A 144179-nucleotide genomic window follows, 5' to 3' on the forward strand; every position below is an offset into this window, starting at 1 on the left:
CGAGCATTCGCAAGGGCTTCCTTTTATTCTCAGATCAATACTGTGGATGCCAGATAAACATAACAGCATTTGGGCTGGGCTGCAGGTGACTTAAGGAGAATGGCAAGCCCAGCCCGGACCCCCTCACGGTGCACGCTCAGCCACGCTGTTGGTTTGCAGCTGCTGACTGCCTTGCTGTGCCCAGGCTTCCACCACCCACCCACCTTCTGACTTCCCTTTCCCCATGACCCACCAGCCTTGTGGACAAACTTGCTCCTGAGCCTAGCCATGGCCACAGCGCAGGCTCACTGACCTACCTGCGAGGTGACTCCCTGTGCTGCCAGCCCACCTCCAGTGACGGCCAGAAGGTCTGCCTTCTGCCACCACTGCCAGGCTCTCCTGCAATACCCTACATTTAGGGAACAAAGCCTTGGGGCCTTCCTCTCTTACAGCTTTCTCTTCCCTCCCCCAGGAATCTTCCCTTTGCATCTTTTTGGCCATGTTTTCCCTCTTTAGCATGCAGCCCTTGTTTTCTTTCTTCAGTATTCAACTCAGCCTTTTCAACTTTGCCTTTAAGCACTGAGTAAATCCCTCTCACCTGCATGTCAAAACCCTCTAGCTTCTTTCAGGCACCGTCTTCCATTACAGGTGCTACTCCAATACACATTTCTCTAATGCATGTATCACATCCCTACTCAGCACCAGCTATTGTGCCAGCTCCAATATACAGGTCAATCCCTCTCATTCCATCAACACTCACAGCATAGTTTGACTTTCCTCTTTCATAATGGGGCTATTAATTTTGATTTGAACAAGCTCAGACACTTTCCCACCCCCTCTGACCTGGTTGTCTTCCTCCATTGCACCATCACTCAAGTTTAAAAGCTAGCACGAGCACCAGCAGCCACAACCTCTACCTCCTCCTCCTCCAGGAAAACAAGGACAAACAAGAAAGCAGTATGCTGAGGAAAGGGCAGTATAAGTCCCCAGCAGGAGAAAAGGGTGAACCCACTTGGCAGAGCATTTATTAATTAGTTTCAGTTCAAACCAGTTATCACTGGTAGTACCAATCATTAGAAAAAACAATGCTTACTCACATTCTCTCATTTTGTTCCACAAATAACGTCCTGCCATTGCTGGTGAAAGGTCAGAGCTTGGTGATAAGGTAATAGCACAGGCATCAGGACCTGTCAAGCTTTTCCCATGCTTTCTTTAGCTGTAAGCAATTATCTAATGACCTGATATCTGCTATTGACTTTGCTTTAGCTTTTGTTTTGCTTTATCCAGTTGCATGGTGAAATGTTCGTTGTTACATGTACTTTTTGTAACTGGTACACACCAACAGTAGGTAGTTATTCTGTGTAGAATGAACTATTTATGACCCCAAAATAAAATGCAGCATAAAGGTTCATTAGCATGGGATGATAAGAGGGGCCCTGGCAGTACAGGTATAGGATGACATTGGCAGCCTCGGGCTACCAATAGCTCACCAGGGGTTCCTCACTGGCCATCAAAGGGTGCAACATCAGCAGGTGGGTAAGACAAATTTTAGATGTAACGAAGGAGAACAAACAACGAGTATCCAGCACATGAAAAATGCATCACATACAGGGAATTTGGATCTACTGTGGAGCTGTGAACCAATGAAGATGAATCAATGAGATGTGAATCAATGAACAAGGTGTGGAGCATATTAGTAAGCGTGTAAGAATGACCTCGCATAAATCATAGGGTGAGAAAGAAGAAATTTTCAATTGTGCTTATCCCAGCAAGGACAAAGAGAAACTCTCTCCACTAATGTCTGACTCTACTTGGTGGAGGACCTGGGACACTGATGACTTGCTGTTACACATGCGCCCACCCCAGACTGAAGACATCAGAGGGGCAGTGTAGTGGCGCATATATAAAATGAGAAAGGGGAGTACACTAGAAAATTTACTTACATCAGTTTTACCTGATATAATTTGGAATATAAGTGCTAGTATCATTGTAATAAAAACACAAGAATATAATTTCATCCTGATTATCTCAGCTAATAATAATTCTTTGATTAGACTACTTTTAACAAGACTAACAATATATTCTTCCTAGTTCTGCCTGTAAGGTGTGTTTTGATCATAACAAGACTTTGGATGTGACAGATTGATGGAAATTGAAGCAACCTGCCCCATAGCTTGGATATACAATTTGGTAACAAATGAGGTGTGCTTTCAGGAGCACACAGACTTTTGTCTGTACTTGGCTTCTCCGAGCTACTGGAGTGTGGGATCTGTGGAGGCAGGGGTTTGGTTTTGAACTTTTTCCTCCCCAGTCCATCCCTGAGATGTGATGGTTGGCGTGAGGACACAAGTTCACCGCACTCAAAAGAGACCCTCAGCTGAAGAGTATGAACTCCAGCTCTTTTCCAGTTCAAAGATCCTCCAGATCTGGGGTTGCCAATCTGACCTTATTATCGATTAATTATTCTCTATGTGTACCCATAGTGCTATCACTGAAGAAGCACTCACTGCTTCTTCAGTCAGATTTTACCCATGATTCCTGCAACAGCTCATGCACAGGGTGATGAGTGGCTGAAATCCTAGAGACCACCCTCATTTTGTCCCTAACTTTTTTGTGAGAAACTCTGTATGGAGTGAGCAGGCTGGTGATGCCAAGGGCTGTTGACATCCCTGGCCTCTATTCCCAGTCATCACTTCTCTTTGCTTCAATATATCCCTCTATAAACTATCAATAAAAATAGTTACTGTCTCCTGGTGAACATCGTTCAGCTTAACTACTGTTAGTAAAATGGCTTGAAATATTTAGCTGAGAGAAGCACAAATGGGATGTACGTAAGGTTTAATTAGGAGTATACTGGCCACTTAATGGGCTCTGACATGTTGGAGCAATTTCCAGGGGAATCTGGGGATTCTTTTTGCTGGCACTGTGGCACATATGATCTGGAAATTGTCACCTTATGTAGTCAATTGTTAAAACAGAAGGGAAAACAAAGGCAAATAGTTAAACTGAGCCTACTTGTTTGTTCGTTTTATTTTTTGTTTTGCTCATTTGAATAAAGATAGGGTTTTCTCTTTAGCACCAAAAAAAAAAAAAAAAAAAAAGACACCTTTATTAACATGGCTCAGAAGCAAATTTTTAAACTTTTACAATTAAGATGCAGCAAGGGGTGTCTATAGTGCTACTATGTAGAAGAAGTGATTGATCAAAATGCAGAACACAAGACACAAGTGCAATCACACATGCTTTATTTTAAATTCTTATTACAGTGTAGTTATAAAAAAGTCTGCAATGGAAAGAAGGTTTATATGCAAAAGCAAAAAATGGATAATTTTATTAGAAGATGTAGACTCTGGTAGGACTGCTTAATTACTTAACAGAGATTGTCACCTTGCATTTACCACATGCTGTTCAGTCCCTTGTACCCTGGAGGACTTATAGTGGCGACTTTGACATTGCAGAGTTTCTGATGTGGTCACTCAGGCTGTAGGAACTGAGTGTGTGCCCATGCCTGAAGCGAAAGCCCCCAAAAGCCTGGTGTTCTTGGATCCAGGGGTACTCACTGAGCAAATGAGGTGCAATGAATCTTTGCTTAGTTCAACATACTTTAGCAAAAGAGCAGCCTGCATTTCTCCCCTCCCAGGACTTGCTTATTTTTAACAGCTGGTCACAGGTTTTGCAGGAGGCAATGCATGGCAAGGAGAAGAGCAGAAGGCAAGACACGTCCCTTGCTTTCTCACTAATGAGACCACAAAATGACAGGGCCATACAGTACCGTAAAGCCACAGCGTTTAATGAGCATGAGGCTCCTTTTAACTTCTTTGGAAGCTCAGTTGGTTCACCTGTGCTGTTAGTATGGGACATGCTCTTACACACTGCAGCCCGTGGAGAGGAGTTGCTGCAGCTTGTGGAAAAAGATCCAGAGAAGGATTTCAGGGGAGATGAGAGATGAACGCACACCCCTGCCTCTGCTGCTGCCCTAGCACAATGGGGTACACGGCTTATGATGGAGCACTACCCAGCACAGAAGACTAATGGAAACCACAGATTCAGAGCAGCTTCTGGGCCAGAAGGTCCTCAGGGGAGGAGAGATGCCTTGGGAAGCCCCACTGCATCTCACAGAGGAATATGCTGTGAGACAGGCAAGAAGAGACCCAGCTTGTGGAGTTTCTGACTCTCAGGATACATGTTTATTCCTTTTCCAGCTGAACTTCTGTCCTTGCATATTCCTGGGGTTGCTCATGTAACAGGACTTCATTCTGCAGTAGCCGTGATTCCTGGGAACTTTCTGGCATGGTTTAATCCAAACTCACCCGCAGCTCCAGTGCAGGATATTTGCTAGGCTTGGGGGGCTGGCAGGGGAAGACCCTCAGGCTGCCCCCTCCATTCCTCTCTCTTTCACCTCATTTACCAGCTGGCAGAGCCTGGACTGCTCTGGGGCAGCGAACCCCCCGAGACACACATGTGTGGGGAAGTGGGGCTACAGGGTGGGTTCAGGAGAGAAGAAAAGGCAGAAGAGGATGAAGGGAGAACACACCATACACAAGAGATGTGATCAGGAAATGCAAGCTTGGTGTCATGAACTCTGAGCAGGGGCATGGAAAACTCTGGATTTTCATCAAGCAAAGGAGGACAACATATCGACAGCATATGGGGTGGGATGAGGGCGTGAAATACAGCAGAGAGTATGTGTGGGTGTCTGTGCATGTGAAAGAGTAGGGGGAAAAGCATAGGGAAGCCACAAGAGGAAACAAGGAGCTGGGAGTATTTTGGAGATAACACATCCTGAGAGACGCTTGCAGCAAAGTAAGCTCTCCATGAACTGGAAAACTGTAACATTGTAAGATAAAGCAGTCCCTTTAGCTAGAAATACCTGTTTTTATTGCACCCTGAATGAGCTACCATAGGGTGTGTAATTCTATCTAAGAATTTATAACACTGTGTTCTTCTTTTTTTCCTTTTCAGTGAAATATCAGGCCTTAATTAAAACTAAAGTTCAGGCTACTTTGGTGAATGGAGCTTTTCAGATTCCCTTGCAGCATAATGTAAAAGGCCATAAATACAAGTGAACTATAGGAATAATATGGTCTAGAATTGCCTTTAATTGCATGTATCTAATTTTAAATCATTCACTGCCCAGGTGCTTTTTCCAGTCCTACCAATTAGTTTTCTTTATTAAGTAATGTTCAGCACAAGGATGACTAAAATAACAATAAACAGATTTCTACCTCTTCCCCTGTACCCCCCATCAACATGATACTTTGAAATATGACTAAATGAGAGATGAAGGCAGGCACCTTGGTTCACGGCTTCTGAATCTGAACATTCAGCTCACCATACACATGCCTCAAAGCATCACAATTTAGGCTTGCAATCAGCTTTCGTAATCCTGGTTTCTTTGGGATGCATTTTACATCCCAGATCAAGGTAGAGTTCATTGGGATTTTCCTGTAGGGAAAAAGGAAAGTAACAATATTGTGATCAGTCAGCCAGTGCTCTCAAACTGACCCACAACTGGAAAAACTGAGGGCTGGCAGTATAACATGTCTCAAATTTTTTATGTTTCACTCATTCTTATAAGCATCCTATAAATTATTCCCTCCACCTTCTATTCCTCTCAGAACTGACTCTGTCAAAGCCTTTTCTAGCCTTTCCTCCAGGCTAATTTTAAATTTCCAAAATGAATCCATTTTCCTCTGCCTCCTGTCACTTCCTCTCACAATCACTTTCAGAATTATCTTCTTTGCAGCTCACATATTTTTTCTACTTTATAATTAGATTTTTCCTGTTTATTATAGCCTATAGCCTGTTGATGATTCCGTAAATGTTTAAATAAGTCCTTGTTATGAAGTGTCCAGGGCACTGGCATGCAAACCCAACGCAGCGCTGATGAGATGCTGAGTCCCTCCACTAGCTCCTAGCCTGAACCACCCTGCCACAGTTGTAACGTCAGCAGATCTCCTCACTAGCCACTTCAGATGACTTCTTCATGTCCATACAAACAAGTCAAAGTGTTCTTGGGAGTCCTGCTGTTAGCAGTTACTCTTTTGCATTATGTATGATTTGATAACTCATATTATAACACAACTTTATTTTGCGCTGCTCTTGATTTTCAGTTTTTGCTACAATTAAGATGCATGAAGAGCCTCAGGTATTGGGTTTCTGTGCTTCCTTGGTGCTTTCACTATGTTCTGTGTGCAGGTTTTGAAGGATGATGTTGAGTGATTGATTACGTTTGGGGGATGTCAGGATACAGTTGCTGCAAAGGAACCAATGAAGAAGGTGGCATAATAGGGAGCTATTTATAAAAATTACTGTTCTTTTCTTCCGCATTAAGTAAGAGGGTTACAAATTTAGCCAGTGTTCTTATCTCATATGGTTATGGGATTCTGCAAACAACTGAATAAAGTGAGAATAAAGTAAGCCTAAACTTTAGCCACTGTTTCAAATTCTCATCAGGTAGAATTTGGCCCTCAGACACCATGTCCTATGCGAGGGTCAGGGCAGAAATCACTGCTCAGGTTTAACACAAGTTGCCACAAAACAAGCAACCTTAACTAGCTCAAAATGAACTAGCCTGGGATCCTCCCACCTGAATATTTGTTTCAGTGCAAGCCTGTCCCTTCTGAAATGAGCGGTATTCTAGCTCTTTAGAGGCTAGCTTAGGTATGGCACTGCATTGCATTTTTCATATACAGTCATAAGTACCCTGGGGCATGTACCCAATTTTAGAAAAGAAAAAGCAGAGGAAGATCATATTTTTGGTGTGAGCATGTGCAGACAGCTTCTGGCAAGTGTTCTCCCTTTTTATCTTTGTTCTTTATGAGAGATATTCTGTTCCCCTCAGCTGGCCTGCTGGCTCCATGAAATGCCCTCTATAATGGCAGCACGATAAAGCAATGACTTCAATTGCTATACAAGGTTAAATACCTTTTTGAATTTAGAGTTTATGGGAATGATCTGCAAGGGATTATCTGTATGGGAAGTGAAGAAGGTATTACACCAGTCTGCTGTGCAGCAAGGTTTGGTCTGCTTTCTTGAACACTCGGGGGCCAGATTCTCTAAGGATGAGGGCTTGAAGGTCTCCAGACCACATCTCCACAGCACCCCAGTGAGAAAGGGTAGCGCTACCACCTCTGATTTACAGTGCTATCATCTCTGCATAAAATAGATGCATATATTTATATATGTGTGTGTATCTGCAGGAAGACAACAGCCGTGCTGGGAAAGCAAATCCACCTTTTCCTGTTTCTTTACTGCCCTACCTCCAAAACGACTTGCTTCTTGAATGCTAATATTAGCTAATATTAGCTGAGCTTTGACATGTAGAAACACCCAAAGTTACTTACCTGCTAGTGTGAATGCATGCTTGGCTAAAATCCTTTTAACACAATCCATCACTGCCTGGTTAATTCTCATTTGTCATGCAAAGACTATTCCCCATGTAGGACTTGCTGCTGCCAAAGGCTTTTCCACAAGTCACGTTCCTCATTTGTCTGAGGCTAATAGCTAAACATCACTATGTGTGTCTATCAAGATATATACATATATATATATATTCTTCATGAATGGTCAATACTGAAGCCTCCAAGACACTTCATTCCCAGAATAATGTTGTATCAGCTGGATCACACATACCTGTTTTGTGGAGTCACCCAAGTGATACAGAAAAGCTACCTTAAAAATACAGAGAGGTCAAAAGTCTCATCCCCACAAAGAAGTGCAAAAGCCACATCCCGTATCTGACAGTCCCTGATGGACAGGGAAGTGGTGCAAGGGTGGGGAAAGCCTAGGATAGGTTTAATTCTCTTTGCAAACGGAGTAAAGCCACCCTGATCTGATTTTCCTGAGCGACAATTCAGTGATGAATGGTTCTGTGTAATATGCTGAGCCACCACCACACCAGAGCCATTCATCACTTTGAATGCATGGAGGCAAATGTGATTATTATTTAAATAAACTACAACTGCCCCCTTTCTGTCCTCTGTGTGTATAGCCTGCACCCTTCATTCATCTTAGAGAAGTTAAATCTTAAAACGACTAAGCTGATCCATTTCCATTTTAAATGATGCCAGAGGCGCTACTGAAAAGGGGAAAACACTGTGACTTGAAGGGAAATGATGTCTACTCCATGAGTCATTTCTCTCCCTAACTCCTGTGCCTTTGATGCACCTGACAACTTCTGCATCCTTCAAGGTGAAAGCAGCCCACAGCAGCTTTTAGGATGAGAAGGATGCAGAACAACAGGGGAGGCTGGCACGGCTGGGCAGCAACCAGGGCTATTGCTGCAACTTCTGTAACTGCAGACTGTGCTGAGTCATGTTCAGCAGCATCTGTGACACACCACGTGCACAAAGCAAGCATGGTATGATGCCCTTTCACAGTCATTTTCCTACCTAGCTCCACTCTGGAGACTGGTTTTGATCTTTTTATCCCTGGCCCAGGTGCAATCAGGCTCAGACCTCTCCTACTGGCTGCAGATAATGCTGACAATTTATGCAGCTGCTGAAGCACAGGCAATTTTTCAAACTCCTTTTGCACACACCTGGGGACCGTCAGCTCAGGTAATGATAGATAACACCGCTTTGGCTGCCCAAGACTAAGCAATGGCTGCAAAATTTTCTAAGGATCTCAGTTGTATATCCCAGAACTGGCTAATGCTGAGCTTATAACACTGAACTCAAGTGGAAAGAGGGTTTAGGAAACAACTTGCTTAGCATGTGGGTACCACCGTGTCAGCACGAGGTGCAGCTCTGAGTCTAATGAAGGTGGCTTTCCTTGTCCTCCGGCTTGGGAGCACTCTGTGCCAGGGCAGCCCTGTGCAGTGGTGCTACCGTGGGGCAGCTGTGTGCTCGCACACATGCTGCACCCATCCCAGCGGGCTCTGCTGCATCCAACACACATTTTGTGTATTGGCAGAAGCTTGCAAAGATCATCTGAGGTACCTGAACATCTTGTATAACCACAATTAACATGAGTGGAGAAAAGCTCTTTTTGAAAAATAGCACAGGACTTGATTTGCAGATACTGAGTGGTGACAAACTTTTCACATGTAGGATAAATCTTTCTTTCCGTGATAGCGGCTCATAGGTGCTATTGTCAAGCACTAAAAATAACATAATACAGTGAAAAAGTAAACTCAGGCTGCATTAGCAACTACCCATCACCACTACTCCTTCCTCCAGCACTGGTACTGAACAGATGAAATGCTCTCACAGTCTCTCTGGACAGCCTGACTTCTTCTGAGTACTGAGACCTATAGCTCCCCTGTGTATTGAATTGTAAAGTAAGGAGAGAGTGTCTGAATTGAATTACTCAGTGCAGCATTTAGTTAAGTGTCTTGTGTGAGCTTTCTCCTGTGAGCAAGCGGGGATGAGCTCCCAGCTAGTTGTGCTTTCTTCCCTACCTGAACTCCTTTTTCATCGTTCTCAGTATGCCAGGTCCCTCGAGGCGGAGAGTGACGTTCTCCAGGATTTGTTTCAGAGGATTGGTGAATTCTACAGTCACAGACATTTCTTTACCAGCTACCAGCTCACCTTGGGTCTGCAAGACAAGGACAGGACAGCACTCCACAAGCTGATAATAATAAAAAGCCCCATGGTGAATTCTGTAGGGTTAAATATGCATGACTTGCAAGGAAGGAGAGGAGGGGGAACGGAGCACACAGCAAAACTGCATGAGGCAGATAAAGCCTAGACAGAAGAAAATTGTTGGATGGGCCCGTAGGTACCACTGCAGATTTTTCTGCCCATTGCAATTTTTCCTCAAGCCACACAACAGGTCGAGAGGCAGGCCCTCATTTCCATAGAAAAACTAGACATCTACATGCACAGCCCTGGAGCTGAGTGTCCAGCTGAGGGCCAATCCAGCCGAGGGGGCCTCTCTCCCAGATCCTGCCCCTCTCCCCAGGCTCCTCACCAGCACTGAAGTGCAAGGCATCAACTCAGGACATAAGCTCCAGAGGAGAAGGGCAGGTCTGAATACCCTAAATTAGAAACACTGGGTCATATTGCTTGCACCCCACAAAAGTGCTGTGTCCGTCTTCCCCCTGCCTTGCAACTGCCTCTTGTGCTCTGAAGAGTTTCCAACACTGCACATGTGCTCCACGTAGACTTGAGAGCCAGTTGTCTCTGAAAGTCTTAAGACAGCCAAAACCCAATACATTTTGCACTGGAAAATATTAAACTGTGAGACTAATCAACAGTGATCACATTGACTTCCACATGTATTCCAGTACGCAGCTGAAGGGATCTGCCTGTCCCTTCAGATCAGTGCCAGTAGCAGAGCTGCCTGGAAAACACCTCCACATGGACGTGTTTTTAAAGAAAGACTACATGCATGAGGATTTGGGTTATTTTTTCCCCGCTAGAAACACAGCATTTCTCACAGAATATAAAAGGCTAAGGCAAGAGTTTTTAACTTATGGCTGGCAGATCCCAGCTAGCCTATGAACTACTTTAAAGGGCCTTGAGAAAGGTAACTAAGAAAAACAAGTATGTTGTCAACAAATTTAAAGTATTCTGCAAGCCCTGCTGCAAATTTTTAAGGAGTATGACAGCTGCAAAAAGTTGGAAAGACTCTGGTCTAAGGGATCACTCTGCACCAAATACCAACACACTGCCTGTAATAAAGGATGAGATACTCACAGCTAAGCTCTCAACAGTGTTTGACCACCTGAATTTGCAAAAAGGCACCAGTGGCATTTTCAGAAGTCTTAGCCCAATTAGAGGTCTTATGTCTTCCTTACTTCCATTGCCCATTTAAGATCACGGTTACATGGGAGGATTCAAAATCATCCTGAACTCCCACACATGCCAACTGAGACCATGATAAGAATTTGCTGAGCTTGTTTTTGTAACCTGGTGTCAAGCTAAATTACAATATAGTGTAATTTCCTCAGCTGTTAATTCTGCCGATCCCCTTAGACCAACAGAGAAAGATCAAAGGTGTATCCGAAGACGAGGGGAAATAGTTTTTTTTCATTCTTCTCTCTTACTCTCACATTAAGAACTCATCTGCCAGCCACACTCAGTGAAGAAATGTGGCAAGAAAACTAGGGAGATATGTTTCCTCAGATTTCTTAAAAAAACCATAAAGCAAAGTTTCCTGTATAAATACATAGGTATATACACATGCATGCATACACTTAAAAAAATCCAGCTATTAAAATTTCAGAGTATCTTCACACATCAGAAAGAAGAGACAAACTCAGTTTTAGTAGAAAACATGGTTATTGGACAGCAACCTATCTTATATACTAAACATCCTTTCTTCATAACAGCAGGGAGGATAAACTATTTTGAAGCTGAAATTGGGGATGCTGTACAAGATGTTCTGTTAAGTATTGAATTGAAAGAACTTTCCACTTTAAACATTCGGTTACTGAAGACAGAGATTTGAAGCAGAGTTTATCTGTCTTGCTTACCTCCTCTCTAGAATGCTCAATAAACAAAACCCCTTTAGTTTGAAAATACCAATAATCCGATCAGATCATTGTGACATTTTCGCAGACCATGAAATTGAGTGGATTTTTTTGCAAACTTCACTGTAGTTTTGATCTATGCTTTTTAAAAAGCTTTTTCTGCAGAAGGCTGCAGTTACAACATAAATTATTGTATGGAAACCTGAACACTGGTTCAAATAAATATACAGGAAGAAAAAGTTCTATAGACTTCGATTTCTTTGAAGGTCTTGAATTTTAGGAAGCAGCATTCGTTAGATATAAAGCTTCCTGAACAGTTGTTCTGATGGCTTTTTTTTAGCATTAGGAAAAAAGTAGATCCAAATAACATCGTTCAAGGCAGATGAAGGCTGAGCACTTCTGAAAATGAGGCAATTTATTTGGAAACCCAGTTATCAGTTGAGAACTCTAAATCTCAGCCCTGCCTTTGCCATACAACATACGGTCCTTTTCCTGTCACAAACATTACACTTCTACATTTTCATAGGTACCATGCCATCACTGTGGTAGAAATTCTTGAACGTTCAAGGAACTCCACTGACCATATATTCACAGAGTGGCAGCAAAGCACTGAAATTCTGAAAGCATTGTCCCAAATCAGTGCTGCCCATTGAGTTTGGAGAAACTTTCCACAACACCTGCAGGAGCTTTCCAAACAAATTTGCCTCAATAGAAGTGCCCTTCGTTCTTCAGCAAGAGGCTTCTGTGCTGTGTTGCTTTAAATATAACGGACTTCTGAAATAGTTGTAGACTTCAGTGACTCGAATGAGTAATCTCTCTTACCCTTTGAGTTTCTCCAGCTTTCTCAGATCATTCCCCCTCCTTCCTCCATTGAAGCCACTTCAGCTCTTTACTACCAGTGATGCTAGCAGCCTCAGACTGCAATGTAGGGATACTCGGTACAATATAGAAGATACCTATACATCCCCATACACTCCAGCCAGCTGCTGCTTTACAAGGCCCGTGGTAGAATGTGCGCACACACATACACCCCTCCATCCCAGAAGCCAACATGACAGCCTTGCACCGAACAGCCCGCGTGCAGCATGGTAGTCATGCCCCTCCATCACAGTCTTGAGCTACCGAGCTACCTTGATCCGCAGGGTGGGAATTTCCAGGACTGTCGCCTTCTGCATGGCCAGAATCTTCCCTGTTTCATTGATCCGTGCCGTCACAAAGAAATGAAAGGAGGCTTGGTCCAGCAAGTCACTCAGGTATTCACTCGATTTGATCACAACATCAAAAGCGCTAGCTGAGGGGGAAAACAGGAAAGAAAAAAGAGATCTGAAGCAATCTAATGGCTAAATGCTCCCCCCATCCTGGCCAGTGCCAGTTACACGAGTGTCTTAGTGAAAAGGTGGCCCAAAACCAAAGAATGGCTTTGATTTTTTTGCCCAAACTATCTAAATTTCTTTACTTCACCATTCTCCCTCCTGTCTTGCCCTCTTTCCATTTAGGCTGTGAGCTCCCTGGGGCAAGGGCTGGGTTTGTGCACAGCCTCTCCCAGTGCCCCTCAGCATGAGCCCAGGTCACTGTTGAAGGCTTCTAGGCACTACCACAAAATAAGTGAGAAGCAAGACCGGCAATAAATAGCTACTGGGCATGAAGTTCCCAACCAATTTTGAGTGTCACCTCTATAAACATCTGCTCTTTCACTTTATTCCTGTGCTTTCTCTGCCTCTCTTCCTGGCAGAGGGATGATGTCAGGGATGCCACCAGAGCAGCCACTGTGGGGTGTGAGACCATGCAGGCTACCTGGGAGATCACCTGCCCTCCATGGCACGTCTGGATATCTGCCTTTGTCCTATGCTGGATATGCCTGCAAATTTTAGCAAGAAGGTCCTTCTGTTGCAAGCGTGCCCTCCGGAGAGCTTTCACGTGCTCCCTGACAATAATTATTGAAAGGAACAAGTCCCCCTAGGCTAGATGGTTGAGATGCAGGGAATCATTAATTTTAACCATATTGAACTGCAATTCCCAGGCTAACAATGGTGTGAGAATGTGATGCAGAGAAGCAGACCTGCTAAGTGACCAGGCAGAATATATAGCCCTGCAGCTCTTACCTCTATAAACATTTATTATAACCCTAGTAAACATATCAAGATCTCCCATCTGTTAACTGTGATTATTACTGTTATCCATTATTTGTACTGTATTTGTGACATAGACTGTACACACAGAGATAATTGAACTCAATTGGGTAAATGACATTCACCCCTTTTCACTCTTTTGATCCGCTCACATCAAAACCAGCTCCTTGATTTGGTTTCAAAGCTATTCCCTTGGTGACCACCTGACCTGGATTTGCCAGGCCAGCCTTAAATTTACTTGATGTGCTCACCCTCCCTCCCTCTCACTCTGTATTTTTTGTGAAAGAATTTCCCATAATGCCCCAAACTGTAAATTATAAATCAGGCAAGGTATTTCTCATTTGTGTGAAGTAAATAAATAAAATAGTTACAATCCAAGAGAAATGTACTTCACAGTGGAAGGAAAGATAAACTTTTCTGTTTAAATTTAATCACCACAGGAAAAAACCCCAGATTAATAGAATTCTATTTCCTTAGCACTGGCTGTGCTGGTAAGTTGCCAGTACCACTTACTGCACCTGGGAAAGCCAAGGGAGACACGCTGAGCTGCCCTACAGCCTTTCAGAAAAACAGAGAAAACTAAATATAACTGAGTAGATGTGAGAGCACCTTTGAAGGCACTGCAAGGTTTAAGCTATTCAAATCCTCAAAGATGTTTTCAACCCACACAATTCCTTTAATCATTATTCTGAAAATCGTGCATTCACTTCCTGTTGGAAAACTTCGTTTGCTTCATTCTTTCAGTAGCATGGGCTGGAAGAACACCTTTGATACAACTTTCCTGTGTTATAATTTTTTGTTACTTCTATATATAGACACACAGTTCTTGCCATGAATGAAGCCTACAAACTGCTTGAGAGCCTCGGCAGGTAACCTCCCTCACACCCCTGACAGAGTATTCTCACACAGTTGCAAATGATCACATTGCCTCCCTTCACACTGCCCATCTGCTCAGGCACCGTTCCTGATCGCATGCCTGCTCCTTTCCAAGGCAAAGGGGAAAGAATTCATGCTCAAGTTTTATGTATCACCTTGAGAGACGATGGAACCTGTGAGGGGTATTTGCAGGACAAAGTGCTCCACAAGCAGACGACTGTAGCTCAGATATAAGCTAATTTCCACCTTGAAAGGTGGGAATACCTTAAAACATGTCTCCTTGCTCAGAAGCAATGATGGGGACAATCCAAAAAAAATCATATTCTCTTCTCTCAAGTACTTCTCTCTAGTCTGTGTTCACCCACCAACAGTCAATTCAGAGTTTCCAGCATGGTTTCAATAAGCTTTTTACAAACCATTTACTTTAAAAAAAAAAAGAAAAAGATTTTGAGGCTCAGTGATCCTTAAACATCTATTCATTTCATTTCTTGCACAGAGGAGCTAGATGAGCCTCAAAACTGAAGAAGCTGTGTTTTAGGTAATAATACCTTACACAGACCTTTAATGCAAGAGCAGGCATAAGCCCTGGAACCAAGCACAAATCACAGCCAGAAAGCATAGTAGGTATTTGCACATCTTCTACAAGATGACTAAATTTTCCCTGTCAAAGAAGTGGCACAGAATTTAGATTAAGCAATTGGAACAGATTTTTTTTTGCTGTACCTAGCCAAGTCTCTGAAAGTTTTGCAGTATTTCAGGTAAAATATTTAGTAACTGATGCAAGCCACTATAAACCCCCACACTGTGTTTTGGTAGGCTGCGTTAGAACAACCCAATGCCCATTTCCAGACCCCCTGCAAATGAGTCGGGGAGTTAGAAAGAACCAGCAAGCAGCTGTCAGGGCTTTGTTATAAAATGGAGGTAGAATTTCTATTAATCTTCACCAGTAGATCCCTATAAGTGGACTCCTACTTTATGGAGATTAATCAGCTCCAAATAAAATTGTGCAGTTTTAGATGATGCTCAAAGTAAGGATGAAAGCAGAGGATTTTTTTTCATAGCACGGCAGGAACTGTGGTTCTGTGGAGGCTTCTCACCGAGACAAAACCCATCCTCTTTGAGAAAAGAGGGCTCACAGTGTCTCTTGAGCGGAGATGAGTTAGACAAGACTGATGAGAAAGCTCAGAAGACAGCCAGGTTTGCTGTGATCCAGCATCAGACCCAGATCAGGAGGCCCATCCTTTGGCCTCCCAAAATCCTGCCACTCCCACTGCGCCCAGCAGAGATTGTGTTTGCCCAGCAGCAGCATCAAGAAGGCAAAATCGTTGCTCCTGACTCTCTCCATAGGGGAACTTAAGTGGAGGATCCTCTGACAACCTCCATAAGAGCATGTTCTCATGACTTTTGCTGAGCTGGAGACACTGACCCAAGAGCACGGGCCTGTCAGGGGAACAAGTGATTGGCAGTTGCTTGTCGCTGGAGAAGCCAGGGATCTACTGTCAGCCTGTTCCATTGCACTTTGGAGCACAGCAGGTCCTCAGCACTTGCTGACTGTTCTCTGAATGGGGCTGCCAAGGCTGCCAGAAAATTGGTTATGTCCAAAATAAAAAAGGATAATGTCCCTCCCTACTCTGAGCAGTGCAAAACCCTGCCCTCAGCCGCATGAGCTAGGCTGCCAGGAATGGCTTTTCTCGTGACAAGAGGGAGGCAGGATCTCTCCACCGCAGTCCAGAGGGCACTAGGAAAAGCAGAAGCTGCATCTGTAAAGATAATCCACAGCTGGGGCACCTGCCCAGCTGAAAAATACCCCTGCTCTATAGTGGTACATTTTAGTTACACATAAACTTTTTAGATCACTCTAAGTATGAAAACCTGAACCACCCAGCCTTCCAAAGCCAGATGTGCACTTGAACCCACTCAGAGCTTGTTATCTTCTATCAGGTAAGACAAGATATTCACCTTTCTGTCCCCATAAATGACACCCTGGGCAACCAGAACTTTTCCTTCACTTACTGAGATTAACTCACTTACCAGGAGACTAAAGGTATGAAAAATCTTGCACTCCTTTGCTTTCTTTCGTACTTAATAAGAAAAAATTAGTTTCCAGAAATGTAGCTCAGGTAACAGAGCATTATGCAGGGAGCAACTGTCTGAAGAAAACAGTCTCAGCTCTAAATGACGCTGGTAGCAGGGCCAGATTTGGGACTGGAGCCTCCTGATACCCTGGAGCATCCTACACCTAGCTACTAGAATTGCCTTTACCCACGGGCAGAGACATTGGTTACAGTTAATGATACAGAGAAAAAAAGCTAGCCTGTTTCAAAACAACGATGCAAGCCTTACATGAAGAGGGCTCCAGTTTTGCACTGAAGGAGTATTTCTTGAATTCATTTTTTGTGACTCCTGTATAAAACACTATGTTGCCTGAAAGGTAGGTAGTAGCAGTGTACTGGTTGCGACTTTTGTTCCTGAATATTATAGTGACTTTAAAGTCACTGCCAAGGATTGCCTTTTGCACTTGGAATTCCATGTCCACATCCGTTTGTGGCTGATACGTGGTATCTTGGGTAGCTTGCTTTTTAATGCCATACATCACAGCAGTCTCAAGAGCCAGTCTCTCCTCCTCTGAGCCTAGAAATGAATGAAAATCAAATTTAGAAAAGAAACAGAAGTACTGCATTAGCCCACTCACCGATCACAAGGGGGCACCTGCCACAGTTTATGGTAGCTGAAATGAGTGGATGAGGACGGTGAACCTTCCTGTGGTAAAGTTAATATTAGAACTTCACAGCTTCCAAGTAAGCTGGTGTTAAGGGTTCAAGCCATATCAGATAAACTGATGTAGCTTAATTGATATTAATGGAGCCACGCTGATTTACTCTGTACAAACATCTGGCCTGAGTAAGAAATGTCTAAACAGCTGTACAGAGAGCCTTGAGCTGTTTTGAATGCTTCAAGTTACTCCATGACTACCCTTTGTTTTCACTACAGCTTACTCAGTCCAAAGCGTTTCTAAGTAGCAAAGCTTGTGCTCTCATCAAGGCATCTGCAGTGTTGCTGTGATGGAGTTGCAGACAAATGAAGAGTTCCAGAGGGCACCTTGGCATCTTTTCATGACTCCGTGTCAGTGCCAGCAGTTTGTAAATTCACCATACAAGATCTGACTGAGGTAAATTTACATCGGTATGGTCCCAGCCCATTTCAGGTTACCTTCTTGGAACTTGTACTCCTCAGTAATCTCCATCATTCCATCACCTCCAACTTCCTTGGTCACAATCAACTGCCCAATATGGGTCGTGTCAATTTTTTCTATCACTTGGATTCCATTTTTCTCCCTTCTTGAGTAAACAATATCACTATTCACCTGTAAAATCAAATGAAAAAGGATCAAGGTACGTGGAAGTAGAGAGCAAAGGAAACCAGCCTGTCTCCCCTCAAAACAAAGACACATTGACACAAAGACCCATTAATTATTCACATTGAAGTCCCATGTTTAAAATTAGTCATGTGCTACAATAATGACTGGATGCATTTTACTATCAGCAGCTCCAGGACAACAGACAGTGTAAACCTAAGTAGGCTACAGAGATACTGTTCAGACTTGGGGAGCACGATTACACATTCCTCGCACCAAAAAGCTTTACATTGTAGAGGGGGGAATGCTTCACAGATAAAATATCTTTATTCTCTCTGTCCTAAGCTATATGCAATTCAATTACAGACTTCCTCTACAGCTGTTGCAATTCTGGGCACAGCAGTTCTGGTGGTGCAAGAGGTTAAAACTCGAGACCAAGCCCTCTCGCTCCTCATGGAGATATTTCTCTCTCAGATCTGCCAATCAAAACACCCATGTGAGCTCTCCTTGACCCACTGCAGCCAAAAGGAACGTGGTGAGCAAAGACTTCTTCAAAATCACTGCACCCATTTTGACTGAAATAAGCAAGGGAGCCTTAACATAAGCAGCTGTGCCGGCAAGCCTGAGAAGGACAAAACAGCTAATGAGGGATGAAGATGAGCAGCTAGAGCTAGTGACTCATTTGCCAGCATAGCTGGAATCTGGGAAGGATAAATGACCACAGCCTGAAGTTTCATTGGAGCCACAGTAGCTTTTTCTGCTTATTACATCGGTGAACAGAGATTAGAGAAATCTTTGTCATTCATTAGAGCCATATTACCCCTACTGACCCACATGTCAAAATATAATGATGAGATTTTTCTTTGATGTGGGGTATACATGAAATAACTTCTCAATGCATAAATTGCAGTTGGGCCCTATCTTCTGTCTCACCTATGGTCCAACTGGTATCACTCAATGCACTAAAAATTTTCAGGTATGTACCTCAGCATAGACAAAAGGAGCGTCAAATTGGAAGCAAACGTGACCATGTTTAATGGCTTGAACTGAGGCTGGTCCACACCTGTACATACCTATGGGGAGAAGAGAGATAAAGTGAGAGATTAAATTAACTAAACCCCATGTCACAATCTTACCTTTTCTTGAAGAAAAAGAATTCTTGGGGTTTGGTGAACTCTTTTTAATAGTTGACAGGGACTCCTAACCAAGCAGTGAAAAGCTTGATTTCTGTTACCAGCCCTCTAAACAACAGACTCAAGTCTGAAATAACCTAATGGTTTGGTACCTTAATGGCACCGTAAAGTCCACTGTAAACCTGAAGTGCTTGGAATGTAGTTACATCTGGTTTTGGTTAAAGCAGATAATTTTGAGAGAGCTCAGTTATACCACAGCCTGAGAAAGATCTCACTGCAAATTTGCTAAGAATGTCTTTTAAGAACTGGGAAATTAAGGACTGGGAAGAAATAGCAGTGGCTTTTCACTTTTTGTCTCCTGCCTACAGCCTGCTCAGGAAGTTTAGTAAGACATAAAATAAGACATTTATGCAGACATAAAATGAAAGAAAATTAATTTGATTAGGTTCCTGTACAGGTTCTTTAAAATTTTAGAAGCCATCTTTTGGCAACAAGACCACATCTCTTCTGTACCAAGCAGGGCACTTCTCAAGCAGTATTTTGTGCATATGCAACATGAGCAGTGTTATAATAAGGACAGATTTATTTTAGAGCTCCAAACAAATCAGAAGGCCCTGAGCACAGGTGAGTGTCGTTGTTGCAAGAAGTTGTCACTGGCCATATGGTGCCACTGGCTCAGCTATCATCGGTTCATGGTTTGCCATGAAGAGCCCAAGCATTGGAAAGAGAGCTAAGGAGGATTTCAAGCAGTATTACCATCACTGGTTTCTTGGGGTGTCCCATCAACAACCTGCCATCCCCCAAAACCAACAGGAAGATCTGGTCTGGTCATCCAAGCTTCATTCCAGCAGTGGTAGTTCCTTAGACAAGAGATGGAGCCAGAATATTAAATTATTGGAAAGAAGCATACAGACCAAAAAAACCCTGTGTATTTACGTCCTGCCATCGCTTCAATAACAACATTTGCCAATCTAGGTGTGAAAAAGTTGGCTTTTTTTTAGAGAACAGATTTTTAAGGTCTAAAAGTTTGGTACCTATCTGTTAAAAGCTGAAGGCCACAATCTCTCATTGTAGTTTCTTGACTGCAAGCTGAAGTAGCTTTTTGATACTTCTAATGGGATCTCAATGCAAATGTCTCAGAAAACTTTGCAGTGCTTGGAGATCGTTGGGGTATATGAAGAGCTACACAAACTGCAGTCCCTTTCCAGCCAGACACCTCCACTTCAGTCTGCCTGCTAAAGTAAGCTTCGAATCTTCTTCAAGCCATTGAAGCATGGTCTGCTTTATAACTCTTAAGACTGAAGCATTGGTACATTTTCTGAAGAGATTTGAGGATCAGCTCCATAATGTACACTGTGTAGCTTTGTTTTTATGACGCAAAATAAACAAGGTTAGCTGGTTTCCATGTTGGTTGAGAAAAAGACCCTGCACAGGCTTTATAAGATTATCCTCATTGTGGCTTCCTCATAGTCTTCCCAGTGTGTCATGCCAGTGAGGGGGGTCAGATCTAGAACATACAGCTTTCCACAAAACTGCTGTGGGCCAGGTCTGCCTTTAGGGCCCAGGACAGTGTGCTCAAAGTGGAATTTCTGAGAACTGTTCATCTAAGCACTCAGGGCTGACACGCCCTCGCTGGCTGGATGATGAGGGGAAAAAAAACCAAACCACTACAACACCATCACTGTATGCCCAGAATGTTTCCAAGAGGATCAGAAAAGACAGACAGATCTTGTAACTCCCTGCGATGCTACCAGCACTCAAGGGACAGCACAGGCAAGAAGAAAAGACTGTCTAGGAAGAGGGTCTTGCAGTAAAGCCAGCAAGGTGTTTGCATTTCATTACTGCAAAAAATAAAAGAAGGAAGAAGTATAGAAAAGGGCAATTTTGCTTGCAAATTATATATATCCTACAGCAGATTTGAATAAAAATATATCTGTGTAGCTGCTGATACAGCCCCTAGTACATGGGATGATATTAGCAGCTGAAATGGGGACTGTTAAACTCTGACTATTCCATGAATAATAGGTGAAAACCAGCCATGGAGCAGAGTCGGAAGGATCTGAGGCTTGTCTAACAAGACATTTCAAAGTGGAAATGAAAGCTTGGATCAGGGTAAAACTTGTCAGTTAGGAGCGTTAATGAAGCAGCACTACAGAAAAAGGAATTATTCAAGGAAAATGACGCACACTCAGAGAATTTTTGATGTTGCTGAGAGTAGTCAATGCTGAATCATGCTCGCAGAGTTTTGCTGAGGGCTACCAGAGAATGAGGACACACTTTGTGGTAGGTGGGTTTTTGAAAACTGTTTTGCCAACATGGGAGAGAGACAATCCCTGCCCTGAAGCCTTCACTGGTTCGCTTCGAATCAAACCCAGATGTGTCATTGGCTTTCAGTTCTGCGAAAGAAGAAGCTGAAGAGCAGGCAGGAGAGAAGGATGATAAAACCAAAGGGGGATAACAGTGTGGAAAATGGCAGCTCTGCTTCAATTCTGTAATTAGATAATGTAGTTTTTAATATATATTTTTCTATATCCAACCTAGGGAACAGGATCTTTCTTATTGGTTTCTATTGGTGTGGTGTTGGCGCAACAGGACGACAATTCCTATAGGTCTGCTGCCATGCAAATAACAAATACAGGTAAGGATAGTGGATGTGGATGGACAGAAAGATATTGCTTGTAAAGCACATGAGCATTAAGGAAAGGAGGGTGAGGGGATCATTTGCCTCACTGAAAAGTAGCAGAAACCTGTCTCTGGGAGAAGTGAGCACAGCTGAGGATCTGGCTCCACAGCCATGATTTGTTAAACTGATTCTGTAGTTCTTATATTCTACAGCAAGCCTGAGACATTAAAGAAAGCAAGAATGGCTACACAGATCAATGTAGTGACCATTAAATATTTACAGAGATAATTACGAATAGACTAAACAAAGCAATGGGGAAATTAATAAAAGATGACCAGGTGGGTTTTATGCCTGGAAGACAATTTAAGAAGGTTACTTCGTATTGCTTATGAGACAGGCACATGCTGGAAACAGCTGCTGCCCTTTCATTAGCTAATAAGCTCAGACATTGGGGTTGAGATTGTTGCTGATAACATTATTAAGAAATTAGGGAAAAGTGAGCTGGACATGAATGGGTGAACAGATACCTCAGAATGGCTTTCTCTACAGGCTTGGACATGGATGAACCCCCATGCGTCTGCGTGACTTCGAGCAAGTTTCTGCTGAGGTACTGACGTCAGTCTGCTTGGACCTCACAGTAGGAGTGAGTCTTGATTCCGGTCCAAGAGAAATATTCTTTAAGTGTCTTTATATCATCATTAAGAAAGACAAGGAGAACAAAGTAAGGGGATGGAGGCAGTACTGATGGGTCCAAATCCGGCCAGCTTTATAAAAATAACTTTTTGCAAAGTCTGTGTAATTTTGTATATGTGTTCTGTTGTTTTTGTTGTTGTTTTCTATCCTGAGGGAGAAGATGATCTTTAATAAAAATAAATAAATGTCAGATAACATTCAGAGGGAGACCCACACTCAGAGATTGATTGGACTAAAAATCCTGGCTCCAAGTATCCCTGAAGTCTGAGAGTATTTAAAACCTGAAGACAGATCAGCTCCAGCAATACAAGGCAATAGAAATGATATATTAATAAAGAAAAAGAGCTTTGCTTCCAGTTTTCAGGAGATTATAAATAAAAGTGAGAAATATATTTTTAAAAATCATTATAAATACCTTGAGCTTGTCCTCTTAAAAAAAAAAGAAAGAAATTAAAAGAGACATTAAAAATAATATCAAGGTTAAGACACAAGCCATTTAAAGTCGGCATGTGGGCTACCATGGAGTGTCACAGAGTAATGAAGAGAAAGGACACAGAGGAGAAATGAAAAGAGGTGCGTAATATATTAAGTCATGCCCAAAGGGTTATGTGCACCATGTACTAGTAAATGCACCAGGAGGATAAAAGATGAACAAGGCAGTTCAAAAAGTAATCAAGCCAAAGAAAAGCAAACGTAGGATGGAAGGTTGAAATGTAGCGTGAAGCTGCATATGCATTTCAGTGGAACAAGGGTGATTTGGGATGAGCTGGCCCAGTCCCAAAAGAATGGAAAAAACCGGGATTGAATTAAGAAGTCTTGGGAAACAGCTGGGAAAAGAAGAGGTAGGGAGTAAAAGAAAATGTCAAAAGTGGATGAGAGGCGTTTCAGGGATCAGGTTAGGAGAAGGGAACAAGAAGAGATGAGACAGTGAAAAGTCTGAAGTGTGGCAATGATCCATTACTGGGAGTATATGGACTGAGCAGTGAGGCACAGTCGCTGGGTCTTGTTTCATATCATTTACAGGCAGAGGAGGTTTCGGAAGAGGGACTGTTCCTTTACAGCTCTGTGGGCCACAGAAGGACCAGCCCCAGGAGGCTTACTGAGGTCCTGCTATCATATCGACCAGATGAAACTTAGCAAACTGGGAACCCCAAGGTTCCTAGCAGGAGGGAACAAGGCAAATAACAGCACCACAGGACTTCAGTAGAGTAGGCTTTGGCCTGTTTAAGGTCCTGCTTGGGTGAATCCCATGGGAGGCAGTTCTGGGTAGAAGATGGGCCCAGGAGAGCTGGTTGTTTTTCAAGGGTTACCTCCTCCAAGGTTAAGAATGATCCATCCCCATGTGCAAGAAATCAACCCCAAGGGGGCACAAGGCCTGCATGGTGTACAAGGTGGTCCCAATTAAAGTCAAACAAGCGCACAAGAGGTTGAAGCAGGGACAGGTGACCAGGAGGAATATAGAGACACTGAGCATGCAGGGACAGGTTTAGAAAAGCCAAAATCCATATCAAACGGAGTATGTCAAGGGGTGTGAAGAGCAGTAGGAAAGGCAAGCACATCAGGATCAAAAGGAAGACTAAGGAAAATGTGGTTCTGCTGCCAAATGGGACTGGGGACCTGATGACAAAGGTCTAAGAGAAGGCCAAAATATTCAATGTCATCTTTGCCTTGTTTTTTACAGTTAAACCTTGCTCTCAGGAATCACAGCCCCTGAGACCAGTGTGGAAGTTTGGAGTAATGAAAATTTACCATCTGTAGATGAGGAATAAATTAGAGAACATTTAAACAAACTGAATACACAGAAATCCAATGGATCTGATGAGACGGACCCAAAAGGGCTGAGAGAGCTGGCCAATGCACTTACGAGTGTAAGACCGCTTGTATCTATGAAAGGTCATGGTGACTGGGGGAGGTTCCTGAGGACTGGAAGAAAGCAAGTATCACTCCTTTCTTCAAGAAAGAGAAGAAGGAATACCCAGGGAACTACAGATTGTCAGCCTCACCTTGATCCCTGGGAAGGTTATAGACCAAATTCTTCTGGAAAACATTTCCAAACCTATTAAGGACAAGGTGATTAGCAGTCAGCATGGATTTACAAGGGGCCAGATGTGCCTGACCAACCTGATAACCTTCTCTGATGAAATGAATGAGTGGACAAGCAGAGAGCAGTGCATGGGGGTCGATTTCTCTTTTGACTTTGGCACCATCTCCCAGAACATCCTCATAGACAAGCCACTGAAGTATAGACTAGATAAGTGGACAGTAAGGGGAAATTGAAAACCAGCTGAACTGCTAGGATCAGAGGATTGTGATCAGTGGTGTGAACTCCAGCTGGAGCCTAATCACTACTTGTGTACCCCAGAGGTTGATACTGGTCCAATACTGCTTAATATCTTCATTAATGACCTGGAGAGATCTACTATACCTTCAGCAAGGTTGTTGATACAGAAAACTGGAAAGAATGGCTGATACACCAGAGGCTGTACATAAGGAGACACTAAGAAAGCTGCGGCTGTTCTGCCTGCAGGTGGGAAGGCTCAATAGGATCTTTTCCATGTGTGTAAATGCCTGGTTAGGGGAGCCAGGGGAAGAAGACAAAGCCAGACTCTTCTCAGTGACCCCCAATGACAGGACAAGAAGCAATGGGCACTAATTAAAACACAGGAAATTCTGTCTGAACGTCAGGAAACACTTCTTTACTGTGAGAATGGTTAAGCACTAGTACAAGTTTCTCAGAGAGGTTGTGGAGGAGTATCCATCCTTGGATATACTCAAAACTTGACTGGACACAGCTCTGAGCTGCTCTAGCTGACCCTGCTTTGATCAGGGGGTTGGATGACTTCCAGGGGTCCCTTTGAGTCCCAACTATTCTGTGATGCTGTGACACAAGCTTCAGATGTAAATGAACCTAATTGTTTTCCTTAGATTCCCTCTCGGTAGCAGGTTATGGAAATCATATAAAAGAGGTTACAGCAACATGTTCCGTCATTTTCTCCACCACAGAATGGGTTTATTACAGTTTTAATATAAAGACTTCCAGAGAATGCTATTAATGAGACATACTGATGAGCAGCTATGCTGATGAGTTGAAGATATCATTGACACAAATCAGGTATATTAACACTGAATAGGACAAATATCTCCTGATTATAGGAATATAGAGGTCACATTAACTGCTTCACTCTGAGGAGGAGAGGCTTGAGGCCCAATAACCCACACATAATTTCTACAGAACAGAGCATATAATCAATATATACTACACTTCTCCTGTCAGACAGGTGATAGTAAGAATTCAAGGAGCAAGTCAGAGGACTGTCTTTTCCAAAAGAACATGTAGACTCCATTTCTTGTTCCTAGGGAGTTTTCTCTTTATAAATCTGGCAATAGCATTTCAGTACCTTGTATGATACTTTGGCTTGTTTCTTTTTCAGCTGAACTGAGTTCATTTGGGAAAGTACCTGTTTGCAACAGTGACTGCATGTACAGTGTAAAACCAGCCTAAAAATGCAGGAACTGGGCAGAAGCAGAACAAGAAGGGTGTTTTTCCATAGATATTGAGGTATCCCTTTGAGCCTGGCCCCAGAGTGATGGAAGTGCCCATCCTACCCCTTTCAATTTTTAGAAATGACCTGGCCCTAAGGTGCACAAACCCATTCCAGCTCTCCTCCAGTGTTCTTAAATGTGCACTGTACAGTAACGTTAGTATTGGGATCCCCTAGGTTTTGTCTCTTTAGATGACAAGCACTTCATATTAGACAGTGTACTAACAATCCATTCATTCTGTTTTACATAAGCTAGCAGTGCTCTTTAATGCACAGAGAAATAAATACACCACAGGTATTGCTGTCATGTTTTTTACTACTTACACAGCGCACATATTAAAGGCATTTGCCAGGAGAACTCACCAGACAGAGTCTTTTGTAATTTTGGTATCCAATTTCCCTTCGTCATCCAGAAAGAAATCCAACTGTAAATTGGCATTGTTATCATGGGCAGAAGAATAGTTGGTAATGAGTCTTGCAGGTATCCCCAAGCACCTCAGAACTGTGGCAAAGACAGAAGTGTGATGAGAAGGACAAATACAAAGACTGTACTCATAGATGACAGGATGAGAGGAGAGAAACTATTAATAACTAGAACAATATGGGAAAACTCAAACCAACCCAAATGTTTCCTCCTATCTGTCTTTATAGAGAATATGTTAAATACTTTATTTGGACCTAAAATGATGAGCATTCGAGATATGTAATGGTACAATGGTTATCACCTAAGCAGCTGATTACCAATAGTTTTAGAGCAGTCTTGCATAGTGACCACACTGTAGCTAATTTTAAGGCAAATCTGAGTGCAATGGGTCAACTGCGTGACCAAGTGTGGTATAAAGAAAAATGAGTCTGAGCTTGCAAGAAACGCAAAATATATTATGCCTCCTAGTATCAGTAACCCAGGAGAATCATGAGACTGTGCTAAAAAGAAAATTAATAGAAAGTATCTCCTCTTGGTTGATTTGGAGTTGGACATCTGCTGTCAGAAGGTATCTGGCAAACACAAAGAATAAAGCAGAAAATTATTGCTAACAAGGGGGGAAAGCTGCATTATTTGCAAGGGAAATGTCAGAGTTAGAGAGTCTGAACAAAATGCATTACATAATTTGTATTGATTGCTAAGTAATAGTATTTTGGAGTCAATAGTCTCTTCCCATAAAGGATCTTAAAAGGAGGATAAAAAGAAAAGAAGCCTCTACCCCTGAATCTCAGACCATCGCAACGTGGCACTGATGACTCTTCTACCCATTTGACAAGCGGTAAATTTGGGAAATGTGGAAATGCTCTGGCTACATGTGAAGTGCAGTAGTGCATCGTTAGGCTTCTGTGTTTGTGGTGCACTCTGGCTGATAAATAAGCATGGAGCACAACCCCGGGGGGGAGTGGGGCTGCAGGGTGACACATCATCTCCACTTCTCCAGAAGAAATATTTTGTCTCTCAGCCAAAAAAAAGTTCCTGTTTTCCAATTTAGGAGCCAACATGGTTCTGCAGAAAACAGAGGGGTTTGTTTGGTTTTTTTTTTGGAAAGGGAAAACATTTTTATCGAAAATCCTATTTAAAAATAGTTCCAATGCTGCAATGTTGAGCAGCCCTTGCTGCTACTGCTGGGTTTTGTATATTCATTAGTGTCACTGCTGTGACTCCCAATAAAGTGTAATGCTGCACATTCATTTCAAGTTCCTGGATGACAAATTACCTGGATGCATCCAATACCATATGTACCTATTGATTAAACTTAATTCAAGTGCCCTCCCAGGTTTCCAGCACATGAGCCATCAGGGCTCATTGAAAATAATTTGTCTGACAATTTCAAGATTAATGATCATTTTTCAGAATGTTTTAGCATTTTTACAGCTGACTATCCAGAGTGTACAACATGGTAACCTTGGAAAGCTGGACTGGCCATAAAGATACAACATGACCTGAGAAAGACTCAAAGTCAGCTCAAAATAACCCTTTTAGTTGCACGCAGCTGTTCGGACCCTTGCTGTTCTCTCTGTGCAGTGGTCAACAGCTGGATACATCAGTGGATACCTGTCAGATCAGCCACTGGACAACATTTTCATTTCATAATGTTCAACAAATTTCAGCAATCCTTGCAGCAGTACAAAGTGCCAGGTCTCTGACTTAACTAACTTAGCTTCATGGTGGCCTGTAGACAAACCACTGCGTAGTGGTGATTCAGGGCCAGTGCAGGGGCAAGGTGGGAGAACTGGTGTGTGCGTCTTTCTGTGATCTGGAGAAATCGAGATGAGGCAAGAGTCAGAGAAGACAAAGTGGCCTGTGGCAGCCACTACAAGGAATTGCATCCATAGGAAATATTTGCAAGAGCATTTTTGAACCCATTGCATTGCGCAGAAGCTGGGGAGAATCAAGTACAGACCACGTGACCTCAGACAGTGATGGAAGTAGATGTCTCTCAGGTTCTTTGGATGTGTGCGATTGCTCATTATCCCACTGCACCAGGAATAAAATGAACCATTTTATGTGTTGAAGGACAGAGCACCTGCCAGCACCTCCACAAAGCAAAACAGGAACCTCTCCAGATGTATGAAAAAGAAGCAGAGATGCCTGAAACTGCGTCTCCCACCACAGCTGCGAGAAGCCTGTGCAAGCAGAAGGCTAGGTGGTCAGATGCCACCTTTGTTTCTGAAGTCCTTACTGTTTTGAATAGTTTTTGAACTACCTCAGGTGACTAAAATGAGTCATGAAATTCAGTTTTCAAGCTTGGATGAAAATTATGCACAAAATGAAACACACATGTACAGAAGAGGCAAAAATAAAGTGAAAAGACAGAGATGTCCAGGGCTGCCTGGGGGTGAAGAACCAGTCTGTAACTTGTCATTAATTATTCAATTTCCGTGTTTGCTGCAGAAGATGGGTGATTCATACCCTTCATTTTTGATAGAAATAAAAGATAAAGAGAAGTATAATGTGATTCCTTGAGACAGCAGCATATGACGGTAACATGTGACAGTACTGAGACGTGACAAACAGGAAAGTTTCATGGAAAGCTTTTCTGTAATTTCCTTTTCACATCTTAAATACAAGGGCCAAAGCTTAGCCCTTCAGCTGTGGCTGAGAAGGGCTACTTGATGCAAAGTAGGCTCCAAGCCTGCAGAAATACCCATTGTGTCCCCCATGGTCCTAAGCTGATCTGGTCCCCCCAAGTTTGATACTTAAATGTGTATGTTGTAAGCACTTCTAAGGAAGGTCATCTGGGTTTAAGATAGACGTTACTTTTAATTTCTGTTTGGCTTCTATTGGCCAGTGCCACAAGCATATGAACTGCTTGACTGGCTACACTGGCATTTGACATAAGCATTGCTTCCAATGGCTGGTCCCCATTATCTGTATAATGCACATTTTTTACACTTCTAGCGTCTTTCTTGGCTGCTAATACACTGCTGTGTGTCCCAGTGTATTAGCAGATGATGTTATTAGAAAACACTAGGCAGTAAAGAAGTGGGACCCATCCAACTCTGCTTTCCCTACTGGATTTTAGAACCTGCAACACCACATTTGTGGCAACATTGGAATTCTAGTTTGAGCAAGTGTGTTTAGACCTTATCTTGTAGTGCTAGACAATTTATAAACCAGGCTAGCACTTCCCTCATTGTTCTGGCTCACAGACTCCATAGAAAATGTTAACAGTGCTCAGTAGACAGATACTAGGACAGTACATGTCAATTTTGCTAGGAACAATCCTCAGTAGGTAAGATTTGACCTTTCTGGAGCAGAAATACCATCACATATCCCATGTTGGGTAATACTTTCATGTTGCAGGTCTAGATAACAAGCCCACTGTTCATCTCAGATTTCCTAACAGAAATGTGGACGGTGCCAAAGGACTAATTTTCTCTCCCCCAAAATTACCCTCGTGAGTCATTGAATACATTTTACTGAACCAATAAATAGTTAACAGATTTGTGTGGAAGAGCAGCCAAACTGAAGGAGATGCCAAAGGTTTATTTAAAGACCACCTATTTCGGCCATGTATTTTTAAGTATCTCTGCTATTTACCCCTGAACACCGTGGAGATAGGAAGTATTTTAGATAGTTTAACCTAAAAGCTCTCTCTGTTATGCAAGAATTGCATAGCCGCGTGAAGCTTTTCTCACTGATACCTACATGTGTTGAAGACACCAGCAAAGACCCAGCACTGGCCGTATCGCACGGGTTGCTTAGAACTGTAATACTCCAAGAGAATGTCCACACTTCCCGTCCAGGCTGAAGGTGGGACACCGTAAGTGTATGTATTGTCCCAGGATCCAGCAATCACACCATTATCATCTCTGGAGTTGATCTAAAGGCAAAAGAAATGAGCATTAGGGATGTCAAAGTCTGAATAATAAAGAGCTCTTTAACCCAGCAGACAAAGATAGGATGGGAGAGACTGAAGGTAGCCAAGTTTAGGCTAGAAGTAAGACAGAAATGTTTAGTTATAAAGGTAGGAGATGAATGGAACAATCTTGCTAAGGGCCATGGATTCTCCATCTGCTTTTTTGAGCATTTTGAATTGAGCAATTTGAACAATTTTGAATGAAGGTCAGATGCTTAAAAATAATGGTGAAATTAAATCACCACACTAAGTATCCGTGTTGCCAGTTTAGTAAGTTTTATTAACATTAAATATGCTTACTACTATGTATTTTTGATAAACATGACCAGTAATACACTGATAAGTGAGCCTCAGAAATATTGAGCTGCATTCTTTCCTGGCATCAACTGCTTTTCAGTCCAGAGATTTTAATAAAATCACTCCAGGTTTACAGCAGATTGAGAGGAGAACCAGTCTACTGTTATTTTTAGAGTATAAACTTTCTTCGGTCCAGCACACACGAAAACAAGAAGGAATTTGCTGTGTAAGTTTTCCCCTGGTAAGATTGTACAAAACAAGAAGTTTTGCTGACTAATGGCTATACTGATAGGCATTAACGAGCAATACATCTCCTAGCTGCAATTTGAACCAAACCAGTTGAGGCTGTGCAAAAAGCTCATTCGCTCTGCACCTTTTAATTATGCTAATGTGGAACAGCTACACACCAGCCAAATAAATCACAATTCTCATTTAAAAGCTTTTGGCTGGATTAACTACTGGTTTATAATTAGAAAATCGACTTCCTGTGAACCCTAGGACTGAATAAAGATAAGTATTCAGAGTCATAACCAAAGGGTTAAGGGGTTGTGCCCATCTCACTGTTGTGGGAAACAAGCCAAGGAAAGAGGCACTTCAAGGACAGGGCAGCGTGTTGATCTTCAGACTCTCCTCTGGCTGTAAAGAGAGGAAGAGGGGGTGACTCTACCTGCTCTGCAACGTCAGGAAGCTTCAGCAGTATCCCAGCACAGGGGCACCTCCTCAAATGAGCTCAGCTCTACCACATTTCAACTTGAGCAAGAACGAGGGTAAGAAACACAGGTGGGACTTAGCACTTCTTGGCCACTTCTTACTGAGGTCCAGATTTCAGACAGCCAAAACTCCCACTCAACTATGGCCCAATTCTGCAGATTAGACCTAAAGTCCATTGACTCCTGGATTTCCAATGGTGAACTTCCCCTAAAATGACTGAGTGTCTCAAAACCTAAGTGATATCCAAGCCCTCTTTGGGTTCATACACTCTGCTATTCTGCCCTTAGGGCTACCATGGTCCCTGCACCAGGGACCCTTTACATCTGCTAGCCCAGTGATGAGGGGACCACATTAAATTCTTAATTCTGCTGAAGGTCTGAAGCCATGTTTCTAATTTCTGGGGTGAAAGAACTAACCAAAAAGTTAAAAGAGAAAGACAAGCAGGTGTGTTCTCAATACTTCTTGCTGAAGTTGTTCTATTTAACGTGATGCAAGATTCAGATGTGGCACTGAGAGGCCAGAGATTCCATTTCAGTGTCATTTAAGACAAAGAGCTCATTCTCTTACCGCCTGGGCAAATGCTGTAATAAGTGGGTTAAAGGATTATTCATCTCCAGCAGCCATGTTTTGTGGACAGTCTGTTTTAGTAGCTGACTTGGGACACCACCTGATGACACTAGGTCAATAACTAGACTATTATTCTGGGAAGCAGACAGCATCAGTTCGGACCTCTATAAGGCAGAGGAGAGGACTCAGCCTCTGCCTTCCACATCCTGGAAGTCATCCTGGAGTCTTCCATCTTGAGTATTAGGGATGGGGCTGCCTCTGTACCCGCTCCAACATGACTCCTGGTGCCTAGCAGCTGGAAAGAATGGAGATGTGGAAAGTCTTCTCCTTATCCTTTGCTTCTGGTAGTTTTAGGTACTTCCATTGTGGGTGCAGGAAGTTTTGTGGGCCCCATGTTTAAGAGGACAGCTGTCACAGTGTTTTCTTCTGGGGCCGATGTAGTGTATATGAATGTTCTCAGTGTGACTAGGCCTTTTGGGCTTAAAAATGGTAACACCTGCCATTGCAGTGTCTTAAGACCACATTCAGGTTAGTCTCTCAGTTCCTCATCCCAAATCCCACCCATCGTGCCACCTTGCCATCCATGACAGAAATAGTTTTCTCAATTATCTCAGCTCAGAAAGCGAGCGCAGCATTACAGGAAACACCATCATGCCTGCAGTGTGATGTCTCAGAGTGGGTTTCCTACCAGCGAGGTACCAATCTCAGGAAAAGGCAACGAGCCAACATAACAATTTCACTTTTAGTGGAGTGAAATAAAATGCCAGATCCCAGAGGTCAGACTGGACAATTTATCTGGCACCTGCTGGAGCGAGCACATTGGGGCATGATGGCCAATTAAACCAGCCTGGCTTTGATTTATGAGTCGCTTCTGACACACGTTAGGCGTCCATTACATACCACTGCAGAGGCAACACGGCAGATTTTGATAGGGTTTCCACGCCCAGAGAGCTCCAGTTCTGCCTTGTCCATCAGGAACAGGCAAGCATCCAGAACGTTTTCTTCAAACTAGATAAAAGAAAATTAAAAGGGAAACAGAGGGAAAATTCAGTCACTTTTTATTCTGGAAAGCAAAGGTGAAATTATTTTTCATTGCTGTTATAATAGCTGATCAGCTTCAAAATTAGCTGGCTAAGTCAAAGTTCTGTGTTTAAAAATACAAGTTTTCTTCTAGAACAATCTCCCATGTATGGCAAAAAAATGTGAGAGGCTGTGATGGAAAAGAGAGTGTAATTTTCCAATCAATCTTAGTCTGGTTTCCAGAAGGTTGAAATGGCAACACAGCCTTTCTGACAGGACATAAAATTTTAAGTGCTAACAAGTATATAATAGGAAGATATTATAATAATAACTACAAGAAGCTAGTGTGCTCGTGAAGGACTTCATGTCCTTCACAGATTCCAGACCTGTTAATTTCAGGACCTCCCTGACACAGCCGATGCTATGCTGCGAAGTTGAACAATAAGTGGTTTGCCAAAGCTAATTTGAAGATACATTTTAAAATTAATTTTTAAATCTGTTTGAAATTGACAAGCCAAAAGCTGATTATATAGATTAATCCTGGTCTACCAAACTTAGACATCAAAAATACCAAGTGACCTAAAGTAGTCTTCTTCAAAAATAGAGTGAAAATATACAGTTTCTTCGATCCAGCATGAACAAGCACAAGAATGAATTGAGGGCAGAGGTGCCTAAATAGACCAGAAACCATTTGTCACAGAACTTGCCCTGCACTGTATTTCATTTTCCTTAGGAGAAACTGCATAGCAAAGGGAAATACCTCGGTCCCCTGGAAAATGTTAGGAGACAGGGAAATGCACATTAATAAAACAAATATCTTCTAGACAGACAATCCTATATTGACATTCAGGGCTGTGACAGAAACTCCACGGAGCTTGTCCCCTTGCCGTTTTAGGTTTTACATTTCACGCTTGCATCCCTAAAGATGTGATTCACACTAGGAGGATTTTTGCTCTTGTGTTGCTACTAGAGCTGGATTGATTTTGCAACTGTCTCCAGCCTGGCTCAGGGCTCCTTGGCAGAAAAGGGCTGTCTGAGTTTTGCCTCCTGAGGAAAGCAAGCAAGAGCCCAGACCAAGCTGCTGCCTTGGCAGCCCAGGGAGAGGCAGAGGAGAAGGAAGCCTGAGACGAGAGAGCTGAAAAGGAAGCCCCAAAGAGTAAAGACTGATGCTGCAGGGAAAACAGGAGGGATGGGGGTCACATCCCAGGCAGCAGTCAAGCTCTGGCATAAGCCAAGAAAGCAGAGGCACCTCCACATTTCACCATCCTCAGCCACCTCCTGGCCAGGGAAAGTCCTTTGATTTGCCTCTGCCTCAAGCCTGCCTGGCTGTCATTCAGAGTACCACCGCCGTACAGATCCTTTTCAGCAAATGTCCTCCAAGGCAGCACACCCTGCTCATCATCACCCACACTTGCACTGAATTACTTTCTCTGGAGCAGAGGTTCACTAGTGAGTAACAACTCACCGTCTGAGCAAAACTGAATTCATGGTGTTTGGGTAAATAGGGAAAGAGGGATCAGCGTTACCCAGCGACCTACTCCTAATATTGTATCATCCCTGGGAAGCTGAATAACTGCATGGTAGATTCTCCAGTCCACTCCACTGATATGTGATGTAAACAATCTCAGGTGAATGACCATGCTGTGGAGACCCTCCTTCCCAAGAAGAATCCTCACAACAGATAATGTAAACTCTAGGCCCTTGCAGCAATCCTTCCTACTTCAAGTTCACTTTTCTTCTGATCTGGCCCAATGATTTATCACTTTCACCAGGATCAAAATCCGCTTTCTGCACTTCAAGTCATCAGCAGCGCCTAAGACCTGAGCTAGATAAATATGGAGTTTACCCTGCAAATTATATATTTCTCATCTATGGTTTATGAGACACCATCAATCTTGCCAGCATATACAGAAAGAATAAAGAGGAAAGAAATTGCTGTCAGGGTTGTTGCCTTCCACCTTAGTATTTACAAAATTACATGAATGCTTGTGAAATAACTGGATTAACAGGAGAATCAGACAAGCTGTAAAGTCTAGCTGCCTTATGCTGTTGCAGTAGAGTAGGATGCAGAGTAGCCTTAACTCTGAAGACAGTTTTGCCCTTCTTCTCTATCCAGGGATTTAAAAACATTAAATCAAACTAAATTAGTTTCTTGCTCTCACTCTTGGCATGAAAATGTTATCTAGTGGGAACTGGAACAGAAACATAGCATTTGTAAGGCTGAACATCCCTGAAATGTCAGAGGAACCAGAGCAGCATTAGGCAGCCAGGACAGGTGAGTGAACTTGGGCCAGGCGCAGGCACTGACTGCTCAACACAAGCTGAAATGAAAATAAACCATATTCGGGACCAAGGAACTTTGGCGGAGCCACCTGGGAAAGACTGCAGATGGAAAACGAGGCATGAGAAAACACACAGGCAAAGGGGCCCTGTCTGCAAACAGACATGCGTTGTGTTACAGAGCAGTGCGTTCGTCGGGCTGGCCTTCAGCGGGATCCTCCGGCATGCTAACCTGTCTCTAGTAGATGACCTTCCATTTAAATAAAGGTAAGAGGGGCTGTACCACACCTTTTGCACTGGTGGAGCTAGGGCTGTGTTCCTCACAGTCAGCTGCAGGCAGAGGTGGTCTCGTGTTGCCTATGGGCTGATCTGACCAAATGCACATGCCATAAAAATACATGTGCACAGTGGGCTGCAAAGCTAACGCAGCTCATCGTGGGGATATGACACAACTCACGATGGCAACAAGAACTATATACCCACCTGTTTTGTTTTATTTTTCTCAGAAAAAAACATTAAATGATCAATATAGCATCCAGCTCCTGATCTTTTTCAGCTAAAGAATTCCTATGTGCCTAGACTTCTTCCAGAGTCGAATTTCCCCTGAATCCCGTGGGCTTTCCTGAGTGACTAGGTATTTGTGCTTTCTTAGAAGAAAGGAATCACAGTCGTGTTACAAGGAACATCTCCATCCTCATTCACTACAGCCATGTTTCAACTGGTCTTTTGTTTTTTCTTCCTTGGTCCATTTTTCTTGCCTTTCCTCCTCTCATGTTGATGCTGCTCATTAAAGACAGCAGCTGTGACAGTCATCTCCCACTAGTAACCCAGTTTTGAACTGTATGTTCTTTTTTAATTTACAACCTGAGTTAAAGCTTACAGCTGTCGTCCAAAGCAGTTTTTTAGCCTAAGAATATTACCATGCACAAGTCTATCTGTATTTTTGTATATGACTATACACCTTTCACCTCTGTGACTGTATGTAGCCTTAAGCTTTTTACTTGCACAGTTGTACAGGGCTATATAGCATAAATACAAAATGCGTAATTGCATGCCCTATTCATAATATAGGCCTTGCTGCTAGTACTTTTACTCACTCACAGCAATGTTCTTATTCTTCATGTCCAGGATTGCTGAAAATGATGGAGATGCATGTTTTTAATGGTTGGAAATTGTCAGGGTGAGATCAGGAACATCACATACACTACCTCACTGAAACCAGAAGAATATTTCTCTATTGCTCTGCACTTTGAGATGTGTATTACACTCAAATGTTCAATTCCGTTAAAACTCTTTACCTGGGCCCCCTTAGATGTGTTTGCCACACTCAATTTTCACATGGGGATGTGACAGTGAAAGGTGCACTACAGCCCAGTGTGGAAATCATGCCCTCCATTTTCAGACAACAGAGGAATGCAAGTAGATGGCGAAGGGAACAGCCCTAACCTCCCAGACAGAACTCCCTCCTAGCAAAACCAAATAAATAATGCAGTTTCTCAAGGGAGGCTGGTGTTTGTGTCGGGAAGCTGCCAGATTTGCAGAATATAAGCACCGCAGGCCAAGCCACCATAGGCCATAAATTTAGCATCTTAGGACATAAATCCAGCAGCTGGTTTAAGCAGCACCTTCCACCTCCAGCCACTCGTTCCACTCTCTCCCTCTCCCTTACATCTGTCACGGAGTCAATCCCAGACCTAGGAACAGAGCAAGCCCAAAATATAACCCAAGGGAAAAGAAAAAAACCCAAGGAGATGCTTATTCAGCTGGATCAGCTCTCCAGCCTCGCTGCATGGCTGCGCAAGCACTTGCAGGGGGAAGGAAGGGCCAGGAGGGGGCATTTTTGGTCAACATAAAAGCACACCCAGCTTTGGCCTCAGGATCTGGTTCCACATCTCTTGTCAGAGGCACCATCAGCTTATGGAATTGCCCCCCCCCACTTATTTAAGGGTTATTTTTATCTCAGTCAGGGTGACAGTCAGACCCCACAAACAACAGCGCTGACACAACCAAAGGAATGGTGCAGAGGCAGGAACTCCCTAAGGCAGTGCTGCCGCAGGAAAAAAAGATGAAATTGTACCCTTAAACAAGGAAACAAGAGAGATGCGAGTTCAAAGAGCTCTCCAGGGCAAGCACACTGGCAATCCATCCAGCTCAAGCTTCGAGATTGTCTTTAGCTGAGGGAAAGAATGCAAAGCAAGAAAGCCCCTTTCTGCAAGGCCGCGCCAGGGACGTGCCACGAAAACTGAACGGATCCATCACTGTAGCACTAAGGAAATACTTCAACATGTTCTTAATTGCGCTGTTGTGAAAACCCAGGAGGTGAGATGTGCAGAGTTCACCATGTCCAATAACTGCCCATTGGAGCCCCTCTGAGTGACAGCTAGGGTTAGTTTTTCTTGTTTTGATTCTGCTCGTTAATGCCTTTTCCCCATTCTCACACAACAACTTAACTCTTCCATCCTGTAGGGATTTTCACACTGGTTAGTGCTTACAAACAGACTGAGGTAAAATAGACAAGCAGTAAGTGTGATGCTATTGAAGGCACACCAGTACCCCACACCAGCCTGGCAGAGGGTGTCACCTCCAGGCTGCAAAAGGCTACTGGAGACTGATGTTGCCAAGTCCAGGCAGCAAAGGGAGAGGTTCCCCCCCTTTGTCACTGTGGTGAGGAAATTTAAAACTCTAGGATGAAATCCCAGTTTGTCATAGGAACCCTGTGACAAGCTGACCCCCAAATTGATCAGAATTATTTCCACCAAGCTGCTAAAACTAAAACTAAAACTAAAAAAAGACAAAAAGCAATACAACCTATTACTGGAAAATGAAAAAGAAAAAAATAATCTCTGTACTCTTTCACTGAATTGGTTTGATCCTGAAACAGCAACAACGTAGCAGCAGAAATACTGCTTACTGTGGAAACCTCAGCTCATGATCGTAACTTTCAACAGGCAACCTCTAAGTATCTGAAATAATGCTCCTAAAACAAGATCCTTAAATATTAGCTATTATAACCATTGCTTTTCTGGATTAGGCATACACCCACTTCATACAATTTTAAAATTAATCCCCTTGTCTTTCTGAAGAAGAGACCAATAATGCACTCCAGAGCCCACAGTCTGGACCACAGTCTGGTGTCAATTGAACTCACTTGCTGTCCCTGCTGGGAGCAGCCAGAGAAGATCTAAATAGCTCACCTGACCATAACTCCAGCTTCTAAATTTTATATCGTTGATGTTTCCATGGAAAATGATACCAACATCATTCAGGACGTATTCTTCCCTTTCCTTCTCGTCATCCAGATACACAGCATCCTCTGCATCAGTTTACAAAAAAATAGATTTGCTTAGTTTTCATATAGGACAGATAAACAAATCTTAGCATATAATACACTTGTCTTTGATGAAAAGTGCCCCTCTCACATCAAGCAAGGAATTACTTGCTTCAACAGACTACAAGAACATGGAAATAGTGACCTCACTTAGGAATATGATACACAACTTAAAAGCATGCAAGACGCAAAAATGCCGACAACTCCTGCCTGTTTTCTCAGGATCTGTAAAGTCTGATTAAAATGTCACATCTTATCAAGAATTTTATGATTACTGTGTACCGCTAATTTAAAAGTTGGAACACCATGATGCAATTCTGCATCTGTACAAACAGATCAAAGAACAATTTCAAACCTATTAATGTTAATGGAAAACAGCTCAAGTCAAGAGATCTAAAGAAAAATCTGTAATGCATTAAAAAAAATGGAATACAGTTTTTACAGTATATTAACAGAAAGGTTTGATTGCTTTTTCTGTACGTAAGTTATTGACTGGAGTATCACTCCCCCATGCAACTTGACTGACCAGCTAATAGGAGGAGAAATTCAAGTGTCCAGGTGAAAACTGGAAGCAACTGGAAGAGAACTTTAACAAAACATATACAAAAGGTATATCCTAGATTGGTCTTATATCAAGAGTCAGGAGCATAAGTGTGGACCCTCTCCCTGCAAACATGATTCACATAGGTAAATAATTATTTTAATTAATATTATAATTAAATATGTATTTAATTAGTATAATAAATATTAACATTCATACATAACTCTGAATGACATGAAACTATTCAGACATTCACAGGTAAGTATGAAGCAGATCGTGATTCTGTGACACTAGAATAGTCGAGGATTTCTTTCCTGTACCAATGCTTGTATTTTGAGACTAAGAGATGCAGGTTAACAATTAACAGTATTGGAATTAATTAATTTGAGGAAATCAGTAATGTGGTACCAGATAGCAAATTAAAGGGAAGTAATAACCTCTGATAGTTTCATATGGGCAAGTACAAAACTACCACTCACTACTGCCATAGTGGATTCTTTAGCATCCCAATACAAATTACTAAAGGATCATTTAACTTTTAAAAGCTTATTGACTACTTGTATTTTGTTGAAATGCAAATCTTATTTGTACTTCCTTGTAAACCTCATCCTCAACGGCTTCTTCATCTGCCCATAAAACTGCAATTTGGCTGAAAACAAGCTAAAATCTGAGCCCTCTGAAAAAAATCAATGGCAAAACTCACACTAGCTTCAGTTAGGAGAAGGATTTTGCCAAACTACATACCTGACCCTTCTGGAAGTTTTTGTTTTCTCTGAAGATGTATTTATGTGTCTATGTCTACACATATAGAAGGGATTATGCATAGATATAATGACCTCCACACTGGTGTGCAAGGAATGATAAGGAAAGATGTAAGAAGCCTTTATCGCATTTAAGGAGATCAGTGCCTGCCATTATACTTTTGACAGGGTTTCTGTACAGGCTCTGCAGGCTACATCTGAACCCGAGCAAACACCGAAGTGGCAGGTTTTGGCAGCTTTTCCCAAAGGTGGGCAGGTCTGAGACCCAGTCTTGCATGTGGCAGGCTGGTGGCATTCCCCCGGCTTCTAAGAGCTGGATCATCAAGAAGTTTTTTTATAGGCTTGTCATTACCCACGACCTGCACCCAGGCACAAAGCAGAAGATCATGGGTTTATTATATTCAGAGGCTACCAGGTGAAAGAGAGCATTAAAACTTGACAGTGAATCAAAAAGCTGCAGTCACTTATGCCAGCAGGGACACTCATACTTACAAAACTCTGTATTACATGACTTTTCTGAGGTCCAACTCCCAGCTCTAAACAAGTTCTGTGTAACATCCCACTAAAAACGTTGAAGATGTTACTGATCATCTAGGCTCCATTAGGCTGGATCTGCCTGGTCTGCTGATTGAACAATCACATGTGTTCTCTCACTGAGCTTTGGATTTTATTAAAGTACATCCATACCAATGGCACGGAGAACGTATTTAAGGAGAACTCACATCTTCTGTACAGTTACACATTCAGTGGAGCGTGTGCTGTTGCCTTCTTTCAGGGATTAAAAATATCCATATTGATCCGGATGGTATCAATTGAGATGCTTATGTTATTTCAAGACTGCATGATCTTTGCTAAATCAGATGAAAATTGATTAACTTCTCTGTCAATTATTTTAAAGTATTTGTGTTTTTTTGATAAAGTGAAAAAGCATTCTGTGTTTCACAGGAAAGCCAGGTGCTTTGATTTTTGACAGCTTTCACTACTCTTGAGACTGTTTAGAAGAAAATACGAAGCATTTGTGGCTACTTTGATGCTAAGCAAGCTCTACATAGTAGAACTCCTAATTATTTTGTGCAAGTGGAGGCTCACATCTGACAAACAGAAGAATTCCATGGAAATGTGCTGGGTTTGTTTGTTCTTTAGCAGTTTACATTTTTCTTTTTACTCACTTCTTTTATCCTGGGAAATTACTAAGACACTAGCAATGCTACAAAGAAGCAAATTAGCCTCTATGTTTCCCTGTTTGAAGATGGATAAGGTGAAAATACACTTCACGTGAAGACTATTGCAGGCGAGAAATCCCACTGAACACAGGCTCCTTGTAAAGAGATGAGGAGCCCAGAGCAGCCCTTGCAATTTGGGAAGGTGTATGAGCATGAGAGGACCCTACCCAGTATGGGGAGACCCCATCCCCAGTGCAGCAACCACCTGGAGCTGGAAACGTTATTTCTTTGTGCTGTGACCACTGAGCACAGCAGCACCAGCAGACAGGTGGAGGCAGCAGGGTTGTCCTGAGCACCCAGCCTCCCTTCAACACGCTCCCGTGGGAATCCAGGAATGCAAGGGTGGGCCTCATTGGAACCACAAAACTCCCAGGGATCTTTCTGGGAAGAGGACAGTGCTGTGGCAAGCACAGAGCAGCTGCAAGAACTGAATACAGTTATCTGTCACAGCACTCTCCAGACTAGCTGGTTGCAACAAGGTCTTTTACCATCTCATACCAACATACTCTTCACACCAGTCCCTCTGCTGCCTTCTCCTTGCCTCCCCTCATCCAAAGCCCACTCTCTCTTTTCTCTCTGCTTCTTTCTCCTCTCTCTTCCTTGGCTGCTCCCTCTTCATTGGCTGCTCAACCACTTAACAGAACCAGCCACAGCTGCACCTTATCTATATCAGCCAACCCCCTGCCCCTGAAGCCGGCCCACAGCTGTATATTATCAGTGTTAATTAACCCAGCTTCATTCCTCTACAATTGTTATCTACAAACTCACTCCATTCAGGACCACGATCAGTATGCTGCCTTGCAGCTGCTACGGTTTGCCTACGTTAATGTAGCAGGAGGATGAAGCTCTGCGTGAATTTTACCCATGTGGAACCTATGACACAAGAGATCAAATTTAAGATTTAGCTATAAATGCAAGAAAATGTTATTGGGCCAAATGTGTATGACTGGTAACACGTGAAAGGAGTCCAAAGTCGATCATGTTACTAATCTTCAAAGTATTAGGGCATTCAAGCAGCAGAAACACGTAACTGACTCAATAAAGTTGCAACATATTTAATTGCTTAAATACAACGCACTTTGCAGGAGGCTTGGGTGAATGAAATGCACACCTCAGCCCACACCATCTGCAACTTACTCAGATACACTACGCATCTCCACCTGTGAGAGAGCCACACAAGTCAATGCAAGGTCACAATGCAAGGTCTTTACCTGATAGGCACTGAATGTTCCCCAGCAGAAAGTTGCTGGGACTCAGCACCTCCTTGAAATGAGCTCACAGTACTGAGATCAAAGGAGCCCTTCTCTGCTTTCATGTAGTCTGATACTGCTAAGAATTAAGCTAAACTCCAAGAAGTTATCCTTAACTACTTGCCATTTGTATCTTCTATTTCAGAACTGAAGAGGGCTCTGCATGCCCAGAAGCACATCTGTTTTTCCCAACTATGTCAGCTGACTGCAGAAAGGATGCTGCCTCTCCTCACAGGCTTTACCTCACTTAGTAGGTAATGCCGATTTCCTGAGTATCTGAAATCTCAACCCACTAGCTTGCTGAATTCCCACATGTTTGGAACTGGTGTATATAATTTTGCAGGATCAGGCCCTGCATCTGCATCTTTAAAGTATTCTTGGTGATCAGCCTTAAATGTAGCTAAGGGGATTAAAACATATAAAAGCATCTGATGACTTTGGAAGCATAATACTCTGTAGTTTGACTGGTAAAGTATTCAAACTTGTTTTGAAACAGCAGAAAAAAACCCACCCTGCATTCCTGGCTGGGAAGACATGTCAAAACTGAACTACAGTGAAAAAAGGAGTAATAAGAAAGGGCACAAATGCCTCTGTCTTAACAAAAAGCTCATACCGACACACTGATGTTTCTCCAAAATGATGAGTTGGAAAGCTGCACTAGACACTGACAGAACCCATACTCTGCTCCCTGCTATAACAATCCCTGTTCATTCCTGGCATCAGCCTTCTCTCTTTTTAATGAGGCTTTTCACTCAGACTTTTCTGCTTAGCTATTAACCCAGCAAACAACTCTAGAAGATTTTCAAACTATTGTTTTTTCTGCACTTTAATTGCCTGAGTTTTTATACCCTTTTGTGATTCCACCGAACAATCTTTTCCAGCCAGGGGATAAAGTGTAGAGAAACAGTCCCTAGTTTTTTTTAACACAAGGAATGGGAGGAAAGGCAGATATAGGACCCAATTAGCCCAAACCACCTAGGAGCAAAAGTGGGGGCAAGAAATGAGAATAAATCCAAATCTAAATGAAACAAGCAGAAAACAAAAACTACAATAGTCAACAAGGGACAGGACCTGAAGTCATTGAGACACACTTGAACACATAAGCTGAAGATGAAAATGTGGTCCTCCGGGGTGACTTCAAGTTGCCTCCCCTTGGCCTGGGGACACACAGCACATCCTTGCTGCCTGGAGACTCTCTTTTGCTTTCCTAAAGCAGAGCTTTTCCATCGGCCTTCCCAATGGTTGATGCTGGAGGACACTGCTCCATGTCTTGCTCCCTGCTTTTAGTCTTGCTGGCTTTTGGCCCCATTCAGCTCAGGTGGGAGGGAGGAAGGGCACAGGGGACCAAAGCACCCCTGTGCCATGAACAGAGGTGGATCAGTCAGCACACAGGGCTGGCAGGGAAGGAGATGTGAAGAAAGGATTGATTTTCCCCTTGCCACCCCCTGACTAGCACCTTGAATCAGCTTGTGTGGTCCCAGTCACACCACACTGGGGTAGCCAAGCCCCCACATCACATTTTCTCTGCATTAGAGATGCATGCAGCCCTAGCTGGTTGCATGCTAGTCATGAGGCAACCTGAGGCAATTTAAGAAGATTTTTCCTTGGGGTTTATCCCTTTCCAAAGAGGTGCAGAGTCACCGTGCTGGCTAACAAACTGGCTGTTATGATACCCAGGACTAAAGCCAAAGGATGCTCTAAACTGAGGTGGAGAATCGCACCTCCCTAGCTGGAGCTGTGAGGGGCTCACGATGCCTTCACAAACCTTGAACAGTTTTGTCTGCTTACAGTGGGTCATAACTTTGGCAACAATTCCTCTCTTTCTGTTACACATTCTCCCTCCTCTCCCAGAACAAACTCTTAGTATGCTGCTCTAAGGTACCTGCCTCTACGTTGCTTTCAGAAGTACAGAAGTCACAGTGTCACAGGGCCTTGGGTCCTGCCCTTCCCTCCTGTTCCCACTTAACTAACTCCGCTTCATTCAGCATTAACATATATCTTCCTAAATAATGCATAAGCTAATCATTGCTTATATTGCCTTGGACCAGGGGCAAGTAATGAATTCAGCACAAATCATTGGATGTACTGACAGCAGTGCAGCTGAATAATGGGCTCTATTAATAACGCTAAACTTACTTGTCACTGGGTAGGATGGCCCTTGTTTGGTATGGGATTATTTGATGCAAATACGCTGGTAAAAAAATTGAAAGATAAGGAAGGGTGGCAGGAGAATGTTAAAGTTAGCTGGTGACCTAAATATATAGCAATATGTATGACTTGGAGCCCGACAAGTGTTGGAAGCTGAGACACATTGCTACAGCCTGTCAGAAGGCTGAGCCAAACCTCCCTGGTCCTCCTTGCCCTCTTCTTAAAGCCACACATGGAGTTCATTAGGTAAAATACAATTCTGAAGGTGGAAGGGCTGATTTTACCCAAGATCCAAAGAGATTAAAAAAATAAATTGTTCTTCAACCCACTGGATTATAAAAAAAAGGCTCATTTGCAAAATGTTCTGTTTCTCACAGAGGCGACGGTTGCTGCTAATTAGTCACCAGTAAAGGGGAAGGCATAAGGACAAATGTCATGTAGTGGTGGGAAGGCACCACCAGCGATGGCACAGCAGGTTGAGTCCGTCCAATGTATGCAGGAGCAGCAGCTCCCACTGAATTCCTGCAGGCTTTCAGCTGCAGATATTCCTTCCCAAATGTGGCAATCAGCGATGTAACTCAACAAAGTACGGGACACTGCCACAATTGCCCCAGACCGAGTCCTGGGAAAAAAACGTGCCTGTAGTGACTTGTCAGTTTAAGGCACACACAGGCAGGCAGGAGGTTCACGCTGATGCCTATTCAAGTCAGAGCAAAACCTTGGAGTATGTTTACTACAAGAAACAGACCCTGAACTGGTAAACACAGGCTTGGCCTCATAAAACTGCAGAGTGCAGCTACAGCACAGGCACAGGTCTGCAGCGTGGAGCTCCGCTCACACAGGGCTATTCCCCAGCCTGAAAGACTCGCCTCTTGGCAGAGTTACTATATAATTTCCAGACCCAAACTGGAGTGTCTCCAGCCTCCTTGGTACCAAGGTCCCCTTCCTGCACCACCCCCTCTCAAAACCTAATGAGCCCAGCAGCAGAAAGTGCAAACCTTTGACTCTGGTAAGTACTTACGCTGGCACCAGGGATTGAACAGGATGTAAGTGTCGGTTTCTGCATTTCTGTGTGTCCGGAGGATGCCAAAGGGAGTCCAGACAGCAACGTACAGGCGAAACTTCCCAACGACGCAGGTGGCAGAGGACATGATGGACAGGCGAATGGAGTTGTTCTCCCTGTAGGTAATCTTGGCTCCCCACTCACCGGGTCTTAGCACATCACCTACTAGTATTGGGATGTAGGTGCCTTTGTTTTGCTGTGGGTAGCGACCTGGAAAGAAAGGTGAATAGGTTCACCTTGTTTTGACAGTTTCTTAATTTTCTGGCAGTCCTCTGTCCCTTTGTCTTGTTTTCAACAGAGGTGGCAAGTTTTAATGGGTGGAAACCAGCGCCCTCCCTCATTGCTTCACACAGTGCCTGGTCACTTGGCAGTACAGCCACATGAATACATGCAACACCTCCCAGCAAGCAGCCTGCACAGACACTTCCACCCATCTCACTCCAGCAAGCTACAATCTTGCTGGCTCAGGCACTGCCAGGAGTGTAGCCCTGCCAGCATGAGCAGGCTTTCTTTGCTCACAGCTGTTTATCCCTGTGCAGCAAGCTGCCCTCCAACTTGCTCCTTGCCTTGGTGTCAGCTACACTGTTGGTAAGTTTAGGTAGGAGCCCCTTCCCCAGTTCAGATGCATCCACCACCCTCGTTGATTGTGTGCAAGTGCCCACTGGGGCATAGGCACTGGCTCTGGGGCTCTTTAGCAGAGCAGAACCTTGTTCTCCTCACTGCACTACTGTGCTGACAAGCAGAGAGCAAGTGCTCTTCCATGCAAGTTGACACAAGTGGAAAAAATACATGTCAGTCCACCAACAGGTACCCAATGCTCAGTTCCTCCCAAGCATCCACTCCTCATGGAAGGAGTGGGAACCAACTCTGGATACTCAAGGTATAGATGAGCACATCTGGGCTGAAACTTTCTCTGCAAGAAACAGGACCTGAAGTGTGACACATCTCCAAAGTACTGCATGTGATAGTCTACCTCATAGTAAGACAAATCCCACCCCAGAGAAGCCTATTTTACGCTGCCAGTTATAAAAAGCATCTAGATGGACAGGCTACATGTAAACATGCACACTGCCAGGATTCAAAGTTGTGTGAGGCTCCACCCTCTGAGCCTGAGGTAGAGCCAAACTATATCTGGAAGCCAACCAGCAGCACAGACAGAAAAGACATTTGTGAGAAGGCTGAGTTCCTTATCTCATTCTCAAATCTATTCTTTGTTTCATATTTTAGGCTGAAAGTCAGACTCTCTCATTCAAAAATAGGGTAATGAAAAGCAACGATGGCAGACAGAGAGACAGACTTCTATATTTTTCATTCCTACTATTTAAGAGCTTCAAAATTAAACTCACAAGGGTGTTGATTTTTCTGCTTGCTTATTTTTGTACAGCTGATGTAGTGATAATCCCAGATCTGAACACTGTTACATTCTGGGAAAGGACAACTCCAGCTTTGCATCTGAAGCTTGCGAGCTGCCGCTCCATCCGTGTTTCTGAGAAATTTGGGGCTACTGTGCTTCATCCAAGAGATTATTCGGTGCACATGAATTTCCATTTTGCAGAAGTTCAATGCACATAAAGAGCTCACTTTTCCCTGTTGGCCAGGGATGCTGTAACCCATGAAACCCATTCAGATCAGCGAGGGATGCGACAGAAGGAAGAGACCTACAGAAGAAAAAAGGAGTAGAATAAGAGAGCAAAATCAATAGAAAACACTCAAAGATAAAGCACTGGACACTTCAAATATAAGTCATCAAAGGAAAGTCAGTCTAGAGAGAAGAGCCTATAGAAGTAACAGAGATAAGAGTCTTGTGCCTGCTAACAAATGGCGATCTGAGAGCTCAACATATTCTTGTTCTTTGTAGTGCAACTGGTTATGACCCAGCTTGCCTCTACAGTTGATATTTTGCTTCTAGTTTTGACATAATTGTTATTTTAAAAAAGCAGTCCACACAAACAAAGCAGCAGAGCCAACCAAGTAATTGAACTGACATCCTTGAAAAGCGTTAACAAGTGCTACTTTTAAAATACCCCCCTCTCCTCCTTCAGAAAGGCGGGAGGGGGGAGAGGTTACTATTTTAATGTGGTTAGGAACCCACTGGGGACAGAAGGAGCTGTACTGTGGTGGGGCTTTGCACCACCGTGTCCGTGTACACCATGTGTACGTGGGGAGTCTGCAGAATCATTTCCCAGTAAATCTGCCTATAGGAACCAGATAGGATCTCAAAGAAGCCATGAGGCCTTTGCAAGAAATCCTTATGGAAACCCTGTCACTAACACTTCATGGCAGGTTTGGCAAAGTACCAAGCCTCTTCTCACTTTTCTGAAACCTCAACATGCAAAACTCTATTCGCCCTTCCAAACAAAGGTCCCTTTTGCATGCAAAGCCACAAGACACCCTCATATACTTGTTGCTTGAAAAGGGAGCACCTGTAGCTGCTGCTGAAGAGTATGCAAGGTCCTTTCAGCCCAGAACCTGTGCACATCCCCCACAGCTGCTCCCACACAGTAAGAGAGAGAGGTCACTGCACTATCTTGCTCACCTGTGAGGAGAAAACGCTCTGGGGTATTGCCTGCATCCCTGCAGGCCAGGCAAGGGAATATCCTAGAAGTCAGGATAACCTGAAGATGTTACAAACAGTAATTTTTACTTCTGATAGATGAGCAGGGTTTGGTGCTCACTAGTGGTTGCATAAAATCCTGAACCTATGAGGAAGCCTGGGAAGATGGGCAGAGCCCTCAAGAGCACAACCAACAATTTCCAATATCTTCTTTGAAGAGAGGACAGGTTTCCTAATCCTCTGAAATCAAAACTGAAATGCAAATGGAAGAGCGAGAGAATTGTTCTTTCTGATGGGAATTTGTGGAGCTGAATTGTAATCACACATCCAGACACCTGACAGCATCAGCCACACTAGTCTCATATACACACATCTGTTGTCTCGATACTGGAGTGCTGTAAAGCTGAGTAACTTTGGCATTGCATGCCAAGGTTACTGGCAAAAGAATCCTTACGTAGGTTCAGTACTATGTTTATCAACATCGTGGGGAAGTCCTCTCAGGATGGCTTGGCCATTTGACTTTTATCTACATGTTGAGCACAGGTTTCTGGCTGCAGTTGAAAAGTAGGGCCAACTTTGGCTTGTAGTTGGGATATCTGTAATGTCAGCCCTTTCTCAGAAGGGATAACATGCAGTGGTGATTTCATTCTCTGGGTTAGTCTCTGAGGAAGGAGATTCAATGTTATCCAAAGACTCATTACCAAAAGCCTGCAAACGCCTGGCAGAGCACTCTCTGCAGGGTTTCTGGTGTTAACCGAACCCATGAAGAATCAGGACCAGGAGCCATGTAGACAAGATAAACTCTTTTTATGCTGACAGGAGGGTGCTTCTGCCAGCAGCATCAGCTGGCTCAGGATTTCTCCTGCTCTGGTTTGCTCCAGGAGCTGGCATCCTGAACCATGCTCCACAGCCAGTTCTTTGTGGTTGCCTCACGTGTGCTTGGGGTGTAGGAGGCTCTGGCCTTCACATGAGGACATGTCACAGCCAATTGCTCTCTGAAAGACAAAGTCACCGTGTGACATCACACTGTTGGGATGTCCCTGTCTGCCCTCTCTAACAGCACATGGAGAGGGGAAAATCCAGCCTAAGAACTCAGGAAGCCTGGAGGCCACTGCACTGTCACCACCAGGCACTGGGTGAGCTTTTTATAGGCTCCTTTTGCAGCTTAGAAGATATCAGTCACTGAACGGGGGCTGCTGAGTGTCCTGCCTCCAAGGCAGGAGAGGTCAGGACACAATTCGCAGTGACCCTATTTCATGGGCCTCCAATGCTTTGCATTTCAATGCTAGGTACTAAGCTATGATACTACCAGAAGACATTATTTTTACAGAAACCTCCCTTGTACAGAAGGTTTAATGGCACAAACGTATCTCTTTTCCCTGCTGCACAGTGCACAGGCTTGCAAACCTTTCATACTTCTTCCTTATCCTTTCGTATCACACCTTGGTTTCTATAGCTATCCAAGTCGGGTTCCTAAAGCTCCTCTTCACTTCAGTTGGGGCTCAGCTCAGCTCAGCACCTCCTGGGGTTTCCAGGCACCTGGGAAAAGAGGAGCCAAATAGCTGCTGTTGCTATCAAAGGAGCTCAGGTCTCCCTCAGTGCTGCATCACAAGGCTTTGAAAGTAAATAAACATGAGTGATGGTCCACATGGCAAAACACACCACAAGTGGATGTGGGTATGTATGGGATGCCCCCCACCACACACTCACACTTTACAGGGGCAAAAAGGAGAGTGCAGTGTTTGTTAAAGCTTGCCAAAGTCTATTTACGCAGCGGCAAAAGAATGAGGCATCTAAACCACAAAACTGTGGCCACACACACATGCATTCAAAGTGAGTTATTTTTAACATATGCTTTACCTCCTTAGCATGTCAGCTCCGGGCTCGTCAGGCACGGAGGCAAGCTGTGTTTAATTCTGGGTAAAACTGCCACACCAGAGAGGGATTTACAGCAACAGAGGGAGAGTGAGAGATGGGTACAGCAAGTTCAGCTGCCAAAACACGAGTGCTCCTCCTCCAGTTACCCAATTCTGCTGCTGTTCCTTACAAGTGACTAACAGGGACCAAGGCTTGCTCAGATGATACTCCTCCTCCTCCTCCTCCTCCCCTGCCCGGTCCCTGAAAGCCCCTATCTCCATCTGATTTAGTTTTTCCCTTGATCCCCACTGGACATACACATTGCTGTATGCGTGCGTGCATTAAACAGCTCCTTAATGCCACTGTCAAGTTGGTGCCCTGCTGTTCGTGCAGCCCACAGGGTGCTCTTGGACCAGCCCTACAGAAGTGAGGAGGTGTTTGACTTTTGGCAGGAAGGAGGGAAAATTTGGTAGCATAGAGATTAGAGATATAGTGAGTTTCAGAGGACATTTCCTCCCTGATGGAAGTAGGATGCCTCAGAAGAGGGAGGTGAGCAAAGCTATTTCTCAATAGTCTTTTGAGGAACCCTCCTTAGAAGATTGTTTTTTAAAGGAGTTGATGAATCTGTCTCCCTTTGGGACATATGTTACACAGAATAAAGTTAAGAATTTTCCTGTTAGGTTCATTTGTTTTACCTAGGCACACCCTTTCGTACAAAGGGTAAAGAATCTATTTCAATGCCAGCCCTAGAAGTATAATGGTTGTGACAAGTTGATAAATATATTTGAGCTGGAAGCCACAAGTAGCAGAAGTAAGCCTTATTGGAGCAAGCAGCCTGGGGATGGGTGTTGGTGTGCTGGGATCATGCCTTATGGATCACTATGAATAACTACAACGAATTTCAGAAAAGGCAAAAGGAAGAAGAAAGAAGAGAAAGAAGGAGGAGAAGAGGAGAAGGACAGAAAAGAGAGGAAAGGAGGGGAGGGGAGGGGAGGAGAGGAATGGGGAAAAAAAGGTAAAACAAAGAGAAAAGAAAGAGGAGAGATGCTCTAATAAAATCCCAAACTATCAAAACAAGCAAGAAAGGGAAACAATTTTTTGCAAAAAACAGTAGTGTCTTTAAGCTGCTACTGTAATATCACACCTGGGTTCCTCCCACCCTCAAATTCCATTGCCTTCAGAAGTGCTGCATACAAACCTGGAAATGTAGGAAACCCAAATATTTTGAAATAATTTTTGCTTATGGCTCCGGTTAGGAATCCTTAACATCTGACCACTCTGTCCCAGGAGTGAATGTCTCTAGTACTTTAAAAGTTGTAAAACATACACCAGAGTCACGCACCTCAGCTATTAAAACCATTAAAAAATACAGCTAGGTTTTATGTGCCACTTGATGCTGCTGCAGCAGTGCAAAAGGAGAGCATAATAAAGATAAAGATTCCTTTGCATGAAATACAGCATTCACGGAGCACCTCGAGGGACTACCTCCTCTCTGCTCCTCCGGGGCCTGGCTGGGAATTCCAGAGGGGAGGAAAAAATATATCCCAAATGCCTTTGTTCAGAAAGTGAAGAAGTTTGTTGTTTGCTAAGAGCTGGCAAACAGGTCTCTTCTCTGTCCAGAGTTATTCCCTAGGAAATGTGTTCTAGTGGTAATAAGTTATTCTTTCTCTCTCAAAATGGGACTCCATATTTAGACCATCAGGTGTTTCTGTGTTCAGTTTTTGGAGTTCTTTGTTAAACAGGGATATAGTGATTTAATAATCTCTCAGCATTGGTCACGTACCAACACCAACAGAGTTTGCCCCCAGCACCACAGTTAGCTGTTCTTGTATAACGCCAAGAAGGCTCCTAAAAAAATCAAGATCCAGCTTTTTCCAATCAGGAACTTTATCCCAGTAGCAGAATTCAGCTTGACATCCCACCCAAGGTGCAGAGGGACACCTCATGTCCCAGCCATTCCACCAGCTACCACCTGCCCTGCCCCAGAGCTACTGAGGACAACGGGTGACAGCAGGGGTAAAAATACTTCCCGGAGTTCCTTGTCTGACAAAAGAACAAAACCTCAACCCTCCTGGAATAACCCATGTCCCAACACTGCTGTGAAATTAGAGAAAGGCTGTGGACACTGTGGGACGGTGTGAAGAGCTCCGTTGATTCTGGTGTGGGTGTCCTGAATCGGACCCCTGGTTATTTAGTTGTACTCAGATGCCCTTCTGACTAGAAGTGGGAATGTGTTGTCACCTTAATAAGCCATATAGGTTCAGCTCTAACACCTTTAGGTTCTTAGCTGCTTTCATGTGTTTATAACTGTTCCTCTGGAGTAGGCCTGGGGAAGACTATGGAAAAAGGATCAGTAAGTCTCTGCTCTCATCTCAGCCCAGAAGCCAATTATTTGTAGAAGCCTGAGGAGCACCCACAGGTAGGTGCGTGGGTGTCCATGCAGGCACACGTGTGGAGAGGTGGTACTTTCTTCTACTACCGGTAGACTGGGATTTATGATCGTTCCAGAAGTATGCCAATGAATAAAATGTTCGTAATAATATTTAGGGCTAGACCAATATATATGGATTTATGAAGCCATTTAAGGAAAACACAAATAGACAACAATTTATGAGGATGTGGGGAAATATATCATTAGAGTAAGGATGCACCATGTAAACTCATCAACCACTCCAGGATTTACAGCCCTGTACAGGAAACTACTACTAAAAGCAAGATTGAAGGCCATATAAGCCCATCTAATCACACATCTGCTTTTCAGAGGAATCACTGCCAGTGCAGCAGTGACTGTGGAAACTTTGCAGCACTCACGCCAAGTGGGCTGCCCCGGGTGCAGGAGCCACACTCAGGCAGGCTGAGCCCCACGCTGTGGAAAGCCAAGAGCAGCACAAAGTATTCCCATCACCATGAAGGTGGGAGTCAGAAGAGATCAAGATGGGTGAAGGTGTCATTGGCTCTGCTGAGGTCCCTGGGGCTCCAAGCACACTGAAATTGTTCCCACTGTGGGGAACTGGATGTAAACACAGCATCTACACTTCTCCTGAGGCTCTTTCATCTCAACCCCAGACCAATAAAATGAGTATTTCCCAAGGGGTGATGCTCACCCTTCTTCTCATTAAAGCCAGGAAGTGGGCTGTGAGGAAATATTTGGTGATGGAGCAGCTCCCAAACCACAGGTACTGAGGTAGGGCTGCAGTCCAGCACAAGACCTGGAATAACATCCCATTACTCTTTATAAGTGGATATTTTTCCATGTGGATTTTTTGGCACATTCATTGTTTTCCATACTTTGGCAGACAAGTATGGTCCTAATTTAATGAAGCATTATGTGCAAAACTGAATTATAATCATTCACATGTTAGCACTTCAGCCAATTTCACCGATAATGACTCTACAGAAAACAGTCTGTTAAAGCATAACTGACTTCAGTCTTAAGGAACCATCGTAGAAGAATATCAGTGACAGTGACTTTTGAGAGACTGGAGTGAATTATTTATGTATTTACACATACACACACACATATATATTTTTACACAATTTAGTCCAATTCTAGACTCTGTATGGTCTTTAAATGGACCGTGGATTAAAAAAAAATGTTACTGAAGATTGTTCTGTGAGTGTTTCAGACTTAGTTTCACATGACACAAGAAGCATTTGTCCCAGGTACCCTTGATGCATTATCAATTAGAAGGATTAAGCAGTCTCTACTTGCTTTACTTGCTTCATTAATCATCTTTTTAATGATGCAAAGAGGCAAAAATAGGAACAAAAAAAAGAAGTAAAACTAAATTTTAGGGAATAAAGGAAATATAATAGTTCTGCACACACACAGGATCAAGTCATTACCATTGTCACATTTTTCAGGAGCAAAATTAGTCTTTAATGGATAAAAATTCTGTGATGGATTAACACCAATGCTGGGAAATTTCTAGTGCTGGGAACTAATAATTTCTGAATAGCTTTATATGGTGCTGTTGTATAAACAGCCCTCATTGTAGGCACAGCCCTACACAAAGAGACGTTGAGTTTTCCCAGCTCCAGCTGAATTCCCTGGGAGCCAAGGCCAGCAATCCCTACCAAAAATGTTTTTTGTACCTAATGAGAATATCACCTTGAAATGGCCAAAAGATTCTACAGCTCTGGACAACCTAGTCCACATTGTTTGGAGTCACCTTCCCACCTTGGAGATACTCAAAACCTGTCTGTAGGGCAAGGCCCTGAGCAGCTGGAGCTGCTTTGAGCACGGGCTTGGACATGAGACCTCCAGAGGTCCCTCCAGCCTCGGTCATTCTACAGTTCTGCTGCACCGTTTGAAATCAGCTGCTCGGCACACGGAAGGCTCCTTGGAAATGTCATTTAACAACCACCTGCCTATATTTCTGTGCACCCATCAGTTTCATCTCTCAAAATCAGCACTTTCCTAGGAGGTACACCCTTTGTTTCAGTGTGAAAAGCTTCTCCAAGCTCAGGCTGCCTCTGCTGCAAGGCTGATGCCTGAGCCAGTCCCTAGATGGTACCCAAGGGTACGGATTCACCTCCCCTGCCTCTGGCCATCTGAAAGCTAGAGCCTGGCCTATGGGGGAAAGTCAACCGAGGAAAAAGAAAAATCCAGAAGGGAATTCAACCCATTTTAAGACAGCAGGGCTAAACTGCCACCTGGAGGTGCCTGCCTCCCTCTTCGGCTCACGCTGCCCACCTAGGCAGCCACTTTTGGGCTGGGCTCTCGTTTTAGGGCAGCTGGCATGAGGAGAGGGGAACACCCGCTCTTCAGGCAGATGAACAGAAAAAACTTGGGTGAAAATGACCACGTCTCCCCGTGACAAAAGGTTTGAGAGCACAGCAGTGAAACCTGGAGTGCTCAGTGCTCTTTCCCAAGTACAAGAAATCTTTCTTTTCTTCTGGACATTAAACATTGGACTTGCCACTAAAAGCAGAAGTACCAAGGGTCAAGCAGATTATCTCTGAATAATTTTCTTCTCCTTTGTGGACTGTTTTTGTTTTGCTTTCTGTTGCTAGCCTCTGAGAGCAAACCTTCTGTGTTTTCACCACATGGACTTGATCTTAAAGGTCTTTTCCAACCTAAATGATTCTACAATTCTATGTGCATAAAGAGAAACATCTGTGGAGCACTGAGTATTAACCAGGTCCCAACAGAGGAGCCTGAACATCTCTTCTCCCAGTTGAATCTCTGAGAGCTAAATTCCTTTGTAGCAAGAGGGCAGTGGTGCTCACAGAAGCAGACGCTTAAAAAACAGGGGAGGACAATAGCGTTGTATATACCCTGCACATGCAGCCCTTTCCTTCAGCTGACTGCCAGCCACCACACATGGGACAGCAGCACTCCCATTCCCATTTCACAGAAAGGACAGTAACAGTGAAAAATGAGGAGGGAAAGTCAACCACAGACTCATGGCTGACTCCAAAGTAATCACTCAGAATTAAGTTTGTTCCAAGTCTGCCCTGGCTTGAGCTGCGTTTAACCCCACTCCTGCCACGGCTGAGGATGAGGGGATTTTTATCCACACTTAGAGATGCAAGGTACAAACCATGGACAGATGTGTTTGGAAACAGCAACAGGAAAATAAGTGAGTATGTTCTCTTAAGTGGACTGTGCAATGTCAAAAGAAGTGTTAAATTTCTTCTTCTGATACAAAATATCTGATTAAAACAAATGCAAACTGTACGCAATGCAATAAAAAACAAATGTTCCATTTTCCACTTCTTCTTGATACAGCTGTTTGTTTTAAACATATAAAGATTAAGGGAACAGTCGTGAATTTAATTAAATCCCAAAAGAACTAATGATATTTATGCATATTAAATTTTTAAAGGCACTTGTGGCTGCTCAGCCAATCATTCACTGGACTGTCATAACATGCCTTCCAACCCTAATTTAAATTAGAAAGAAGAGACCCATGAAAAAAAATGTGTAGAGAGTAACCTTTTCACTGCACATGTTTAAGAGATAAATGCCCATCTAGCTTTAAAAGGCAACAAATCTAATAAATGGCCACACCATCATAATTCAATGGTGGGGAAAAAAAATCAATGTTACAAATTTTGGAACTGCATCTCTCAGGAAAGCAAATTAAAGCATCAATTCAAACCTACTTTAAAGAGTTTATAAGGAGAACATTGATGTCTTAACACAGAAACTCCCAGATCACTCTGGACGAGGCTGGGTCTTTCCCAGAGCTGTGATGTAGGGAGCAGTGTTCAGTGGGGCCATCTTTGGAGCACAGCAGGGAGTCCCATTCTGTCACTTGCTTTTCCCCTTCTCTAGCAAGGTCATGCCCTTCTTTAGCCCTGTACCTTCAATAAGCCAACAAGTACATTAAGACCTGTGTTTCTGAAGAAGGTCTCTTAGCAAGAAGAAAAATGCTTTCTTGCTCCTTTTGCAGTAAATCAAGAAAGCCTCTGATGTGGCCCTGAATAAGTCTCTGGTCTAAAGCTACAACTTCTGCTCCTTCTCCCTGGTTACCAAGCTGACTGTAAATGCAGCTGCAAAGTTGCAAGGCCTCCTTCCACACTGTGAAATTTCCCCCCCTTGCATACTCAACGTTTTGTTATCCCACTTAATACACAGACATCTCTCCCACCTCAAACAACATATTTCTCCTCCCTGCATCTCCTAAACACTAATAAAAGATGTTTCCGATTCCACCTACCTTTCAGCATTGCTATGCAGCATTAACCAGAGATAACTTTGAAAGCTCAATAAAGCACAACTCCTCCTAAACAGAAAACCCTAGATACTGCTCCTTGTCTCACAAGCAATTCTGCTGACTTTCTTGGGTAGGGATTCAGACCCTGTTTAGAAAAGCCCTTCCTTGCCTATGGTTAAGCCTGGTTTTATGGCTTATCAATCGTAACAGGAAAAGACCCAGCTATTAAATACTGCTGTGTTCCTGTTTATGAGAGGCTCTCCAGCCTTACTTTGCTGATGCGACACAGCCTTTGCCAGGCACTTACCTATCAAATACTCCAGCCAGAATTGGTCCGTCTCTGGGTTGTAGGGTCGGTTGAAGTCAATCTGGATTTGGAAAGGCTGTCCCCGGCGCACTATCAGCTTGGGGCTGTAGTACCTGTCGGTGTGGTGCTGCTGCTTGTTGATCTCATGGGGGTCCTTGAACATATGAATGTCCACAACACGCAAGTAATCTGCAGAGACATGTAAATGAACAGAGAGCGGAGTCAGTATGATGGGGTGCCAGTATTGATATCAACATCATTAGAGGCCCTGTCCTCCCCCTCCCTGGCATTGCCTTATTGAGGAGCACTGTGTAATGGAGCGTGCTGGATCTGTTTGGGGCTTACATCCTCCTGGCTCACCAGGGACTTACGGACTGACACTTCTCTGTCCACCTGCCATTTTCACAGAGGCTGCAAGCCTTCCAGTGAACAGCAAAAGCAATTGCAGAAAGAGCAGGTTGCTATGGGTGGAAAGCTGAACGTCCCCAAGGAGAGCTGGGCTCCATCTTCCCTTTGGCATCAGCTTTCTGCAAGTCTGGGCCTTGCTGTCACAAGTTTACCAGTGCAATCAGTGGGCCTTTGACAGCTGTGGCTTCATGTCTCCCTCCATTTATAAAATGAAAATTCATGGGGTTTTTGCGATGCTTAGATACATTAATGTTTGCAAGGCACTACTACTATTGAATGCTGAAGAGCCTGAGAAGCAGTTAATGATCTTGCATTCAGATGAGAGCTTGAATTGTCTGTATTAAATAAGGTTTTGGTGTACTGTATGTGTCTAGACTCAGCTTCTCAGTACACCTCCACTGCTATTACTGTCTTCTTAAGAAAACTAAATATAACATTACAGTATATAATTACAGCATAGATAGGCAAACAGCAGTAGGTATCTGTAACACGCACAGGCAAAGATTTGCTCCCTTCGAACCAGGCCTGTCTGAAGGGTTATAGCCTACCACTGCTAGAAGTTAGCATGTGCGGCTAATGACCAGTGTGGTGTGGCAGTGGGGTAGCCAAAGGCACCTGCAGTCACCACGAGCTGTGCGACTATACCGTAGTGGGAATCTTCACATTCGAAGTCTTCTCACACAATGAACAACCACATGAAAATGAACTGGACATCATTCTTCCACTTACATGCTTGGGCAGACAATCACAAAACCTCTGCCAGGAGGATCATTACTGCTCACCACCAGGAGGGAGACAGAAGAGTAAAGCTTGACTCAGCTTGTCTTTCCAGGTGCTGACAGAAATTAGCTGATTTCTGCATTTTATACTGGTGATGACAGAGCCAAACTCATACCTGGCAAATAGAGGTGCACATTTAAGCAGCTGGTGGAGCTGTGTGTACCTGTGATGGTAGCTAATTTGGCCTGCTATTGCATAGGCTGTGAGCAGGAATGATGTGCTCAGCCAATGCGTCGGATGTCCAAGTCACTGAATGTGGCCCACTTCACAGAAGCTCAGACAACAGCTTTGCACACAGGTTTTCCTTGAAGGTGGGGAGAAACTGCATGGCAGCCAGCTCTGGACAAGCAGCAGCACAGCTCCCTCTCTGTGTAACCTCCAGGTGTGTGCATTAGCCCTGTCCTTCCGCAGGGATGTGTTCAAGACAAGCAGAGCCCTGCAAGCAGCAACTCCCCTGGACACCAGCATGGTCCTTCTCTTGCCCCAGCCAACCCACCCAGCCCGGGCTGTGGGTGGCAGCTAACTGGAGAGGGGGGAAATAAGGGCAGCAAGAGCAGGTCCCACTGGTGCATTGTCCCAGTTGCTGCCTAGCCTTGCCCTTCAGGAAACAGAAGGAAAGGAAGCTACCCGAGGACACAGCAAGGTAAGGATCCTTTCATGGAAAAGCCGTGGACAACTGAACCCAAAACCATGCGCCTCCTGCTAACACTAATCTGCGGAAAGGCTGGAATACCCTGTTCAGTACTGAGTCAGGCTGAACGTCCCATGGCAATGCTGTTGTTGTTATTCTTTGCTCAATTCACCAGGCTTCTGGAGTAACTTCTGTAGATCTCCACTGGTTTGACCGCTGGCTGAAGTTACAGAGGTGGTTTTTGCATGAAACATTAAATGTGTTTTGCTCAGAAATTGCTCTCGTTGCCCCTCTGTGAAGTGGGGCATGTCTTTGCCTCCCTCACTGCAAAAGTTACCGATGCTCACTCACAATAATGCTGACAAAGTTCACAACTAAATTACATGAGGCAGGAATTTCCCGGAGAGGGGTAAAGTGAGGGCAGGGGAGAGTCTCTGCCATTCTCTCTCCTAACCCCTCCCAGGCTGAAAGCACTGCATGTAAAAGGTGCATATCTTGGGGCTCTGTGAGGGGGGAAGCTATCAGTAAGTTTGGCTCAGGTTCTTCCTTCCAAGGAGGCATAACAATGGAGCTGAGGGTTTGTTGTGTTTTCATCTCTTGTTCTGAAATAAAAGGCAATGGTGACCTTGCCCTTCTGTCACGCTAGCACCTTCAAGGAACTTCAGAGCTAAGCTACCCTGGGCCATCAGTTCAGCGTTTGCTTCATTTTTTCTTAGGACTTTACTTCCATCAAAATGCAGCTTTTCTACATCTGTAGAAAACACATTTCACTTTCAGTCTCAGTGTTAAAATGTATGTGGAGCTTGCCAAATGAAAATAACTTGTGACCTAGCCTGCGTTAATTACAGTAATGGTAATTACAGAGGACAAAACATGAGCAAGGTAATGGGATGTGCAAACACCATCACCTGGGTGCCATCAAAAGGAAGGCTCCGGGCAATGCACATGTCACTGCTTTATCTGTTTGTGAGGGACAGGTGGCCATTGAGGCCTCCTTTGAAGTCAGGTCCATTTGATGGTTTGCCCCTAGTCTGGTTTGCCGTTTAGTGCAAGCAGGTTTGCTGCAGGAGAGGCAGCAGTCTGATGCTTTCTGAAAGCTTTTGCAATGTTAAGCTTGCATGGAAATAAATGAGCACAAGCTTGAGCTGTTTTTTGAATAACAAGAACAACCTTCAAACATCAGGTTTTCTTCGAGGACCAGAGAGAAAGGGCTCCGGATTACAAACCAAACAACGTGAGGTGCCCATCACTCTGCTACCATGGGAAGCACGATTCCTTGGCGAGTGGCTGAACTTTGCAAAGGAGAGCGCGTGGGGAGCTTGCAGACCGTGGGGCCGCAGGGCTGTGTCCTCCCACCGAGCGGCTGTAAGCTCCAGGCCCACTCATAACACATTGCGGTGAGATGAGCTGGCTGGGAAGAGCCAGGGGGAGGACACGGCACAGGCGTGTTCACGGAGACACAGACTTCTTGCTGAAGAAGCACCCGGGGGCTGTGCATCCTCCTCACTGAGCATCTCCTCCCTCAAGCAAGCCGGGCTGCAGCAGCAGGCAGCCCACTGGCCGGGCAGGGGAGGCAGCTGTCCCTGGCACAGCCTCTGCTGCTCCCTCCGGCTCTGATTCAGCCCAGTAGAAGTGGGTGTCAGCAAAGAGCTAGTCAAGCACAGGGCTTTACCTCATCCTAGAGTAGTAGCTAAAATAGGTCAAGTGAATCACACCCTAAAAATGCCTTTTTCTCTCGGTTGGCTGTCAAGGGAAACGAGGGTGACTGGCTTAGCTGCAGACACCTACACTGCACAGATCAAGGGCAGGATTCAATGAGATTTAGATATCTAAACGATGTGAGCCTGGTATGTAACCTTTTATTATGGCCGGTTGGTGGCTGGTTGCTGCAGCCAGTGGAGCTGAGAGAAGGGCACAGATCACCCTGGAAGTGACACCCACTGCCTCTCTGGACAGCCTGTGCCCTCCCCTCCCCTCCCTGGATGGCTCCGTGTTGAAGTGATCGGACATAGGTGAAGACACTGATGTTTAGATGTTTGTAGCAGGTGTCCAAGCCTACCCCAAAGGCTAGAAAGCACCTCAGGTGTAGCAGCAGGGATAAAAGCATTTGCAAGCTTTTTTTCAGTGTGTTATGGCAGCGAAGCGTGGGAACCACCACAACAAATTTGGACAACTCAGGTGTGCAGGAGAAGGGGAGGGATGTGGCACAAGCAGTTCTCGGCAAGGGTGTGCTCGCGGCGCTAGAGCCCTGTCGTACTCTGCTGCTCCTGCTCTGCCTGCAGACGCTGACTTTATCCCCCAAGCACAACACTGCGGGTGCTCTGGGCAGGCTCAGCTCCTGAATGTAAGTCCCAGCCTGAGCTCCATTGGTCTATAAAACTTTAACGTGGTCCTGACAGGTGACTTAAGCATCCTACCCCAAAGCAGTGTGTCCAGGGACCACACTTAGAGCAGCTGGTATCACAGGCATAGATCACAGCTGCTGTGCACTGAAACAGGAACGCTGCTGCAGTCCCTTCCCTCAGCTCACCCCTTGCATGTTGTTGCTACAAGCATTGCAGAGACAAACTGCACAGCAGAGCTGATCCAGCTGTACAAAGAGTTTTGCTGTCATGCACAAATCTATTTTTCAGCCATAGCAGTCCCATAGCCAGGTTTTTTCTATGGCCACACGAACTCTTCCTTTAGACAAGGGCTGTTTTTCTCACCAGCAGCATCACCTTGAAGCTTACATTGGGTTCCTGCCTCACCTCACTTGTTCTGATGTTCCTGATTTTCCATTGCATTTCTGAAAAGCAATGGAAAATCCACCCACCAGCACCGTACTTCATTCAGAGCCTGATGTGAAGCACATCAAAAAGCAACAGGCATCTTTCTGCTGGTACTGGTGGGCTTTAGCTACAGGCTGCATTCCTTCTAAGGTATCCCACACTTACACATCTCCAGCTTCTGTGAGCACATGGGGTTTCAAATGCTATCTAGTCAGGACCTGTACTGCATTACATTTGACAATTTAAACACACGTACTTGCCCCAGAGCTACAGGGTTGTTTGAAAAGGTTCAAGCAAAGTTTCTACAGTCTCAACATGCCAGTTAGTTTGCTCAGGCATTTTTTAAAATAAATTATTTTTAAAGAAATGTGTGTGAATTAAAATGGGGGAGGGGAGGAGAGGTGTGTGTGTGTGGTTAAGACACATGATTAACATTACAGAAATAATGCTTTGCAATAAAAATTTGGACTTGTTGCTTAAAATCTCTTAGCCTGTTTCCCAATGTGTAAAATGCAGTAATTAATGCTTTTCCACATTTATTAAGCTCTCTTTCAACCCTGGATGAAAAGTCCCATCTGAGCATTAAGTACTATGACATCTGGCTACCTTGAGTAGCTGTGTTCAACAAGTTCTGCTGTTCATTTCGAACAGGCCAAAAAATTAATGTCATTTAGTTGGTGACTCATTCAGGAGCCAATCCTGATTTCTTTTTAACCAGATCTTACCTATTTTTTATTAGGTTCACTCTGAAGAGTTGGCGCTGAGAATGTGGTTTGATTTGCCCATCCCCTACCCTGATATTGTTTTGTCTCCCCAGCCAAACAATTGAAACACTTTTCAGGAGAATAATTAAAAATACGGGAATTCCTTTTAGCTTCACATTCATTTTTATGAGTAAGCCAAACTTCTAGCAAAAGTTTTCTTGGCCAGACAGAATTTTGCAGTAGTTTTACAGTCAGTTTAAGGCTGTACAGACCAGAAGGGACATTAACTGGGAAGGGTCCTCCCGCCCTCTTTATCCCAGTGCTGCCACAGCCATGCCTGAAGCCAGCAGGTCCTAAAGTGACTCCATAATTGTGGTCAAACTGGGAAAACCCATTCTTGCCTTTTTTTAACCACTCCCACAGTTCAAGCTGCAAACTGGTCACTCAACTTCTTCACTCCTCATTTTCCTTACCCATAACCTGCGGTAACATTTGCATGCACACAGGTGGTTTTTGCAAGTTTTATCATAAACAGCAGTAAAAGCTATCTGAGATCAAAATATGTAAGGAGAAAAAGTGGTCTGGTTTGAATTCATAGACCTGGGCAGAGGTGAGTAAGAATAAGATGTTAAAATACACTCATGGTTTAATGGTACACTGTACCTCTTGGATTAAATCCTCTAGGTATCAATCCAAAAGCCTCCATCTCGGGGACCTCATTTTCTTCATCATTAGAGTTGTTTGATGGGAGGGCTCTCCTTCCATTCAGAGGAGGTTTCTTCTCGTTGGTGCTCATTGTTTCAGACTTCTTGTATCAAGAATGTTGTAATACCATAAAAGAAAGAAAAAGTGTGAGGAAAAAGCAGACATGAACCAACATGGCACATGTAAGACGGAAGAAACCAAAAACAGTGTGGGGGTGCCAGTGAGCTACACATTTTTAGACTCACATAAATAAAAACTGAGAGGCAGAAAACATCAGTCTAATGATGGAGTACAGCTCTCTAAGGATTGGAAGGCATTTTGTGTTTGTCAAAACACATGAATAAGAGAAGAAGGGGGGCGGGAGAAGGAGAGGAAAGCCTAGCACAGAAGTATTAGGAGAAGCAAGGCGTTAAAAACATCAGGGAGTTTCAGGTAAAAGCACTGGAAAATCATTTACTCTCCCACCCTCCAAAACAGCACTACTGAATCCAAAATAGCAAATTATATTTCCAGAAAGTGCATCACATGCTACCTCCCCTAATAAAAATGACATTCTAAGTTATACTGCAATCACCCCAAATAGTACAGCCTGCAACAGTCTGTGGATGATTACTGGAAAACTGTCTTTTTGTCCTTATGCACACAAACACCCAATATCTAAAGAGCTAACTCCTGCACCCAGAGAATCCACTTTTGAGAGAAAAAGAGTAATAAGGGAGGGGGGCGGGGGGGAAGAAAAGAAAAAGAGGAAAGAGAAGAAAAAAGAAAAGAAAAGAAAAGAATAGAAAAGAAAAGAAGAAAAAAGAAAAGAAAAGAAAAGAAAAAAGAGAAAAGAAAAGAAAAGAAAAGAAAAAAGAAAAGAAAAGAAAAGAAAAGAAAAGAAAAGAAAAGAAAAGAAAAGAAAAGAAAAGAAAAGAAAAGAAAAGAAAAGAAAAGAAAAGAAAAGAAAAGAAAAGAAAAGAGAAAAGAAAAGAAAAGAAAAGAAAAAAAGAAAAGAAAAAAACACTTATTCACTTATTTCTCTCCCACTAAAAACCATAAGGGAAATCTCAGATGTAGGCTGATCAGAGACTTCTCTTGGAGCTAGTCAAAACTGCTTTCACATCTGTTTCACTGTAAGCATGTAGGAATGAAAAAGCCATACCATCCTTCTAAGAAAATATTCATGGCTGAGAACACAACTTCATCCCCAAGCTCTTGAAAACAGCAATTCAAAATGCAGCAAATACTTAATAGTAATAAGCTTTTAAAGGAAGAAATTTAGTTAGCAAGGGTACCTTTTTTCAGATAGTCTTTTTTTAATTTATTTTCCTTCTCCCTTGCAGAATTTCTGAAGTGCAATAGAAGCCTGGAAAAAGTTGGGGGCTTTTAAGCAACCTCTGTATATCCTCCTCCCTCCTGTCGCAATAGGACAGTGCTGAAAGGGTTGCCAAGCCCTCCCCACACCACCTCCGAGGATCTGCCACCACTGTTGGCATGTCTTTGCTTACTCCCTCCCTCTCCCTGCGTGTCTTACCCCAACCCTGCTCACCAGCAGCATTTCAGGGTGCCTGGGCTAAGGAAACAGCTTGGGCACCCAAGTTTCAGTTCTTAGTGAGACGGAGTAGAACTGCTCATGGCACAAAGGCGTATGAAGTGGGACTCTGGATGAGATTTTCTGAGGGACACAGCCCAGAAGTCATGTTCTCCATGTTGCCTGTCTTTAATGGTATTTCTACCTCAGAGTGCTTGCGATGCAGCTTCAGGTGCTAGTTTTCTGAGGCACACACAGTGACGCTTCTCCTGCCTGGTGCCTCACAGCAGTCCTGTCAGGGGACTGTGGGGCACATGGAGAGCTCATCGGTGGCAAAGTGAAGATGACCTTTTTCTTGAGACCCTGTGCAGTCGGGAGAGTGAAGGTATTTTGCACCAAACAGTCATGTTTGGAGCAAATGACCTTCAGCTCTTTCCCATGATAAAATGTGCATCACATAACAACCAGGGTCTGGGGCAGTAGTTGGTGGAAGCATTTTAGCTCCATGTCAACTTTGTTCAGTTCCATCAAGCTCTACAATAACTGGGGACTGTGTGATACCTCCTCTGTCAGACACAGCTGACAAATGGAGTTACACAGAGAAAAAGCAGTGTACAGGGAAGAATTCAGGCCCACCATCCTGCCAGGCACTGCTGTGGGAGGCAGCAGAGGGACAAGTCATTTATTAAGAACATGCATGGGCAATGGAGAGCCCCTCTTACACACGTGGGACCCACCGTGAGCATTTACTTGCCTCAGTTGCAGGGTAGATGAAGAAACAAGGAGACAGTGAAGAGGACTCCACTCTCTTTCAGCCAGCTATATCTTCCAGGCCCGTAGCATCATTGAAGCCTCAAACCTCTGCTGACTTAACACCACTGAAATCAAGCCAGGAGGCAGAAAAGGAATCAGGTCACGTTCCTGTAATGGGAAGCAGCAAGTAAACCATCTGGAAGACAGGACCCCCATCCTAGCTCCCTGGTGATTTCCCAGCCACAGCGAGGTATCTCCACATCAGCCAGGACACCTGCACAGCGTGGGGCAGAGATGCTAGCTGGGGGCCTGGGAGCAGCATGGCTGTACCAGCACGGCACTGTAGCTGGGCTAATGAACCTGCTAGGGCTGACTGCCAAGGCACAGCACCAGGCTGCAGCGGTTTAGGAGGCAGCCTCACTATCCACACACATTGCACCACGTTGTCTCATAGCCAAAGGGCTCGAGCTCTCTCCCACCTCCCCCTGTAGGTTGTTAGGCATGTGGCATGGGAAGCCACCTAGCCGAGGGATTCCCCTTCCCCTGCCCTGCTCCTCCAGGAGCACAAGCACCCTGCGGGGACAGATCTGCTCCCATCACTAGCATCCTGAGCTGTGACTTCCATTGACTCACTTTTACACAGATGGGCCCTGCGGTAACCATCTGGAGGGCAAGCAGCACCCCTGGCACCCAAGAACACAACGAGCTTTCTGAGGGAGGAGGCTGGTTGCTGATTTCCTGTTGTTGGGGTTTTTTTCCCCCCCATTCCACCCTGATTTCTACATGGCGTAGTGTGCTTTGTGCCTCTCACTCCACTTCCAGCCAGCACTTCAAATCCCAAAAATGCAGCTGCTGCGACGACGTTACAAAAACTGATATAAATATTGCCTCGGTTCCATGCCTGCTGGAGGCCTGCAACACAAATAAGAAACGCCGTCTCCCGAGGAAGTCATGTGCTTCCCCAAGTGGCTGCGGTGCTGTCAGAGCCGGGAGGAAAACTTTCCGTCAGAGCATGGAAGGGAGCAAGCGGATGCAGCCGAACAGATCCCACTGCAGCCATTGCGCTTAAACAGCCAGCAGTTGCAGATGTCTCCCCGTGCCCGCGTACATCTCTCCGGGGCTTTTCGCAGAAGCCGACGATCACATGGAAAGCAGGGAGGCCAAAATTTTTGGCGGTAGCGGCAGGAATGGGGCTTTGCATACAGGGAGAGTAATGTTCCGCAGGCTGTAATTTATTTATTTTGTGGGGAGTGATGTAAATTCATGCTTATGACAGCTCCAGATGGCAGGTATTTTCTCATTATCTTGACTTCTTAGCATTTGCTCTCCCTTGCCTATTAGACTGCACTGGCCTTAATTTAACTTCCATGGTTTCAAACTAGACGTCAAGGCTGATGCAGGAGGGGGCACGGAGAACACGAAGTCCTGGTTTTCCTGTAGGGCGTTATATTTAATGAATGATGCACTGGGATGACCGGTGAAAGAGCATTCTTCCTGAAGCTGCTTCTGCACTGCACCCTGTGGGGAACCACCAGCCCGTGCCCATTTCTCAGAGGCAGCCTTCAAGATGCTCGTGGCCTTTGTCAGAGACCTTTGCAGTCACGGGCACCCTTCCCACTGCATCGGACTTTGGATGACGGACAGCCCTGCCTCCTGATCCCCACAGAAACGCTCTTCAATGGCTGCAAAGCTTGCACCATAAAGGGTTATCTGAAACACGGTTTCCTTGCATTGCCAGAGACAGTGTCTCTGTTCCAAGTCCTCCTATGCCAGACAAGAGTTTGTGGGGAAAAAAATATCCTGCAAGACACAAGAGTCAGTAAAGCTTTACAGCCAGAGGAAAGGGCATGCCAAGATCTGTCACAAGCAAACTGATCAACCAGGTGCTCACATAAACGGGTTGCTGTGCTGTGTGCCAGCAGCTAGATGGGAGGGATGTTTTGCCTACCACTACTGTAGTTACACCAAGCACTCAGCAGCAGCAGCCGAGCATTGTAAAGCTCTGCAACAGGGTGACTTCTTTTCTTCCTTTTTTAAAATATTACCCTCATGCCATTTGCAGGCTAGATGGGTGTTCAGATGCACTGGGACATTATACTACTGCATGTACATAAGTGTACCTGCAAGGACTCATCCTCACTCCCCATAAACCAGACTCTTTCAACCCTGATCTTCCACATATAATAATACTACAACATTACCTCTCTCTTGCCTTCTTAGAGCTTCACTCGGGAACTTGAACCCTTTCTTAGATGATCAGGTCTGTCTTCTTCCTTTCTCTGCATCAGTACTTGTCTCCCAGATGTTCATGTTCCTCTTCCTACAGTGCCCTGCCTCACCAAGGCTCCAGGCAGAGTAGAGCAGATTCTAGCAGAATAAAAAGTGTTATTTTTAAACAAAAGTAAATTTCAGAAATGTTCATTTGGTAGTTTAGTTTGCGTATTTTGCTTTAGTTTTTTTTAAAACCGGATCCAGTTAATGTATTTGTCTGTGCGTAACAGCTCTAGCTACCATACACAGAGGAATATATTTTGAGTTAATGCTGAAAATTCAGAAGGCCCAACTCTGAAACATGGCATGCGTACATGTCTGTATGTGTGAAAGAGGGGCAGAGGCAGAGAGAGATAAAATGGCAGCTCTTCAGATGGTGGAACATTTGGAGAAGGGGATATAGGCCAGTTTTCAAAATATATAATATATTGTTGCAAATGTTTCTGTTGCAAAAAGAAAAAACCCCATATATATATATATATATATATATATATTCATACACACATTCTGCTAGGAAAATGTGGCTTAGGAAATTTAACTCTTCTCTGGAAAATTGTTGTTGCAAACGGCAAGTCTAAATTCAAATTCCAGATCTCTATAAGCACCTACATCTGAGCTGGCCATCTCATCTTAGGCTCCCTTTATCCTCCGCACAGATCTAGTCTAGGCAGTGATTCATCTCCTCCTACAGCAGACATGTAAATAGGTCAGATGAATCATGGCCTAAAAGTGCCTGTTCCCTGTGTTGACTGCAAAGGGAGCTTGGGGTGATGGGTCCTACCATATGTGTCTACACTGCCGATGTCTACAGTAAGGGGAGATGAATCTAGCCTAGGCACAGAAAAAGAAAAGGATTTTATTTTGGTTTTGAGGCCTGGCTTTCAAGTGCTAAATTATCCTTTACTTTTATGGAACACACTGCTGCAAATCATTATCAGTGATACACAGCATACAGTTCAATACACTTTTTTTCTCTTAGAATATGTGGCTGCCACTGCCAATTATGTAATAAGTCTCAGATTACAGTACATACAAGCTCATGAGTTCAGGCTTGGGAAAACACATGCATCTTTTTGTACTCATCTGTGAAGGCGTTTTGCTTCCTCAGACAGAAATATAACTGTACATGTAGTAAGTGCAGCAAAACAAGAAAATCATCATATTGTCTGTTATAAACATACAATCCAGGTCCTCAATCCTACTCTTACCAATATCTGAATCCAAAACATTCAGTTGGTTGGGTACTAAGGGGTGCCCTAGTTTCTTACAGAAAGAGTAAGAGAGAAGCCAAGCCAGGGCAAAGGGGTCTTTCATAAGAGACAATATTCACAGGCTCCAGCCAAGTCTACTGGTCTATGTTTTGCTGGAGCTGAGGCCTTAAAGGATGAAAGAACACCTCTCAAAAATGCTATTCGGCAACTTCTGTGCTGTGGCCAGCTGACCGACACAAAGGCTGTGGACCTTAGGTTTTAGTTTCAACCCCAAAAGAAAAGGACAGGACATCAAAGCAAAGCCATAACTACACAGAGGCTTAAGCAGGAAAAAACATTTTATATAAAACATTTATCTGAATAAATTTCACCACGTGCCATATGTTTAGGCCAAAGAAAGAAACTTTTCTAAAGCAACCACTTTGGTACCACTTTATCTTCTTAACACCAGACCCAAAGAGAAGCTCTTGGCCGAGGGATCAGCCCTACTTGGGCCATCAGGCAATGAGGCTGAGAAGAGGAACTGTAACTTGAAAAGCAGGGGAAACATGATTTGTATGATCCCCTTTCAGAGACTATTGACAGATACCTGCTCCCTTTTGAACAGCCTTTGTATCTAGCAACAAGAAAAGCAAATAAGATATTCAGTCTGGTAAGACTTCGTCTATTATTCTTGCTATATACTCACAGAACTGCTTGAATTTTTCCCAATGCATCAGTCTCCTTATAGTGAATGCCGATTCCACCACACTGAAACATTTTCAAGAACATGACAATTGATTATAGCAAAACAGTCAGTAAGAAGTTACCAAAACATGCTTGGCTTTGATTCAGTCATTTCAACTTTTAAGGTTGCAGCCAGGCTGCAGTCTCTAGGTACTGGGATGTCTATAGCAGGACAGGTTTGGAGAGCTCAGGGAAGGGAACAAGATCAGCCTGAGTTTGAGCAGCTGCCGCTCAGCCCTGCACCCAGACTGGCTGCTGAAGAGCTGCAGCCCTCAACTCCAGAGGCAATTCCTTGTCACGTACAGCATCAGATGCAAAGGACGGTCATCCATTTCTGCTGTGCTCAAACTACCATGGCTTCTGGACAGCACGGAGTCATCCTGGAGACATCCAGGCCAGAATGGCTAAGCCAAGGAAGACCCAATCCACCTCCAAGCACAAGCACAGGGTCTGTTCCCTGTGTCCCTGAAGCGTTACTGTCAAAGACCTGGTACAAGACACTTGAGCTGTCCCTACACAAAGCCATTTGGGATGAGCAGGGTTTAGTGCATCCAGCTCTACATCACACACAGATGAATATCCTTGTTTTAGTGCTAAGCTGGACAACAGTGTTCACACGGAGCATTGCACCTCAGCCAAGAAGCTAGATCAGACCAGAGCTCTTCGTGCATCCAGGGGGTGGTAATACACAGCCCAGGCAATCCCAGCATGCTTAGTTGACAGTTGGTTCTAATTAATTTAGTAACATATGTGGACATGCAATGTTTCAATCTTAATGTCACTAAGCGTTTCAATATTACTGACACACAGTGTTTCAAGTACGCTCAATTACAAGATTTCTGGAACTAAAGATTTCCTAAATTTCATTTCAGTGTAAAACTTCCTGTTCCAGTTAAGAACAAAAATACATTTTAAAATGCCCAAATGTCTTGTAGAACAGCTTTTCCTCTTAATACAAACACAGATGTAGTGTGTAGGCCCATACACAACAAAACACTTAAGCACGTCTTAACTTCAGTCATGTAAGTAATTCCATCTTTAGGCATATGCCTAAATCCTGTAATGGGCTCAGCTCAACCAAATCAAGGCTGTACAATATCTGTTTGTACAGAAATACTGAAGCTGCCTGTTGATGTTGCATTTCTGCAACACAATGTTGCAGTTTAACAAGTCTCTAGTGCAACTGCTTCTTGACTCGTTTCAAAGGTGGTTGCCAAAGCAGGCTGTTGATCCATCTTTCTGTCCCAAGATTGACCTTATCTTTGTGCAAATGAGCTGAGTAATTGCTTATTTAAGGAAGTGTGCAACATTTTGAGAAGTAGGTTCAAATGTGGATTGTAAAACTTCACAACTGGTTGGGTTGTTGATGGTGGATATTCTGGAGGGAGAAAGGAAATTGAAAGGATGAATCATTATCCAGATGAAGTTCAAAAGCAATTTAAAAGTCATTTCATAATCACAGATGTGTGCCAAATATACCCATCCAGCACAAGCTGCAGGCTTTACTTTTTGTGAAGTCTGCAAGTTCTTTCCTTTGCTATTCCCACTATACCCTTTTGCAGCATGGTTCAAAAAGGGAGAACGTAAGAAGAAATTAATGCTTTCTAAATGCTCCATATACCTGTCTTTTTCTATAATACTGCACTGCATCCACAAAACTGTCAATGTGCACAGCGGAATACAAATACTTTTCCCTTTGTACTCATAGGGAGCCCATGGCTGGAGTAAAGATAAGTCAGATCAGCTGAGAGATGCTGCATCAGGAGGGCAACTCCAGCACGCACCCACAGCAAGGTCCCTGGCTGCTCAGCTAATGTCAAACCCCCACATTACGAAGGATAGGCATGCACAGTATTTCTCTCATGTCCAGAAGCTGTGTAAATCCTGTCAAAGCTGTACAAAGTCCAAGGTAATAACTGCAGTCAACAGGTGCCCTCTCCATTTGAGTCTTATCCATCCTCTCCTGCAATTCCACTTCTGGTTGTGTGCCTCTAACAGACCAACCACTACAAAGTTTTAGGCTTGAACCTGCAAAAAGGCATGCCAGGACAAAGCTCTGCAGGCAGGTGTCTTCTTGACTCCTTGATCTCTCTCTGGCCCATCTCTCTCTCAGCTATAATCGCCACAAACTTTTGCAGCTATCAGAGGAATGGTATGATTTTTCACTCTTTTGCTTTCGAGCTATTTTCTTCAACAGCCTTACACCACTTTTGATTTCCTTTCAAAGCATCAATGGTTGGTTGCTGGGGGCGCATTTACTATTTCACTAACAGATTGGAAACTCATCCAGAAAACAGCAGTGCAAGCAAAATGGGAATTGATCTATCTTTTATATTAAAGGATCATTTTCTCAGAAAGGCCCTCAGAATTCTTAATCTTCAGACTTGTAAAAAATTATAGTTTGTTCAACTCATACAGAAAGATGGGGCTTACTGGCTGTGACTCAGATGTTTCCACCCAAGTGCCCTTGCTTACCTGGGATTCCTCCTGAAAGTTTGTAGTCCCTGTAACTTGGATAATTCTTTGGAGATGTGCATGAAAATGGGGTACAAGCAGCATGTTAGAAAACAATAAGAAAAGTTACGGTAACGTTAGGTTGAAGAAGTGGCCAATGTATTTTCAAGAAAGAGCATAAACATGCTTCAAAGGCATCCACTGTACTACACAGACGGAAATGTCATTCAAAGTCCTGTCTCTTACAATGGTCCATGTCACCATCTTGCAGTCTGGTTTCCCACCTCTTGCTTGCAAGTCAGCTAATCAATGAACAGAAAAAATATCACAGCACCATGAAGAGTAGTTAAGGCTAATGAGAAGCAAGTAAGCTGAATAAATGGCTTTTGAGCAACCAATAAGCTGAGTTTGTTTGCATTATACCAAAATAAACTTTAATCAAGAATATATGCATTCATAAAAGGCAAAGGTGATTTGTGGACCACTGAAAGAAAAAGTTGGGGCAAGAAGGCAAATTGCAATGACCTACTTGTTCAACTTTTCCCATAGGTAGGGCCACTGTCTGACTAATACTGCCATTCCATACCTGCTGACTGTTGGTGCTCAAATGTTGGATCTATAGGTCTCTGACACTACTGTTGCCAACATTTGCTATTGCATTCAACGGTAAATATAACTTTTGCGTCTGTTACTTGAAATACCAGTAGTACCTTTTTAAGAAACGTGGCTCAAAAGTAAAAAGATGATTTGTGGGCATTAAACCCGGCAAATCCTTGGAATGTCTTGGGAGGCCGTTGTTGCAGGTCATCTAATGAATACCACCTTGAGGTTGTGTTTATTCTCACAAAAACCACAACCTTTCATGAAGGAAACTGAAACACACATGCAGAGCTTCAGGGATAGCGCAAATTATGATTTAAACTCACTGTAGCCATCTTTTAGAATGAACTCCCATCAGAACTCTTCATCTTCTTCACAGCTCTGAAGGCTGAAAACGTTACACCTTTTCAAGACTTTAACCATGCCAAAAAAAGAAGTGCTATCTCACTGTAATAATGTTGTCTTAATTATGTACAATACTTAGCACTAGTTTTACACCAGATGAGTCATAGTAGAAGCTTGTACTTTGCTGTTTGACTAAATCCCACAGCACTTAGAAGTCCCTGCAGTGAATGCTTGCCAGCTTGTGCTCAACTCTTCTCCCAGACCATGTCTGCTGCATCCTTCGGGGAAGGCTGGTTTGAAGGGTGCTGCAACAGGATGAGCAAACACTGTGGTTGGCAGTAGGGGCTTGAAGTCAGTAAGAACATGCCAAAGAAATGTCTCGAGAACTGCTCAGGTGTTTGTGCTTCTCCAGTCATGTCCATTTTAATTAACTGGGATGCTAGAAATAAATGATAGAGCTGGGTTTCATTCCTTTCTTTTTAAAGGCACCTTATCTTCTGAGCAGAAAGGTGGTCATTTTTTGTCATCTTGCATTCTTTGTTGTAACAATTAAGACAATGCCAAAGAAGCAACTGAAACACTTGTAGTCATTTATGGACTCCCTGTTTATTTGCCTTACACCATCTAATCTTTTACTAATAAACAAAATCCTACAGAAGCAAATAGCTACAATTTTATGGAGAATTTTTACTACTGTGCTCTCCAATGAGATAGCATACTCCACTGGGCACCTCTTCCTTTGTGCAGATTTCTTCTCACTCCTATGTTTCGGAGCTTGTTGAGTTCAGTGAAATCCCTGGTAAGCACTGGACCTTCCTCCAGATCCCTCCATGTGCTCCTCTCTTGGAGAAAACTGGCCATTCTCAAATCAGTTGCTACCTTGACAATTCAGCTCTCTTATCTGAAACATGTGAATAATACCGCTTTCAAGCTTTCATAAATGGTGTTGGAAAACACTGTCAGAAAGATCTTTTCGAAGGTATTTATGAAGTTCAAGAGCAGATGGACTTGCAGCAGAGTATACTGCATTTTTCATTCACAGTCAGCAGGAGAGGTAGGCTCCAGCCTCAGGTTCTTCTTCTTATGTCTGGAAGACCACATAGGAAATTTAAAGCTGGACACGGTGAAAAATTGTTCCTATCTTCCTCCCCTTCTCTGCCCAACAGATATGGAGAGTGCCTAAGTTCCTGGCTATCACAGGTCACTGGGAGGCAGTGCTGAAGACTCCATGTGAATGACAAATATTCTGTTCATGAAACAACCCCGTAATGAATGTCTTGCTATGGCACCTTTCAAGAGACTCTTGATTAATTGAAAGAAGTAAAATACTTCAGGTTGAAATAACAGCTGGTTATGATGCTTACCAGTATCAGCTGGTAGTGGAGAGACATACACTTCATCAGGAAGCTTTCACTCCTACATGTTATTTAAATAGAAGCTGGTTTTTGCAAACTTAGTACCTATAAACTGAAGTTTATTACATTTGGCTAGTAGGGTCTTTCTAGTTAACAGCGTTTTTCAAGGTGCAATACCTGTCTCAGCAAAAGCTTTACCCAGAAGAAACCACGAGGAGTGTGGTGCACAGGGGTGCATCCGAGTGAAAGGACAAACAAATCATTCTTCTCACGAAATCATTTCATTTCCATTTTAGCCAGGAATGCACTAAATAATGCATCAGTCCTCAGCTGCTCAAAAGGTCACCTTTTGGTCTACAAGCAGCTGCAGCAGCTGTGTTCCCCGGAGACCCCGCTGCGAGCACAGAACAAAGCACAAGAGCTGACAACAAGCTCAGGGGATGCAGGTATGGGACAAGCTTCTGGAGGCCTCCCAGCAGCTCCAGTTGGGAACCACTGCCAAATATCCTTTCTCTCGTTTTTTACTTCAACCCCAAATAACCTCCTTTCCCCTCCCCTCCCTAAGTAAATTAGTCATACGTAAAATACGAGAAAATAAACAGCCAGCTCAGATTTTGACAGCAAGCAGGGACAAGTATCCATGGAGATCAGGGACCTCCTATTCATCATTGATTTCCCATCACATTTGACAGGAAGGTACAACAAAGAGAATAAAATAGCCCCCCAGGAAGGCACGCTGTGAGGCCGAGTTCAGCTTAGAGGCTTCTGAGTGTCTTATTCCCAAACTGTAACGCAAGCAAGCTGATTCTGCAACAAAAGTGTGCAGAAGAAGCATCTGACCCACAGCTGGTCTAGATACATCCCCGATACTTGGGACTTTCATCCAATAGATCTGAATGAAGGAAATTGGTGGCTTCTTAGACATTATCTCATTATCAGGAGCCCAGGTACAAGTTTTGCAGCTAGAAATCTGTTCAGCTTTCTAGACCAGGTTCTGGTTATAATATACGGAGTTTAGTTTGTGGGGAGTGAGTTTGAAGGACAAGGAAAATCAGCATGGATTATCATCTAGTTCAGAATCTGTCCTCCTAACAGGTAGGTTGGGGCAGTACAGAGGAGATATCCTGACCAGACCTGGCTTTGATGGGATGGTGGATGAAGCAATGTGTTGTTCTTGTAGGATTTCCTCAGTGATGTTTTCAACTGACCTAATCCTGTTCCATTTCCTGAACATCTACATCAAAATTGCCAACGACCAGAGTAGTTTTTGTTTCAAATTAAATCAAACAAGCAAGGAGAGACATAACAACTGCACAAGAGAAAAACAAGCATGTAACTCACTCTAAGGGCCATCTTGCATTGATGCATAGCAATCCCTCCTAGACTACAGCCTGGGGAACACTTTATTTTTAAAGGTCCAGCACACAATAACAGAATCATAGTAGACATTCATCTAACCATACACACCACTCATATCTTTCCTTACCCAGAAAAACAAACGAACCTTAAAAAGAGATAGGAAAAAAGCCTTAATGCACAAGCACTATATTAAATATAATGCAAAAAAAAAATCTAGCATATATGTATGCCTTAGCCCATCCAGATGTGCTTTTATCTTGTCTACTCACTCACACATCAAGATTGCAGTAGACCTCCATGGAACTCCCCTGAGCTCTGGGTTTCCTGTCCCTGTTCCTGCTTGATGTAGGATTCATTAACTCCAGCTGCCACTGTTAGCTTTTCCCCACTGCAATTGTTCAGTGCAACTACCAGCCAGCACAAAAGCCTGCCCAAAAGCACATGCCATGTGGCAAAGCTCTGTAGTTTAGCAGGCTGCCAGCCTTGGAGCCACAGTGGGCATAGCAAGGTGGCAAATATCAAAGGACAGAAGAGAAAGCAAAGGGTGGATGGGCCCATAGGGTTGTTATGAATTGGCAGGCAAAATTTTAAGTCTACCCTTTAAAAAATGAAAAGCAGAATACCATTTTTGCCATAAACTGCTCTTTACAACAAGCTGGAGGTAATGGCAATGAAAGCCGGAGAGGCTCTGCAGCTGTGATCAAACTGAAACCTCCTGCTTGCTCATGTACCCCTCTGCCACTGGCACCTGAGGGCTCTGAACAGCATGTACTGCAAGTCAGGAGAAAGCTCCAAACGCTTCTGACAGCAGCCACCTTAACCATTCTCCAGCCATGTTACCATCAGGTGTGGGTGATTACTGGGATGCAGTCTGCATCACCAATACAGTGCATGCTGGACCCACCACTCCGCAGATACTCCAGATAGGGCCAGGATACCACTGGCATTACTTAGCTCATCTAGCCGAGTCCAAGTCTACACTGGCTTACATAAAAGAACAGAAAGAAAAGCAAGTCTGTTATCAGTAGGATTAAACTTGTTTAGCAGGAGCACGCACCTCCTTTGCAAAACACCTGTGAGCCTGGAAAGTATAAAGATGCAGACTGATCACACACCATTTATTTAAAATGCATAATCCCAGAAAAACTGAGGGATGTTTCTAGCTAGAAATCCAAGCCAGAAAATGATGGCAGCCTGCTGGCCAGCCAACAATCCAGGGTTTAGTACTGGACCAACAAAACGCTAAACAAGCACTCTTCCTAATGGCAAGAGAAGCAGGAATGGGAACACATTGCCTTTGCACTCCAAGCTTAACCTTGTCTTCCTGTGCTCGAAAGCCACGTGGTTTTGGGCATCCCTAACAATATTCTGGACTCTTTGATGCATCCTGAATTTGTCAAATATCTTGAAAACATCACCACTGTTCTAAGACATGTTCTTTCTTTGGGCTGCCTCTAGAAGCCAGCCTCCCTTCACTGACCATACGGGCAGCCTGGTAAGAGATTTTCAGTGCAGCCTCCTGCACAAGGTGCTTAAAGTTAAGCAGTAACAATATTGCCCCTGGCCCCAACCCTTCCACCCCTGTTCTTCCCTCCCTGGTTAACAAGACGATTTTCTTTGGCAAAGCAAACCACACAGCACACGTAAAAACAACTGCCAGGCTGGAGTAATAGCGTGTCCGTGCTCCCAAATGGGGGTGAGAAAACTAGCCACTTTACAGCATCACACTGAAGCAAGACCCTGAGAGCACCCATATCCTCCATCCCACCTCCAGGCCACCACAGGCAGGAGAGCCCAGCCCAGCAGCTGGACCAGACTCCCCCAGCACTGCAGCGAGCACCATACCATGCATGGTACCTGCTGACCAATTAAAGTACAACTATGGTAATTTTTTTTCTCTTGAGCATATTTTCAGAGCTGTCCCCTTTGACATACGTATTTAACAGGCTGCAATCCGGTTAACACATGTGCGCACACACACTGATTGCATACAGCTTTCCTTACAGTTCTGATAATGCGGATAATTTATTCAGGTTGGCAAAGTTTGGGTATTTTTCCATTTCTCTTGCAGAAGGGGAGCAATGTGATTGTTGCTGTGGTGATTCTTCCCTTAATATTTTTTGCCATGATCTGGCTTAAAGTCATGACTGGCTCTGGAAAGTGTCATTTTCTTAAGGCGCTATATTAAAACATTGCTGAATAGCCTTTTAATTTTTTGCACTGAACGTTATATATATCTATTCCTTGAAATTCACGTTTACAAATGAAAACATGTGGATACTTCTTTATCATAAACAGGGCGGGTTTTGGCCTTTATTTTGCAATCCCTGCTCTTCTCCATCCCCTTGGGATAAATCTGCACTGTTCGAACCTCTGCTCACCTGGGTTACGTTTCCAGGAGGATACATACTTCCTCAGAAACATCAATACTGACATTAAGAGTAGTTGCATGTGTAATCCCCCAGACATGGGGTTTAAAAGAAGCTACCTCCTTCCCTGTTAGCGAAGTTAATGACTGCTCTGCAGAAGGGGACCAAGGCAATTTCATTTTTTCCCTTCATTCATGAGGTTGCAGAGCCAGCGTTCCTTTCTCTGCTGAGAGGACAGCAAATGTCAGCTCCCTACCTTCATTTATGCCTTGATCAATGGAGCTGCTGGCAGAGAAAAAGTGTTGTGCACAGTAAGAAAAGAAGTACAAACCTCCTACTGATGGAAACGGCTGATGGCAAGTTATTCCCATTTCTAGTTTGGGCTGCATACATTATCTTTGCATGGCTCTACCAAAGTAAAGGTGCTAGCACCAGCCCCCCAGACCTATAGCTCTGCCATTGCATCCTGCACTTGTCCCCTTCACTCTGAATAGCAAAGCTGAGTGTCCTGGGAATGGCTGTGTTTTTAAAGTTGCAAAACTACTTTCGTTAGGCTGCTTTCCCATAACCTGCTTCAGGTTGAGTTCTCCCATGGGATTAATCACAGAAAAGCATACCATGCAGTATAGGTGGAAATAAACTCAATTGGGCCAATGGAAGGCTGTCCTTTCATTTCGTCGTGATTTTCTGAAAATTGTTGTTCAAGATGAAATTTTGTTTGTCTAGTTTAAAGTCTAGGATTAATCATTCGGGAAAGTTGACGATTCTGTTTCTCCATTTTGTATCTCCTATGGGTGCTTTCCAGCATTTTAAACAATTTCCAGATTATTGTTCTTTGAGGTGGGAACGAACAAGGGGTTTGTTTATTTTCCATTCAGGCAAATCAAAGATGACATTCCAAAAGGTTTTATAATTTCCATCATTGCAACCAAATGTGTTTGGTGTATCCGAATAAACCAGATTCAGATAGTTCTTGAGATGCACTAACTTTTCTTTTACAATGGGATTGCAAGTATAGGTGATATGAAACCATATATTTTCTTCATTTAAATAAGAAAATCTCCTAGAATCATAAGCAGAGAAACTGCTTAACAAATGTGTATGTATTTATTTACACACAGACGCATTTACTATGAATTGCGTTACCCATGATGACACAATACCACAGCCTGAATGTGCCTATGTCTTTTGTTTCTCATTGCTTCTCTAGAAATATCAAGATCTTTAGGATTTCATCTGCAGGTTCTCAGTAAGCACTAGAAACTCATTTTCTTCTAAAAAAGCAATCAACCCTCCATGGTCTTGCCACGCCCTGGATAGATGCTGGTAGGTTCAGCAGCCTGTTGATGCAGCAAACTGCATCAGAGGTACCAAAACTCCAACCCGTGCTGCACTGGTGGAATTAGAGCATGGCTTCCTACCATCCTTCCAATCCTTTCCCAGTGTCAACAGCCTGGTGAGGGAACTTGGACCTTGCCTTCCCACTGATCCCTAGAGGTAATGCATCGGACACGAACGACACACGCATGTGGATAAACTGCACCCTAGGATGACATTTTGGGGACTACCTGGATCCTGCGCAGTGGCTGAACAGGGTCTCTGTGTTTGTGCTCACCCACACGATGCCAGCAGGCCCCCCACCGCTGCAGCCAGCACGTCACTGTGTCACGCCAGTTCCCTCCCCAGACCATGCAGGGCACAATCCAGCTCGTGACCCTAACCATGCACTGGTGTAGGGAGGGCAGGATGTGACAGCTAGTTTGCTTTCACCTTGGCCCTTTCCATGCCCTGTCCCACACTGAGATGCCACCACTACCAGAGTAATCTGCAGGCATGCATTTATGTGTATCATATACGTGTGTATTCTTGCCCACATGATGCCTTAGAAATGACAGGATTCTGCAAAGAAAGGAAGAGAAAGCCCTGGGAGCTGGGAAAAAGCATGCAGGGTCAGCTGAACCTCTTTTCTGGGTCATTTTAAAAGAGTCAGATTTCACCCCACAGACCCACTGTACTTTAAACACAGTTCAGTTTGTAAGAAAGACAAAACCAAAGCAAAGCAGACTCTGCTGGATGGAGCCCAGCCTGCCTAGAGCTGCTTTGACACCTCTCATTAGCTATAAATGCTAGGTCTCTCTTCCTGTGCTCAGCCAAAAGTGCTGGATTTTGGCTCACTTCCCCTCAGCGTGCACCAAGCCTGACCTTACTGCAGCTTCATGGAACCGGACTGAACCTTCAAAGTCTTGCTCTGCTGCACTTGGTTCCATTTCCATGCAAACTCTCTGCATTAAAGGCAACCTTCCAACACATACTCCAAGCAATTAGAAGATTTCCTACCTGCTGTAAGGCAGCCTTATTGCGAGTGTATATCATAACATAGCTTTTTATGTGTTCTTCCACACCCGAATTGCTGCTTTTGTTGCAGGGGGCTGAGCTACAGCCCCTGTGGGAGCTATGAACGGTGCATTTGCAAGCAGAATGTAGGTTTCTGTGCTATTTCTGAAGCTCTGCAATTCACTTCCTGCCTCGCATGTGGACTGGGGTTTTGCTTAGATGCAAAGCTCAGATTGAGCTGTCAGTCACAATATACTTCTCTTTTTTCCCATTTTAGAAAACGGATTTATATCTGTAAAGGATGCACTCAGCTCAAAACCCTGTAGCCTTAACTACATTGGCTCGGGAGCAAAATATCAGAGAGATGAAGGTATGTGACAGAATTAAGCCCGTGCTGTAAAGCAAGCCTAAGTTATGTCCAAATCCCAGCCTTGCTGAAGTACAAACAGTGGTCTCCATTGGCTGGACTGGACTTGGAATCAAATCCCCACAGAGCTTGGTAAGAAGTTGTGCGGGTAGAAACAAGCTGAAATTTTTAACAGTGTATTTCCCAGCAACTTCAGTGATTCCTGCTGACAGTTTAGTTTTAAGGACCAAATTCTCAGACAGTAACTCATGACCCAATTCTGAAGTCAAGACTACAGTTCACAGATAATTTTCCCCCTACATCCCTCAGCAATTCTGGAGATAAAGGATGCTAAAAAGAAGGCCATAGTAAGCACAAAAGAGACAAAAATACCCACTTGGTGAGATGTTTAAACCAGAGAAACTCAAGTTAGTAATAAATACAGATTTTCAGCAGCAGTTTTTGCAAACCCATAGAGGGGAGCTTAGTGGCTCCTGAGGCAAGGCAGCTAAGAAGTTGGAGAGTCTTCACTAGTTTCTGCCTTACCACACACCACCTGCTCACCTCCACCCCATGTGAAATGAAGGCAGAAGGTAACTCACAGTTAAAACCAGGCTGAATGCCTTCAGTTCTGACTGCGTTCCTCCCTCCTTCCCCACTACCAAAAGGTATTATGATGTTTACATATCTTTAGTCAAATTAGTATCATAACAGACAAGAGAGCAAGCTCAGTTTTGAAAAGGGGGTGGGGTGGGGGAAGCAGCAAGACCAGGATATTTACTGTCTCACCTTTCTCCAGAGCTGAATTTTGAATTACCTTTGTGGCTTGGCTAATTAGCCTACACACTGATATTTTTAAATTATGAATAATTTTTTCCAGTTCCTTAGAACACAGGCTTAATTCTAGTAATCACAGCGTCTCATTGCTATAGCTTGTTAATGCTTATTTAATCTTTAAGGCCCCAACTTCAAGCCTCCATCTCCGGATACCTTTAAGGAGGAGTAAGACACACATCTGTCAGGGATGATGTTGATATAATTCCAGTTGCCTTCAGAAGGAAAGACAGTGTAATGATCTCTCAGTGTCCTCTTCAGGGCTAATTTTCCATGACAGAGTTCAATCATAACACATCCTAATTGCACTATTTCAAAAGAAAGTTACCCCACCCCGCTTCTTTTTGGTTTGTGTTTTAATAAATCCTTTCTCTGCAGTGTAGTTTGGCCATAACAAAGGCAGGAAGCTTACCTTTGGGAAAAAAACTTTCAGGTGACAGATAGGGAACCATCAGCTCTGTCTTCCTATTGTACCACCTGTTGTACAGGACACAAAACTGGGATATTTGATACGGGGAGGACTAAAACTGAGTCCATCACCAGGGTTTCACAGCTGCAGGCTCTGGGTCTCTCCATCAGCAGACTGCTTGGCAGGACAGGTTTGATCTGGGCTGGATCTGGGCAGAAGACTGCATTTCTATCAAGTTAGTTGTAGTACCTGACATACAGGTAATACCTGCTCTGGCACAAAATGTGTCATTGCCATTTCCAGCCTTAGGCAATCTTTGGACATTTGAACCATACCTGGACACACGTGAATGACACCTATGGCACCAGTGCTCTGCACCGCGTGGCCACTGTGTCCATAAAACACTCCTGTGAACCTTTCTGTTGGCTTGGCTTTGCTGTCAGAGTCTGGTCTAAGAAGAAATGAGTGCTTTGGCCCCCTGACATTTTTGACAGACTTTTTGGGACAGGTCCTATAGCAATTATGAAGCAGTTCACAACCCACATGTGCATATTTTTAAAGTATAAAATGTTCCAGAAATTCCTGGTGTATTTTCCACAACTTCTACCTTCTGTGCTGCTTTCCTTCTTTTTCTCTTATTTCCATTCTCTCACCACTTCAGCAAAGATCAAAAGTCATTATATTGTTCTGTTTGATGGATCAAATCCCTGTAGACTAATCTCTGCAATGACATACAGATCTGCAGACATATTTTTCTGTTACAAAACTTACAAAACATTCAAATATTGTTCTGTATATTATAATAGTTTTTCCATTTTTTATTGCCTCCAGAATGAAGTTTTACATTTTTCATTTGAAAACAAAGATTTATTTTATGCCTGAGATGTAAATTAGCAGTGGGCAAAGCAATTCCAAAAAGAGAAAAGGAGAAGGGCTGAACGTTTCACCTCCCATCAGAAAATAATGCACCCAAAGTGACCTACAGAGGATGCACGTCCTGAGCTGAGATCCCCCACACCTTCCCACCACTCAGTCCTTGGTGCAGACCCAAACCTACCCACCCACGTAACACTCCAGTTCAAGTGCTCTGGCCCTGGAGAGACTTTGGAGACCAGCATAGAAGCTTTAAACCTCCCATCATTAAACTGATCCTTCCCCTTTGCTTCATTGCCAAAAACATCTGACAGGACTCCAGTGGCACTCTTCTACAGATGCTGTTTCCTGAGCAGGAATGTGCAATGTGGCAAGCCACAGTAGCAGGCAACTGAAGCCCTTTAAACACCTGTGTTTGTCCTCAGAAAGGAGTATGGGGATGAGGGGGCAAGGAGAGACGATGATGTTTGGCAATGAGAGGACTTCCAAGAGTTTTGACAAACACACAGTGGTTTGTAGCCTGCTGGCCAGCACTAGGAGAAAAGGGCAGTAGACTAAGGAAGGAGCTCCCCCGGCCATGGAGGAGAAAAAGCACTGGGTTATCAAACACACGTGGATGTCAGGGAACCATCTGGACCTCTTTCTGCAGTTTGCAGCTTATGTCCAAGTATTTAGTGGAATGCTGCTCCCCATGGGTGCAAATGTTTGCTCATCCTCACAGGGAAAACAGTAACATACGATTAGAAGTATGTTTTGTAATAGTGTATTGTTTACAAACACACTGGCTGGGAAAGCATGAAAGTTGGTTCTGGTTTTAGGTGATTTTGGTTTGTATTTTAGCTCTTTAAAATTAACCATAGTAAACCTGACTGCATCTGAAAGCCAGATATAACAAATTCAAAACCTTAATGTCTGTCTCTAAAAGAAAAGTAATCCTCTGATTTCAGTTCTTTCCTGTAAAATCCTCTAACTGCAATTACCTCTGACTCCTTCAATAAAAAGAAGGGTCTGATCCCCCACCACTGCCTGTATGCAGTCCAAGGGACAGTACTGAAGACTATGGCATTTCTCCAAATGTGTATGACCGGCAACAATCTGGTGGGCTGACTTCAGGGAGAGTTTTCCTAGTGGTACATCTATGCTGTAACCTGCCAGGGCAACAGCAAATCTCCCTACACCCTTTTGGTACAGCACACCCATTACACAGCCCCAGACGGACAGTGATAGTACTGTGTTAAAACTACGTATTCCAGAAAAGGCATCAGAGATAGGAAAGGGGTAGTGGCGAATAACAATTTCCATCATCTTATCCTCTGGCAGAAGCACTGAGCTTTCCTTACCCAAGGAGGGGACCCTCAACCAACACGTTGCTGCCCTCCCAGAAAGGTGTCCTCTGGAGCAGAGCATGGCACGACCTAGCCCATGTCCAACTCTCCTGCCACCCTCTGCCAGCAAAGTGCTGTAAATGGTAAGGTCTTTTTGTGCTTTGCACCCAGTCTCCCCTGCAAAGGCTCCAAGCTGTTTATAAGCATAATTTCATCAGGTGTTTGTCCATTTAGGCTAGGAAAACACGGCATAGTCCCTCAAGGAGTTCAGTTTGGATCTGATGACATATATCAATCATACTGCACTAGTACATAGTCCTCATAGTCTTTCATAAGACCCTTGGCATTGCCAGAACATTGCCTGGTTTACACTAAACCAACATCTCTTCACTCCTTTCTCAGGTACCACATCATTCTTCTATTTTAAAATACCCTGTGAATTGTCTGGATAGGGTTTTCATGCAAGCATATGCTCTTATCTATTGGCTTTGTTCCAGCCTTAGGTGTTAGGTTTTTCTTAGCCTAGCATTGGTCGTGCTACAGAAAGACCTTGCGTATCCCACCCTAAAGGCTGCAGTATTTCAATGTTGTTTGAAGTCATTCTATCTGTAATGCCATTCATCCAGGAATCTGATTAAGGGTACCAGCATATATATATAATTTTTCAAACTGTGTACCAGTTAGGAAAAACCAAACTGGTACATGGGAAGTGGTGGTGTTGGGAATTGGATTTGTAACGTCTAGAGAACCAACAAGTGGACTGGTAATGTGAGGTACCTACAGATTCAGATGCTAACTTCTCATGAGATGGCGTACTTTCACTGAATGCTGGAAATCGAACCTGCTTATAGAAGAGCTCCTAGTTTTATTGTAGCCTGACCAAACAGAAACTTTTCCCAAACAAGGGGTTACTAGATTTGTCAAAAATGTAAAGGAAACCTGCATTATCCTAGAAGCTGCAATGGATAATCCAACGGTGAGTTCCAGCCTAACACCTAGTGAAGAATCTGGCCTATGCTATAAAGACAAGAGTAGTCTGGTCAGACTATGGATGCTATGCTATGGGCCCACAGCAGGCACTGCCATTTAACAGCGCAATCCTGGGAACCGCAAAGTCACACTCTCTGCCTTGGGATGTCTGTGTAGGTTGGCTCTTGATTCCCTCTAAGCATTAAAAAAAAAAAAAAAAAGAGGATCTCAATTACAACCCTCTACTATGAAAAAACCCCAAATTTAATCAAATACATTTGCAGTAAGATGCAGTAAGACTTGTTTCGATCAGGAACAGACTACAGTATGGTTTGGCTGCAAATAAAACCTAACTGCTTTTAACAGCATCCTGCAAAGCTGCTAAGGACCTGTACACAGACAGCAGGATCAATAGAAGCTAAACTTGCATTTCATAGCTGGAATCAGAGCCACTTCATACTGACAAAATAATAAAACAGCAAAAGAACAATGAGACACTCTGGCACATATGTACATTTTCTAAAACCACACATAATGAAGGCTTTAGCAATGCAGAACTCAGCCTCCCAGCTCAAAGTTTTATTGGCCATTATTTTGCTGGATTTGGAGTAACGGCTCTGAACGCAGTAAAAGACATTCATTTTTCACAATGTTTTCCCACATAACTGACAAATTTATTATTGTTATAAAAAAAGGACACAATTTTGAAACCCTCAGAGTGCCTGACTTGTAATGGTGCCAAATATGTTTCTCTTTTCATTAACATTCAGGGATTACTATGCCCAAACCACCCTCCTCTACTTTTTCCACTTACGTAGATGCAGCTGATGTTGGATCACTAGCCACCTCTGTTCTGGTCCAAGGTAATAGCTTAGGACCAGAGTAATCAGATATACTGAGAGGCTGTTTCTAAATTAGAATGGAAACTACTAGGCGTCCCCAACATAGCCTCCCAGTAGCCAATTTCAATATGATGTGAACTCTCTGAAAACCTTGTGGCTATCCCACCTCCCTGGTTGAGAGTTACAGACACTTCTTCAATTTGTACAATGGTTGCAAAAGTATATATGTTCAGAAATAGAAAAAATTATCAAGAAATTCACAAGTGTTACCTGGATCTCTGGAATGCATGTATTCTTCAACATGCTTTGCACATCTTCCATCTCCACAGAAAGAAAGTGAATGAAATGGCACCAGGTGGTAACTTTCTGAAGAGGTCACAGGCAAAAAAAAATGGACAGAAATTAACAGGGCATTAAGGTATTTGGCTAGTCAAATTTTGCTTCTCGCAGGGAGAAGTACTGTCCTCTTTCCATATTGCAACCCTTATGAAGACAGCAGGAACCTGAAGTCAGAGACCCCCTGCTTTCTCCTGGGCTACTCAGCTCTTTGGACTTCAGCCCAATGACCCAGATCTCAACATCACATCATTCTGAAAATGTCTTTGGTATCTTGTCTTTCCCTTTCATGAGGTCACTTTGAGGTGACATAAATGACAAGACACAAATATGGTTCCCCTCAGCTGGACATGCTTAAACTTCCCTACTGGAAGAAGACTTCTTCAGGAAGGTTGGACCCTTTTCTTTCCCTGACTTCACTGGATACTTCCTCCCTCTGCCATCTCTCATCCTGTCCACCCACCTGCTCAGCACAAACCTGTCTCCTCTGTCCACAACTGCCTCTTCTCTCAGAGATCCATCCTGGAGTTCACCACAGCCAGTGACACCAGGGAATGAGATGTGGTAGCCATTCCTATCATCCTCTGCTAGCCCCTTGAGTAACTCTTGCACCAGTTGTACCCGTCCTCTGGGGCAGCCAGGTTTCAGCAGGCAATGGTATCACAGCAAGTGCCATTCATCCAGTCACACCGCACATCACATTTCACCTTACAGAGCCTGTGGTAAGGATTTGTCATCTTCATTTCCACTTAGCTTCTCATCCACCTTAATGGTAGCCCTTGCTCTTTGTTTTCTTTCTTTGTCATACTCAGACTTAGACCCTGTGAAGCAGGCTTAGATACTTCTCTCACCACAGCCAGCTAGGAATTTGATATAGCCTAAATCAAATCAGCTGTCTGTGCTTTCTCTGCAGTAAATGGAGAGAGACAGCTCCAGAGGGCTGTTCATCCTACTGTATTCAGGCACGCTGGGGAGGGGGGAAATGTATCACCTTACAGAGACTGGGAGATCAGGCAGCAAGCTCTAAGATGAGAAGCTGAACATTCAGATGGCTACAGTTCATCAGTGCTACGCTCAGAGCACAAATAATAAAGATGTGAAAGACAGATGCTAACTGACGGATTGAGAGCTTCACTCCTTTGGAAGCCCAGATGTCCTCTCCTCTCCATTATCACTTCCAAGCTGAGTGATGGGGATGGTGACTTCTGGTGCCACCAGGAGGCTGTGAAAACCAGAAGGGCATATTTGGCACTGGTCTGCAGGGCTGACATCAGCTTTGTCCAACACCATGCTCAGTGGTAGGTTATCATTGGGGTCAACAGCCACAAATGTTTCTTTCAAACTTCTTTTCAGACTCTGCATCAAGGTTAAGCCTCGTTCTCCAGGATCCACATCAGCCTCCATTTAAGGCAAGGAAAACAAAGGAAATGGTTCCTTTGAAACTACTAACGATTGAAGCCTTTTAATTCTTTTCCTGTTTGCCATTAATTTCTGCCCCCGTGAGTCTCAGAGCTTGCTGCTTTATCTTTCTAAGCCTTAGAAGCCTTGTTTTCCTCAAGGACACCTTGGATCTATGAACATGTATTTCTTTGTTCACCATGCCCTTCCAATTTTTTTTCAGAATCAGGAAGTCATTACAGCACCAGTTGATTCTCTCTCCTTGCCAAGTCAACCTTGAGTTTGTAAAGTGTTTTCTGCATGCAGGGAATCCTTTCTTGATAATTTTCCAAGTAATACAGAAAGAAATCTCATATTCTTACAGAAACATAACATTAATAAAAAGAGATAAATCTAGATTGATCTCTAGTTTCCCCACCCCAATCTTGAAAACAACGAAAAAAATGTCTTCATTCAGTGAAAAGATTGTCTCCTTTGTAAAGCAACACATGCACCTTTTCTCAAGCCTGTTTCTCCTTAATAGTTTCATACATACTTTCCTCCTCACCTCAATTCTTCTCTCTGCTCATTATCATTAGAAGTCCTATTCTTACCAGACATGTAAATGGGAATCTTGAAGACTTTACTGATGCCCACAGCTATAGTCTCATTTTTCCTGTATGTCCTTCCTTCTGAGTCCAACCTAAGGAATACACAGACAAGTCAGAGGCTGCATATCTTTATTGACAGCGATTCATACTTATAAACGCAAAAGAATTCAATCTCTTCTCCTGATTTCACAAGTCGATCTAAATGGATGTTCCTTCAGTCTAGGATATATCCTGATAACAGACTTAAAATTTATTTCAGGTCTCTTAATTCGCCTTGACAATTTGTACAGCTTTTCAGGTAGGCATTGTCCAAAATAGAGTTCAAAACATTTCTCCCCAGTTGTTATGACAAACCCCAAACAAATCAATAAATGCCTAGTCCGCTCAGCAAACACGGAAAAGAGCCTGTATGGCAGACCACCAAAATATGTTATCACACTATCCATACTGGCAGGGGAAAAATAAGTACTGAAGTAAAGAACTAGTGCTAGGCTGAGTTGCTATACCTCATTGTTAGTAAAATCATGCTGCCACTCATAAAGTGGACGAAAGAAAGGCCACTCTCAGCTCCTTACTGGTGTGCTGTGGAAGGCAACAGTAAAGCAAAGGGAAGAGCCTGGGCACATGCATGAGAGCGATGGGATCCCACCAGACTAGACCTAGAAGGGTGAGGTGTTTCCTGCTGGGGGCTGCGTGTGATCCCATCAGCTTGTCAACACAACACAGGTTCTCATGTGGATGAAGCCACAGACATTCTTGGGGCTTTTTTGAGCTACTCCTCAGAGTGCTGAGGAGAGCAAGGCACAATATGAGCAGCAGCTTACATCTGAAACCTGTCTTGGTCTTCCTGCTACACCGAGGTGCAGCAAGGCAGTGCAACCTGTGTGAAAGATCTTCATTTGACAAAACCAGCGGAAGAAGACAAAAATCAGGAAGAGAAGCAGAGTCCTTTGGCTCTCCTTCCAGTTTAGTCCATTTCAGAAGCACAGGCAGAAGCCCAGCCTGAGGTTTAGCTAGGAAGGTCACAGGCAAATATTTGCCCATTTGTGGCATCTGTTTGCACGCAGGTCATCCTCTGAAAACGACAAAACTGTTCTTCATGATGAAAAAAGCACAAAAACTCTCAGGAATCTGAGAGCTGCTGAGAGCTTTCAAATCCCTTCAGCCACACTGCCTGGAGTTGCAGCAAGCATCGGTCCTCAGGGTTTTTTCACAGTGGGATTTTCTTCAGTGGTACCTTCCCACCAAAGGGTAACTCACTGTGTCTCCTGTTCTCGTAGCACACTGTAGAGGGCCAGGCGGCTGTCATCACATCAGGCCAGTAGTGGTCCTCAAGACCAAGAATCTCAGGAAAAACATTACAGATGATCAGTTTATGGTAGCTGATCCTGTTTCTCAGCAGGAGTACAACCCATGAGAAAGGGCACCCCAAACAATTGGCAGCAAAGCTTTTAAGCTACACCCCAACCTATATGCACATTCCAGATATGTAACTGGAAGAACTAAGCTAAGCGAGTTTAAGCGAGTTTTTTAGAGCATCACTTCTGTTCTACTGGGATGATTTCTCTGACTTGCTGCTTGTACCAACTCTACAGATCTTAGCAGCAGCAAGAGGGAGATAATCAGAGAAAGATCACCAAAACCGAGCTAAAACAGGTCTTAATTTCAGAATCTGCTAGTGAGAAACAAAAGTTATACAGCATGTTGTAATGCTGGTAATCACTGCTTTTCAGCAGTATTACACTTCCATTTCTAGATCTTGCTCTGGATATTCAGGGATTCTTGAAAGAACTAGCAGGTTTCAGACTGAGTAGCAATTAGGTATTTAACGGTGAAGGATAAATGTACATAATTACACAGCTCTGCATTTTAGTATATCAGTATTATTAACACCTATAGAATACAAACATTTCTATGTCACCATGTAGGATGACTCATTTAGTCTGGAATTCAAATGCATTCAACTCCAGGGCAAAACAACACTGCTGTTTGACTACGTGTAATCGCAGGTCAAGAAGCAAAGAAGAATATCACATTCAATTAATACTTCTTACAGCCTTAAAGCTGCAGAGTAGAATTCAGTCACTTAGCTGGAGGGAGCACTATTACTCTTATGAAAAAAAGATGGGAAATTTCCTCATTACAAATATAGCTAATTAAAAGATGAATTTTCCATCGTTCAATAAATTCCAAGATACCAACAACTAGATTTGATTCAAGAAAAAAACCCCCAACCAACAAACAACAAACCTTTTAAAACAGCTTTTCAAAGTCAAATCTTCCGAATATTTCATGAAACAGAATTCTCTATAAATATTTCATTTGAATGCTTTTTATAATGCCCAAAATGACTGTTCGGATAAAATCATTATATTTTTGACTTTTGCATAAATGAATGGAATATATACGTCTGAAATGAAAATGTCAATGAAGCCAATACATGTTTCTGTGAAACATTTCAATTTGCCACCTAAACACTACAACAGAAAGTTTTCCACCAGGTAGGTGTACAAGCAGCATCAGGAAAAGGGATTTTCTGTAACACAATTTGGACCATTATTTAATGGAAAAAAGTATTATGAACTTAGAAATATCAGTCAGACACACTTCACCAAAAGGCAGTGAAAACTAGGTCACATGTTTGTGCCCTTCAAAAATTCCTTCCTTGTGTCTCCTCCTGAGTATTCTTTGAGGTGAAGAGCAGGCGTAGGAAGGTTACAGCTTTCCCAACAAGCTGGGCTTAAGCCTGAATCCACATGATTTATGAGAGCCAAGACTCACAGGCCAAAAAAAGGTTGCCTGGCAAATAAGGGCTGGACACCTCATCTTTCCCTCTCCTAGAGCTCTCATTCCAAGTCACAACATCAATATTAAGTCAAAAGTTGAGAAAGACAAAATCAGATCAGTTTCAAAGACTTGTGGACACAAAGGTTGTGGAGGAAATTGCCAACCCTGGAAAAGAAGCAGCCTATATGAAATTAAATTTAAAAAGGTGACCACAATCTATTGATCTGATCTGCCAGGATAAAACACTAACCATAAGACCCTGCCCTCACATCAGCCACAACCATTATACTGATAAAAAACCCAGGAAGATAGTAAAGTAATCTCACAAAAGGAGAAAGAAAATAACCTAGGGAGATTTAGAACAGCATTTGCCCCAAACATGTTTTCTTAAAATATTTTGCCACAGACAGAAGGACTTCACCTAATAGAGCTTTTCTTCCTTTTCTTGGGCAAATATTTGTAAATCAGACAGGAAAATGGCCAGTAACAGTCTGTTGCAGATTTGATGGAATCTTTTAGTTGTATACTATATGACCCTTGCTACCATGTGAAGGTGATGTCCATCAGGGTAGCTGGGATCACAACACAATAAATCATAGAGATTTTTAATAAATTAATCTCTCCTGGGGCTTCCCCTGTCCTCTGCCTAGTCATCCATCTTTCTGCAATTTATGGGATAACACAACCCAATTCTACGTGTAACGCCAAACAGCAGCAGTGTATAAATCAACCTGGTAAAGCTTCTCTCCTTCTTGTCCTAAATGAGCTGCCCAACCTACAGCCCAAGAATGGGGACTTTTTCATTGTTTCCTCTTCTCCCATCTTACCAACATGGAAATAAGAGCTCTGTGACAAAGGATATGGGGAATTTTCAGTTTTGCCAGGGAACAGAAAGGACTTAGTTGAAGCCCTGAAAAGTCCTGAGGCACCCATTTACTGTCATGAGGTTATTTAACTTTTTCTGGGATTTTATGGTCATTTTTTAACTTTAAAAATTATAACTTCTAACTAAAGCGTTTGTCTTTATGAACAGATAAAACCAGTCCCAATATATTTTCCAAATTTATCTCAAATAGTTCTTGATTACTTCTAATGAGGTAGGTTCTAGGAAAATCCACACAGTTTATAAGGCATACAACTGGCAAAGCCACAGCCCAAATAATACGTATAATCCTACACCAACCACAGCACTGTGCAGTCCCAGAGTGACCGAGTGTGTTTGCATGTACCTACACCCACAGGACAGAAGTACTGCCGTATCAATACTCTTTCCACACGGACCACATTCAAATGCGTGGCTGATGGCTAACACGCAGGGGCCATGTCCTGGTTTCTCTTTCAGAGCCCTCCTGAGAAATGCCCATGTGATGGTGCTCAGGGTGCCTCACGAGCTCAGGGCACCTTGAGCAGAGCACCCAGTGAGAGCTGGACACCTTTTTACTCTGACAGATGCCACCTATTCTACAAGTACTTGTCGTACACATGAACAAAAATAAAGCTGTTGAGTTCCCTAACGGAAGCCACCAAGGAAAAAATATAGAGGACTCAAGAGCTGTGAGGTCATGGAGAGACACCCTTCAGCAGCTTCTCACACAGGCAGTCCTTCCATAGGGCTGCAATGCCCAGAAGAGATCTACAAATACAGCACCCAAAAAGAGGGTGGAAATGTTGCCCAGTGCAGGGCATCCAGCGAGACACAAGGTCAGGAACATCGGCAGCAGTGCAGTGATGAAGGGTATTGAATAGGAGAAGTTTCAGCTTACTACTCGGCCTATGAGGGAATTCCGGGAAGGATGGCAGAGTTTAAACAGCAAACATGCAAAAAAAAAAAGCTCAGTTTGGGGAAGCCAATGATGGCACAGGAATGGGACAAATGAGAGATGCAGTTTTCTATAGCTCTTAAAGCAGATCAGGCCTTTCAGCTTATATGTTTTTCTGAGGCCTCACACAATTTCTCAAAGACATTTCTGTGGCAGTTTTTTCCCAAATGAAAGCTGAGTGAGAATTTGGCCTAACCGAATCTGCAATTAAAAAAGCCATGAAACCACAACAGGAGAAACTGCTTTTGGAAGGATTGACAAGCAGCTTCGATACTGTTGCCAAGGTAAGAAAGATCATTCAAATATACTTGATGAAAATTAAATATAATTCCAGCTGTTGCCATTTCAGTGTGATGTAATCCAGTACTCCCAGAAAAGTCCACATAAATTCAATCCAGATGTGATTAACATGCCCCAAGGGTTGGACTTGGGACAAATCTGTCTCATAGGCAACACACCTTCTCAAGCTATCTCCATACTATAAATATAACTTGCTTTATATTTAAAAGTAATTTAATAAAATAAATATGAATCTGCCTCTAACTCTCAAACTAGAAGTCAACTATTTCTCAGACAGAGCTTGTTCTGGAGTGCCAAGGAAAACCTTGTGATAAAAGGAAACTTTCTTTAGTGCCAAATTATTTAGGAGTTCTCTCTACCTTCTCCCTGGGACCTTTGAGACATGATGACAACCTCAGCATGCCAGGGGCGGGCAAAGCTCCGCTTCAGACCTCACACTTTTTGTCTGGAAGGAGTTGAGTCATTTTGTTCAGAGCAAGTGCTTGTTTCACCAATGCAGGCCTGGTAGCAATAGTATTGAAAGAGCAACTTCATTTAGATTGCCAGTTATTAAGGGATTAATTTTGGCCCCTGAACTACATGACTGCTTCTAGAGAAAAATTTTGGCTGGTGCTGGCTCTTACTGTCATGAAGAAATCTGTGACTACTCGATCACACGAAGTGCTGGGTGTCATCAGATACAATGGAAGGACTCGGGGAGCAGGCTGTTTCTAAGATCAGGCTCTCTGTAGTTGTGCACATCTCCCTGGGTTATGCTCAAATTAAATTTTCTAGGTGGAACTTCCATTAGAATCCTGCTTTCTGCTTGTTTCTACTGCAAGGCTTATTGCTCAAGGGATCAACATATCCAGTCAGGAGACCTACTCCTAACCTGGTTAGCTGCAGCAGTAGCCATTATGAATCAGCTGAAATTTTCAGTGGAAATTTCTATCACGTTTCTAAAATAGGTGGAAAAAGCTACAGGCGTGTGTTTACAGTGTTCACATTTGCATTCAAGTGATTCAGTTTCCACCATCGTGAATTTTCTGCTTACATCTTCAGATCTGGAATGGAGTTCACACAGGTCACCTATGCTGAAGCCAGGTAGCCAGCCTGCCAGAACCAGAAATGAGAACAGGCTTCAACGACGATGACACAACACAACTGAATCTTGACCTCAGGGCAACAAATTTTTCTGGTACAGCTAGAGATTTGTGAAATGAGCAATTGCACAAGAGTTCTCAGAAGTCAAAGGAGGTTAAAGGAAAACCAGTGGTATCTTCCAGAAATACATCAACCCTGTACCCTTGCTGGGATGCCAAACAAGAACTTTGACATCAGCTAATATCCGCTTGTGCAGCTGGACTCAGACTTCTGAATTTCTTCATCACCCATTGAGGGCTTTGCCTTTAGGATTTGGGGGAATGAGATTGTGGGTAGGTGTGAGTGTGTGTGTGTGATGAATGCAAGGAAAAGACAGAGGGGATCATTTCCAAGAAGTGAAAGATGTACCTTTTTTTTTTTTTTAACTAATATAATATTTAATTTTCTAATAGTTACAGTGCTTTCTGCTTGTTTTTCTCATATTAGTGGAGTACTGAAGCATCACCACTTTGGCACTGAAAATCTCTTCAGAATGAAGTGGTGATGGTGAACGTGTTGCCCATGATTTCAGTTTGCCCCTCTGAACACTTGTAATTCCAAGCTCCATTATCCATTTGGCTTTGAGTATTTCCACTTTCTGCATCCCCTCCTAACGCAATTTTGTAAGTGTCTGCAAAATAAACATCCCCAGATGTGTCTGAGACATGTCAAGAAAGCTCATGTAGGTTTGCTCAGGTTTAGGTGTGTCTACTTGTTGACTGAGAACAGTAACAAAATCAGAGCTCACCTTCAAGTCACCAAGCAGCTCAGACTCATGATTTTATCAGGTCTCTGTCATGACACTCCGTCACTGACAGAATGAAGAGCCCAACTCCACGCAGCTGCTGCTTGTACAGAAGGTGTTTCATACCTTCGAACAGTTTAGTCTCCCTCTCCATACTTTTCCTCTCCCTCCCCAAAGACTCCTGTGAGCTCTACAAGCTGCTACATGAGTATTTCTCTCACCAGTTCCAATGTTTCCCTGGGGTAGTTTCCCGAGTCCTACATCAGTGAGGTCTAGCAGGCCCTAACAGCTGCCGTTCAAGCAAGGATGCGTTTGAAGACTGTATCCCTTCAATTACACCATTTCAGAGCAAGCAGAGACAGCATCACTTCATAGATCCCCCACATGCAACGTGATAGATGAACTGACCTGAGCGAGTCTTTCTCTTGGCTTCCAGTCAAACTCTGGCTTTGCTTATTTCAACGATCGTTTGAGCTGCAGCTACCTCAAAGGACATCGTGCTGGCAGCAAAGTCCTCTCCAGTTTACACCTGAATCCTGGTTCTCCATTTCCCATCACTAAGGAAGGCCTTTGAATCACTCTGTCTCCTCTGGAGAGTTGCAGGCATGCCTGTGATTTTCCAGCTGCAGGATGTTCTGAACAGAGAAATTTCAAGAGACACACAGAAATAAGAAAGTGCTGATTTGCAGGTACTCTGCAGCAGGAAAAGTGGGAGCATTTCTTCAACTGAAATGTCTCTCTCTTCAGGATGAACAGGTCATTTTAAATACCACATTATGAGCCCGTGTGTATGACACAAATTCCTTCCTGATCACCAGGGCTGTGGCTACCTGCTCACCGCTCTGCTACAAGCCACAGATGTTTCCCAGAAGTCGTTATTCTGTGGAAGACCCTTTTCCCACCCTGATGCCTGTGAGATCAAGCCCCAAACCAGGCTGTTCCTATAGACCCTCATCCTGAAAAAAGTGCACTGGGGAAGTGGGTATACAGTTTTGATTTTAAAGAGCCTTGTTTAGGACATTCCATTACCATACACCTAATGTTATCAATATCTTGCTATAATTTCAAAGTAAATGCATACAGAATGAATAAAACCACTGTAAACAATCAGATGTCTGGCACCATCATATCTAAATAGTTTCTTGAAATTACTTGAAAACCAAGCAATTTTTGTTTTTCCATGAGATACACAATATTTGGCTTTTCTTCTGAAGTTCAAACAAATGTATTAGAAATAATGGAATTCGCAGTGAAGTTGATATTCCAGTTCCTAAGAAACCTAGGTTTTAAGTTTTGGATCTCTGTTTTGCTTTGTTTTCTGGTAAGATCAGGTACTATTTAGATAAGGTACAGGTACTATTTAGATAAGGTACTGGATAATAAATAATTTTTGCCAAAATAAATAGTTAATATAACAGTAGTTGAGCAATTAATGACTGTGAGGCCTTTGAAGGTAACTGAACTTTATAGATTAATCTCTAAGCAAAGTAACAGTAAAAACCCAAGGAGAACATAAACCCATTTTTATCCCTTCAACTGTTCAACTTCCCAGAAATATTGCAAAATTAGTACTACCCAGTTCTTTAGAATTAGTAAAACCAGACTTTTGCAAAAATCTCTAGACTATAAAAATATTTCCTTTCATGTTCTCTTGGGCAGAACTTATATTAATGAAGTGAAATACCAGTTCCTGTTTTAATAGAGATCCTTTCAAATAGGCATTGTTTCTTCAAACTGGAAAAAAAAGGTTCCGGCTTATTTTTCCAATTTTCATTTTCATATCTCTGTACAAGAATGTATGTATAAAGACGAGTGAGCAAGAAAAAAAAAGGGGAAAATGGGGCTTAAAATAGTTTTTCAACTACAAAATGAATTCTTCTGAGAGAAGGGTAACTTTTTGTGGAGTCTCAATACAAATACCTGAAGATATAGAAAGGAAATTTGTTTTTACGTAACTTCTTTTTATATATCTATCTAAAAAAAAGCTATAGTCCAACATGTTGCACAGAAGAACATGAAATGTTTTCATTTCACCCTGTTAAATGCTTTTTCGCATTCTTTGTAAGATTCCCTACGTAGGCCATCACTGGAAATGGCTCCTTAAACGTAAGGTGGGCTATGTGAAATAAAAGTTCTGCCCTGTAAGAGGAAGAATATTAAAGCCTATGGCACACACACTGCTCAGCTCCAACTGCCACAAACAGAGAGGTAAGAGGGTTCTAACGTGGGGCACGCTAGAGCTGGGAGTATGGATTGGCGTGAAGGAAAGCGGTGGCATACGATAGTAAGAAGGGCGTTTTCGGAAAATGCTTGGAATCTGCCAAAAATGAGAATGTAAGTTAAGGAAACAGTCACAAAGAAAGCTAGCTGGTCAGAAGCCAGGTAGCACCCAGCGTGAGGAGGGATGTGAGAAGGTGCGGAGACTTTGCCTACACTAGCACCAGCAGTACCCAGTCCCACGTGTGCCTTGGCTAAGCTCAACCTTTAAACAAAGGTTGCATCTGCTCTTGGAAGCACGGTGGCTTCTGACAGAAGACCAAAGCACCTTTTGAATCGTGTGGTGTAAGGTGCGGGGAGCCTGTTGTGGCTGCAGCAGTGGCTGGCTTTGCACAACCGCCGCTCAAAGCAGGCACGAGAAGGGCGCAGAGGCACCTTTGCCCTGGAGAGGCATAACAGCACCGGTATTTACTGAGGCAGTAATGGGGTGCTGCCCAAGAGACTTGACAAGTGGTTAAAAATTACTATTTCAGACACAGGTGTTTCCACAGAATTCCTGAAAACTTAAGCCACCATGTTTCACTACATGCTTATTTTCTTCCAACCTTTAGAGCCAAACAACTTTTCTGCCTGAGATTTTATAAAAATTACTACAGATCAGAAGATGTGGTAAAGGTCATGGGGTTTTGTGGTGGGTTTTTTTTTTTCTTTCAGCAAACCTTCACTGTCATTTTTCTACAGCTGTGGAACACTGTAATATTAAGCAATGCAGTCTTGCATATCATGATGGTTGCATTTTTTTACCTAGTCTTTGAAGCCTGTTATTTTCTTCACTAAAAGGCCAAGAGATGCAATTTCTTTAAAGACAACTGTTTCCATTACTACAATCTAATTTGGTCAGCCAGAGACCTAGCCCTACAAGGCTGCCCTTAACAAGCACCATTTGTATGAATAATTTGGAGGCTCATACTAAGAGATCATAATAGTATATTTACCCAGTGACTATTGCTCTAATGTGTATTTACAAGAGCCATGAGAAAGAGAACTCCAATTTGAGCTGTTACATAAACCTGTTTTCCTCACGTGGACGTCCAAGTGGGATTGTGATTACAGCCAGCACTGTTCAAAAGAGATGTTTGAAGCAGCACTTCAGTGGTCAGCGCTGGGACTTTAGGCTATTATGTTATTGCCAGGCTAAGAACTGACCTAGCATTGCTTTATAACCTAGCTACAACTTTCTGGAAAAACAAGAAATGCTCTTGATTATACTTCATACAAGAAAAGGAAATTGAACGGGATATGCTTGGACATTGCAGATACATTTATTGCTGTTTATCAATTTTATGTTTCTAAATTTGTCTCCCCAGAGAGAATTTCTCTGCTTTAAAACTGCTCCTCTCAAAATGATTTATAACCTTCATCTTCAATGATGGCAAGATCTTTAAAAGATCTGAGACTTGAATTAGAAACCAGCCATCATTGAATCATGGCTATTCCATGGGGAATATTGCGTGATACTGTTTGAAGCATACACTTGGACCTTCCATGATTTGCATTACCTAGATATATGCTGGATGGTGGAAGAGTTTGAGAAAGACAGTAATTGTTATTTTTCTTCAGAAATGAGTAAATGCTGGGATTGCAAAGGTCTGCTTCAGAATAAGTACAGGGCATTTGACTCCAACTTAGTCTAAAAGCACTGTGATCCATCCTCACATCTCTCATCCCCTGGAACTATACCTTGCAATCCAGTTACAGCCAGGACTCTTTACACAAGCTGTTCATATCAGAGATTACCAAAAAGTTCTCCAGAACAAGCTCTGTCATTAGACTATACCAAATTGGTCATAAAAAAATTGGTCAGAGAAAAATGCCAGTTCTGACAAAATCATCATCAACATTTCTCACATGAGATTTCTTGACTTCTAGAGCAGAATTCTTTGTTGATTTTCAGAGAATTCATCCAAGACGCAAGAGGACAGGAACTTTACCATGGGTCTTCCTCATGACTAGTCTAACAAGCCATTCTTCATCTGAAGAAGAGGATAAAGGGATGCTGGTTTCTCCTTTGTGACCATAAAAAGCAATAACATATTTAAATATTCACCAGTGCAAGTACAGATGTGACTCAAAGACTGCCAATACAATGAATTTCTGGTGAAAGCTTAAAGCAAAGACCGTGGAATACCTAGCACAGGCCTCAGATTTCAAGAAAGTTTGAGACTGAGGAAATTCACATGACTGATTCCTAGTAATTACACACTTGAGAATGAGACCTAGGTTCATGAGTGGTGTGACCTAAAGTAGGTCTGAATACAAAAGAAGGAGATCCTGATATACTGGAAAGGCAGAAATCCCTTTCCATGACCTTTGTCATTTAGGGTTCACTTTAGCAGGTTCTTCTTAAGTCTTTAAGTCATTGGCCGAACTTCATTCTTACTTGTGGAGTAAGAAGGACCACAGAAGACAAACTGATGTGGTTAGAATCTAGTGAACCCTGGGTATAACGTAAAAACCCCTAATTAGTCACCTTTTTCCATTCTGCTTATTCCCTCTTCTGTAACTTTCTTCTCCATTGTTTACTTGCTTTAAAGACCTGATGTGTTCTCAAAGTTCTCTAGCAGCTACCTTTTACTTTTCTTACTTCTGTAACGTATTTACCTTCGCCAATATTGCCAAAACAGACACCACCAGAGAGATGGCACTATGGAGCAGTGAGCCATGAAACTAAGTCAAAAGAGCAGGTGCTAGAGATCATCCTCCTCCAGCAAAGAGGATTAGCAAGAAATTCCCCCAAATAAAGGCTTTTCCTGGTCCTCCATCTACTTTTTGAAGGGATTATCAATGAATTATTATATAATTCAGCCCTGAAGGTATTGACTCCACTAACTAGGAATCATCACATTATTACCGTGCTAATTGTGTCTTCCATTATGACAGCTATAAAATAATTTTATATAGCCTCCACTGTATTTCAGCATTATGCCATTTTTGGTAAGCTGGCTGGATAACCAAAACGGGAATTTGAACAGCACTTGAGACTTACCGTAACAGAGATAATTAGAAGACAGTATATGTTTCATAAAGGAAAATTTCTCTCTTCGCACATCTAGCATATCACCATACACTTCAACAAAGGCTACACATAAAGACCCAAACCTCACGTTTAGAAAGACAGGCAGTATGTCCTTTTTTACAATCCACCCTTTTTCTCACAGAAATAGCACAAAGTGCTTCCGAGACACTGCAATAGCCTCACTGCTGAAAAGCCCAGCACAGCAGATTAAAAGGAAAGCGATGCGGAGACAGCAATGTCTTGTACCACCCAGGGAGATCCTGGGTACACATCAGATGAGCCCAGCCTTCAGTGCTCGGGGGTGCTGAGATTTTAAAGAGGTTTCCAGTCAAGGAGAAAGAGGAGTGTCCATTTTAAGCAAAGTGCCACATTCCACATGTGTCAGGTGAGGTAAATTCCCAGATTTCAAGGAGCCGGCTGCCCCAGAAGCAGTTAAGGTATTTCAAGAGACAAAATCCTTTCTCCACGCTGCATTTAAACCACAATTAGCTGAGAGACTGACCTCTGTTCTCACAGTCCTTGCTACCGGCAGCACAGCAGAGAGCATACAAGGTAATGCAGGAAACCAGCCTTGTCACAGCATAGCTGGAACAGGAGTGCTGGAAGTCATTTATTTCAAAGAATCACAGAACACCAGGTTGGCAGGGACCTCAAGGATCATCTGGTCCAACCTTTCCTGGAAAAAGCTCAGTCTAGACAAGATGGCCCAGCACCCTGTCCAGCCAAATCTTAAAAGTACCCCATGTTGTGGAATCCACCTCTTCCCTGGGGACACTGTTCCAGGGGTTGATTGTTCTCATTGTGAAAAATTTTCCACTCCAGTTGGAATCTCCCCAGAAGTTACTTGTACTCATTACCACTCACTTTTCCTTATGAGTCCTTCTAGAAAGGGAGTCTCCATCCTCTTTGCAGCCACCCTTTGGAATACTGGAACACGGTGATAAGGTCTCCCCCAAGCTGCCTTTTGTCAAGGCTGAACAAACCCGGCTCTCTCAGCCCTTCCCCACATGGCTTCCTGCTCCTCTGACCATCTCTGTGACCCTTCTCTGGACCCTCTCCAGCCTGTCCACATCTTTTTTGCACAGCAGGGACCAACACTGAACACAGCATTCCAGGTGTGGCCTGGCAAGCACTGAGCAGAGTGGGATAATGGCTTTTTATCTCTGCTGGCAATGCCCTTGATGATGCAGCCCAGCATCCTGCTGGCTTTCCTTGCCGCGGCAGCACGCTGTTCACTCCTATCGAGCTTGTGTCCACCAGGACCCCCCAGTCCCCTTCCACAGAGCTGCTCCCAGGCCTCAGTCACTTATTAGCCACAGGTCTAAACCCTGGCTCTCTGAGAAGATTGACTTTTTGGCATACAGTCAGAGCCGTGCCCAGGCTCCGGCTCAACTTCTTCCCTGGCCTCCCATAGTGCCCCCGCAACCACCTGCTGTGCAGAACTCGGCCACAGCTCCTCTGCACGCATAAATGCATGCACAGGTGAGAAGTAAGGTGTACGTGAATATCATCAGACCTGGCTTGCTGCCCTGTGGCAACGTGATGCTCTGCCAGCTGAGACACCAGACTGCAGCAAGGCTGGGAAAAATCACCCTGCGTGCATCCTCCCCGACCACAGGGAAACCCAGCCCTGCTGGCAAGACAAATGACAAAGCACAGGTCTCGGGCTCCTCATTCCTACACATGGAGCTGGGATGGCTTTGCAGCATTATGTCCAGTAAATAAAAATAGGAACACTACTGATCTCAGATCTAAGAGCCATGAGGATGCTTGATAGAAATATTTTTTCCCTTGTCTCAGGAGTGTGTAAAAGATAAGAAGGGTAAGTGCCTCCAGACCCCCACTGACATATAAGTAGGGATGTAACAAGTGTATCCATCTATCAAAACTACCAACTTTTTCTTTACAAAACCAAACACCTTCTGAAGGCAAAATAAAGCCTACCTAATTCAGTAAGACTATCTAAAGGAGACTGACGTTTCAGGGTGGCACAGAGCCACCTTGCGTGACTTCAAAATAAAGCTGCTGACCTAAGGTGGCAGAGACTCTGGCTCTTTCCCTCTGAGTACACATATGATCTTCTAAACAATATTTTCTGGTTCTCACTCATGATTAATGCACCTGACGCAAAATATCACTGAGAAAATATTTGTGGCCAAAACTATCTGTCACCTGAACATCCCACTTGAGAGACATCACAGGTCAGTTCAAAGTCAGATGTTTTACAGCAATCTTTCTTTAAACTCATTGTATCACACAGACTCTGATTATCCATCAGCAATTCTGTTATCTGTGCAAGCACACACACACAACTTCTGCGTTCCTCCTCACCTCAAAGTCAAAGGCTTCAGGAAGAAGCTGATTTCTTGTCAGAAAGATGTGGTTTCTCACAGGGGATGTTCAGGTGGGAACCAAACAGTAAGAATGCTGAGCAACTTCATTGTCCTAGACCTCCTCCCTGTCCCCACGGGGATGACATGCATGCTGCTGGGGTCTTAGAAATACAGAAGTAACAGTGGGGAAGGTCCCACCCCCTACAGCAGCTCCTCAAGAAAATATGGATACTCCATCAATTCCCCCATTTCTCTGAGGACCTTTCCCCCAGCCCAGCACTCTGGTGCCTCTATTTCCATGTGCATTGAGGTCCCTCCCCGCTCACCTCAGAGGTAAGTGCTGTGCCAGCAAAAGGCTGGGCACTGTTTTCTGGAACCACACGCCGAGCATAGAGCAGCACCGGAGAACATCGCCTCCTCCACCCGCTGCTCCAGCCCATGTCCGTTGTGACCAGGTGACTGACATCAGGCAACACTACTGTGTCGCAGCTTTTGCACAATATGCAGAAAAACTGCCCGTAGAGGAAACCCCTGCATTTAAAGCACATGAAAAAAATCGTAATTTTACCAATCAATAACGATACACTAAAATCCTCTGAACTGAGGTGCCTTGATGAACAGTAAATGGTTTTATTTCGACAGCTGTAAAAAAGAAAAGCTATCAAAAACCTTAGTCTACGTAGTTGTTAAAGGATGTAAAATATGGCAAAAAATAAATTAAAATCAACAATTTAAGATTACATTTGTTGCCTTGCATCTTCATTTAATGCTTATTTGGGAACTTCCAAAAGTTTAGACAGTAATATGAATTTAAGCACCACAATGACTTAGCTCCAGCTGAATATATTCTTATTACGCAAATGTGTCTTAATTTGTCCTGATTAAGTAACAGCCATTGCTATTAACCCCCGTTAGGTGAAAACTCCTAAAAGGGTCCGCAGTAAAACAGATGTCCCATCTGAACATGCCATTCTCCCCTTAGATTGAACCTAGACTGTTCAGGCAGGGTCCTTCCTTAATGTCCACACAGTGTTTAATCTAATACTGTGATCATTTAGAAAAAAATCCCATACTGCCAACTATAACATCTCACACCCAAAACCAGGCAAAAGAAACACCTCAAAACCTTTGACATTGCTGTGAGTAAAGACAATAGAGTAGATCTTTTCAAGGCTGAGGAGGAGTTAATCCTCATAGTTAATTATAATAATTAACTATAATATAATAATTAACTCATAGGAGTTGATCTTGTTAAAAGCAGTAGGTGCAGCCCTAGGAGGACTTTGAAAATTTCAGCCCAGACCTTACGCCTCATTGCTCTCACACGGGATAAGCCACAGAGCACGAGGGACACAGCTTCCCTGCGTGGGCAGGCACCTGTGCCAGCCCTCCGTCTAGGAGGAGGTGTGCTACAGCTCCCACAACACTGCTATGTGACACGATATTATTCAAAATGCAAGTTAAATACGGGTAATACACTATGGGATGAACGTCCTGTGTTAAACTACCAGAAGAAGGAAACACCTTCTGCTGTTCTTCCCCAGGACCATGGAATTTACAGTCACTGCTGTGAGTCCTCTGTGAGAATATTAATGTCTCCATTTCTCAGCCAGAAATATTAGAATCATTATTACCATCTGTAATGCTAGAGTACAGGCTGAAAAGAAAGGGGGCTCTCTGCAAGGACATTATTTTTTGGCTAGAAACTGAACATAATCCACTTTTTCTTATACTTTTTCTAAAATATGCTTCTACACCACATTCAACACCTCAGTCAAACACGTTATCACATCTCTTCATTAAAAACACATGATCGCCCTTACCTGTATTTGAAAGTGAACAGAGCTGATCTAAAATAAAGTATTTTGTACATTTTTTTAAATAAATATATTTGTATTTTAAAAATCTGAATTTCAAAGTGTACAGATTTTTACTGGAAAGTAAAGTTTTGTTTGAAAAATGAAGATAGTTATCCAGAATCTGCTTTTCTAGCACAACCCTAAAGTAGGAACAGAAACAGGTGCTTGGGTAAAGCATAGCTGAGCATGAGTTGAGTCCTAGTACTATGGGTTTTTACTTCTCGTAAGGTTAACACTTCCAGATTCTCATTTGCTTGGAGGAACCTTGCGTAACTTCATCAGCTAATAAAAGGGGGGTTTGTGTTTCTGTTCAGACATTTCTCTCAGTAAGCAGAATATTACCTGCACAATTCAGACCATCTTTGCATGTTTAGCTAGTGTGATAATGGCAACAAATTTGCGAGCATTATTGCCGATAACATTCTGTGCTTCTGCAGTGCCACTGGCCTGAAAGGCAACAGCAAGTAGATGTGCCTTCTGTGTGCCACGCAGCAACTCCAAGCAGCTGATTAACTTGGCCACAAACCCTTGCTGAGTGAAGGAGGAAATTCTTTCTTTGGCATTTTAATTTCAGCCATGACCACATGGTCATAAAACCAGAGAGCTAATCAGCCAAGTACAGCAGCAGACCTCCATTCTGAAGAAACTTTGCTGTCTTGGTAACTTAGCTACCAACTATACCATCAGAATTTGACAATCCCAACTCTTTCATAAAGAAAGGTGTGTTAACGAGGTCTTTGTATTTAATTATGGATGCTGATATGCCCACGTAATAAGCTGGGAACCCAGTATGAAAAGGGAATTTTTAATGTGGTCCAAAACAAAAAAAATTCCCAGAAATAAATGCAGCAGGTAGGAACTAAAACAAGTCAAGGCTCATGAAAATTTTCAACTAATATTTCTGAAACGTACAAACCAACCAAACTAACCTGAGGTGTGGGGACCAGCATACAGCTGTTTCACGTTAGTGTGTTAATTATTGTATTCTATTAGCAATGGGCCAAACTGAGCCAAAACCTGCTGGTGTCCCACATGACAAGATACTAACAAGGAATCAGAGAATGCTAACCACAAACTAATCAAACACCAAACAGGTGTTTCTAGGAAAAGCTAGGAGCAGCACACTTGGAGAATGGCTTGAGCAAAGCAATAACCTGAGGAGTTCTGAGGAAGAAACTGGTGGAAATAGACAGCTGAGTAAAGTTCAGTAAAGAGCCGAGTGTGTGCATTACCAAACCCAGTTTGCATAGTGTGATTCAACATGTCTTATGCACACTGTAGTAGTCAATACACTCTTGCATGAAGATACTGGAATTTTCCAGAATTGCAAGAAGCCACAGTTAACTACAAAAGACATATGTTCTGGACATCTAAAATCTTTACTGGAAGAATGGACCACTTTGAGTAGCTGACAGTAGCTTTGCAAGAGGGACCCAAGCCGTGACGTTAACTGGGAAATGGAGAAGAGCACATGTACACAGACTGTTGCAGACTCAAAATTTCACTGCTCATGCTCCACATTGGCTGGACTTTGGGCAGTGGGGAAGTTACACAGCTCCCAGAGTGTGAACAGAGAGGGTGAGGCTGTCAGCCTTAATTTATGTAGGTGTGCCCTCAGACACTCTGCTTCATTCAACATTTTATTCTCTGAATGCAAAAAATTACGCATTAGAGAAACAGCAAATGCTGTGGTTATCTGTCCTTTAACTAAACGTATGTTCAGAAATCATTCAGCACTCTGAGATACTTGGCTCCTGATTCTTATGTATGTCAAAACCCATTGTAGTGTTCTTGCAAGGGCAAAGGGCCTTATCTGTTGATCATGACTCATCAAGTGCATAAAAGAGTCTATGTACAAACAAGAACGGAGTCTACAGCTCTTTAAGTCTTAAAGACTGGTTCCTGGGCAGTAATGAATTACTATTTTTTACTGTAGCAGCTGTAATACAAGAAAATAAATTTGTAATAGGTCATAGTGGCTGCTCATGGCCATGTACTCAGAAGCTTGGGCAGAGTGTAAAGCTTCCCCAGGCAGAAGTGTATGCATACACACAACACATTGTATGTATTGTGAGTCTGACACTTGGAGGATGCACAGAGATGTACCCAGGCAGAAATGCGAGCAACAGCACTGGTGCTGTGCAACGGGTCTGCACATCCACAGGGGCACGAACTGAGCTGCGATGTGGCCCACAGTCTCGTTGGAACTATTATAGCTGGTTTTGCTGCTGCAATTTCTTTCACTCCAACCAGGCTACAGAACCACTTGGAATCCTTGAAGAAGTCCAAAGTTCTCACATTCTGGGCAGGAAAAAAGACACAACCAAAGAACCTGAGTGTAGGGTTACATTAGCCAAGCAGTACATCCAAGCATTAGTCTAAAAAGATCACAGCCCTGGCTGAAGGTGGGGTGAGGGGTTTATATTTTTTTCTCTCCAAACTAAATGACAGAGTAGAAATTGCCAGTGACCTGCAGAAAGCCCGTCCACTTCAATGGTTAAATCAAGATGCCCAGCACTTGTAGCAGCTGAGCGCAGCAGCAGCACATACTGAGCAAGGAATGAGAAAGTGTTAGAGATTTTTTAACTCAGCAGTATTTGCTGTTTTGAGGAGTCCTTTGTTGTTCCCATATGGCATAAGGTACTGATCATCAAATATGTTTAAAAGGACTAAAATTCAGAAGAGCTCTACAACTAAGGTTTATCACCCTTAATGTTCCTCTTCAAAGCATCCCTGCAGTACAGAAGGTCATTTTGTAAACACAGAATTTTTGTGTGACATGCATTTCCCCCTTCATTTTTATGTCAGCTTTGCTGCATTTTACATGGCTACAATTTTAGGTTAACCCCTGGCATGGCCTACAAAATCCAACCTAGAATTATATACTTTTTTATATTCAGAAGTATTCTTGCCCTCTTTAGAGACCATTCTGATAGCAGAAGAGAATTCCTAATTCAATATCTAACAATTCAACTTATTTATGTACAGAAGAGCAAGGATGGGCCCAGTCAGTCAGTCAAGTAGAGCAGAGGACTAAAGAAACATATCTGGAATAAATGCTTCAGAAAAAAGCCACCTCCCCTGGAAATCACATTAACTGGAACAGCCAAAGGGATATTTTGCCTAAGCCTCAGGCTGTGGAATTTCATTTATTTTTTACTCATCACTTTCATCACTTATTTTCAAGGTTATGTGTTTGAAGTCAGTTACCTAAATCCACATTTGGGCTCACAAATAACTGAAATGAATGACAGAAGCACTTAATCCCACCATATTTTCAGAAGAGCCCATAGGGTTAGATACAAGAAAAGTTGTAACAATAGCCTCAGCTAAAATATTTAAAAGTGAATTGGGGTACTTAATGACCATCTTAATTTTCTGTAAGTAGGGAGCTCTTCCTTAAGTAAAGCAAGCTCTTCTGAGAGCATAAGTTGAGCAACTGATATCACAGATGGTTTTTAACATGTTGGTCCATAGCCTGAAAAATGCAGCTTATATTTTTAAAACACGGACGTATCTAATGAACTCGTTTAAATATTAGGCAGCACAGCAAACATGAGGTAGAAATCACAGAAGAGAACGTGGTAGGATACAGACATAGAAGCCCACGATGAGAATGTACTACGAGCCAATTCATACGTTTTAGGCCAAAATTTACTATTGCCTAAAACCAGAGTTTTCATTTAACCCGTTATAGAGATCCACAAAGCTACAAACTTCACTGTTGGATCTAAACTGGCGAGCAGGGCTGAACTTCCACCAAATTCAGGGGGTGGCAGAATTCAGTTTTCAGCCCAGGTCTCTCGTGAACAGATACATGTACAGTAAATGTATATGCACTGTTACATATTCACTTTTCATAAATTTAGCTGTACTTTAAAGTAGGAGAATGATTTCAAAATGCATTAAGCTTGACAGCTGGAAAAAATTAATAATGAGGTTGATTTAACATTTCAGAATACAGAAAGAGTTTTACTTCACCTTTAGAGAGATATCAAACTTCTGCCATGGGAGACCAAGACCACCATTGCCAAGAAATGGAAAAGCTGGTAGACAAAAGCAGGGTGTTTTTGAAATATTGCTAGATTATTAAAATGTTAACTATAGCTGACCCACAGGCAAGGCTCAAACCTAGAAATACAAGCTGTGTTGCAAGAATGACGTATTTTGTTTTAAACAGGGCTCAGTGTTACCTCTCTCTGTGGGCTGGTAAGTTAGCTGCACCGCTCCAGCATGAAGCTGCTTTTGACAAAAAAAATAGAGCTCCTACAAAACTAAGGTTTTTGTCTTCTTGTCGCTTGTGAAATCAGAAGCTTGCTCTCCCACCCACTGTGATCTATGCCAGCCACATCACTCCTCATGCTTCCAGGGAGTTTTGCCCTTAAGGTCAGAGTAGTTTGTCACTACTGTGGGGCAATGCAGCCAGGTTTTGCTGCAGCACAGCTAAGGAACATCTCCAGAACACAGAAATGTGCTGTGGCAGCATATCAGAAAGAAATTACTTATTCCCTGGGGCAAGTACCAAAAGGTCTTAATCTCAGGAGATAGGTCTACCAGGACTAAACACTGGCAAGCAGGTTACTGCTTTGTTCCCCTGCACAGAAGAGGACGTGTTTAGTAGATTTGTCCCATCCCTCATGTGCTTGTCACAGTGTCACAAAGGCTGAGAACAAGCTAGTACCCTTCAAATCTTCTGATGTTCAGACTGGAGATAAAAGAGTCAGCACTATGGTAAGCCAAATTCAGATAGACTGACAGAGCCTGAAAATGCATGCATACAGCCTTTTACCCTGAGGTGCACTCATTTCCAAAGCAAAATTTTCAATCCCACAGACACCAAACACAAAACATGCTTTGAAAAAATTCTAAATAGCAACATGACATCACTGCAGCTATTCCTGGGCTGTGAGATGTGAAAAAAAGAAGAGTCAGAAATATCCCTATCAAATCTATTCATTAAAACACCCTTTTCTTACCTTAACACGCTGTCCTGCTTGGGCTTAGCAAAGCCAGTGAGGCTGGCAGGATTAGGACACTCGCTTGGAACATAACTATCCTGTTTGAGCAAACACCACGCGGCGCTCATTCCCTTGACTTCAAACCCGGTTTCTTGGCATGTGTCTTAGGTACACGTCTTCACATTTGTGTAGAACTGGAGTAAACACATTGAAATCCAGTCATCCCATTTTCAAACCTCTAACCCATACACAACTCCCAAGAGACAGGCTTTATGTCATGCCTGTGGCCTGCCAATTTCATACGTTACCACACCTGCACGTACCCCTCATGCTCTGAAGCCATCAACTCACGTAAAAGGAGGTGAGCTGCTCTTCAACTCAGTAACTGGCTGTTCACCTTCAGACTGTTCCAGTGCCAAAAGAAATCATGGGCATATGCTAAAGGTATCCCCCTTGACTCCCCAGCAGGGTATCCAAAACAGCACAACTGACCACGTCCGTTAATGTGCTTTGAGGATGTTTCATCAGACTAGGGCAGGTGGCATGGCCAGTTACTGCAGCTCCTTGGGGACAGCAGCTTGCCACTGTGTGAACACTCAGTTCTCTACAGTCACGTCATCACACCCTAAGAGTGCCAGAAGGAGCAGTGCTGCCTGCTGCCAACAGCCAAAGCCCAAGGAGACTTTGCTTATGTTCCCACAGGTGGTGGCTCTGGGTGTGATTTGGGGGAGAGGAATGCAGGGATGGAATCGGTATTCCCTAAGCTACTGATCCACCCCTCACTGCCAGTGTGGACGGGGTCTGAACAAGCGAGGAAGCCACCTGAGCACTAGGCCAACTGGAACGTTAGCTCTTACCTGTTTATGACCAGTAAGGCAGACATTTTCCCTAGAAACCACCTTCTGCTGGTGGGCAGACACCTTACTGCAGCCATCTGCAGGAGCTGATTTAAAACAGTACATGCATCCCTTCCCATGTCACTATGATTTCAGATCCCAGAGTTTGCTATTTAACAGGTCTTCATGACACAACCTCTCTACATGTCTGTAACACGTACACTGCTTCCACATTTCTGTTTTCTTTCAGTTGCCATCAAACAGCCCTTTCTCCACACCTCCAAAAAATAAAAATAACAAAGCCAACCCCGCTTATTTTAAATGGCAACTTCATGCAAGGTTTCAACCCAAGGTTATTTTTTCCTACCAGTTGTTTCTTTGAGAACAGATGGCATTTGCAATGGTTCAGGATACATCCTATTTTTAAGTGTCATATGTTTTTACTCTTCTGCAGTGGACTTAGCAATCAGAGGAAAATGCCATGAGAGCTGGGCTTTTCACATGATGCACAAACCACACTGCCTCATGCCATTGGGGAAATTAACTCCCATTGCAAGTGCCCAGCAGCCAGGGTCACTGCGTCCACCCTTCTGATGCAATGTTTCCTGCCAGCACTTGATAAGGAACAACCTGCATCCGGCAGTGCTGACTCAGCACAGCATTTAAACATTGACACCACAAAACTGGCAGTGAGAAAGTTCAAATTAAAGTTACATACCAGGGCATGATCTCTGCTATGTGCTGTTGCAGGGAACAGTCTCATCTTCCACCACAAAATTCAGTACCATGAGAACATCCCATATGTTGCTTGATTTTCTTCTTGGTGTTTTCTCTCATACATATCGTATTTTGACAAGGTAGCAGCTCCCCAGAACAGGAGAAGCAATGGAAAATGGAGTCAGGAACTGACATGCTATTTAGGTTTGTTGTTTCTCATACTGCAAATTCATAGGATAAAGTCAGCCTTACTTTGCAAGTCACTGCAAGCTCAGTCTGCCTCTATTTTGATCCATCTGCAGAGGAACCCGCTCTTACAATGGAAAGCGAGCTAGCAAGACCCGAGCTTGAACTATTAAACCCTGCCAGAGAGATCAGGCCATGTTTTGGACCATGCTAACATGGCTAAACGGCTGCTGGGTCAAAGCTGGCTTCTATCCCATAAAGCAGAGTTCATACAGATCTGCAAAAGCCCACATGGGTGTAGCTGGAGTTAGTATTTGGAAGCAGTCATCCGAACAGGGGAAAAGCTGCTGTTGTGAATGCTTAAAAAAGGGAAGACCCTGCCAAAGGCCTCTGGGTTGCTTCTTCCATCTGTGTGAGGAGTACCTCCACTTTGGTTCATGCTCCTGATTAATTTCCATGTAGTTTCTCTGCCAGGCTGAGATCTGAAGCAGGAACAGCTCCAAGGCAGCCTTCCCTTAAGGCAGCTCTGGCCGAGTCCCTCACTGCCACCCGCTCGGGGCTCAGCAAGCCCCGCAAGGAACCGCGTTGCAACGGCTTCTGGCCACGGCTTGAGGAACCGACATGCAGTTGCATTGGGATGGACCCCCTCAAAAAGCCTTTGAAATTCAGGAGAAAGGAAAGTAAAGTCAGCCTGAGATCAGACTCAATGTTCTAATCCAAGCAGGAGGAAAACAAGGAAGGGGAACTTTTCACACGTGTGCTTTCCACCAAGTCATCATCTGGGGGAAGTCTGTTGCTTTTTTCCACTAGCTCCAGCAATCAAGGTATTTGGGGCACTGAAGAGCAGGGTTCTCCTTTCTAATGAACCAGTAGCAGGATTTGATCTTCTTAAGAGAATTTCCCACCTGCTAGATTATTTGGGGGTTCTGGCTTTTTAATCTCTCCTGGTTCCTCCTCTCCCAACACACTTAAACCGGGTGTCTCTGTTCCTCACTAAGAGCCCTGGCTGGTACTATACCAAGTTACTCTCACTCCCTTTGGCCCCGTGATTATGTACTGTTTGCCAAAACCCCAAACTGATCTTCAGCTCTGTTTTCATCCTGTCTCACAGCACAATGTGAGATTTTTAGATGCCTACAACATTTGGAAAAACAGAATGGAAACATTTCTGAGAAATTTACTGTGCTTACTTCTTGTGTAGTTTCTTTAAACCGACACTTCTTATAACAGACAAGTCTCAGAAGGAAATGAAATAAGGCGTATTCCTAGAAAACCGAAGCTGCTCCACCATAAATATCATAGGCAAAAATAATAAAACCTCTTGGGTATCCTTCCAAACAACTTACACAGTCCATTCCCTTAATGCCAAAGTTTAATGTTTCTGCCATTAGGCTGAGTCCCCAGGGTATGTCACAGTAAGCTTGAGTGAGCACACAGGAGAATTGCTAGTAGGATAAATGTCCTTCTGGTCTCAACATACGCTTATTTTCTTGCTATTTTTCTACAGTATTTAAAACAGCCGGTCTTGCCAGATGCTGATCCCCATACTAGTGCTGGTTTTGTAGCACATTGCTTTAAAGTTGTGAGGCTACTTGTCAAGGAAAGTAATTCAAGTTCAGGAATAAAGCTAGTCTTAAGAAATCACATAAGTGCAAAGAGCAAAAAAATGAACCAAAGACCCACTGTCAGGCAGCCACAGCAGAGGCTAATTCCCTCCCTTTCAGAAAGACTGGGCTCATAGTCCATATCCTTCAGTTCAAAGAAATAAAGCGTTGCAAATTCTAGCCCCAAGAGTCAGCAGATCCCTGTGCAAACCCTAATTCTTTCCCACAGATTGTATACTCCAAGATCCAATGTTTAGTTTTATAGTATGTTTTTGAGAGTTTCCAGCTTCCTTCAGTGTATAGGACGAATTCTGCTTTGGACACAAAGGAAGCATATTAAAGAGGACTCTGGTCTGATAGGACTCATGGAAGCTGGGAGGTGTGGTGCTTCCCTTTAATGATAAACCTGGAGATAAGGTGGCTTTACAAATGAAAGGTATCAAGGACTGCCTTTCAGTAAACCAACAGAGGAGCTGGAGGCTTCATAGCATAGAGCAAGAGACCCTCTTCTTGTCCTAAATCCCTTCTCACAATGTCATCAGGACAGTGTGGCAGAGGAGGAAGGGAAAACCACCTATGTGCCAAGTCCTGTGGATGGGAACCTCTGGGGCTGTGAAAGGATAAAAGGAGTCCACAGGGGAGATATGGAAATGTTTTAGGTTTCGCAGAGAAGCTTCTCCTGTTCAGACCCAGAGGTCCTCACTCAAACTGAGCAGTGGAGAGAGGGTCTGACAGGAAAAAGTGACCACATGGTCAGCACTGGAGAGAAGGGCGCAGACAAATCACCTGACTCGGGGACGAGCTGTGATTCCAACAGCAGGTTTGACACAGAGATTGAGCTGTCTCCCAGATTGCCTTGAAAGGGTGGGTTTGTTGTACTGGCAGTTCTGTGCCACCCTGGGAGAGAAGATTTTCATCATTCCCTGGGCACAGCTTTCCTATACCACAGAGTTCCCCAGGACCTTTCCTAAGCCAGCATCCTAAATGTACATGTTTAATTTTCCAGGTGTCCATCCTGGGACGTTTGGTACATGATTAACATGTAAGAGTTTCCACCTCCCAATGAAGGTCACTGGGAACTGTGCTTTAAAGGCAAATACAAGAAGAGAACAAAATGCTAAGTACCCCAATCCCCCATATTCCAGGTACAGAATCCAAAATGAGTGGGCACATCAGGCAGTAATGGCTTCAACATCTGCATCTCAGAGGTTCACATATAAGATGAAGCTAATACCACCTCACCAGAGTGCTAGCTGCAGGCAGAAATCCACCTGTGTTCACAAACAGCTTAGAAACCATAACCTCAGCATTCACAGTCTGTGAAAGTCTGTGTTCAGTGCAGGTTCAGAGGATGGATATGAGGTAATGTAAAAGAGAATAAAATGAAATGAAAAAGCACTACCCATCTTGACTGAGGTGAGAAGTCCGAAGTGAGAAAATACAGTGTGACAGCCTACTTGAAGACCATCTTAATGCACACACAGAGCAGAGGAAAAGGATGGGGGGGACAAATCAAGGGTTTGGACAGCTGAATTTAAATCAAGAATATCTAAAAATTTAGCTTTTGGTGCACAGACATACAAACACACACATACCTGTGTCAAAAACTGATCTGGACAACTCCTACTGCCACCAGATAAAAATATTTATTTCTGTGCTACCAAAGTTGCAGCCCAGGCTACTCTAACCTTAGCTTCTCTCTCCCATAACTCATACATGGCATACTTAAATGGCCCTAGGCAGTGAATTAAAAATACTGTTTTATTTACAGTTCTGTAGCAAATGATTTGCTATAGATATATGTCAACCTTTTCATTAAATATTCATCATTCAGTGATTTGCTCCTGCTGCCATAAAGCAATGCAGTGGCAGTACCAGTGCTTAGATAACAGTGACAACGACCTTAGAATTACTGAGAGTACCCTTCTCTGCAATAAATTGCAATTTATTTGTCAGGAATAGATATTTTGAAAATCACTTGCTTTTCGTTTTAAGCAGCACTTTGACCTAAAGCTCACAGTCAGGTACTGAAGCCTCTTTGATGCTACAGTCATTTAGTTCATTCCTAGAATCAGTCCAGCTTCAATCTGCAGCACTCTGTCTATGTCCATCAGAGGTGTACAGACTTTTTCAGAGGAGGCATCCCCTTTCTTGAGGGGCCACCTTGAGCCAGATACTCCCGACCATAAAACAGTTGCACATTTAAAGTACAAACTCACCTTGCATACCATAATCCCAAATTTTGAAGAGATCAAATGTGCTCTTTTTAATGTAAAAAAAAAAAAAAAAAAAGAAAAGGTACATAGCTAAAAGTGTACGCTGCCTCGCTTACTACTGAAGTACCAGTACATACATACATGTTTCATACAGCCTCAATGGAAGATACTGCTTTTGTGCTGGACTTGAAGCTAAATATGTAGCTGAAGAGCCTGGAAATATTTCTGCTAATTTTTACTTCATCTACAGAGATATTTTTTCCAAAGCTTCTCCTTTCTTTCCTCTGGGGTTTGTTCAGTCATACACAAAAGTAGGAAGGTGAAGTTCATGGACCAAAACTGAACAAGGTCTTACTTCAGCTGCTTAAATACAAGCGACTTGAAGCAGTTACCTCTGAACTCTCACCACAATCAACAATAGAGCTCTGGTGACCTGGATTTTTCTTGTCGTATCTGAAGTGCCACACGATGGTTATTACACCAAAGACAGTCAGGGAGTAGTTTACGCTAATGTTTCCCTTAGCAGTTGGGATGCGTTCAGCAGCCACAGCACAGCTGACTGAGGGTCAACCACAATAAACTGGTAATTTGCAACTGTACAGAAATAGCTCTAAACACGGATGCGTAAGTTGGTTAAAGACAACACTGTCTTTAATGCTGTCATTTACAGCAGCAAAAGAGAAACTTTCACCTTTCACCGCTACTATAAGAAATTCACTTATAACCCTGTATTTGCCAGTCTCTGGTACTCTGCCAACACTTTCTAACCCATGAAACCACTATGGAAGTGTCACGTGACTGTTGTGACGTTAATCAGTGGAATCTGGGTTAAAAATGTTCTACATATTCCTCCACACAAATACTTCTATAATTACAGGAAAAAAAGGGAGGAAGTGCTTAGAAAGATGCAAACCTGAGCAAGCCTTGCCTGGGATGTTTTTTCCAAATCAGTCACACTGCCCTGCGCTGCTGCTTTCAGCAGTAATGACATCCCTCCTACAGCCAACTGCAAAATGATTTCTGGTTTTTAAACTCTCAAAGAAATACTTTCCATTCTGTTTCTGAAACCAATCAATACTGCAGTATCCACAACTGTTTCTAATACAACTGCCCAAAGAGTATGTGTAGGCACTGGGCAAGGATTACAAGAAAATTACACCTTTCCAGCTGGAACATGCATTTTCTGCCCAGTTCTGTTTAGCTCTCTGCTTCAGCCTCTGAGTGCACTGCTGGGACTGTACTTCTGTTTCACTAAAAAACCTTACTAAAGGGAAAAGTCATGAAATGAGATGGTGAAAGTTGGATGAATCCTTTCGAAAGCCACTCTGAACTGATTCTTGTGCCACGCAGAGGGTTCTGTCGCCAGAAAGCACGAAGGGATCTCCCTGACTCTAGTTTGCTGTGCAGTCCCAACTTTGCAGAAGATCATGGAGGACACAACTGTTTTGCAAAGGGGAGTCAAATAACTTTGTTAATTATAAAGATTTATCTGTTTGGACAGAGAGGGTCAAAGCAATAAGGAGCCTGTCAGCCACAAGCAACATTGACTGAGAACGTCAGGCTCATGTCTTTGGGGACCTGAAGTTTTAATAATGTTTCCTTCACATAATGTAAGTTCTATTTACTGTAATAAAATTTACTTTACTTTTACACTGAAATTAACTATAAAAGGTTCCGACAACACCCATACTTCCACGTGCTGGAAAATATAACCACCCTGCATGCACTGCAGATCTGTCAGAGCTCCAGACTGCATCACCATATCCCATCCATGGGGACACCAGCCACTCATACAAAATCCAGCTCAGATTGAGGAAGATGAGAAGGGTTATGGCCTCCAGCTGGGCAGCACCACAGGCAGGTTGCAGGAACACAGCAGAGAATTTACCCATGCTCACACGGGCTATAAATCTTGCGGGATTTGAACAAGCCACAACGGCTGGTAAGGACTATGCCCATGTTCACCAGGAAAAAGCATCCCCTTAAATCATGACCCCATGCATCTCATCTCGGGCAGCTCTTGCTGTCAGAAGGTAAATCGCCAGGCAGAAGCAATGACCACTGAAAGCAGCAGCAGTGACGGCCGAAAGCAGCTGGCCTCAGCCTCACACACCTTGATCCCAACCCTGGCAGCTGCAGCGAACCTGATTTCCCCAGGTGCTGGCGGAGGCAGAGAAAGCAATGAAGACATGACCATTTTGCTGCGCCCTTGGCAGGATGCTGCTGCCCAAGGCAACAGCCTACATCACCTATGCTCCCAGCTGGCCCTGCTTTGCAGTCAGTTCTCTGCTAGATCTTCAAATGACTCTATTAGCACCTCAAAGTCAGTCCTTTGGGCCCCTCCTAAGGTTCGGAGAGATTTTAACAGTTGCCTTGACTCATGAATCTGCAGACTAATTGCAAGAACCATCCAGGAACATTAAAGCCCACACATAATTGTGACAACTTTGATATTATTGCTCAGAACAGTGCCCACTTGAGTCATGCTTTAATTCAGTCATTAGTATTTTCATGGAAAAAGGCGTATTTCCCCCAACTCCATTTCACAGAGTGGGAAGCACACAGGAAGGATTTATCCCACATAAAAATAAATTGCTATTTGCATGTCAGAAAATGGCTGTGGAAAACAGAAAAACATCAATTATTCAGAGCAGCAAATAAAAAAAAAGGGAAGTTTTCCAAATTTTAAAAAGAAATAGGTTATCTGCAAGCAATAGCTCCGTTTTGCTCCCCCCCCCCCCCCCCCCCCCCCCGAAGCAATTGCTATATCCTCCTCTGTATGGAGTATAGGTATCAAGTCTGACACACTGGTTTGATTACTGTGAAAATGAGCTAAACAATGAGCTTTTACAGCCAAAGAGCCTTGAATTCGAACAGATGCCAATTCAACCTGTAAAGAACTATTCCATCGTGCCTTTGAAAACTTGCCCAAAAAATTTACAAAAAGAGAGAAAAATCTTTCACGTGGCTTTGATGGGTTTTGGTGGTTTTTTTCAAGAGAAGAGAGCTTTTCCCTTCTAATCAGTGACCTGAAGATGTCAGCTCAGCTATTGTACATTATTATGCCATTAGCACATGAGTTCAGGGCAATTATCTTGGTGAATGTGACTAAATACAATTTAAGACACCACAGTGAGGAAGAAGCCCATAAATCTCACCTTTAAATTATTTACATCACTGTTGCAGCCAGACGTGCCTGTTGAGCCAGGATGGGATTGCTGCCATGCTGCCTACGCGCTCACATTGTGAACACGGGTCAGTGTCTCAGCCTGTCTGTCTTCTCCACCACTCCTTCCCATACAAGCTAGGACAAATAGCTCATCCTGCACTGCAGACGCCCACTGATGTGCCAGGGCAGTTATTCCCCCTCCTGCCCTGAACAGTGTCCAGCCTTAACTTGGCCACCACTGGAAGGAGCAACAGTCTCCCTACTCCCAAGACAGAATGAGCTCACTGTGGATTTAGCTCATTTTTTCTTATTCTGGCAGGTTTTAACAAGGCTGGGAAAAGTAGTGAGCACAGATAATGAAAGCGGTGTTTTCTGTGGAGAGTTAGTTCAGTATTAAGTTTGATGGAGGGATAAAATAGCAGCCTGTGGATGGTGGGGCTTTCTGCTTCATCATCTATTTTTCTTAAGGTGGCAAACAGCTAGCAAAGTGCTCATTAATGGATAGTGACAAGTAGTTTCCTGTGTTCTTAAAACAAACCATCAATTACCGGGAGTGTTTTCAGTTCTAGAGGCTAAAAAACATTCAATACCATTCAGCTGGTTGAATGTTTTTTGGGTGATGAGAAAACCAAGAAGTGAAAAAATTATTTAAAAAAAAGATATCAGCTATTGTTCTTTCTCCAGACCAGTGTGCTTCAAAATACCCTTCAGCTGAGGCTTAGATATTCAGGGTTCCTGCAAAACAAATGGCTCTTTGAAGAGATACATAGCACGATCGTCTTTGTTCACCAGGTCAGTAAAGGCTGAGGTCCCGTAAAGCAAAGCATACAGTGGCAAGAAGGCCAAGCTGTAGCTTTGATGGATAGAGCCAAAAAGGTTAATTCTCATCATGTTTCCTTTCCATTTTAACCCTTATGCACAGAAAGGTCAAGAAAGAGGAGACTTCAAACTGGTTACGAAGAAGTCACTTATGAAAGGCAGGAACTTCTCCCACCACGAGAGTGGCAGAGAACACCCCATCCTCCTAAAGCAGTCCATTTTTCCTTCACTTGAAACGATCCTAGTGAGAAAAGAGAAACTGTTGGCAAATGTTACAAGACTGGTTCCTCACTGTAATAAGCAGAAAAGGAAACCAGCCACACCACTGGAAACATGTGCAAGAACAGCAACCTAAAGCTGTATCACAAAACAGAGCATTGGACATTATGGGGCTCTTCATAGCATCTAAAGCAAACCAAGAAATCTTCATAGATGTCCTTTCAGGAATTTTACAGGGTCTCAGGAAAAACACAGTTATTGTATTTAAAACGGTGATGGAAATGTGCTTCTGAGCTGTGGGCAGTGTGTGGTGTACACCTACACCTTTTACACAACAGACATGAGGTTTGGAAAACATGGCTCTAAAAAGCACAAGTTCATACCTAAGCAAGCTCTGGTACTACAAGCTCCAGAGAGCATTTCCATTGCAAGAACTAGTTCTGATTTCCCTTTCATAAACAGCTTGCAGCACATTATAGAGCTTGTCTGAGAGGCATCAGCCAGTGTCGTCCGGTTAGATACAAATTTTGACAGCACGACTGGTTTTGTGCATCTCTCCTGTAGCCCAGTATTAGAGCTGCCCATCAGCCATGACCCAGAGCTCTAGAGCTCAGTATGGCACTCAGACTTTTTTCAAAGTTTCATGGAGTTTGGATCCAGAGGTCCAGTTTAGGACCAGCTTCTAGTCACTGATCCCCTCCTCCCCGAAAAGAGCATACACACCACCTTTACAATGGGCAAGCAGCACAGCTGACCTAAACTAATATGAAGAGGGTTCAACAAAAAAATCTGCAAGCAAGAAAGCTTTTCCTAAACAAGCGGAATGCAGCTATCTTCTTTTTAAAAATGCTATATCCACCTCCAGCAGGACAACAGCTGCCAGCCCCTCACACCCACCCAGGGTGCTCAGGGCCAGAAGTCCTGCCCATACCTCAGCCCAGTGCCACACAACTGACTTTCGCGCCAGCGGACCCAGCCACGGCTGCTGCTGCGAGTTGCGTATGAGGCAGCTCATAGTTCGTGAAAGCTTTCTTTGCTCCCATAAAGCTACAGCAGGTGCTGTTTTTTCCTTTGCATATGTATATTTGTTGAACTTACAGAAAATGTAGAAACTTATGAAATACAGCAAAAGGTGGCTTTCTGCAAGCGGAAAGCTCTCTGCAGAAACCTGACATCTCATGATGACAGAGGTGCTTGTTTGCTCGCACTGTTGTGTTCCCAGTGCATGCTTAAATGACACGCACACACGCACACCCACCCCCATCCCAGCTGTGTGCTCATGCCGTGATGGATAAGTAAGGCCTGTCAAGCCATTTTGGATTCAGACCATCCTCATTCACCCCAGCGGATACTGTGCCAGTTAGATAGACCAGTGGTTTCCCAGGAGCTGCGTGGGTTATCTTGCTATAGTATAACCACAGTGCCAACCACAAAGAAAATATTTCCGCCCATGTAAATATTTAATAGAAGCATTATCTTCATGGAGAAAAAAAGAATAGCAAGGACTCCTTTGAGACTATCCTGAAGCACGCTAACTACAACAGTACCAAGATCGCCTATACCTGCTATCTCTCAGGGCAAAGACTTAGCGATGTGAATTTTATAACCTTTTTCAGGGTGAGTTTACTGGAGTCAGAAAAGAGATATAAGGACTCCTATTAAGCATGACCTATCCACATCTTGGGTCAGATCCCAGGAAAAAAAAAAAACCTGCACTCCCTTTTCAGCCATAAATTATGTGCTTAATTATCCAAATGTCAAACTGTGCTTGCAAATAACTAGGAAGGTCAGATCAGAGTGAGTTAGACCTTTAAAAAGCCAGTTGCAGGAGCCAGTCCTTTCCACAGCAGACATGTAAGTACATTACAGTTAGAACTCACTGTCATATTTTGCAAGTTGCTTCTTCAAAGGCCACGAACAAAAAGCGAACTCTTCTTCCCACTTGGAGCAGTTAAGGAGCCTCTGATACCAGGGTCTGTGCTATGCACTTGCAGGAAGACAGGATTTCAATTCCAGGACTTCCCGATATGAATGGAGCGGGAGGTAACCAACCTGTCTCATTATGGAGAATTGTTCAGACTCCTCATGACCAGCTACCATTTACACACAGGACAATCTCAAGCCGGAATAAACCCAACAGAGTGTGGAACAGAGGATGGATTAAAGTCCAGGGTGTTTTCTTTGAACTATTAGTCACAGTAGGAAATTACTAAATCAATATTGGATTGCAGACAGTTTCAGGCGGGGAAAATGGGACAAATTATCATGGATAAGCAGAGACACACTGAATGAAATTTGTAATGGGTGTACGAAGTACTAGAGTGCAAGGGAGATGCACCCTGAATTTGGTTCTCTGGTTTTTCATACTATGTGGCTACAAACAGGGTGGGTCCAGCTCCTCAGACTCAGAAGAACTGTATTGACTTCAGTGTGCTTTGGATGGAGCCCAAGGTGTTTATAAAAGACATTAACCAACAACAGGCAAACACACGTTTCCTGACTTCCTCTCCTATTGGCATGATAGGCCTGGAAACAACTTGGAGTGAAACCAGTGGCCAGATGCACTGCCTTTGGCAGCAGGCAGCCAGCCTCTGTCACCACCCTGGTGTAAGCCTCTGGAATTGGGACTGCTCCATCCCTGCCAGCCAGCGAGGCCAAACCAAGGAGGAACTGGGCGGCCACTGGGGCAGAGATCAGATGCACTGTACGGCAGGACTGTCAAAAAGCCACAGATCTTCCACACACAGGTTTCACATTCGTTTTGCCAGATATGCCAGACCTAAGCTAACACCATGAAGCCCATCATGTAGTAACAGGAAGGCTACAACATGAAGCTTCCCAGCCCTGATACCACCAGAAGATACCAGCTTCCTTGCCTGCATAAAATCAAGCCAACTAGTCTTGCAGGAGTTTCACATCTCAAGAAAACATAAGCGCCTCTGCCCGATGCTGTTCTTACTCTCTTTTGTCCTCACAGGGAGGTAGTGCTGCTGGTTCTTCCATCAGCACAAGTTTCTTCTGTTCTTTCCCGGAGTATGTCACTGTGTGATGTTCTCCACGTCTCTAACAGTCCACTAATTTTCGGTATTACTCTCTTACACTCTCCAGGCTGTTCCTTGCTCCCACTGAACTCAAAGACCACCCTTTCTGACAGCAAGGGTAGCAGCTGGCCCCAGCCCCTCGGCATGCCCAAAGAAGTAACTGTTGAGCTCTGCATGCCAGAGGTGTACAGACCATCTGCAGAACAGAATTGGTTTGTCACCTTGAACGGGAACTGTGTCCAGGCCATCTCTCTTCCAGCACCAGCTCTCCTCCCCTCCGACTCAGAAAGAGCAAATTAGGTTTCAGTGAACCCAAACCAAACATCCCGTTTCCCAGGTGCTTTAAGGAGCCGTATGATTGACTGAAGGGATTTCATCAAGACTGGAAGAATAACACCCCTTCACCGAGGAAAAGGCACTTCTACCATTTCATATGTAAATAGTTGCTGCTTCCACCAAACTTTGGAGCTCATTACAGCTTTAATGCTAACCCACAAGAAAAGCCCAGAACACAGAAACATGGCATGGAGACACTGCAGCTTTAATCCTTCACAGGATCAGCTTGTTTAAATTTGGTAAGATAGAAGGGAAAATAAAGAATACACATGAAAAGACACCTGGTCACATTTCCTCAGCAGTTCCATGAGTATTTTCCTGTACTTTTTTCTTCCCTTTCTTTTTGAAAGATTTCTAAGGATCTCAAGTGTGTCAAAGTGTCCTTTACTCCCTCAGGCACAAAAGGAGCTACAGAACATGTCACAGAAGTTACATCTTCAAAGAGCCGGACACAAAAAACATTCTGCTATGACATTAAACATAAATTACGCAGCACAAACCCCGAGCTTTCCCCTAGAGCTGGCACCTTTCTTTTCTTGTCTCCAAACATGCAACCAACACTTGGATGTGTTTTGTGCACCCCTATCATCCATTCTCCAGGAAAACAAACAAACAAACAAACAAAACATTAAGTGGGGGGAGAAAGCATTCATTTGAAAAATAAGAGAGAGAAGGAACCTGGTGAGAAATGCTAGCGTCAGATATAGGAAAATGAGAAGCCAAAAGGGAAGTATTGTGCAAAGCGCTCTGAGTGTCCAGGAGCAGTGAAGGAAAGTTGTGCAAGACCAAAAAGCAGGAAGAAACACGTAGTCTCTATGGGTGCATGTGCTGGGAGAGGAAACAGATGATCACAAAAGACACCCGCAAACTTTTGTCAAGAAAAGAGAGACCTGAACTTCTTAATTGTAAATTTTTGGGGGGGTAACTTCATTTCCCCTCCTCACCATGAGTTTCTGGATCAATCATTCCAAAACCAGAGACCTGCGTGCTTACGCCCCGCTTCTGTGTATGCAACCTTCTTCATAGATGCTGGACATACAACATTCTCTAATGACAGGCAGAGGATGCAGATGTTCACTGCCTGTAAACCATTGTTTTTCCAGTTGAACTGAACATAGGGGCTCACCTTGGAAAATTTAAGATAGGCGCTTCCATTCCACCCCTCCAAGAAAAAAATGGACATAGTGAAGTCGTTCTTTAGGGCAGAGTGTAACAGTGAGGAAAAAAATAGCTGGATTTATCACTTCCTTCTTCACTTTTTAATTAAGGAAAAAATGGAGGAAAGATGCTACAAGAAAAATCAATTTGCTGCTCTTGATTTGGCTTTTTGTTTAGCAATAATCTGACTCCTAAGACCAAATTATCTCTGGGGAAATAATTTCACTTACTTCAAGACAATTTCTCCAATAGATAAGTTGCTTATCTTTCTTTCTCGGATCTGTGTACTCCCCCCTTTTGTTCTCTGAACCTGAAAATACTTTTAATTTCAGGGCATTTCTGCATCGGCCCTTCAAACAAGATCTTCAAAGTAAGGAGTATATTCTCTACATGACTATGTTTCTCTCCATACCTATAACAAGTTTTAAAGCAAATGAGAAATTACTTTAGCTGCAAAACACAAGGGAAAAGAGACTTTTGAATATGCAACATTCTAATTAGAAGAAAGAGCAAGTGAGACACACTGACTGATTTGAAGTCTATGTGATAGGACAAAAAATGACCTTTTATCAGACCCATAATTCATTAATACAGTTCCCTACCTCCCATCTGGAAGCCAGTCATATCACTGGATATATCGTACATCATCACAACTATTTAAGTACTCCTAACCCAAATCATGATAGTAAAATTGTAATTTATCCCTGCTATTTTTTTTTTTTTTTACTTTTCCCAAGCTTTAACTTTATTTGGAACTTAGGTCAAAATAAATTTTGAGGATCCTGACTATGGGTTTAGTTGAATCTAAGCTGTTTAGAATTTATGTTGTACTTCCCATTTTCAGCTCTGGTATTTCTTTGTAAGATATCCCACTGGGAAGTAACCAGAAAAACATTTCTTTTCCTTTTTTTTTTTTTTTTTTTGAGGATCTTAAAAGTCACATAAGAAAGATGAAATGACCATCAATAGTTCCCAAGGGGAAGACTGGAAATAGAGGAGATTCATGAGCAGTTCTTAATGCATCAGCTTCCCCCACAGATTCAAAACCCACATGAAAATCAGAACCCATACAGCAAAAACCTCTATAAGCTTGTGCACCACTTAAAAATGCAAATGGTCTTCTAATGGAAAAAGATAACCTATTAAAGGCAACAGCACCCATCTACCAAGGTAATGCTCACGCTGCTCAGCCTGCTGGGGCTATTGTGCCATTAAAGCCCTTCCGGCTTTTTCCTTTTGTGTAGCACCAACTGAGATGGAAGCCTAAGAAAGGTGTTGTTTCCCAAGAGGGATCTCTGCTTCTTCACTTGCCTGTACCAAAGGAACTGGGAGGCACCCAAATGTAACCACTAGGCAATGGGGATGAAATTGCTGACAGCACAGCAAGATTAATGGGAGCTGATCCACTGGCATTGTCTTTCATATCTCTGCAGTCCTTTGCAATTTGCATTTGCTAATACAATTTTCTGCTTCCAGCGTGAGCAGCTCTCTTCTTCATTTTTTTCCTCTGACTAGCATCACCTCAAGGCTAACCGTGGATAGACCAATCACTATCAAAACCTCTGGGAGGGCAAAATTCACATCTCTCTCAGCCCTGGGAAATCCTCTGAAGGAATGTTGCCACCCACACCAAGGGGATACACTGCTACTAGAGAGCAGTTGCTGTAGAAGCAGCCCTCATCCTGGTGAAAGGTGGCTTGAGAGACAGCAGGAACACTTGTCTCGCCTGAACGTTCAGGACAGTATTTCTATGTGAACACATCCACCTTTCATTCCTGAGGCAGGCTGAAAGTTCACGTATGGTGAGTTACTACGGCTCAAGCGATGAGTGGCTACATCTCAGTGGAGAAGCAGCCCAGGACACCTGAGCCCATTTAACATTTTGCTGCCACTGTCGAAAGGGGGAAGTCCTACACCCTCTACATCACTCTCAGACATGCTCTCCTGCTTACCTTCCACCAGCTCTTGTGCTTGCTGGGAGCCTCAGGGATTGAAGCAACCCAGTAATCCAGCAACAAATTATCTCAGAAAAAGCAATTGAGTTTTCTGCCAGGATAGGGGTGAAATTGCTTCAGTAAAAAGTTTTACAAGCTGCAGAGTCAGCACGAGACTGCACAGCTGAGAGTAAGAGCAGCAGTAAGGAGGACAAGGAGGAAGAGGATCTCTCCCTCCCAGCAGATGTGAGTTATTTGTAAGACTCAGCCATAACATGCAACTTCACCTTTGGGATCACACGGATGTTGTCTCCCATCACGATGAAGGCATTCAAGCAGCGTAGTGAGGAAGGAAGTGTACTTCATTGGAGTACACTCAGACAGCATGTAGAAAAGAAAAATGTGTGTGAATAGAGTTGTCCAAACATACATTTTTGTGGAAGAAAACTGCAGGATGAGTATTTTAGTAGAGAGGGTATTTTAATCCTTTTTTTTTTTTTTTTAAAGTGTGCTTAGCATTAATCACAAACAAACATTTGGCACAAAGAATAGCCTTGTTAATGACTCAGTGCCTTGGTTCTTCCAGTGAGAGGAAGCACTGAAATCCAGCATTTGCAGGCTGGATAACAAGCTGTTAAACAGTAACTGGGAAAACTCCTAACCTTTCTAGGGAGGAATAGAAAAGGGAAAGGTAAGGGGAGAGAGAAAGGGAAGAAGAAAGAGTAGATCATTATAAACCAGAAAAATACACTATCACAAATTCAACTTTCTTTTCCAATTCTTTGCACATTCCTTTTCAAGTAAAAGACGTGACTTTAAAAGCCTGTAACTGCACTGCTTTGCACTTTCAATAAAGATTTCTTAAAGACGTTAACTTCCATATGGCCCACAGCTTTTTCCTATGGGGGAGACATGAAATGGCTGTTCTGGTGGTGACTGCGCTTTCACAGCCAAACATCTCCCCCTGTAACCAGGCATAGCCGGGTGCTTACCCAGGGGCAGTGCCCGCGGGGCTCCTTGTGTCTGTGTGACTGGTGAGGACCAACAGCTGCTATCACCACACCAATGAAGTCCTCAAAAGTCATGCCAAACCTGGGAAGCAGGCCTGCGAGGGTAGAAATTGCATCGTCCAACAGTATACACCTATCCACACTTGAGAGAACAAGCAGCCCAGTGACATCTCAGAAATAGAGCCGGGCAGCTAAAAGTTTCTCTCTGCATACCTGCTTCGTGGGTTTATATCATTATGTGATCTCCTCCTCTCACGGATCAAAGATGAGCTCTGCAACACTGCACAGAGTGCCCATGGTGGCCTGCAGGTATTTATTATTTACTGCGATCTCAGGAGGTCCACGCTAAAAGCAGCCGGGGAAAGCAGGCTGTGTTTTATCCACTGCATGACCCAGTTTCCAGCAGCTCTGTCAAGCGCTTCTGTCACCAGCGACAGGGCTGAATAATGTTCAGTGAAGTAGGTGATGAGTTACGTGAAACTAGCTTCCAGAGGAAATTAATTTCCACAGAAAGGCTCTGGCTACTTGAACTTTGTTTTAAAAAGCTATGTTTTATTGCAGTCTAAGTTAATGAAGAAAGGTAGCTGACAGGCTGCTGCACTGTCTGCGTTCTCTCTCAGCCACCTTGCAGCAGTGGAATAGAAACATCCCCTGCAATAAGCTTCCATTTGCACGCATTTTACTGTTCCTCTTCCTACTGCCACAGTCTACTGTTCTGCTATTGCCGTGATAAATAATCAAACCTACTTTTAATACGATGCCGTGCATATGGCATCTCTGCCAAGACCATTCTCCAACAGAAGAACAGATTGCAAAAAGTACTGCATGCTCAGCCTTCTGCCTGGGAACCTAGGTAGGAGATAACATCTATATAACCCCTACCACTCCTCACGAGCACACCATCTCCAAAAACCTTATTTTTCTGCCAGACTTACCATAGTGGATCTCCCTCCAGGGTTTCCATCTCTCTGCTTTGTGCTTGACCTAGCCTTTGCATGCTGGAAGCTTTTGGAGGCTCTCAGCTGAGACCTTGGTTCAGATAGTTGGATAAAGGTAGTATTAAATCCATCGGTCTGAAGAATGTATTCTACATATTACATCCATACTACAAAATTCACCCTACAGTTTAGGACAAACTCCTCTGTGGAACCTGTGTACGGTAAGTACTGCATTCACACCCAGGTAGGTTACTGCTTCTGATAGCACCTCAAACATCTCAGTTACATTATCTGTTGGGTCTCAACATATTCAAAAGCGTGACTCTACATTTCAAATACATGTGGGAAAACGTGGGAAAAATGCAAAAGAATCTTTTACTGTGGAGTGGCTGCTATTCCACACTGTTAATCTTAGCACAGAACATCAGGCATGATTATCTCTGCTCAGGATCTTTTGCATGAATATTGCTGGAAAACACACTTTGATGTGATCAGATGCAGTAGTTTCTCACCAAACGTATCAGGATACAGCAAATGGGTTGAAGCAAAGACTTCACAAGATGGGATTTTCTTGTGGTATTTTCTAATATTATTATTTTGTAGAAAAATGATGAAAAACATGAAAAACTTGAAGATGCTTTCTTCAGTTTACATGTCTTCGAGGCCTCACCTGCTTGCAAAGAATCAGGTAAAAGCCTGTGCAAACTGTAAAACGAATTTTAAAAAGCAGTGCTCAAAAATACCAGAAACTGAGAGCTGTTTAGGCACATGCCTTAGTCTAGACACTATCACAGGCAAGAACAAAAGGCAGCTCTCACCTACTTTTTAGCTGCCTCAGAAAATGTAGGTTTAGAAGGCTAACACCTTCTCGGTCTACCTACCTTTACCTTACTCTTTCATATAGTATTTTACACATTTGGCTAGATGCTATGAAAACGTCCCACGTGCTTTGTTAGCTGAAAAGCTTCTCCATAGCATGATGGTGGGGATTCCTACAATAAAACCCAAATGTGCAGCTGCTTTCCTTAATGTTTCTGGATCTTCTGATCAGCGTTAAACTGAGCCATGTCTGATTCACTGGAGTGCATACCCAGCCTTCTCCCCAGCCATTAGCATTCAAAATTAATGACTCAGTTCCTCATCAGACTGCTTTAGAAATAGAACAGTTTTTTCAACAATTACGAATTCTGAGGAGATTTATTTGTCTACATATTTTTTTATGTCAATGAGTTTTGATTCTCAAACTCTTCGTTGTAGCCACCAACATCAGAATCTTACTTTTTAAAAATAGACACATGAAAGTCATATGAAATAACATGGCTCCAGGAGTCCGTGTTATATAGTCAAAATAAATGCTTCAAGCTTGACAGATTTGTTTGTTAACTTCACAAACTTTGTAGACAATCTAGAGCAAAGTATCAGGACCAGACATAGGCAGTCCTTGGTTTTTGGAGGGATGAGAGTCTGCGGTGGGGTGAGAGGTCCCTGCCCTTGGGGGTAGGGGGGAGAGCAGCAGGTAAGAGTGGAACTGTGACTCTTCACACAAGTACACAAGTACCCCACGGAGGTGCAGGGGACGAGCTGCACCTTTTGCAACTATGGTATGAAGTCAAAAAGCAATATATTTGGCCCCTAAATTTCAACTGCAATGAAACCAGAAGCAATAGCCCAAAGCCTTTAAGTGAGGGACAAAATTCTGATTGCCGTCTTTTACTCTGGGAAGTGGAAACGTGCGCACCCACCTAAGTCTCGATGTCCCACAAAATGTGCCAGCTGCACAGGTAGTAAAACTTTACCACATAAAAACTAATTTCAGATCTTGGGAAACCTCAGGGTACTAGACTTCCAAGAATATATTCATGCCAAATAATTTATTCCTGCTCTAAGCCATTTTAGCTGGTAAACAGCCAGAGAGTAGGGGACACCAAAACTTGTTTTGTGTAACAAAAAAAGAGTTTTCCTTTTACATTCCCCTTTTAACTAGAAACATCTGACCAGTGTTGATCAAACTAGACTACATTTACTTCCAAGAGAAAGATCAAGTTAGATTTTGACTGGCAGCTTAAATGGTCTCAGAAAAATGTGAGTGACAAAAACAAAGTAAAAACCTAAAAAGACATAAAATTAGAATCAATATGTTTATGTCACTTCAGCCTTCAAAGTTTTTACTTTCTTTCTGCAGGTACATCTCAATTCTCTCAGCATTCCACTACAATTACCATTAACCTGGGTTCTGTCCTCTGGGAGGATAGTGTCATGGCAAAGATGATTCCTAAGACTTTTATATCTGATGTGAGAAGAGGGGGTATACTCCAGGCCTGATGGTGACCGGGCTGCAGCCCTGCTGCCTGCCTTGTTCATCTACAGAACAGTGGTGGCAAGACAGCTCAAGACAGACAATGCAATTCCAGCTGGGCACTGTAACCAGATGAAAGGCTAAAGACGAAAATGCTAAAACAGCAGCCCAGCGTAGGAGAGTGAATGAAAACCCTGCTGTTGCCCTGGGTAGATCAGGGGGTCTTCTCTGTCAGAAGAAGGTGAAAGCCCACCACGTGCAGGCATGTGCATAACCGTCAGAAATAAACATATGCCCTAAAAATAAATCCGCTCTCACAATTAAACTCAGCAGAAGTTCTTGTCTACGTCTGTGTGCTTATTTGCATAAATCTTACCTGCATTTCTGTGCTACGCATCAACTCTGGTCTGCGCAGCAGGGGTAGGTCACACAGATAAAATCCCTGACATTTTGCAGCTCCTTTTAAAAGCCTGCATCCACACAGGGACCGTGACAGCTTCTGGACTGACAACCCCAAAACAGCACGTTGGAGCAGCTGTGGCACAGTGGGGCAGTGCTGTGTGTCCCCACGCCGTGCCAGCCTGATGCAAGGGGACCACAGTGGGGGGGAGCCACACTTAGAGCCAGTGCCTTTTTAGCTTCTTGACTGAAAGGTGCCAAGTTTGTGGCCATTGATTAATTTTATGCAGTGTCTCCCTCCCGGGCAGGGGCAGAAGCCCCCATCTCGGGGCACCAGGTCGTGGGCAGGCACCACAAATTTGTACCAACTGTCAAAAAGTGCAAAGGCAGATTCTGCTCTCTGCTGCATGGGTAGAAGTGAGCTCTGATCTGCAGAGCAGCCTCAGCCTGTCCCTCCAATTCAAGCAGTTCAGAGCCTTTTCTGAGGAGACAAATGTTGCATTTGCATTTCCCTTTCCCACGTCTGGTACTGGGAACATATCACTGACAGCCCTAACGCAGGCTGTACATCACGCAGCGCTTCTGAGATCTCCTTTTGTGCATTTCACCATAAAATACTATGAAAATCCACAGTGGCACAGGTCATCCTCCAAGTCACAGTGTTTGCTAAGTGGAGAGAAATGTGCAAGGCCTAATGTTGTACCATCCAGGGCAGCTCTGACTGCGTGCTGGAAGTAATTGGTAACACTTGTGGTGTTTTATAAAGTGTTGAAACTGCAGCTGAAGTGAAACGCATCTGCTAGCAAAGATATAAGCCATTTTTAAAAATACAGTATATATTACAGAGCCAGAACATACTGCTATTGTACCACTGTCCTTCTTTGAGCGGTGGTAAAGGAAAGGGTCAGACCTGATCTAGCAAGGCAGCCACGCAGCAAAAATCTTCATTTACCGTGTACCAGTCTCCTACCGCTCGCTGTGCCTCCCTCAGCCAGGACCTCATCCACAAACACCTCCATGTCTCAGAGCACTGGATCCATTCCCAAAATTCTCTGTAACTGAGGGCCTGGAGGACCGAGCCCAGCCCTGCCACAGCTCTTACCCGAGGCGTTGCCTGTCCCTCCGAAAGCAGGCAGGGGAGCCACGCTTTGCTCTCTCACACAGAAGAAAGCTCCTGTGCTGCACAGAAGAGCTGCACTTCAATGATTTCCAATCCCCACCAAGCCCAGAAACATTTCTTGACCACCTCTGGGTTGGATGCCATTAAAAATAGGCATGGATCATGTCCCGTCTTTTCTTTGCAAATGCACAGGTTTGATTCTTGCTATCTTTTCATTTGCCTTCAAGTCAGAAATCACCCCATCATTTCGAAAGCTAACGGAGAAACTGTGAAAAAGTACAAATATCATACATCCCCTAATATCACCTGCGAGCATCTAGTTGGTAAGGAATCACAGCAAATGAGATCTCCTGGGCCCAGGAACATGTGTCTGGAGAGCAAACCAAGCAACCTGCTTCCCAAAGGGCCCTTTGCATGCAAGTTTGAAAGGATGGGGCTGAAAATCAGCGTAGGCAAAGGAATCTTTTTTTCAGAATAGTCATTCAGTCATGGAGGAGTAAAGATACACTTTCAGAAGTACTGTTGTGACTTAATCTTCCTAAATACCATTTCACAGGAGGCCAAGCACCCTGTATTTTTAAGGAGATTTCATAGACTGTTTGTCTTAATATAATCTCCCACAAACATTTACGGGGAGAGTTTTATTTAACACAGTCTGTGATCTGTATAAACATCACCATGGTATTAGGCTAACCAAGCGCTAAGCTGAACTGGAAGTCATGTAGGAGCTTTATTTGGGATATTAAAGTAGTACAGTTCAATATATGATTTTATTTGCAGTGGACTGCTGGGAATTAGAGATTAGTCATATGGGGATTTTAACAGTTGCGTACTTATAAGAGGCTGACTCAATGGTTTTCATCTTGTAAAATGTCACCCAACTGTCTTGTTACTTCAAATTACAAGATTAAGAAGCTAAATACTTAAATCCCCAAAGACAGGCTTGAATTTTAGGGTGGGAGGGCAAGAGAAAAGCACAGAAGGGAAGAAGCAGAAGGCTACTTGCAAACACAGTTCCACACTCCTCTCACAAGTAACTAGAAAAATGGCACTAGTGTTTCCAAATCCAATTTTCTCTCCATGACCCTGTGTCAGATTCATTCAGTTTACAAGTCAACTTCATATTATTAATTGCCAGCCTTGAAAACTCCACTTGGGATCCACAAATCAAGTTGTGTCTCTTTATGCCTCCTAAATCACCAGTAATGAAGATTCTGCCTATTGTAATTTACCTGTCGGTACTTTGGAGATCCAGCCCCAAATACATCTTACTCACCCCTGCAGTGCCTGTGCGTGCTGGCTCTGGATCTTTGCTGAAGAAGCACTGTTGTTTCAGCATGGAGGGGACTAAGACAGACATTTCCCAGGTTGCTTCACGTCTTTTTCTCTACTCTCTGCAAACAGCCTCTATATGTTGTATGCATATTGCTGGGATGCTCAGAGAATCTGATCGATAGGTCTTAAAACACTGGAAAAGATACACTAAGTAAAGGATCAGATGTGATTACCCACTGCTCTGCCCTCATCTATGTGTTGACTACATCAGTAGCAGAACAAGTAGAGCATGAAAACCAAAAAGGATGGAGACAACTTGACCATCACAGCAGAGTTCCGTATAACCTGCACTTACTAGGTTTTATTTCATGTGCACGCAGGAGTCCAGGTTTCTGTCACCTCCAGCTTCTTGGCCCTTTGCCACCAGTATCAATAAGTCCTATTTGTTATCAGCAGAGAACGTTTGTCCTCTTAGAAGTCCACCCTTCTTCATGGTCTAGGCTTGGTATTGATTTCATTTACACAATCATACGGTCTATTTAAGATTGTACTTTTAGGAAAGTGATAGTGCTTTACATTAGGAAGTGTCACTTGCTAGATTCACATATGGCAATTGCATGGTGAGTTGAAAAAGAAGCAATCAAGGGCTGTGTGTGGGAGTTCCCGATTTGTGTCTCAGAGTTACTGCCTCTCTGCCAGGTATAAAGGCAGAGACAGAACAAACTCTTCTAGCAAAAATAACACTATTTTTGACTGCTCGTACATAAGCAAGATCAGGGATCAGACTTTTTATGTCAGTCAGGCTATCTTATTAGCCAACTCTAGGCTCTACGTATTGAAACCTGTATTTTACTGCCTGCAGTCCAGTTTCTGGTGGTGTTCTGCCCCAGAATGAGCATTCAGATGGGCAGAAATTATATTATCCCAGAAGTTTCATATTTCCCCCTGAACATGAAACCAACTCTAAAATCTATATATCAATCACAAGCCTAAAATTTTGTCTCATACCACTCCAGGGGATGGAAAAATGCCAACGGTCCATGATCTTTACTCCATTCATTCATGAAATTCTTGGAATGGCGGAGCCAGGAAGAAGAAAATTACCATGTAGCCATTAAACAAATGCCATGGAAAACTATAACCTGTTAAGTTAGCTATACAAGACTGCAACAAATACTGAACGTAGTCCATTCTCTACTGAACCAAGACTCTCCTTGCAAAAACACGTTCTCCTTAGCAAGTTGCTTGAAAGAGAACCTTATAGAGGACAGTTAAACAGTTGCAGAACTGAAGCCTCATATATATTCTTATACTCTTGGCTATCTCTCATTTCCCCCCTGCCCTTATTTCCACTTTACAGGGATCTAAAATAGCCACTGTAATTGATTTAAGCAGAGCAATTCTGATGTAACTTTATTCTCAGGAATTCCCTAAGCCCTTGACTGTGGGATGCAGGGGAGGTATGTCAGGATAGGCATAAATCTCTGCCACACCATGGCAGTTTTCATTTTCCTACAGTCTTTTCAAACAGGCACAGTTACAACGCTTACTCTTCCTCTGGGAGACTGAGTGAGCAAATACACCTTAGCCAGTAGTGTTTTGTGTCTTTCTCTCTTGCTCTTCAAGCTTTGACTTAAAGAACTTATACTGTCTAAAATGGTAGTTTTGCTCTCTCTGGATTACCCAGTGATGCCAGCAACCACTCCTAAGAGGAAACAGATAATAATCTCTTTTTCTCCCTTTGAGAGGAATCCTTACCTTCACAATTTCCACCTACTAAACCCCTTAATCATTTTTGAATTACCATGAAGGTAATTACCTTCACCCACATCATCAACTCCTTTTACACATTTGGTCTTACCCACGTGCTGTGGCAACGAGTTCCACTGCTTATCAGTCACTGTGAGGAGAGTTCTTCCTTGAAGACCTTTAAACCTGTTCCACCAGTGAATTTCAGCAGGTATTCTTGGGTTGTGGCAGCTCATAGCACTTCCTTACTTTTTCTGTGCCATTCACAGCAGACCTCCATGCCACCCCTCAACTGTTTCCCCACAGTCACTTTCTTTCCTAGATTGGGGAACTCTTACTTACTCTCATGCTACAAAAGCTACAGCATCTGTCATCCTTCTTGCCCTTTTCTGAGCATTTTCTAGTCCTACTGCATCCTATTTGAGATGGTGTGATCGGAACCGCGTAGATTTATATAGGGACATAATGATGTTAGATCTCTGTTCCTTTCCTGATCATGTCTAGCCTTCCATCACGAGGTCATGAGGGAACTGAAACAATAGCTTTTATAATGCAGAGGCAGTATCTTCTGCGCCCTAGCTGAAACAGCTTTGGTTACAGAGGATCCAGGCTCAGATGAATGGAGGATGCCACCAATAAAAGCAAAAAAAATAAAATGAAATAAAACGAGGCAGTCAGGTTAGAATTTATTTTAAAAGAGGAGATAGTGAGATAATAAAAAAGAAAAATGTATGCAAGCTTTCCTAGCACAGTGTTTTGGAAGGGTGAAAAAAATCGTATTTTATTTTCAAGCTGTGGTTTGAAAAAGTGTCACTGAGGAAACCATACCAGAAATTTAGGATATGTCTATGCTGCACAATGCTAATTTACCCAGCTGAGCTCTGTGCTAATGCAGCTATATTGCTTACAGTACTTACAGCTAACTAGTTTAGAGCTCTGTCTGAAATCTCCTCACCAAATCGCACTGTGCAATGGAGAAATACTTTTTTTAGTCTTCAGTACTGCAGGGCACCTTGAAAAAGCAGGTATCACACTGGTGTCTGGTTTATACTAGTAGAACAGTGGCTGTGGTACCCTCACCGACATCACATGTTAGATATATCTTGCAGAAAGACCCCAACCAGGATGACCTATGCAGTTTTAATGTGCATAAATGAAAACGCCTACAAATTTCAACAGAAGTGCTCTCAGGCACAAAGTTAAATCGAGGCATATGCAGCATAAATCTGCAGCAGTAGGGCCTAAAATTTGTAACCCCCCCACGCAATGAACAGCGTCTATGCTAGATACTCTGCTTTTGGGGTGACAGTGCCAAACACAAATAGGTGTCATATCTTGGATACAGCACTTACCACACACTTGAATGAGCCTTACTCTATACAGGCTCAAAACACAAGAGCTGGACTGTGTCTTGCACAGTCAATAATGCAGCTGGAACAGGGGGCTTAATGCATTAGCTCTGATCCAGAGAGAAAGGTTACTTCTGCCCACAACAACAGAGCAACACCGACTTGTGCACAGAGGGTTGGTGCCCACTGAGAGCCAAAGGTCTTCCTCCGGAGAGGAGTCCTGTGCTGTCACAGCCTGGTGCTAAAGCCCTTAGCCATGAGCAAGCCCATAGGGGCAGCCCCCCCTGCCACGTGGTCTGCCCCCAAACACACAGGGAACAGAAAACCTTGGGCTGTTGAGGTCCCTCCGAGACACTCAGCACAGAGTGGTGCTTGGAAGGGATGGACCAAGCATTTCTGAGTAGCTCTTCACTGAAACAGGCACAGAATAATCTCCTGGACACCACAGCAGCTATGCTTACAGGCTGGTCTAGGAAAGGTGCAGTATTAAATTAACAGCTACCCATGACACACACAACTGACATGATGGCTGATGCATTTTTGGCCTGATTCCTGCCTGTCAGCTCCCTTTAGTGAATTTTCTACTTAGCTAATTTTAACCAAATTTGAAAGAAGGGCTGGAGTCTCACAGATAATTATATTTTTATAAGTTTCAGGGATCTGGCAGCTGGAGAGAGAAGACAGACCAAAATTAGTGCCTTCCATTAAGGGAAAGTAGGCAAAACTCAGCCACTATATATTCCAGCACTCCTGAGACAGCCAACAGACCCATACACATTCGGCAGCAGAGCAGCATCGATAGTGTTTGCTTTTGCCAGAGCTGGTAGTTTTGCAATGGGGTATAGCTTAGGACAGAAATTCATAGGTGTCCAGGTTTAATTAGTTTTGCTGTTCTTGGAACAGTTTATTTTGTTGAGGTATTAGTAATAGCAGAGCATCTGCTGAAATTAGGATGATTTGTGAGGGAGTGGTCAGACATATCTATTTTATTGTAGAAAAAAATGCAATGATGACATCTCAGCAATGGCTTTTCTTCTTCTTGAGCCATCTGTTTTTCAACTTTTAATCTTACAGTTATTAGAAAGTAAGATTGGACTGTGAATTTTGTAATTATTAGAAAAGGAATTCAAAGCATGTCAGGACAATATTCTGTTTTGTGTCAAATTAAGGGAAATTGTGTTTTGCCTTTAAATTAAAAAGAAAAACAATTCTTAAGAAATAAAAATGTCATTGTTCAAGGAAGAGTAATAAAGTATGAATGCTTCTCCTTCAGCTGACTGTCTTTGTAAATGAGCAAGAACACTGAAGTCAATAAATTGCCATTACCCAAGCTTCATAAATCATCAGCGGCTGGATTTTACCACATAGTTTAAGTTACAAGACCTCAGAAGAGGCTAAGAAAGATTCATTTGGTGTATTTATAGGCAGAGACAAGGTCTCCAAACTTTTTCAATTGTTACTTGCAGCGTCAACACGGAAAAAGTTGCTCATCTTGGAAATGGCTGGTTCTAAAACAGAGCTCTCTGTACATGGAACCATAATTAAAGGCCTTTGGCTACTCAGTAGAATGAGAGGTTATAGCTGCTCATTACCAAGAACAAGTTTGCTAGCAGATCATCTGCGAAAGGTAACAAAAAAGCAATAAAAAATTAAACTAAAAGCAGGACCAGCACAGAGAGAAATAGCAAATAACCCTGAAATTTGGAACACAATGTAGAAAGTAAAAAGTGGGAGAGCTGATCAGAACAGGAGGTAAAAGATAACCATGTATGCACTAAATTGCACCAGAGCTACTGAAGGATCACTGATTGCAGATGGGTCCTCCCATAACGATTCGGCCCCTCCATAGAACAACATGCAGAACCATAATGGCACAGTTCGAAAGGGAAAAATCAGAAAGAAATAAAAAGAATGTCTAGTCTACAACATGAAATTAAATAATGCTGAAAAACACTTTGTGCCTTGTGGAAAACAAGTCTAAGCTTGTCTGAATTGTCCTATGACTAGGGGGAGGGGAAGTGTCTACATTTGGATATAGCATCCTGAAAAAAACCTTGAGAGCCTAGATCTCATTAACTATCAGTGAAATTTGTGCTTCTATGCACCACAACCACCTTAAATTTGGAGTCTGCGTCACACACTTCTGATGATTGTTATTCCTTCAGTCCCTTTGAGTGAGGGAAACTCAGCAGGCTGAGCACTGTCTTACATGTTTATCTCCTTAACTGATCCCAAAATACAAACACTAGCTTGCCATCCTTTTCTAGAAGAAAAAAAAAAAAAAAAAAAAAAAAAAAAAAAAAAAAAAAGACACCTCTACAGCAACGGACACAAGAGAAAGCCACTGTGACTGAGCTCAGAGCCAGACCGGAGGGGAACCGGGGCTGTAGGAGAGCTGTTAATTAAACATTGGTTCTACTATTAATAGGCTGATGAAGGACATCACTATCAAAAGGAAACATGTGCATCAGTTCAAACAAGCTGTTTCTTGTACTTGCTCAGTTAACAAGAAAGCCGTTTGGGTATGTCAGATTAAGATTACTATTATATGCTGTCATGGGGAGTCCTTGAAAGCAACCTATGAGTTTAACAATACACGGCGTATGATAGCATTCAGGGCACAGTTTTTACTGTTTCCATGCCTTTGAGCAGCACTTGGTGACCTTGAATATTCTGAGCAGGGACACAGGAAGGCTGTATTAAGAAGGAATTATTAAATATTGATTTATTTTTTTTCCTGGCATTGGTATCAAGATAAATGCCAGAAATTCATCTATCCTGTGAAGCTGACCCAGAGAAGGTGCTTCATCAAGTTCAAGTCCATAGAAAAAGAGACGGGGACAAAGAAGTAAGAAACTTTTCCATCTTGTCAAAAAACTAGCTAGTCTTTATCAGCGTTCAGAGCAGATGCTTCAAAAAAGCTTCTGTGACTGGTGTTAGCTCAGACACAGTTAACCACACTCTTGTTCTACACTCCCATCACAGACCCATTCACTCACGAGAACTCATGAAAGTGGCCCTGACATTGAGACCACACAAAGTTTGGCAAAAGGGACTTTGCAAGTGCTTACGCAGTGCTCGGAGCTTTGCTGATCTGACACCTGGCAGTTACCCGGCTCCCCCCAGAGCACAGGCCATCATCTTTCAACCAGGAGTTCCTGGGTCAAACTCAGTAACTTGTGGCATCTTTCTGCTAAGCTGGCATATGCTGCGACGTTCCCAATTTGCAGCAACTTCTGCAAAGAAGTTTCAAAATTAATATATCCTTGCATGAGATCTTGAACAGAAATCCTGAGCTTTCTTACTTTACCGTCTGCTGACAAGGGAGTGCCCTTCAGTGGTTGTTTCTCTCATTCACTCCAAATTAAAAAAAAAACACCTCCAAGTTGCCTCCAGAATTTAGCTATGGATTTTAAGGCCGGTGTGACTTTGTCCAGAACTGGATGAGCTCCAGGGCTGAAGGCAAAGAAAGTGCCAGCACTTGTGACTGCACTGAATCTCAGCTGCAACTTGAACTGGGATAGTCTTTCTGGCACCTCCAGTGCTACTGGATCTGCGTTACAAAGGGAAAAGCTGGAGGACATTTTAATGACTTATTCAAGCCATAGTCAGGTTGCTCACAGTTCTCTGCTGACAATGCAACGTATTCCAGAAAATCTGGAACAACTGACCTCTTTGGAAGAGTCATGGCCCAAACGGGTTATGCGGTTTTTGTCCTCGGAGATTTTAAGGACCCAGCTGAGTAAAATCCTGAGTAACTTGGTCTGACCTCACTGCCTATCCTACTCTGAGCAAGGGGTGGCACTACAGACTTCCCAAAATCAATTCTAACCTGAACTATCCTATGATCTTGTGAAAACATGGAAGACATGGATAAACAGTCTTCTGTAACTTTCTTCTCCCATGGAATAAGAGATGAGATTTTTTTCAAAACTTAAGGAAAAAATCCTGTATGCCCTGTGTCCTATTCAGATATGCTGGTATGGACTAAACAGCATTTGGCCAACCCAAAGCATGGATCCTTATTTCAACCTCTCGAGATCCGAGTCAATTTCTCGGTTTCATTGTAAATGTTGACATAGTGGTTATTTGCAGTCTAAGTCTAGTGGCCTGAAACTTCTGGGAAAGGAAAAAAAAAGAAAAAAGAGGGGAGAGTTCACCAACAGATGTCATTGATGAAAAGAAAGAAGAACCTTTCCTCAAAAGTGCCTTAGTAAGACTTGCCAGAGGAAGAAGCTTTCTATGAGAATCTGTTGAGGAGCACAAGGAAATATCTGGAAAGCACTGGGTTGAAGTAGGCCTAATTGTCATGTGTGTTTTCTACCATTTCAGGCTCTTAATTAAAGCAGAAGATGTTTTCAGCTGCAAGATGGGGCTAATAGCCATTTTCACACACAGGGAAATACAGGCAAAGACAAAGTTCGTCGTGCATGGGGAGTGAGGAGCAGCAGTCGGCAAAGCTGCTCGTGGTACGAAGAGTCCTGAGGGAGTTTTGTTGCTGAAAGGGGGTGCAGACACTTGCTCAAAGCCTTTTTGGTGCTTGACAGAGGCAGTACAGATTGTGTAAGACATTTGCTCAAACTCTTGCATAAAATCATGGAACCACATAAGAACCTTTGGAGGTCATCTAGTCCAACTTCTAAAGCTGAATACCTCCAAAGACGAGATCCCATAATGTTTCTGGACAACTTCTTCCAGTGTTTCACTACCTTGCCTGTGAAGATTTCTAGCTGTAATTTCTCATGCTGCAACTTGGGTCTGTTGCCTCTCGTCCTTGCTCGCCATATGCTCCAGGCCCCTACATGTTTTAGTAAAGTCATCCCAACTTGCCAATATCCCTCCTGTACTAGGGACTTAAAACTGCGCACCGTACACCAGACATGGCCTAACAAGAGCCACACAAAGGAAGGTAACCACCTCTGACCTGATGGATAAGATCCTGCTAACACAGCTCAGTATGCAGTTGGTCTTCAGGATCACCAAAAACAGGGCTGCCAGAGATGGAAGCAGCCAAGCAGCTCTGCATGGACTGTTTACATGAAAAGGAATAGAGGGGTTTCTTTTGTCCACCCCTCCATGTTTCTTTGGGGTTCTTACTGGCACCCCTACCTGCCCAGCCAACACCCCGAAAATTGCTGAGAACAGTGGGAAGGCTCCAACCAGTTTACACTGAGGTGTGAAACACATTTGATGGCTCTCACAGTCCAGGCGTCCTTAAGAGATGGACAAGCAAAGATATCAGCTAGCACATGGACTGACAGAACATACAGCACCCATGCCTGGTGAGAACAGTGACTAAACAGAGGACAAGACAGGTGCAGCATCTACTTCTTAAGTAAAAAAGTAGAATCTGCTATATTTACTCTTTCGCACAGTATCTGAACTTCTTTAACTCATGGCTGAAGTACTGTAAAATCATAGTGTGAAAAACTGGGAAATGTCAGCTATGCTGCTGAGAAAACCTACCCTCAATCAAAATTTAGACACTCTGCCTCAAATAGCAATTTCCATTGTAATTGCCTTCCCAAGTTTCTCAAGAATGGTAATAATTCTTTCTTCTCCTGGAGTATAACGCAAGTTCTTTCGTTTGCTCTTCACTTTGGAAACTAACCAAGCGTTATTAAAAATGACCATTTTTGTTCCTTCTTTAGGTACAATTTTTGTCACTTGTATTTGTAGTAGGTCATGTTTTGCCCTATGACTAGTCCTGTTTATTTCTGGCATGACAGAAGTGGCAAATTTTGGCCCATAATAACTGTGTGCATCAGAAAAAGAGAGTGGAAGAGAGACAGTGAGAAGTGATTAGAGTACCATGTATTCTCAGCAACCACCCACATACGCCTGCACCCCCACAGAAAAGGAGTCTCACTCTACAAAGAGTTATTAATTACATTTTAGAGATCTACAGGTTAATTGAGCTGATCTGGGAGAACTGGCTACATAATCAGTTTCATTCTGTCATTACAACTGGTCAAAAACCCAATTATATTTTTTAAAAAAACCCACTAAGAAGCTTAATAAAGACTATGATGGAGCCTAGGACACCCTCAGTTTTTTTCCACACTGCCTGCTTTTATTGCATTTCATGAATATTGTCATCAAGTTCCCATACACCTGACTTCCAGATCATATCCTCCTTTTACAAGCTGGCCTGCCCTTCAGTGGTTTCCAGTGAGCACTTTGTATCAAAGGATATGAGCCCCCAAAAACATGAAAATATTAGTCAAGTTTAAAGAGAAAAAAACACAAACAAAAACCTTCCAAAACCTGCTTAAAAAAAGTAGAGATGAAGGCACAGAGGGGTTTAAAGGAGTCAAAAAGATTGATTTTCCCAGTGAAGCTTCTGGCAGGATGGAGGTTAAAGTTTCAAAAAAGTCCACCCTAGCCTAAACCTACTTGTACGGCAAATGTTCCCCCTGTCCTCAGTGGGTTTGGGCCCCTTCTGGAGGGAGCCAGCCCCAGGAACCAAAGGACAGCTAAGACACTGTACTTAGGATAACAACACCTCTCTTGGGGTGCTTCCAGAAACCATGCCAAAACATGCAATAAGAGAAAGTAGAATATATATATATATATATATAAAAAAAAACATAGAATCATTTAGGTTGGAAAAGACCTTTGAAATCATCAAATCCAACCATGAACCCAGGACTGCCAAGTCCATCGCTAAAACATGTCCCTAAGCACTGCACCCATGTGTTTTTTAAAAAGCTCCAGGGATGGTGATTCCAGCACCTCCCTGGGCAGCCTGTTCCAGAGCTTGACAGCCCTTTCAGTGAAGAAATCGTTCCTAATACCCAATCTAAACCTCCCCTGGTGCAATTTGAGGCTATTTCCTCTCATCCTGTCGCTTGTTATCTGGGGGAAGAGACTGACCCCCACCTGCTTACAACCTTCTTTCAGGTAGTTGTAGAGAGCAGTAAGATCCCCCCCGAGCTTGCTTTTCTCCAGACTAAGCAACCCCAGCTCCTCCTCACAGGACTTGTGCTCCAGACCCTTCCCCAGCTCCATTACCCTTCCCTGGACACGCTCCAGCACCTCAATGTCTTTCTTGCAGTGCGGGGCTCAGCACTGAACACAGCATTCAAGGTGCGGCCTCACCAGTGCTGAGCACAGGGGACAATCACTGCCCTAGTCCTGCTGGCCACGCTGTTTGGATACAAGCCAGGATGCTGCTGGCCTCCTTGGCCACCTGGGCACACTCTGGCTCATGCCCAGCCGCCTGTCAGCCAGCACCCCCAGGCCCTTTCCCACCAGGCGGCTTTCAGCCACTCTGCCCCCAGCCCGCAGCGCTGCGTGTACACACACACACACACACACACACACACACACACACACAGAGAGAGAGGCAGACATGAATAGCACAGTGCTGGACTGTCCATGCTATACAGACTTCATATAATCTTAAAAACAAAACAAAGAAATACCCCAAAGTAAAAACCCCACAGGCAGTTTGACGTTGAGGGCCAGTTCATGTACCATGAGTTCACACCATAACCCCTTTTAACAGCAATGACTAGACACTGTCATCAGCACAAAACACCTGCTGGGTCCCAAAAAAGTCAGCAGACTGAGGAACACAATGCTAAGTCCACATCCACGTAGTTTCTAGCTCCTGTCTCTGTCCTGCACAGTGTATGGCAAGAGCTCAACATGAAGCAGGGCACCCAAGCAGGCTTGCAGGACCGTCCTTTACCGTGCAGCATGGGGTGGCCAGCTGCATAAGCACATGCTGTGCCAAACTGCAAGGCTGAGAGCTGCGTGAACTGCATAACGCAGACCACGCTGAGATGGAAAAGTGAAAAGATTACTTTATCTCATTTTCCACCTTCAGAAGAGTTGTGGGGCCTAATTCCAAACAACCAACCTTTCTCCTCTGCATTTGTCAAGATGACCCCCTACCTCCCACACAGCTACCAAATCTGATATATTCACAGCTTCTTTCCTCCGCTCTAGCTCTGAAGCACCAGATGTCCGGCCAGCAGTAAATGAAGAGCAGGTGCATTTTGCAGCCCATCCCTGTGGTCTGGGCAGCAGAGAAGCTTCTGAGCATGCAGGGAAGCAAACAACTCCCATGTACACGTGGCCTTCTTTCCCTCTCCTGCATCTGACACAATTACCATAACCTTTGTTACTGGCAGGACCCCAGAGCTCCACTTCAGAACCACCAAGGGAGAGAACTGAAGAAGCTTGCTTGGATGGTTACAGGACCTCTTTGGTTGGATTATTTTCTCAGGAGTGAAACACAGTGTGCCCTAACACCCTCCATAGCACTAGTTATCAGAGTAAGACGTCATTCACCATGAAAGCCGTGCGGTCCAGAAAATCCAGAAGTGCAATACAAACTGGTTTACAGTGGCGTAAACAACACTGCAACAGGAGAACACCTTCCCACTGTTTTTTCCCCAGCCAGTGGGTGAGGCGGGAGGCACTGCCACCAGCACATCTGCACTATCCAGCTGGGGCTTTCTGCTGCCACTCTACTGCCGTGGTACAGCAGCACCCTCCCTCTCAGCCGGCAGCTGCTGGGTAAACTTTACAGACCTCTGCTGTCAACCTTGGTACTGTATCCCAGCCTCCAATTTATTTATTTATTTATTTTTTCAGTCAGCTCAGCAATAAAATACCTAAAGATGCTGGTGCCTGAATCATCATTGGACTCTGAGAAAAATGGCTTGGGTCTCCCTCTGCAGAACTACTGCTCCAGGCTCTT

General features: G+C 43.4%; 1 protein-coding gene and 1 long non-coding RNA gene across 4 annotated transcripts; both read right to left on the minus strand.

Moving 5' to 3' along the window:
• Window positions 1-3207: 3207 nt before the first annotated feature.
• On the minus strand, window positions 3208-66701 carry F13A1 (coagulation factor XIII A chain). Of its 3 annotated transcripts, XM_055705403.1 has the most exons (16): window positions 65566-66701; window positions 64934-65100; window positions 62625-62769; window positions 56668-56856; window positions 45243-45494; window positions 38165-38283; window positions 32571-32678; window positions 29885-30059; window positions 26113-26251; window positions 19648-19751; window positions 18743-18831; window positions 17614-17767; window positions 16747-17034; window positions 12529-12689; window positions 9383-9519; window positions 3208-5424 (listed from the first exon to the last, which is right to left on the minus strand). In XM_055705403.1, the coding sequence occupies exons 3-16, from the start codon at window positions 62755-62757 to the stop codon at window positions 5280-5282; spliced, it is 2193 nt and encodes a 730-aa protein (XP_055561378.1). In that variant the 5' UTR covers window positions 62758-62769; window positions 64934-65100; window positions 65566-66701; the 3' UTR covers window positions 3208-5279. The 3 variants fall into 3 exon arrangements, with proteins under 3 accessions (XP_055561378.1, XP_014132050.1, XP_014132049.1); XM_014276575.3 differs by lacking the exons at window positions 64934-65100; window positions 65566-66701 and adding an exon at window positions 63944-64115 and having other exon boundaries at window positions 62625-62766; XM_014276574.3 differs by lacking the exons at window positions 64934-65100; window positions 65566-66701 and adding an exon at window positions 63944-64115.
• Window positions 66702-67109: 408 nt separating this feature from the next.
• LOC129735651 (uncharacterized) lies at window positions 67110-85891 on the minus strand. Its single transcript, XR_008731444.1, has 4 exons — window positions 85825-85891; window positions 71616-73626; window positions 69103-70518; window positions 67110-67299 (listed from the first exon to the last, which is right to left on the minus strand). It is a non-coding gene; the product is annotated as an uncharacterized LOC129735651 (long non-coding RNA).
• Between the last annotated feature and the right edge of the window lie 58288 nt (window positions 85892-144179).

The sequence above is a fragment of the Falco cherrug genome, chromosome 3 (assembly GCF_023634085.1).
Source record: "Falco cherrug isolate bFalChe1 chromosome 3, bFalChe1.pri, whole genome shotgun sequence".
Taxonomy (NCBI): domain Eukaryota; kingdom Metazoa; phylum Chordata; class Aves; order Falconiformes; family Falconidae; genus Falco; species Falco cherrug.

Coding starts and splice junctions, on each gene's coding strand:
- F13A1 (XM_055705403.1), bottom strand. CDS start 62,757: ATGAGCACCAACGAGAAGAAACCTCCTCTGAATGGAAGGAGAGCCCTC. Junction 17,035..17,613: donor GGAGTACAAGTTCCAAGAAG/GTAACCTGAAAT, acceptor ATTCATTTCTAG/GCTCAGAGGAGGAGAGACTG. Junction 9,520..12,528: donor TTCCCACCCTGCGGATCAAG/GTAGCTCGGTAG, acceptor CTTGTCTTGCAG/ACCCAAGGTGAGCTGGTAGC.